Below are 121896 nucleotides of genomic sequence, written 5' to 3'. Positions count from 1 at the left end.
ATCTTTCGTATACTTCAATAAAATAGACAACGGCAAGGACACTGCACCGTGACTGATATTGGGGATGTCCCAAAGGCAAGCGATATTAACGCGTAGCTGCGCATGTTCAACAATGGGCACTGCGTATGAACTCTGCTCACGCCCGCGTGATTGACTTTGGTAACGACATGGCGCCTGTAGATCACGGGACCAGCTTTTGACCAATCACAGGCTTCAAAACACAAAAGCCGAAAACCGAGTTGGCCAGACTCTCTTAATATACGGCACTGGCATGCAGCTGCAGTCAAGCTGCATTGCCACGCGGTGTGCAGCATTGCCGCCAGCTGCGGCAATAGGAGCTTTTAGAAGCGCAGCCCCCGCGCCGCGCCGCCGCGCCGCAGCGCAGCGGCATCACTCAACATGGCTGCGCCTAGGCGAAAGGAAGTGGCGTCACCCGCACGCGAAGGGGGCAGTCACTTGCTGACACCGTCTTTCCCTTCCGCGTTTTTGGCAGACGTCCCGACGGCAAACCTGATTTCTTTTGAAGATGATGATGTCACGTCATCGCGGCACGGAACTCATGAGATCGTCACGGGTGTCGGACGGCTTAGCATGGAAGCTGATCCATTTCTAGCTAGAGAGAAGAAGGTGGCGAGTCATACCGGGCTGTTGTCTGCTAGCGAGCCAGCCTTTCCCGGCGTACCGTCTCGAGAGCGCTCCGTTGCAATTTCGCGAACTTTGCCCCCAGAACGTCAGCAGCAGCAGCTAACACTCGATAGTGGAGGTCTGGATGGTTTTGAAGAATTTATGGCCGGTCGATTGTCGTCTGCCGAATCGTCTACGGGCGATCAGGAGAAAGGAACTGTGGAACAGACCACAGATGCAGCAAAGGAGCGAAATATAAATATGTGTCGATCGGAACCGACGAGTCCCACCAGCACCACAAGTGACGTGAGTGATTTGTGATTTCTCACTCACTACTCAGTTTCTAACTAGGGTTCTACACTCAGTCAAGTAGACCATGAGTTCTTCCTGTTTCACTCACATATTTTGTGTACATTTTATTCTTCTCTCATACATTTTTAAAAGATAACTTGTATTAAGTTGTAAAGAAGAACATAGCTAGATCTATGTATAGCTCTTTGTGCATTATTAGTCTTTCAGTAAAACTGCGGGTAATAACACAGCAAGTAAACTTAATGAATATATATTTATGTACGGTAGAACATCAGTGTAAACAAATGATCTAGAAACTACCTTGATTATAGAGCAACAGGTGATTCTTAGTTTACAACATTCATTATTCACAGCCTCAAACAACTGGTGGTTGTACAAATCTAGAATTTACCACCGACAGTTATGTTCATGATAGTGATTGATACTGACCAAATTTTTGGTTTAGAATCTAGAACGCGAGGGCACAGAACTGTGTACAAGGAGCGCTCCGGGGTTAGGTGTAACCATGTTAGGGTACTACAGTAGGTGCCATCATATCACAACTTGCTAAACTCCTTTATACTCGGTGCCCAGGGGGTACAAACATGTCTATGAGACACATCATGCCAAAGCATTGTCGGTGTGATAGCATTTGCTCTCTTGTTTTGAGGATCACAGCATATTGTGTTTCCGCCGGTACACGTACAATGTACACGTGTACATTGACCTTTCTGTCTAGATCTTGTAACCTTTCTCAAAATAGTTTGATAAGAATAAAAGACAAGGTTAGCTAAAACTAGACTGGATATATAGTATTACCCCCCCCCCCCTTCCAGTTTTGATTTGTCAAACTGCTTCAGCAAAAAAAAAAAAAAAAAATGTTTTATAAATGGATACGTACACAACTATGGTCACCTGTTTTGATTGTCTATGAATAGCTCTTATTTTCCCCCCAGCTGCCTTGGCATCTGAAAATCATTGTTTTAGCAAGATACCTCGACACAATTCACAATTCAGAATGGTATTTGTTGGCACTTAAATGGAAACAACCTTTACAAGTTAATGCCAGTATACTTCCTTAAAAAGGGAATCTGTAACAAGCAAACTAACAAACAAATTGAAAATACAAAACCAATTTATACACTACTGGTACATATTTGTAATACACTGTATATTCCAGATAATATATTACTCAAGTACTGTATTAAAGTACAGGAGGTGTATGACTCACTGTATTCCATAAGGAATGTTATCATTGCACAATCCTGATCTCTGTAATGGATACATGTCCACAATATACAAACTTCAGTGATAACAATAATTTTTATAACAAAATCTGTAACATGTCTTTAAGAGCTGTTTTATTCCTGTTGTCTTATTCTTATTGTGAACATCTCTCTGTTACAATAGGGCATTGACTGAGTGCTGTTAAATGATTGTACAAAAAATGTAAATGCTGCCTGAAAAAACAAACAAACAAACACAAAACCTGTCAACAACAAACAACTTATCTAATCAGGATTTTCCACTGCCTTTTTTCCTTCAGATTCATCAGAGGTTGAAAACAAAAGTGAGCACTGCACTTTGTTTTTCTGAAACCTTGCATGATGTCTTCATGTGATGTGTGTTTGTTTTCATTATAAATGTTGTCGAAAATATAAATCCATTCGCGGTCAGCTTTCCATACCACCCTCTTGAGCGGAAATGAACCAATTACTTGGGCCACTCGCCTCTTCCTCTTGGGGAGTCCACACGTGTGCCTGATCTCGCCACCTTTCATGCACACGTGTATAATGCAGAAGGAAACACTCATGATAAAAGGGATGTGAACTCGCACTCAGTGGCACATTAGATTCATGGAAAGGGGATGCTAGTCTTTGTTCAAGAGAACATGTCATTGTTTAACCAAATCAAGTGAATTGTTTTTATGCACAAATTTTCTGGTCTTATTTTTTTTCCCCCTTTTCCTTTCTAAAAGGGTGAAATACAGCTAGAGCTATGTGTATTTACGGAATGTTCCCTAATTTTAGGAAAAATCTTATCTTTTGTTTATGTTTATGAACATTTATTTATTTTTTTATTGCAGTCACTGTTTTAGATGAAATACTATGGGGTACCGGTATTGATATTTTTGTTCTGTTGTTTTACATGTCTGTCCATAGACTAAGCTCTTCTTTTCAAGTGTTTTTTTTTCTTCAATTTTTAGCATATAATTGTATTTAGATTTAAACAAATGAATATGTTACAGGGAAGCACTCATCATTGATTTATAGTTGTCATTACCGTACTGCAAAATTAGATTTATGAGCATACCTACAGTATATCATCCCTCAATAAAACTAAGATTTATGGATGTACATACGTGTGTACACGTACTGGTACAAAGTGTATATATGTACAAGTTGTTGTATGTCGTGTAGACTAAAATTTTGTATTCTTGATATACAGTGAAAATGCATTCAAAATATGGGAAGCTTTGATTTTGTGATTCTGTGAAGCAGCAAGTTTCATCTCTCTCTCTCTCCCTCTCTCTCTCTCTCTCTACCCCTTTTTCTTGGACTCTTCTTTTTTGCTCTTCAATTTTCTCTAGCCTGCTTTTGTTTTTTATCTCTCTTGCTCATGGATAAGCAATGCCACAGTTGGTTTTACTGTACACCTGTACTCACAGGAATCTTGAGAGCAATTTGTTCAATTTTTGTTAATTATCTTTTTTTTTTTGCTCCTTCTTTCTTGCCTCCTCTTTGTTTGTTTTTGTTTTTTCTCTCTCTTTGCGATACTTTCCTTTGCTATGTTTTTCATCCTTAGGTCCTTTATGTAGTGTGCTAATCTTTAATGTTGTTTAATGTGTTTTAGATGGGATTTTTATATTTGTTTTATGCATGCTTTCCAACTTTGCAATTCTGTTATGAATTGCACTCTTCGATTTGTTTTTAAAATGTCAAGTTTACGTAAACTCACACTGTTAATCTGTGTAACAGACTTTTTTATGCAAATGCTAATTTTATTTAAAAAAACCCGAATCAAATAAATGAATGAATGAATGCCGTTGGACAGAGAATGAAGTATTCATTCAATCACACCAGCGATATTTCCACATGCTATCAGGTCTTTAGAACAGTTAAAATCCTCCTTCTTCCCCACCCGACAACAACAACCCACCAAAACAAACAAACAAACAAACAAACAAACACAAAGCAAAAAAAGACAAAAAGACACACACGCACACACATACACAAAAAAAAAAAACCAACAAAAAACACCAAAAAACCCAAACACCCATGAGTTTGTAAAATTTATGCAAGTCAGGAACATTTAAATGAACCTGTTGAGGACGGGCTGACTTTGCTACAACACGTACACACTTGTATATTCCATGATACACTTGCCCGAGTATACCTGGGACTTGTCGTCAATGGGTTATTTATGTCAATTCTGGTTCAAGGACTGATCTCTGTTATCAAGGCCGTGCAGCCTTGCATCTTTCTTTGCGAGCCCAAATACATATCTTGAGCAATCCATTAGAATATGCATGCACACATATTGTTTACTACTCAAGTTTTTCTTCATAGTATTAGTATGAAAGTGTGATATGAGTGTCACAGAAAGGTGTTTGATAGATTGCTCAGATCAGATTATCTGACAGGTGTGAATTGGGTCCCTCCCCTACTCTATCCGGGTACAGAGAATGTGTAGGTGAGAATCATACAGAGAATGTAGTCTGTAAAGAGTCTGAAAACAGGAAGCCAACACTTTTAAGTGCAGACCGTAGAACAGTGCTGTTTGAATGTCCTTCATACTGTTGTAGGAAAGTCCTATTGCACAGTTAATATGTACTGCAGACGCACACAATGTGCGCTAGAATAAGGATACAAACTGTATACCACATAACATGCGAAAGTGAAAGTCCCATTTGCAGCGCTGTATAAGTCGAGAAGCACCTGGGGAAGTGAACTCCTGGATACTTTTTATGGAAATGTATCAATTCAGTATAACACCGAAACTGAGATCAGATACATAATATCTTTTTTGAGTTTATTTTTAATGGTTTGCTCTTCCTTTTGAAGTCATTTGTGAAGACAATTAGAGGCATGCACATGAATCCAAGTCAAGGTTTAGACAGGGAAACTGCTTCTGGTTTGATATGATAATGGACTGCAGTCACTGTTGCCACGGAGGGAAAGAAAATACATAATCTTGACAGGATAACATTTGCTGCATACAATTGCACACTGCATGTTTTTGCAGTACCTTTTTGTAGATGAATTTCTTAAAGATATTCTGACATACCAAGTCCTACAAACAAGACATTTTTTTTTTTTTTTGGACATGTGGAAAATACCACTGATTTTGATTTGAAATAACCTATACCATAAAAAGAACATTCAACATGTTTGATCACTTTTTTAGCAAAATGAAAGAGCACTTGACTTTGATACCTCTAGAGTCTATGTAGGAAAGCAGGGGGAATGATATCGCATGAAATGTTTCAATATCATTGGCATGTTTAGTGACTGTGTACAAAACTGTGTCATTTTGTGGAATTCTCTTTATATTTTCTTTTTTTATATTGTTTTCCACACATGGCATCAAAATGTTGCTATTTCATTCAGTTGTAAAGATTCAAAACTTTTCATCAGATTGTCCATCTGATAATGTTCTGCTAGTTAACATTGTTGCATGCATTCAATTTTACATGTTTTCAGCATGTGGAAACTTCCCCTTTAAAGAAAGTTAAATCCTTTTCCTGATTCTCCATTTAATGTGTATATCATGTGTTTTGGCCCAGGATTTCCAGAGCAAGTCGGTCAAATTGTGTGGATACCTGGACAAGCAGGGAGAGAAGGGCATTCTTAAGTCTTTCAAGACTAGATGGTGAGATCCAAGACATTTCTGTGCTTTCTTTGCTGATTAACAAAATATTTCCTGAGGTTTGTATTTTCATCAATTTTTGCAAAATTAAAGGCATGCAAAAATATTGACTCTGATCCCGATATGAATGTGACGTATTAGTCAAAATGTTCCTCCGTTCAGTACATGACTCCACAATCGCAAATTTAACCATTTACAGCTGTATAGTGCTCTTTAATTTTAATTTTGCAAAGATTCGCGAAATTAAAATGCACGCGAAAGTTCTTGTCTACATTACAATTGTATATGCACTGAATGTTAGAGGCAACTCGCGAATATTTCATGCTGCAAAAAAGGCCGTCGGCTCCAATTCGCGAAAATTTCATGCCGCGAAAGTATTGTGTTTTACAGTATTGCTTGGACTGTCACATTGTGGTCAGTCCAAATGGCATGTGACACTTGTACATTCACCACCAATACCACAAAAATTAAATGCTAAACACAAAGTTTCAACAGCTCTCGATCTTCGTGGCCTCATTGGACACTAAAAAAAATATCCTGTGAAATGACACAGGCAGAACCTCTTTTGTCCCTCCCCTCCCCCATGAAAAATATTTTGATTTAGACATACCCCCTGTTCAGACGCAAGCCAGTTTATACCAAAACTCTATAAAGAAAGACATCATAAAGAATCATCGTACAGCCGACAGACCGTTCGGGCGCTAATTTCGACCATTCTGGGAAATTGTCTTCGTTTCACGGTTAGGCGCCACTTTTTGTCAACCTAGGGGTCAAAATTTCAAGTTCTCTTTAAGAGATGGAATGTCTTGATTTTTTATTCCCAAAAATGTGAATTTAATGGAAAATGTAATGCCAGAGCTTAATTATTATTACAATATCTGATATTATGAATGGTTCAATAGGAGATGAAGGTAATTTTGCTGAAAGATAACACTATGATATCATGGACAGAGCTGACACACTACATGTGTCCAACAGGTAATTTGATACTGTAACATGATTAAGTGATATTCAAGAAAATTCCGTGCCAGATTTTGTGTTCTCATTTGGATTTATTGGAAAATTGTACCGCTTTGAAGGAAAAATATGGTGTGAAATAGAGTAAATGACTTCAAAAAGTTTCTCTTGTTTTACACTTCCTCATTCAGGATGTGTAATATTTCATGGAAATAATGCTTATGTTGGGGGACATACACACACCTAATATTAACATTGTGAGTGTCCAACTTTTACATTTAAAATTTCAGCTGGAGGATGTGGTGGATGTGACAAAAACAGATGTGAACGGACATTTTACACCTTGAGCAATAAACAAAAGAAATAAGCCAAGAGATTACCCAATGAACAGTCAGCACAAGTCAGTTTACAGTAAGAAACAAATTATGTTTCATAAGAAAGCTTTTTTTTTTTTTTCAACATAAACGATATCAGTAATATCCAACATGGTGGATGTGACATGTGAACGGAACACCAATTTCCTTTTTTTTTTTTCCTGCACACCTTGCATTGCAACCAATGATTATAATGCATGCAGTACCACCAAGAATGCTGTATTCTTTAAGTACAAGTCACTGCTGACAAGGTTCCATGTCCTGTAAAAGTTATGAATGCCTGAAATTCCTCATAAGTGGTGGATGTGACGGATTGGAGATGTGAACAGACATTTTTACTCTTCTTCAATTTATACTTAATAGTAATAGTTGAAATCATTACTAACATTTCTATTGAGTCACATACACTGAATGACCAAAGTATTAGGTCTTTTTGCAGACATACATACCTGTACACTGTTAATTGTACAGTTCACTTAATTTTCTCAGAGTAAATTGGATCCAACACAGGGGATGTGATGCCAAAATTGTGAACAGAATTCTGAATTTCAATCTTTGCTTATCATAAACTGGTAACAGTAATCCTACTTGGAAGAACCACATGTATAGAATAGCCACATTTTAGAAATTCAATGCAAATCACTGCTCACAAGGGTCCACATACAGTTGTATTCTCAAGTTTCAATGTACAATTTGTATGAATGCCTGATAACTCCTTGGTGCAGATGTGACAAAATCAAGTGTGAACAGACATTTTTTACCTTCAATTTATGTGAACTACATATGGATAAAACAATAAATTCATCAACATAGTAATGACATCCTTATTCTTTAACCAATGAAGTCATACATAATGTTTCTGATAGAGCAATTATGCACTCAATTATGCACTCAATTTTTCTCACAGTAAATGATATCCAACATGGTGAATGTGACATTTTTATTGTGATCAAAATCCCCAATGTGTAGTGTTTTCCCAGGGTATCGAAAAGAAAAGGTACAAGTAATGTGAGTCTTAATCTTACCTTAACCTGTCCTACCTATAGTTTCTGCCTATGACAAACTTTAAAAGTGAAAACCTGGTATAAAGACCGATCCTCAATAATGATAACAAAAAATGCAGATTATGTGGTCATGACCCTGTGTGCATTGTGCATTGTAAATCTACAGCACAGGCAAAAGCTACAATAACCCTCGCATATATATGTCACCTACCAGGATTCCACCCATAAACTTTATCATGTCAGTTAAAAATCACATTTCTAATTTGCCATAGTTTGTTGATATTGAAGCACCACTGTTTAATAGTATGTTAATGCACAGGGTATACATAGGCCCTACATATTGACAAAATGAAATCTTTATTTGTATAGTTTGTGTTCTGTAAAAAGAAGCATTTTCTCCTCCTCATCCATATACCACCCTTCCACCTCTCCCGCATCATCACCAGGATAAGCCATTCTTTGTCAATTGAAGAACATTCATTTTTTTTTTAAAATAACAAACTTTATTTCCCTTTTTGCTTTATGAGTATCATTATGTATTCAGATTAAAAAATAATAATTCAGGGTTAACAAACCTTATTACACCTTCAGATGAACAAACCTTCAGAATAACATGCCTTATTTCATATTTGGGCAATTCCGCGGTTAGTAACGTTACATTTGAACAAATTTAGATATTTGTTTTTACTACAGAATTACCATTTATTCATTTCAAGTCAAAATTATGTCAAAAACATATTCATCCTTCCCATGTTTATGATACAGAAAAGAATGAATACAATCCAAGAAATATTAGAATTGCTATGGCAACTTAAAGGGCTAGTTAGTAACGTTACGAAAAAAGGACATGACAAAAAAATCAATGTCTTGTAACAAAAAGTGTGCAAAAATTCAAGTTACTTCAAACAAAGTGTTGCATTAATTTCAATTATTACATCATGACAAATGTTCATGCAAATTTTTTTAGCAGTTCGACCGATAATTTTTTAGCTAGACCCCCAAAAGCATGGTTAGTAACGTTACGGTTAGGGGCAAGTCCAAGATAATGTCCCCTCAGATGCTCAAAATTCATCTTGATTTAATCGAAAAGTTATTGATATCATGTTGTAGCCAAAGAGTTAAATTACATATTTCCAGCAAAGAAAATATTGAATTATGCAAATTTATGCAAGAAATATGACCTTAATTTGCATAAAGTAAAAACAAACCTTACGTATGGGACAAATTAAAAATATTCATATAAAATCAGTTGAATTTGTCCTTGACCTAGTTCCTTTATAGACGTGACCCCTGTATGAGCTAGTATAATTTCCAATTGGTAAGACAAGGTCAGCACATTAATTATGCAAATTATCCACTTTCCCAGAATGAAGTGTCCCATACGTAAGGATTTGAGTATGTTTTTTTAAGTTTTCTCTAAAGATTTCTAACATTGACCAATCATACTTCAGGAAGTTCTAATTTATTCATTTTAACTCCAGAGTAGCAAAACTAAATGTGGAAATTTAATTAGTCCTTCGTCTTATAACTAATTAAAGTTTGCTTACGTATGGGACAAATGCCTTACGTATGGGACATTACATGCAAAGTGAATGGGAAAACCGCCTTTTGACATGGATGCTATGTGTCCTTACATTTGTTTGGTGAATGGTTATCTTTGCACCTACTCTGAAGGATATGTCTGTATATCTGCCTCTCCTACTCAGTTGACCTCAGGGAGAGTGTAAGAACAGCATTATTGAGTCATTCTATGATTAAGAAAGGAAAATAAAGAATATTCATTTATTTTCTTATTTTCATTACAGGCTGTGCAGCTGGTCTTCAATTAGCATTCCTCCCTTTAACATTTTGATATTGGATATTTTCTTAATTCAGTTGTCATTTTCAACTTTACCTCTCTACAAAATGACTTTGTCCAAGAGAATGGGATTCTCTGAGTGTCATTTTAGGTGCAGTACATTGTTCAGCATGTACTACAGGCTGTACAGCCTCAAAAAGGGAAATCAAAACAATTGTGCTTGTGGAGCTCATCAATGACAACATTACAGGTCTTACTGAATAGAAAAATCACTTGAAGTGACAGCAGGTAACTTTGTCATACTAGAGTTGATAGGGTTTACTAGAGTTGAAAGGAAAAACCCTACGAGAATACTTTTTATTTTGAGGGGATGTTTAATATTTCAACTGCACACCCTCAGAATATGTCATGACTTTATCAAGGTCATGAACATGATTTCTGAAAATCCGGTAAAATGAAGACTATAGTTTACATTTACCATGAACTACAATATCAATACTGGTTCTCTGGTTGGAGTGCTAAAAACACAAACTACACAAAATATAGGGAATTCATTTTTTTCTTCTATTTTGTGTTTGAGGAGACAGATGTGCTCTGAGACACCTTCATCAAATCATACTTACTTTGTACCCCACATCTACACAATTATCAACATACATTGCAATCTGGTAGTGTATGATCAAATGAGGTTATTAGAATTTATCAAAATTGTAAGTTTCAGATCAGTGAGTTACTTAAGTGTTTCAAATCTAGAATTACATTTTCTCTTAAGATTTGAATACAAATGATAATCTTTCCTGTTTTACTACACAAGCATTATGTATGTACAAAGTACATGTATCAACACAAATTTTGTGGTCTTTGGTTTCATAGACTTGAAGCCATGCAATTTGAGAAAAAAAAAAGCCAGCATAGGTACATACATTCTTCTATCTCTTTGTTCTACCACGGCTTTTAAAGTCTAAAAGTTTCATTAAAATTTGATTGATTTTGCAGAAGCTAAAATTCACATGGCAAAACATGACGATTACAGAGCAAAATGAATTACTCTTGTTGTTGTGTTTTGTGCTGCATTTCAAACAATTATAAAGCTCTATAAAAACTTAGACAACTTGCAAGGTAAGCCTAGAACTACCCGTACTGAAAGTACCCACTTCAAACTGTATTTGCAAATTACACTGTACATGACATTTGATTTTACAGTTGAAATTATCAAGACTACAAATTAATCATGGTACATGTGCACGTATGCTACATCAAGGTCACAAGCTAGAATTCACGCATTTTTTTTTTTCAATTGATAAAAATATTGACCAAAGTATTACAAATGGGCTAGAAATAGAGTGTCAGTATATACTGTATCTGTATAGACATCATGAGGACAGTGTTAATGCATGACGGAATCCAAACTAATTGTAAATTGGTAATTACTTTTATTTGTCTTATTTTAGCTTTTGTTAGGTACCTGAACTGGGAAAGCACCTACTTAGCAGTCTATTTCATTTGTTAAATGTTGTAGTATGATTTGTGAAACTGAATATGACACTATGGGAAAATTTAAAGTCATTCCCATGAATACACTTGTGCACTAAAGACATATGTCCCATACGTAAGTTGAGCCATGTCCCATACGTAAGGTGTACTTTTGTTAATTAAACCAACTTCAAGAAAAAATGCTTTATTCTTTTGCAATGAAACTTTGCTGAAAGATACTTCAGTATTGTACCTTTCTTCACTTCTAAACAGAACTTGATCAATAAGGTACTTTCAGAGAACTTTCAAGTCAAACTTTTTTTTGAAAAATCCAGTTTTTCTCTGGTCCCATACGTAAGTTGCCATATTTTTCTTAATAAAATAATTAACCCAAGGTCAAATGACATCAAACTTAAACACAATGTTCTTCTCAGGGATACCAGTCATCCTGATGACAAACAGTATTAAAATCCAAGTGCTTCTTCATTACTTTTCAGAGGTTTGAAATCCCTGAATGTCCCATACGTAAGGTGCGCGATATCTTGGACTTGCCCTTAGTAACGTTACATTTGTCCGGAGTAATTCCGCAGGTCATTTCACCCTTTTGTAATTGACAAAATGTCACATGACTTCTGGAGTATTTAAATGTATTCATCTTTTACCCTTTAGCAAAGCTTTGAGGAAAAAATTTCAAAGGAACCCACTGTAATTTGCATTTAAGTGAATTTCAGCATCCCCAGTCCCACATGTACATTTTAGATGATGGTTTTAGATCTTGCAAAATCAATGAATTCGAAAAATAAAATCTACTGAATTTGAAAGACCTTAATGATTGATGAACATCCATGGCATTAGTTGATACCTAAATCAAGGAGTAAGATAAAGAGGCACATTTCTTTTATCCATGTCATGTCCACCTAACTGCGGAATTGCCCATTTGGATATGAACCTTTGGAATAATGACCTTTATCTAATTCTTGGATTTACAAAGCCTCAAAAAAATAAACACTCTCCCATTTTTTCGCTGAACAGACCTGTAAGTAAAGGGAATTTGTGTGTTTCAGAATAACAAACATTGGGAATAATGAACACCCGTAATGAGCTTTTGATAGCTGGCTATAACATGTAATCTTGTGAAGCACATGTACAGCAAGTGTATTTTTTGTTTAATCAGCAAGTATTTTTTTTAATTATGGCTAATAGTGAATAATGCTAGTTTTTGTCAACAACGGGCAATTTGTCAGTCAGTTGCAATAAAAACAACTTGATACAAGGGTTTATTTATTTGCATAAATATGGACTTACCCTCTGCTAAAAAGAATTGGAAGGAGCACTAGTTGGCTGTTGGGGTTGAGGCAGTTTAGTGGATATGAATTACAATGCCTGCCAAATAATCAGGAGCTTGTTGGTTCCAGAGTTGTATGCCCATGATTTTTTATTAGGACTACAACTATAAACACTGAATAATTGGTGATTATTGTACATCGACACGGGGCGATTTGTCAATCAGCTCCACTTACAAACAACTTGATGTAAGAATTCATTTATTTGAATACCAGGTAAATACACATTATCTGCTGCACAGGATCACATGCCATAGAACTAGCACAGGCTCTGTAGCGGAAGCCTGGTAGTCTAGTGGATATGACGCCAGTCTGGTAATCAGGAGATGATCGATTTAAATCCAGCTTGAGTATCATATGGCCAGGATTTTTTCATCACACATGTGGTTATACTCCTAAAACACTGAATAAATATGTAAGAATTCCTTTCTTTCTAAAAATACATTGGAAAGTGGGGTTAAAAGGACCCCTTCAGTGAGATGGACCCATACCATTATCTCTGTGAATCACCTTCACTGTACCTTCACTGGAAAATAACCATCAGGAGATATTAACTGGTTTAAATCTGATCAAGTTGAATGCCCATTATTTTTTGTCATGGCTACTATTAGAACACTGCATTACTGGTGCTTACTTATGTTGAAGGGCAATTTTCAATCAGTTGCAGTAAAGTGATATAAAAATCATTTTAACTTTTTTTTTTCACCCCTCAATCTAAGTTAACCATTCCAATGGTTGTGGATCATTTCACACTGTGTTCAAGTCGTGATGCTGCGTGAAGCATTGGGAACTAATGCTGAAAAATGCTGTGCGTTTGGGGAGATACACTGTGTGTCCGTTCACACCCCAAAATGTCACATCCACCACATATTCAATCATTTTTAAACTTATCAAATACAGGATACAGGAGAAGTCTAATCAATGTAATTAAATTACATAAATATTCTTTTGCCTTTTTGAGATTAATCATCTGGAAAATTGATTAGAATATGTAGAACATCAGTTTTCACAGTCACAGTGACAAAATCATACTACATCCTCACTGTGAACAAGTATTCTAATGTAAAATTATAAGTGAATGTGGTATAGAAGTGGGTGTCTGATATCTAGATATCTTGGGAAAGACATGTTTTTAAAATCTGAACATATTTTGTCCCCCCAAAAATAAGTTGTCCCTAGATTTTATGTGATATTCATCGAAATGTCCGTTCACATCTTAAAATGTCACATCCACCAGGGCATTTCACATATTTTTTAAGTTTTTCAAATTTTTAGTTTCATAGTAATCTCAAAATCAGTGGCATTTATAAGGTTACTAAAGAGTCTAAAATGTGTTGAGATTTAACGTTAATTGGACCAGTATTTACTGAGATGCACACCAAAATGTGTTTCTGACAAGAAAGGCTGGTGGATGTGACATGTGTGAACGGACACCATGTTTTGTGAAATAAAAAAAGCATTTGAATTTCAAATCCTAAATTGTTTCAGAGGGATAGGCACCCAACTGTGTATCATTGATTTATGCAGAAAATTTAGAAATAATCTAAACCATTAAAAAGTTATAGATTTATAAAATCTTAGTGGATGTGACAAAAATGTGAACGGACATTTGAATTTTGTTTTCAAATTACTGTCATTTCATCAGATGGAACTGAAGCACAAACAAACTTTCTACAGTTACTCATACAAAGCTATACTTTACTTTTACATTATTTTCCTGAGACTTGCCTTTGTTTTCTTACTTACACAACCCATATTTAAGCAGATGCTTAAATGTGAACGGACAATGTCACATCCACCAAGAGAATTTTGGGGTGGAAAAAATGTAACAAAAAGGAGTTGAAACTTTTTAGCTCTGATATGATTCATTATGGCTACTCATACACTTAACATAGATATGTTCACTTAAGTCATAGCTAGATATGATACAGAATGGCAAAGTTTGCAAAAAAGGGATGTTTGCCAGGTTGACACACAGTGAGTCCGATTTGGGCACATCTTGCCTCACTGTGAGCAAATACTTTGGAGTTGCATTTTCGTTATGCTATGGGAGGTAGACCCCATGGGGGTCTAACATATGCACATCAAAACATTTCATGAATCTACTCTTATTCTGTGTAGTAGACTGAAAACTGAAAAAAATGAAAAGTGGCGCCTAACCGTGAAACGGGCCATGATCATGTTTTATGCCGAGATACATGTGCAGTTTCTCACTGGGCATGTTGTTGTGGTCATGAGTGACAGGTACAATGTCACCTTTCGTGCTCGCTCCCATTAAGTTCCGCCTAGTTACCGTTCTATGGTCGCCATACGCTCAGACGCACAATGGACACGATGGAATGCTGATTCGTTATCGAGTTCTAGTTCGAAACTTAATGCTCTGACCGTCGTTTCGCTATACATCGTTTCGCAATACGTCATTTCGTTAGTCGGTGTTCAGACGTATAAATTCATCGTATAGCTATACCGTTCTAGATGATATGATATTTTTGTGTCTGAACACCCTGTACAAGTATGTTATGTGCCACAGGTGATATAGGACTCTTAATGGATCTCTCTATAGGGCAAAGTCTACAAGGAAACTAAGATTGCTTTTCTTCTCAGGAAACTTTACTGCCAGACTATAATTGGAAAATGAGTGTCTCACCCACTCTACCTTGAAAAAAAACATAATAAAAAAAATGTGCCACCCTTGATTAGTCAGGTACAAAGACTTGTGTGCCTGATTGAATTTCCACCGACTGCCGATTACAAAGAAGGGTCCTTTGAAGTTGATTTGTTTGTTGAGGTGTAAATCAGGAGCAGTTGTATGGCAATATAACAGTAAAAAGTTCGCTGCTTTGTGGCTGTAAACAGTGCAATTCTCCTCGTATCAAAATGTCAAGGCGTGCGTGAACAAGAAAGTCTGTGTGGTTTGTTTTATGCTCCTAGCTACTTGGCAACACAAAAACAGGAACAGAAACCAAAACATGACAGTTTGTTTAGATGTTTGCTGACTGTACAGCCTATTTGTCGGTATTTAAATCTATGATATGATGCGGTTTTTAGTACTATGATGTACCACATAGAGAGCCGCTGTCATTTTGTTGAATTCTTGTTTATACTAGCAGCACCCGTGGAAATCCACGGGTCTGAGGGGTTTTATTTTTTTTCTCATAATACGATTTTGCACATTTTTATTGAAGAAATAAAAAGAAAAGTCTTCTCATTCTTTCGTTAATTGTGCTGTCTTCTAAATGACCACCCTTCCCAGAAATTTTATAATACATTTTTGTAGTATATGCCCGGCGATCCGGTCCATTGGTAGGGATCATTCCCGCCACTACTTGCTTTTATTATAGAACTTGAGTTTCGAGGGGTTATTTGCACCCGTTGAAGTCCAACAGTTGTCTTGTTGCCCCTCACCCCTCCCCCCCCCCCTCACGCACACACACATTTCCACCTCCGCAGGGCAAAAAACAAAAACATTCAGGGAAAATTTACCAAAAACGCAAATGAGATTCCCCAAAAGTTCTGCCCACAGGTTGTTCCCGTCGAAACGGGAAGATATTAACACAATGACTTTGATTACCCCCTGCTCTTGCATCCACGCGGGCACCCGCGGGAATCCACGGCTGGTCTCAAGGCCTCGGTTTGTTTTGTGTTTTTTTTTTTCATGTTTCTTTTCCCCACGTTATGAGAGAAAAATAAGATATTTTCGTCTTCATAATTTTGCTCCCTCCTTTTTGTTTTTGATCACCAAAACTTGGCTTGAACTACATCTGCTTCAGACTGTACATTATCATAATCAATATTAGGCCTACAATTATTGCTCCTATTATAGTTATTATTATATTATTATTATCATTATCCTTATTATTATTATTATTATTATTATTATTATTATTATTATTATTATTATTATTATTATTATCATTATTATTATTATCATTGTTATTATTTGGGGAGGGGGAGATCATATGTCATCAGGTTTAATAGGCACCCGTGGGAGTAGGGTCTCACGACCTCGTATTTTTTTTCTTTAATATTTTTCCCATGTTATGGAAGAAAGAAGAATATATACATCACTGCATTCGTCTTCATTTGCTCCCTCTTTTTTTTTTGTCACCAAAACTTGGTTTGATAGACCATAGAACCACACATTCTATTTCCACTTGCAATTTTAAAAATAGGCGGTCGGCAAAGCGAGGTTTTCCTCTACGTCCGCTCATCTTATGAATATGTATGATTACAGCAGCTCTGCAGTAAACGAATTGACACAGCTGCGCGTGTAATCTGATATGGAAGGGTACGATCGGCAAATATATTTAGCCGCGTCCTAAACAGTCTGCGTACAATGACATCGGACTTGAGAGCAAACGGCGAGCAAACTAAATGACGTACCTGAGCTGCATATAGTATTCTACAGTTGTGCAAAATACAATTACATAACAACGTTCGTTGTTTTCATTTGGGGACGCCAATAATGGCGAACTGTACGTAAATGCCCTTGTAGTCCATATCACGCACACACAGATTCGTGTAACCATCGTCAATACATTCAGTACACGTAACAGGCGGAGGCAAAGGTACATCACAGAACTATACACACAGTGTAGAGTGTGTAGAGTTCTGCGAGGTACATTGTGTGTGTGCGTGCGCGTCCGCCGGAAGATGTCAGAGATTTCGCTGCACCATCATCTTTAGTATCCCCCAATGTCTCTGCAAGCTAAAAGATGGAAGATCGAGAAAGCAGGAGGCCAGCGCAGGTTCGTGAATATTGAAACGCTCGGCTCTTTCGTCACGCACAAAAATGCATTATGCATGTAGCTAATTAATTTTTCTTTTTCGTCCTCGACGTCGACACGGAGGCGGAGAGGGGACGAAACCCGCGCCATTCGATGTAGGATACTCTCCTGCGGCCGACGGCACCGGTCGCAGCTGCCCGGAGCCGACGGCTCGGGAGGAGATAGACAAACCAGCAACGCCGAAATAAAACAGGAAATACATAAGGCCGCGACAACAACAACAACTTCGAGTATTATAGTAGTAGATTCGTTTTTCTACCACTGTACTGGCGTTGAAAAAAGAAATGACAAAAAAAAAAAAATGATGAAAGCAATTTTAAGTGCTTTATAAAATGCAAAAACTTTTTCCAGCACAAATGTATAAACCCTCCCCCCCCCCAAAAAAAAACAAAAAAACAAAAACAAAAACAAAAACAAAAAAACAAGTCTATGAATTCATATGTAATTTGGATCTTTGGTCACCTTAATGTAAAACAACCTTTACTGGAAACATATTTCAAATTCTGTTCATTATCCAAATTAAATTCAACTTATATAATCTTTGCTGATTTCACTGAAGGTTTGAGTAATCTGTCTATACTGATAATCATTGTTGGTACATGTATGTATAATATGTTCTTTCCTGCCAGGTTTGTGTTTGATGATATCAGATGTCGGCTCTACTACTACCGCAATGCGCAAGATACAGCTGCACTTGGGTAAGGACACTAATATACTATAAAAACAATAATTGTTCCTTTGTTAATATGTTGAGTTTATTCTTTTAATACAGACTGTAGACTAGTGTGGCCACTAGGGAAACAAAAGTACATACACAGTACATTTGTGGATATATGCCAGTACAAGCAGAGTACCACAGGGGCAATAGCCTTCCGGGTGCTCCAAAAGGTTACAGCTCGTTATTCTGAAGCTTTGTTATTCCGAAGGCTCTTTAATCTGAAGTTTCGTTATTCCGAAGGTGCATTATTCCGAATTTCATTTTCGAATTAACGAATCTCCAGAATAACGAACCTTCGGAAGAACGCCACAAATGTTCGGATTAAAGAACCCTTTTTCATTTTCTGATTAATTAACGAACCTTTAGGTATAGGGAATTTGTGTGTTTCGGATTAACGAACCTTGGGAATAACGCACCTTTGGAATAGCGAACCTTCGGAATAACGAACAGCACCCGCTCCAAAAGTAGTTGGTAGGGACAAACATTACCCCAACCTTGGGGTGATCTGTGGTGTTACTGCTACAAACTAGCAGGCTTGAACCATGAATCAGAAGAAAAAGAGTCCATTGGCTCTATCCACAGGGCCTCAGCAGCTCTGACAGCTGATGAGAATGATGGTTGTAGTTGAAGGGGATGGCTAGTAACTGATCAGTGGGAATCAGTGGGAATGCTGGGGGATGATTGTTCCAATCCTTATGGGATTCATTTAAGAGTACATTATATAATCTGTTGTTGTGTGGAAATTATTTGCTTCAATATGGTCTCATATTCAAGAAATGTGCAGTTTAATGTTTCCAGGATAGCATGCCTGTACAGTGACAGGGCGATCGGGAAACATTAAACTGCACATTACTTGAATATGAGACCATTCTGAGGCAAATAATTTTCACACAACAATAGACTATAATGCTCTTTAAGAATCCCACAAGGATTGGAACAATCATCCCCCAGCATTCACACTGATTCCCACTGAACAGTTACTATCCATCCCCTTTAAGTATTAGAATTTACTGTGCTCATCTTTCAGAAGGGAGGTGGACTGTTAATGAGAGATCAATTGAAACAACTCAAACCTAAAAGATGGCCATTTACAAAGTGTTATACTCTGTACAAATCAGTTTGCTCGTTCCTAGTTATGATTCATCTACTGCTGAAAGGATGGTATAGCTTTAATTGGATAACCGCTACTTACAAAGTTCTCTAAGAGGAATTTCAAGTTTATTTGATGAACACTAGATTTGAAATGGCTGAGATGTCCAAAAACAAAGCAAAACAAATTGATCCTAATAAAAGGTGGGTCCCACCTTTTATTAGGATCACTATATTGTTCTCAATTCAATATTTCTTGCAAAGGTTTTCAAATTTTCTCAAAAAATGTTAAAAATAAAATCTGAATCCCCATCTCAACCTAAACTATACCATCCCTTTTATGAAGTCTTGCTATATGGAAATTCCACACCAGACAACTGACAAGATTTTCTTCCTTTTCTCTAGATCGTTGTTTCAGGAATATATATTTTTTCCTAGTATCATGTTTGAGCAAGGCATAGCTATAAACTTTACCATGGTTAGCTCACCTGAGCCAAAGGCTCAAGTGAGCTATTGCGATCGTCCTTCATGCGTCGTGCGTCGTGCGTCGTGCGTAAACTTTTTACATTTTCATCTTATTCTTGAAAACCCCAAGACCGATTTTCATCAAACTTGGCAGGTAGCATCCCTAGGGGGTTAGAAACTCAATTTGTTAAAATGGGCACCATGCCCCACCCAGGGGGCCCCCAGGGGGGCTTAAACCCCTCAAAATTAAGGAATCTTTAAAAATCTTCTCTAGAAGCAGAAGTGATAGGGCTAAGTTAGTATTATGAGTTAGTACATTGATGACTGTAGTTTCAAGTTTGTTCATGGCAGAATCAGGGGTGCCCCCCTTGGGACCCAGGGGAGGGGGATGGGGAGGGGTTCTAATGGGGCCTAAATTGTACATTTTCATCTTCTTCTTGAGAACCCCATGACCCATTTTCACCAAACTTGGCTGGTAGCATCTGTAGGGGGTTAGGAACTAAATTTGTTAAAATGGGCACCATGCCCCAACCAGAGGGCCCCAGGGGGCCCCAATCCCCCCAAATTAAGGAATCTTAAAAAATTGGGCCCTTATTGTACATTTTCATCGTCTACTTGAGAATGCCTGGTCAAATTTTGGTAGAGCCGTGAATAATTTAGATAAGTGACTGCGTGAAAGGTGAACTTGCGATACTCAGGTGAGCGCTAGACCCGCAGGTCTCTTGTTCATGCAAGTGGTGTTTCATTTGATTGTGACATTTTGATAATCTCCAATGGTGTTTCATTTTTTTTTTTTCATTCTCTTTTTTGATCTTGTTTTGCTTTGTTTGTTTCCATCCCCCTGAAATTACAGCTCAATCGACATTGCCAACTCATCGCTCACATTTGATGTCACAAACCCGGGAAGTCAGAGACAGTTCCAAATTCAGTAAGATTTATTTTGTTTGTTCAAATGAATGAATTCTTACGTCAACTTGTCTTTATTGCAAAGAATAGCAGTGGCCACACTGGCAAAAGATCGCAAAGTTTAATATCGTGATCTTTAAGATCTCGGTCTTTTGCCAGTGTGACAGCAAATTTCGCATTAAACTTCCCGGTAAACTTCTTGCAAAACTTCTCGCGAAACTTCCCACGCAAACTAGGCATGTATATTTCTCCATCCCCGCCAAGCTTCTCGATCTTTTGGCAGTGTGAATACTAGATACTGAAACTTTGTGAAGTTTGTCACATGGCTATTCCACCATCTGTTTTCAGGCCATGCCTCCGAAGCGTGTTGCCATATGTACAATTGGGCATTGTTACATCACAATCACTAGCTGTCAGACGGCGTACTCTTTCTTTTTCCTTGCGCACATGCACTATTGACCCAAACTTCTCAATCCAAAGATTGAGACGTTTGAGTCACTATGGGTGCGTTTATCAACTCTTTTTCTCGGCAGAAACAGGCTTTCCAAACCGACTTTAAGGGAATTTTTATGAGATGATTAACGCAAAGCTGTTTTGAAAGCCTTTTCGGAAAGCCTTTTTGAACGCCGCAAATTTGTGCTTTCCAGAACAGGTTTCCAAAACAGGTTTCCAGAAACCTGTTTCTAGAAGCCTTTTGAAGCGAGATAAACGCAAAGCTGTTTTGAAACGGCTTTGTACTGCAGTTACGAGCCATGCACGCCTTATATGACCTTTTCTCCTCGGGTCAAATCGCGCAATGCAGCTGTGCAGTGACAGGCCAGTTATCGTGTTCGCAAAGAGTTCTTGATAAACGAAACACTTTTGGAAGCCGTTTCCAAAGGGCTTTGGAAACGGTTTTCAAAAGGGCTTTGGAAACGGCTTTTGAAAGCCGTTTAAAACAGGGGAAAGATGATAAACGCAGCCTAAGTGAAGGGAGGACAAAAGATTGCAAAGACTATGCAATCTTTACAATCTTTTGCCAGTGTGACTGCGACGCTATTGACAAACCGGCCTTCATTAATTCAAATAAACACCAATTATTAGAGTTATAGAAGCAGCCGTGATAAAAGAGACAAAAATCATGGGTATACAAGCAGGTACTGTACTTGGCTTACACTCGCACCAACAAAGTGAACCCGATTACTAGACAGGTGATGTATACACTGGATTACTGAGCTTCTGCCTGACAGCCAGTGCCAGTCCTTATATAGCAGGGGATACTGTGCATTTATTCATAAAATTCTTGTGTCAAGCTGCCATATCTGCAACTGATTGACAGATCATGCATGGGTTTGAATATTTTGAGTATTGGACCCAGAAAATTGGCGGAATGCCTTTGTGTTGGAAATTCAATTGCAAGAAAAATGATATACTAAGAATATGCAGAAAGAGACAAATACCTGAGTTTTTCATGGTCTGAGTTAAAATACATAGATATGTTTAATGTTAATGATATAGAGAAAGAAGTTGTTTGGAATAACAGTCATATTAGATATGAAAATGAAATGTTATTTATCCAGAGTTGGATAAAAGAAGATGTTATCACAATTGAAACAGATTATAAAAGATGGGGAATGGAAAGACGTTACAGCCGTAAATGCAACCTTCCGAGACAGGCAGCTGCTCACCTCATATGAATTGTCCAAGTTGAAAAAAGCATTCCCCAGGTTTTGGTTGGACAAGTTACGTAATAACATACAGACTCCTGTATTACCGCACACAGAAGAATTTGATGCTATTGAGTTGTCAACAGGTGATAAAATCAGTGTACAGAAAACGTCAGCTAAATATTATTATAGATTCTTTTTGCATAAGAAAAAACAAGAACCTTCATGTATATTCACTCCTGGCAAGGTAATATTTGAACTTACCATGTGATTTTGACTGGAAAAAGGTTTTGCAATGTGAGTTTCTTCAGATTAATGACAACAGAATAAAACAATTTAATTTTCAGCTTTTTCATCGTATACTACCCAGTAAAGATAATTTGTTTATGGAACATTTTGAATGATAATTTGTGTACTATTTGTAATTGTAAAGAAACCATTTGTCATTTTTTGCTGAAATGCAAAAATATCAAAATGTATTCGAAAGCGGTTTCGGTTTTAATTTGAAATATTTTCGATTTTGTAATAGATATCAATGTAAACGTCATAATTCTCGGATATGATATACATGTAGGCAATAAAAAGGTGAAATTAGTAAATCTTTTTGTAAAATTATGCCCAATTTATTGTTTATAGAAATTATATAAGAGAACTCAATGAAGGAAACAAATTTTTGTTCAATATACACCATTTAGTAGAAGATTTGAAAGCGGAATTTAGTTTTTATATAAGTTTGAAGTGCAACCAAATACAATGTAGTAGTTTCGATGAAATTGGATTAAAAATACGCAATTATTTCGGTTGGTATCGTTGATGCAGCCTTTAATTATTTTTGTCCCTTCAAAATGATATGTTGCATACCTTCGGATACTTGTAGATAAAGCGACTGTAAAATGTGAAGTTATGTGGGAAAATAAAGTACCTCGGATGAGGAAAATAGAAAAAAAAATGCATAGGTTTGAGTACAACCAGAGTTATAAGCCCATATTTTCATCATGGCTCTTTTAGTACTAAGACACAAAATACATCCATGTACACTGTATATGGTGCTTTAATAAGTCAACAATCGGCACTTTGTCAATCAGTTGCAATTAGTTTGTTTGATTTGAAAGTGACCCTCTTCTTCGTGTACTGCTGTGAATTGAGTTTGATATATCATTTCAAAGTCTCGAAAGAATCCCAAGTATAAGATCCAGCACTCACCTTCAGTATCTTGTAAGGAAGTATGTTGTATATTAAAAAAGTGTATCACTTTCAGCTCTAGCTAGGTTGTATTACATGTGTGATTAATGTTGTCTTTGAGATGGATGAAGTGCCATGTGAAGTCACATCAGCCTTGATTTATGATCCACTTTATAAAGAGAAACCTAATTTTGACCAGCAATCTCAGCTGAATTACATACAGGCCTTTTCTCAGCTCTTTTATTTCCAAGTAAAGCTCTAGAGCATGTCACATTTATCTCACTCATCATTAGACTTGTATGACACCATAAATTTGTTTAATTTGTTTTTGATGATTGCCAGTCTTGTATCATACCAGTCCACTCGTAGTGTTTAGAGACATCTTCCACTCCTTCGGCTGGCTACATTCTGAGGTAACTTCGATTACCATTAAGTCGCCACTACCTAGAGTCACCAGACATTCACACCGCATGTAACGCGCGCCGCGATCGGAGATCAGCTGGGGCGACAGATTTTTATCGCTCTCAAAAGACATTTCCTAATTCACCTTTTTCCTCCATAAAAACACAAATAATTGTAATCCGAATGTATTTTACCATAAGTTGCAGGTGACAAAACCAACTTTAATGTGAGGATGTTTTTGATTTCGAACGGATTTCAGGTGGCAGATTAACAAAGTTTTTCAAACACGATGATGCACAATGCATCCTACGTTGAAGTGTGTGTATAACACACTGTATGCTATTAAAATGATGTACATACATGTACGTGGTGCGCTATGGGCGGTGAACTCATTCAGTGCCTATCGTTAGTTCGCCAACCCGGGAGTGCATAGGAAATACATGCAAGTGGCGACTGTAAGGTACTGTAAAAGTGGATATTTTCACGCGACTAATTTTTCACGCTTGGCCGGGTAAAAAGAGTATCGCGTGTTTTTAAATCCACGGAATCAAGACATCACGCACAGGAACATTATGGCAAGCAAAAATTTTCGCGTGCTTTTATTTTCGCGCTAGTTTCTGGTTGCGCGAAATGCGCGAAAATTTCAACACCGCAAAAATTTCCACTTTGCAGTAATTGACATTAGATGAAGTTTGTTTTCATAGGCATATGGCACAATATGCTTGGTTGATACCCTTTGCTGAGTATTGCTAGTCACCTTGGATGAACCGTGCAGGGTCGGCATCATTCACCCTTTTTTCTTTTGTGGGTGGGTAGGGGAGCCTTTTCAATGAGTTGGCGCCCTGCTCTTTGTGATGAATGAATGAATGAAGTGGGGTCTTTTATGTGCATGAGTCGTGGCTAACTCACATACAGTTGTACAGATGGTCCTCCATTTAACATTACATCACGCAACAGAATGCTTTTGTAATACTGTAAAAGTGGGTGAATTTTCGCATGACTAATATTTCGCGCTTGGCCGGGTCGGAAGAGTTTCGCGTGTTTTTAATTCCACGGAATCAAGAACGCACAGGCACATATGGCAAGCAAAAATATTCGCGTGCTTTTATTTTCGCGCTAGTTTCTGGTTGCGCAAAATGCGCGAAAATTTGAACACCGCGAAAATTTCCACTTTTACAGTACACACAACAATGTCAGTGAGACTCAGTCCTGAATCGAACCTGGTACCCTTTGATCTGCAGGCAAATGTGCTATTGACTGAGCCATATCACTGTGCTGAATGTCTTTCTACTCAGCCTTTTTCACTATTTAATGCTGAATTCTAATTCAAAGCCTTGATATCTAGTGACTGGGAATTATAAGCTACACAAAATGATTCAAACCAAAATCTCTCAGCTCCCTTTTGATGTCCAACTTAGGTCAATTATAGAAGACATTAGACCCCTGGGCCTGAAATCACAAAGGTGGTACAATCGGAACCATGGTTTAAACCATGGACAATTGTATGGAGCACCAAGTGTTGCGTGGCCTATTTCATCACTAAATCTCATTTTATTGACGAAATGATTATTTTGTAATGGAATGACAACATTTTGGCTTCATTTCGTTGATGAAATGATTGACTTTGTAACGAAATAAGCCATGCGACACTTGGCACTTCATACAAATTGATCATGGGTTACACCATGGTTCCAATTGTACCACCTTCGTGTATTCAGGCCTTGGTATCCAAAAGGATTCTAGTGGTCAGACTCTGCTTGTCTCAAAGCATTGAAGTCCAATTTAGTACTATGATAGGAACAGAATGTCTGATATCCCTGCTACACAGATGGTGCCAAAAAAAATGTGTAATGTCCCTTTAAAATGTGCTAACAAACAATTAAAAGAATGTCATTAACTGAATGTTGAAGTCAAACGCAAACCTGTAATAGCCACTTCTTGACTCCCTTACAGGACGGACGGTAGGACATACGTCTTGCAGGCCAAGGATCAACACACAATGATCTTCTGGCTCCAAGAGCTACAGGTGAGACTGGGTGGACTTTTAAAGGGATCGTATAGTTGTGGTCGAGTCCTTACGTTATGTTCATAATTTGACATTTTTGGTGAGATAACAAGAAACCTGTTGTGAAATATGAAAGAGCATGTAATTCCAAGAAGGATTCAATGTTTAGTTGATGAAAATTGGTCTTGAAATGGCTGAGAGATTCCCCCCCCCCCCAAAAAAAAAAAGCAATCCTAATAAAATTGACAGGCCACAATTTTTCTTTCTATAGGATATCTTTGCTTTACCTTGTCTTTAGATATCTCAGTCATTTCAAAAATGATTTTTATCAAAGAAACTCTTGATTCCCCTCAGAATTCTATGCTCTTTGACAAATCTCGCAAAACGTAACAAGCTGAATCCTCACCTCAACCATTACTGTACAGTCCCTTTAAAAGAAAAGCCATTGAAGTTTGGAGTTTTGACCCTTTTCGGAGGGTTAACCCTTTAAAGACGATTTCAGGGTATCGTCTGGCGGGTGTCTATGGGAAATATGTGTTGTACCAAGATCAGCTGATCCTCAATGGTCCAGAAATGTTCCAACTGTTCTCACCAAGTGGTAGTGACCTTGTACATATCGTCGCTGGGGCGACAAGACCTCGTATCTACAAAGTATATGTCTAATGTTCAGGACAGCCAAAAAACATGGCAACCAAGGCACTATATCAAATGGGAGAGCCTTTCCTTTGACATGCCATGGTGGCTTCATTTTTAGGGTTAGACAGCTAGGATTCGGACAGGACATCACTTACCTGATTATCTGACCATTAATCCCAAAAAGCCATTTTCACCAATATTTTAGATACAAGGTCTTGTCGCCCCATCGAGGATCAATGGTGATATTGGTGGTGACTAGATGTGGTAGAATATTAAAGCTGAGGTGATGGTGTCATTATTTTTAATGCACCCATTGCTCTTTGTGAATAAAAGTAGCATTAATTTTATTTTTACAGCGAGTAGTAGCTATCCGATAGCCCCTTCTACACACAAGGAAAAGGGGGAGGGACTTTGTTGAGGTGTTTTGGATCGTGGTGAAAAGAGAGGAAAACAATACGAACACATTCTCATGTACAATGACGATGTTTCACCAAATGGTGATTTGCTCTTTGTTTTTCTGACAACAAATTCCCATGTGGCAGATTGGTCCTTATAAAAAAGAATAGTTCAGCTTTCTACTTATGATTATTACGTGTGTATCATGTGTGTATGTAGTATGTTTATTTGTACACAATACATGATACATCTCATATTCTAGTTCTCTATTCATCCAGCTTTCTATCTACTTTTAATATTTATCTGTTTACACCAGAGTTTATTTTTTTGTTGTTATTCATCAATCAAGAAATCAATGTACCTAGATCTATTAACCAATGTATCAACCAATCAACCAAATGTATCTATCAATCTATATGATGTCTGAGTAATCTCAGTATTGTAAGGTTCACTAACTTGTATCGCTCCAGAGAGTTGCATAAGTTTGTCTCAACTGCAGAATTTGACATTCCACGACTGAGTACTACACGCTATTCTCAGTGCGAGTGTAAATTAACAGTATGCCAACCTCTTTGATTTGTACAGGAGAGGCGGAGAGCGTTCAGCAGCCTCAAGACTTCCCTGTCCAAGGAGCGCTCCCTAACCAGGATATCAGTACTAGTAAGTGAAATGTGAACACACCCTCACTCTGCCCTGTACAAATTCTTGTCTTGTCAAGACCTCATGTGTGGGTGTTAATGTGCGATGCAGGCTTGTTCATACTGTATCAATTACGATCTCAAATTTTGATTTCCCATGGCATCAAAATCATATGCCTCCATGTTTTAGGATCATATGATGACATAAATGGTATCCCGGGGTACCAAATAAAAATTAGCCATTTTGTTGAATTATTATTCTTTTTTTAAAGGTTGTACCCTGGGTGCCAAAAAGTGGGAAATCATTTTGGCGCTGGAGCTAGCACGCGCTAGCCACTGCACTGCACTGCACTGAAGCACACGCTATATTGCTGATAGTACAGTACTTGGTATACCATGCATGCATAGTATCGCATGCAGTGGCATAGGAATGACTGTACACACGCACACAGTGCATGCATTTCTCTGCGACTGTCCTTGAGTGTACATGAGGTGGCGCTACACAACGTGGTACCCCGGGGTAACGCGTGATGCATCATTTGCCTGTTGAGAATTCACACCATGTCAAATGTAGGTCACTTCAGGGTTTTGACCTGTAAGATGCATTTTGGATGGGTCTATTAAATCAAGGTGCTACATAAGCGCTCGCCCGATTGCCTAGGTGTCACATGAAAATCAAAGTCGGGCAGGTGTAAACATATCTTCGCTTTGATTGGCAATGAAATAGTGCTTGCTATAGGTGGTTGCTGTTGATTGCAAGGTTATCATTAATCATAAAGTTACCATGATAGCTGTACAATGGGTCCAAAACATGCCAGAATAATATTCTTTAAGTACTAGCAGCACCCGTGGAAATCCACGGGTCTGAGGGGTTTAATTTTTTTTTTCTCATAATACGATTTTGCACATTTTTATTGAAGAAATAAAAAGAAAAGTCTTCTCATTCTTTCGTTAATTGTGCCGTCTTCTAAATGACCACCCTTCCCAGAAATTTTATAATACATTTTTGTAGTATATGCCAGGCGATCCGGTCCATTGGTAGGGATCATTCCTGCCACTACTTGCTTTTATTATAGAACTTGAGTTTCGAGGGGTTATTTGCACCCGTTGAAGTCCAACAGTTGTCTTGTTGCCCCTCACCCCTCCCCCCCCCCTCACGCACACACACATTTCCACCTCCGCAGGGCAAAAAACAAAAACATTCAGGGAAAAATTACCAAAAACGCAAATGAGATTCCCCGAAAGTTCTGCCCACAGGTTGTTCCCGTCGAAACGGGAAGATATTAACACTATGACTTTGATTACCCCCTGCTCTTGCATCCACGCGGGCACCCGCGGGAATCCACGGCTGGTCTCAAGGCCTCGGTTTGTTTTGTGTTTTTTTTTCATGTTTCTTTTCTCCACGTTATGAGAGAATAATAAGATATATCTTCATAATTTTGCTCCCTCCTTTTTGTTTTTAATCACCAAAACTTGGCTTGATATACCATATTAATATAGAACTACATCTGCTTCAGATTGTACATTATCATAATTAATATTAGGCCTACAATTATTGCTCCTATTATTGTTATTATTATATCATTATTATCATTATCCTTATCGTTATTATTATTATTATTATTATTATTATTATTATTATTATTATTATTATTATTATTATTATCATTGTTATTATTTGGGGAGGGGGAGATCATAGTCATCAGGTTTAATAGGCACCCGTGGGAGTAGGTTCTCACGACCTCGTATTTTTTTTCTTTAATATTTTTCCCATGTTATGGAAGAAAGAAGAATATATACATCACTGCATTCGTCTTCATTTGCTCCCTCTTTTTTTTGTCACCAAAACTTGGTTTGATAGACCATAGAACCACACATTCTATTTCCACTTGCAATTTTAAAAATAGGCGGTCGGCAAAGCGAGGTTTTCCTCTACGTCCGCTCATCTTATGAATATGTATGATTACATCAGCTCTGCAGTAAACGAATGGACACAGCTGCGCGTGTAATCTGATATGTAAGGGTACGATCGGCAAATATATTTAGCCGCGTCCTAAACAGTCTGCGTACAATGACATCGGACTTGAGAGCAAACGGCGAGCAAACTAAATGACGTACCTGAGCTGCATATAGTATTCTGCAGTTGTGCAAAATACAATTACATAACCAACGTTCGTTGTTTTCATTTGGGGACGCCAATAATGGCGAACTGTACGTAAATGCCCTTGTAGTCCATATCACGCACACACAGATTCGTGTAACCATCGTCAATACATTCAGTACACGTAACAGGCGGAGGCAAAGGTACATCACAGAACTATATACACACAGAGTAGAGTGTGTATAGAGTTCTGCGAGGTACATTGTGTGTGTGCGTGCGCGTCCGCCGGAAGATGTCAGAGATTTCGCTGCACCATCATCTTTAGTATCCCCCAGTGTCTCTGCAAGCTAAAAGATGGAAGATCGAGAAAGCAGGAGGCCAGCGCAGGTTCCGTGAATATTGAAACGCTCGGCTCTTTCGTCACGCACAAAAATGCATTATGCATGCAGCTAATTAATTTTTCTTTTTCGTCCTCGACGTCGACACGGAGGCGGAGAGGGGACGAAACCCGCGCCATTCGATGTAGGATACTCTCCTACGGCCGACGGCACCGGTCGCAACTGCCCGGAGCCGACGGCTCGGGAGGAGATAGAGAAACCAGCAACGCCGAAATAAAACAGGAAATACATAAGGCCGCGACAACAACAACAACTTCGAGTATTATAGTATAGGATTTTCCATACTCGACAGTGTTCGAATAAGCCGTGCAGTCAGTGTTTGAAATCATCATTGATGGTAATATTTGTTCATAGATCTCTTGATAGTGAAAGCCTAATTCTCAAAACTTGTGTATCCTGGATTGTTTTGGTATGCATTTGACCATCATTAAACAGCCTAGTCAGCAAACTTTGACAAGTTCTGAAATTGAGCCTACACGATGTTCCTGTCAACAACTCTGTTTTATCTTCCCTGGCTAATTATTAAACTGTTGCTTTTCGAATTTGACACCTCACCACATCATATTACAGTATATGGTCCTACAGTTGTAAACACACACTTAATGGCTATATACAATGCGATTAACCCATTGAAGACGAGCCCTGAGTATACTCAGGCAAGTGTCAATGGGAAATGCGTGTTGCAGCAAAATCAGTCCATCCTCAATTTGTTGAAAGACAGGTCTGTACTTCCTGGTCATTATCTGTTTTATAGTGACTGCACAAAGTAAGTAATGTATGGAGATCTAGGGAGGGCAGTTTTGTTGATACTATGATATGCTGCAATGTATTTTTTTTTTCTTTTTTGATCAAACTAGGAACACATATTGCATATTTCTGTGAAGCTTTATGACTGTATTCACACTGTTATCACATGTATTATTGTAATAATTTGACTCCAGAAGATTTGACTTTCGGTATTAACAAGAAAACATTACAAACGAACAAACAACAGAAAGGGGAAGAAGGATTTATCTGACTTATGTCAACTCTGCTGTATGCCCGACAACTGAACTTAAGTGAAGCAAATGGCTGTAGATGAGTGAACAGCACGATCAATAATGACTCAAAGCCTGCCATAAACCCTCAAAGTCCATCGCTGTAGCCCCACGAGCCGTGACTAATTCTGTGTCAGTGCCAAGAACGCTGGATGAGAAACATTCACGTTTGCCTGTGGCACTCTGCCGCTCAATAAAGCCATCATGCCCAAGTATTTTTAGTGCCTGAAGCTTTACGAAGGCCTCAGTGTGCATAGGGAAGTTCATAGTGTGTACTAATAGTTTGTGGTCCCTAAACTTTTCTTAGTGATTAATTGTTTACCCTATTTTTTTTTTTTTTTGGGGGGGGGGGGGAGGGGGAGGGGCAGCCATTCCTGTAAACACAGCAAGACTTTGATATATGCTGGCTTTGTGCCCTAAATAATTCATGGTTTGAGCCTTGAAAGAGACTATCATATTTGAAACATTGATGCTTGGCTGGCTGAGTAAGTGAAGACAAGAACGACAACCCCAAAATAATAATAACAACAACAACAAGAACGATGTCAACAAATTCCAACTATAACTTGCAAACTTAGTTACTTTGTACTATTGACCAGTGTTGTGAATGGTGGATTTAGATAGTCTCGTAAACAAGACTAAACAAGACAGGTGTTCAAACAAAATAAAAGTATATCAAAATAAGGAAAAATTCTAAATGAGTGTAGATTTGCTCTGTACTGTACAAGGAAAAGTTTTCATTTTTCCACCAAGTACATTTCTAATTGTTACATGGACCCTTTATCCATTCATTGATAAAACTTCTTTCGCACCCTTGTGTGCAAAAAATGTATCTTATCATCAATTACGAAAAAGGGTTCAGGTTTGACTTTCCATTTAAGCATGTCAATACAATGGAACAGTTCAATCATGCCTGTAGAACTTGTTTCTTAAAGGAAACCAAAGTCTAAATATCAATGTGGATTGAGCGAAAGCAGTATAACACAGCAGTGAAATTTTGAGGAAAGTCAGACAATTCAAGACTTAATATACATACATTTTAAAATTTTCAGTGCTGTCATTGGTGGATAACAAGACTACTTCTGTTTATGATGTCATTTTGGACAACAATATTGAAGAAACTATAAGGGGCATTCCACAAAATTATTATTTTGCTGTCAAAAGTGCATGTTCCATTGACTTGTTACTGACATATATGTTAAGAGTATTTTTTTTCTCCTGCTTTTTGAAAGGGATAAGTCACTGCTCTTTCATTATATATTAGAAAAGTGAAAATCTGTTGAATTTTCTTTATAATTTTCTGTGTTGCTGTCAATAATTACATCACAAAGTACTTCAAAGTCTCCTTATCCAGCGATAAGAGCACGTAAAGTTTAAAAAGACATAACTTTTTAATCGACTGTCTGATTTTCTTCAAACTTTCACTGATGTGTTCACAGATATTGCTGCTCTCACTCAATCCATATTTAATATCAACAGGCTTTGGTTTTCTGTAATTACTGTGTTTTTGTTTTTTTCTCACACACAAGACTTCAAATCTTCTTCACGTGCATAATAAAATTATCTCTCTTTCCTTCTGAATAGTGTTTTGTGTGTAGACCCTAATTGTTAACTATGCACAGTTGGTGAAACAGGAATTGAATTTCTTGAATCCTGGTAACTTTGTGTGGTTGGCGGTATTCACTCCTCCAAAGAGATATTAAAAGCAAAGAAGTTACTGTAATGAAATGAAATGAAATGAAATATATTATATTCATATTCCACATGGTGGACATAATATGATAGAATATACAGGGTATAACACATAGTGGACATTATATCAAAACTATACAGAATATGTTACATGTTTATACAAAATACAGTGATATTCTGAGATAGAATAACACCATATACAAATGTGGAGGGGACTACTTAGAAGCAATGCTTGTTAAATGTAGTCCCCCTACAGATTATAGACAAAATGATATCAAAGGTAAGGCTGAGTGAAATAACAAAAACACCATATATACACTATTTACAAGGGCACATGAACTGTACTATGGATATACAAACAAGTCATGTATATGTTACAAAGCACAAGTTTATGTATAAAGTGTTTACAGTGTACATTATATACAGTGTACCATTAGAATAATGAATGAAACAGAAGATAACCTTCCGAGTATACTTAATGAAAGTACTTCTAGAAAACATTGATTTAAATATACATACGTTTTATTACCATAAAACTGTTTATTAATACTTATCGAGAAACACATTTTTGAGCTTATACTTAAAGCTAAAGTTACTTAAAGTTACTGTATTGAGGGAGGTCACTTGAGAACAAAGACCCGTCCCACTTTAAGCCATAAACCTCAATACAATGCACAATGCCTCCTCGGCCTGTTTTTGTTTCGAGCGAAGATGTTATACTTGAACACAGAGGAAAGAGAAGAACAAAAAAGGGAGAGGAGATGATACATTCAGCTTCTGTCGCAGATGTTTCAGTTTCGAGACCTGGCTGCCCACTTGAGCTTGTACTTTGCTCAACCCATGAAAAGTAATTCATATTTTCTAAATGTGCTGCTGGAGTGTTTGTCTAGTTTTGACTGAAGGCTTCGAGCTGTATTTTTTTGTGATGCGTGTCATCCAAAATTTCCCCACACATGTAGCAACACCAAGACAAAATACATACACGGTCGCACCGTGAAAAATTTCCACATGGCGAGATTATTCACTTTTAAAGTAATTTAGATGGATTAAATGTGACTATGACTAGGTCATGTACAGACTTTACCCCTTTAAGGATTGGCTAATTTTGCAAGAACATGCTTTCACCATAGATACCTGTTTGAATATAGTCAAGACTAGTCCTCAACGGGGTATTTAACAGTGACCAGTGTCTTTTTTGTTTTAGGTCCCGTTTTACTAATTGAAACTGTTTTCCATACTGTTTGGTTGATTTGATATATTACACTACTCTTTTCTGTCATGTTAACCTGTAAATATGGGTCTAGGGCAATTACCCCCTGGGCAATTACCCCGCACCCTTCCCCTGGCCCTAATCCTAATCCTAATCCTGAACCTAACCCTAACCCTAACCCAAACTCCTAACCCTAACCCTAACCCTAATCCTAACCCTAACCCTAATCTTTACTCTAACCTTACCACCAACCAGTATTTGGCCAGGGGGTAATTGCCCTCTGGGGGTAATTGCCCGGATACGGCAAATATGCCCAGGCATTTACTGGAAGGATAGCTGGCTCTGCCAGGAAACATTCTTATCAGCACTCAGTAATCCATCCAAAACTTGAGAGATCCCAGTATCAATTAATCACTGTTATATTGTACATGACACAGAGTGAAGAGCCAATTAATATTCCCCTCGTACTGTATGCACTTTCTTCTCCGATTGAGAAAGATGTCTTGAAACCTGTCTTGTCAAGGAATAGAGATAAATGGTCTATAATAATCCCCTTATTATCTCTTTCAGTGGCGGATCCAGAGGGGCGCCACCAGGCACGCCCCATTCTTTATTTTTGGTGAAAACAAAAGAAATAGAAAGACAAAAATGGGAGGGGTGCATGCGCCCCCTTTAATTTTGCAAAGACACCTCCCTTTTATGATCCGCCCCTGCCTATTGTGACATCATAGCCTTCCTGTTGGACTGAGGCACATTGCTACACTTGAGTTGGCTTGCTATTAACCCATTGAGGATCGCTTGATTTTGCTACAACACGCATTTGCCATATAGACACCTGCCCGAGTACACTATACTCGGGAATTGTCCTCAGCGGGTGAAACTTCTGTAGCACAGAATGTAGGTCGAGCGTGGAGGAATTACAAAGGCTGACAATAGCACTTGACTATTACTCTATTACCTCGGATAAAGGGATGGTATAGATTGGTTGAGATAGGGATTCAGGTTTTAACTTTCTGGAAATAATGACCCACCTTTTATTGGGAACACTTTGCTTTGTTTTGTTTTTGGATGTCTCAGCAGTTTCAAAACCAATTTCCATCAGACTAACTTTTCATTCCCTACTGAATTGCATGCTCTTTGAACTGTCAAGGCAGTCACAGAACACATCTTGAAGCACAGCATAGAAACTTTGCATTGTATCTTTATTCCTTTTTGTTGAGCCCACCCAGAGGTGCGGGGAGACTAACAAAGGGATCGCTCGCGGTGTCTGTCCGTCTGTCATCCGTCTGTCATCCGTCCGTCCGTCGTCCGTCCGTAACGCTACAAAAACTTGAATGACTCTCTACTGAGGACTTCAATTTCAATCAAACTTGGAGGGAAGAGTGGTTATACAAAGTTACACATTTTACCAAACATGAAGGTCATCTCAAGGTCAAAGGTCACAGGCAGGGGTCAATGAAATTTAGGGCTAAATGTTAAGTTTTTACGGCACATTTCGAATATGGTTTATAACTTTTGATCCGTATTAAAGTCCATTTGTGACCAAACTTGGCTGGTAAATGTCCCTTGGGGACTTGAAGGTAACCACAAGGTCAAAGGTCATAGGCGGGGTCAATGAACTTCCAGGAGTCAGAAAAACAGTAAAAGCTTCTTGACCAATGGGCGAGACACATTTTGGCACTTGCCTTTTTTTTTATTACCTGAAAAAGAAGAAAAAAAAAAAGATGAAGATGCATAAATGATACTACTACCAGTATTTGCTTTCAATTTCTCTGTTGCCATTAGCAACCATGTTCGGGGCTGGTCAGCACTCAGAAGATGAAGGAGAAGATGAGGAATCCCATTCCAGGTAAGGTCAATGACCTCCTTGCGAATCAACATTTTTGTTTTACCCTTCCTATGGTAGAGACTCTACACAGTGCGTACAATGGTTTACAAGTCTCGTACATTTTAACATGTTGTTATGGAGATTGCTGTTCCAGTCAGCCCAAACAACCCTCTCCACAAAAGTTTGAGAAGAATGGTAATATTATAAACAGTTTGTACTTCCTTTTGTTGGTTTATTCATGTGCTGCCCTCTGTAGATAGAAACTTTACAGTGGGATAGATGTCACAGTGTTGAAATAATACATAAAAATTATAAGGATGTATAATGAAATGAACATTTACTTCACATTCCTTTTTAACACGGAAAGTGCACAGTAGCTTGTCTTGTTGCTGAGATGTGTTTAGGCAATTATCTTGTCCATGCCCTCTGGATGTTAAAGCTAATGATCGTTATGTCATTGTAATCCTTCTTTTTTTCTTTTTCTTCTTCATCTTCTTCATCTTCTTCTTCTCACTGTTGTTATTGTAAGTTGTTATTCCTATTATTATTTTTTAATGATTATGATGATAATGGTGATGATTATTATTAGTTGTAGTCCTAGAATTAGAACTACATGTACTATTAGTGCTACTAATATTATATTTTTGTTCTTTATTGTCATACTAACAATGTCATAAAGTGAGCATAGTTGCTGCAGATCACATCAAAAGATGCAACATAATTGTATATTGCTATGTAATATTGTCCCTCCCAAACAATAGACTCTGACATTCCCCCAGTGATGGACTATGTGGAACCTCCCATGCACTCCGTCGGGGAAGCCACGGCCACCACCACTCCAAGAACGGGGATGTTCAACCTCTCCCTGACTAGCATAAAGACAGACTTCAGAAATCAGATGTCAAATTTAGGGTGAGTCTCCCGTGAAACCACAAAGAACTTTATCGACCACGAGGCAGACAGCAGGTGTCACTATTACAGAGATGCAAATGATTATTGTCATTTTTTTTTTGCAGTATTTTGTACTATTGTACTATTGTGGTGTTGTGCTTTGTTTTGTTTTGTTTTTCAAATAGTAATGCAGGTTTCAGGGAAATAATGTTTTCCCAAAATTTTCAAAGATTACACATACTGTATATGGCAGGAAAGGGAAAGATCCTAAATACGTTTCATCCAAAAGTGCACCCTTTCAGCAGGGCTGCACACTAACCCATTTTTTTCTACTGGATCCACCCTGCCTGTTTTTCCATATCTTACTGATCTATTCCTGAAAAAAAATTACTGGTCCAACAGAGATTTTTATTGGTCAGGGACCATCAGACCAGTGCCAGTGTGCAGCGTTGATTTCAGTCTTCAGAATGCTACTATACAGGGTTGGCATCCCTACTATATACTTTTAAATTGTAGTTCTATATTTTCTATCCAAATTGACAAACAGTCATAGAATCGATATATAAAAAGCAAGCAGAGAATTTTCTGACAGTCGTGATGAAATATGTTTTGGAAATGATTGGTAAAGGATCTGTGACAAACCAACTTCTCCCCTAGTTTATGAGGGACAAATTTTTGTCAATGATTGTCAATGATTTTAGATAAGAAACAACTCCAACCTACAATTTGTAATCAATTACATAATTACATCAGTACAACAGACTTAATGCAAAAGTAGCACAACTTCTATAGTGCGGGGTCAGTGGCGGATCCAGGGGGGGGGGGGGGGAGGGGGGGGGGTGCAACCGGCGCACGCCCCCCTTTAATTTTAGTTAAAAACAAAAGAAATAAAAAGAAAAAAAAAATGAAATGAAACCCGGAAGTGGCACCAGAAATATTAGTTGCGCCCCCCCCCTTTACAGAATTCCTGGATCCGCCCTTGAGGGTGGTCCATAACTCGAAATTTGAGCATGTTGCATGCTCAGAATCTGAAAATAGTGCAGAAATTGTATGTGCTTGGAGCGCACATCATGAGCACGTAGTGCGCAGTATTTCATAGCTAGTCTCTCTTTGTGCTGCTTACATTCAATGTTCTCTCTCATGTTTTGTGCACAAATATCTAAGTATTAGGTAATTTGATGTTTCTTAAGTTTTGCAAAGTTTTGTCTCATGTGTGAGTACATTTTATTTTGAGCTTGTTGCAAATTCTTGAGGATGTTGCCCAACATGTTGCTGGCTTTTGAGGATGTTGCACAAGATTTTAGGATGTAGCAGCAACATGCTGAAACCCCTCGTGGACCACCCTGATGATGTACATGAATCATTGAGGTTTTCTTTCTGGATGAATCCATGACAGCCTCTGGAAATCCCCAAGCACTGAAACACCACCTGAGAGTTTTGGAGCGAATCTTCAGACGGACGCAGCCAAACAGGCAGAGCAGGGCAAGCAGAAGAGGTGAGTTTGGTGATCTCCCATGATGACTATGATTATATCATTTTTGATAATAAGTATGACAAAAATAACATAAGATAAAATATAAAAAGATATATAAAAATAATGATAATAAAAGTAGTAAAAATAACAATGATGATGATGATGATGATGATGATGATAATAATATTAGTGATATTATTACTAATAATAATGATAATAATAATAATGATAATAATATTAATAATAATGATAATAATATTGATAATAATGATAATAATAATAATGATAATAATAAATACTATTAATAATAATAAAAGCAATGGTAGTAGCAATAATGGTAATAAGTAATGATAATATTTTCTTTACCAAGGATGTAGTGTTAGCACTGCTCTTCCAGAGGGTCCTGCCGTTGTTATTACCCCGTTGTTGTCAGGTAGCAATTTATACACTATACACCTTGTTTTAGTGTGACGTCATGGCTTAAAATATTTTGCACAAACAAAGAACTTGGTAAGAGTCGGGATCTTTGTTTTATACTGAGTCAACTTAGTCCTTATATCCACTGTACCACACTGCCCACTATCATCATCATCTCATCATCATCGTCATCATCATCATCACCTTCATCATCTTTGTTACCATCTAGTCTATCGAAATCAACAGCCCCATCATCTTCATCATAACCACCCTCAATCGACATCATCATCATACCAATACCTTCAGTCATCATCAATCAAAATCTTATCGTCCTCATCAACATCATCGTCGTCATCATCATCACCATCATCACCATTAACATCATCATCACCATTATCATCATCACTGTTAACATCATCATTCCCATCACTGCAGTCAACAGTCATCTGTCTAATATTCTTTCCCCACTCTCGTTGACGATCTTATTTTACAGCAGTAACCTCAAAGAGAACGCAAGCCATAGTGGTGGCGTTGCTCGAGCCGTCTTCCGATGGTAAGTCTTTATAGTATTCTAATTTCGGATTGCTATCATATTAGTGGTAAATGATGGTAAAAGATGTCTCTTGTCGAGTGCCTTGTCCCCTTCCTAGGGCGTTCAACGTGCTGTACCATACACGTATTACCTTTTCAGAGGTGTAATATAACACTTGGCATGCCTGCGAGAGTGATATTTTACCCAAGTGCTCAGCACTGAGGGAGAACTATTGTCTTGAGGGGAAAATATAACTCCTGAGGGACTGCCATGGGTTGCAAGTTGTATATTGCAAAGATAGACAGGGCAATATATGTGTTTTGCTATTTTTTGGTTGGACTACAAATATATGTGACCCTGCATCACAAAACAAACAGAAAGTCGCCAAACATGAAATTTTACTTAAGAGCATATTCTGAAAGAGCAGACTTTAAGCTTTAAAATGATGTATAACTCAAATCAAATGGAATCTCCTAACCTATCTAAATATGGGAAAGAAAGCACACACTCGGGAAAAGTGTGAACTGAGAAAAGAGGCTCTGAAGTACAGGGTCTATTCAAGCGCTTAATCTTTACCAAGCTGTGCTGGCTGTGCGATGAATGGGACAAAAAACAGGATGTAGACCGAGGGAGTAACAACAATGAAGGGATTATCAGATTGAATTGAAATTGAAATGCCTTATAAAAACATTCTGTCCATAATCAATGCCAACTTTCAATGCAGTAGCATCATCCTTTCAAAAATTATTAGAGTTGAAAGTGAAGAGTGTGTACAAGGTTTGTAAGAAATGAAAAGGGGACTCTAAAGACACACCTGTTCACACTATTCTGCCAAAAAATGTTCGAGATAAACTGCTAAAAAACACACTTTCCTACACATTTTATGACTCCAAATTGTAGCATAATGTAGAATAAGACTTGCTCTTTCAGAAAATATGAAAAAGTCAAATTCGGCTGGGTTGACTCATCGCACCTATTTTCAGTCCTCACACAAAATCAGTGTGTGCAACTTTTTGTTCGTTTTGTGATGCACGGTCACATATATATTTTATTCTAGCCCAGTTGGCAGCTATTCAAATTTTGGAATCATGCTATCAGACGTAATGTCACTGCGTGCAATGTGACAGTATTGATCCTACACGTACAGGTAGCTGCATTAGTCATGTGATTGCCTTATGACCAATCAGCAACCAGTATTTTTGACCTGCTACAACAAAATGGCCCTAAAGTTGCGCAGGGTTGAAACCGTGAAAATCGAATTGAAGTTAGAGCATCAAAATTGGTCAAAACTTACGATTTTCTGATTTTGACATATTATTAGAGTCTGACATGTTTTCTATCATCTGTCGAAATTTTGAAGCAAAATGATGAAAGGAAAGACCAAAAAATAGCGTTTTTCTGGGCCATGTTTTTTTGGCTTTTCAACGAAGCAGAAACTGGTTCGAACATTTGGATTGAGCGCCACACATAGGCTCCGCCCCTAACAACGACCAGAGTGATCTCATTGGTCAGTTTGCTCCTTGCCGCTAACCAAAGCGTGATGCTCGCACACTGCCCAGTCGACTGGTGCGTGCGGGCGGGTTGCGCTATGCCTAGCCGCTTCTCCTGACATCCTGGTCACTGATTGGTCGGTGAGGAGACCGCCAACGCTGTGTTTGAATGAGCATTTTAGGGGTTGCTAGGGCTTGACTTCTATTGTCCGGAGGTGAATACTGACTTGCGTGTCTCTTGATTGTGATTGCGTCGCAAGGAGAACTTTTAGGGCGCTTTTCTCGAAACTGATTTCCCAGACGTCTTGACATGCTCTCTTTTAAACATCGATATCTCCGCAGCCGATTATTTTTATAAGACGTGTTATATATCAATTGTGACCCGCGACAACGGTTTCAGGCAAAACTCGCAATAGCAAATTTCCTCCTAGGCGGGGTACAAAGATCTTTACCATTATTTTTGTCGATTTGGGTTTTTTGCAGAAATCGAATCTTTGATATGTTTTCTACATCTACACTAAATTTCGTAGCATAAGACTACGTTTTTCCTATCGAAAATGGAATTTTAAGCACCCTATGTTGGATCGCACTCGTCAGTTTCGAGCTTCTTTCGAACGCCGCGCCAATATCCCCAGCGTTGCTACGGCGCAAGGTCTCGCATGCGATTGGCTGGTGCGTCACGCACATTTACATCATTCGGCTTTCGGAGACACCAGTTGCAGCGTTTTGGGAATGCTTTGTCCACGCGTGCATGTGATTACATGCTCCGTTGTTCTTGCTATAGTGGTTTATACGCTGTAGTGCGTGCTCTTCGTTTGCCTTTCTATTCAAACTATTCTACCGCAATGTTCGACAACGGAAGTGAAACAAATATCTTTTAGGGCTACGTAATCGTGTGAAAAGAAAAGAAAAACAATAGTCTACTTGTACATGTAGTAAAAATTATGACAGCAGACTGACTCATGGGAAGGTAGATGAGAGGAGTCGAGAGGTCACATGAAACCAGTTATATATCCAAATACTACACATCAAGATCGCACGAAACTAACGAGTCGTGTTTGTTTGTTTGTTTGTTTTAATATAATTAACACCACCAAACAAGGCAACATATGCACGGCTTGTAAAAGCAAAACAAACAGGAAGCGTGACCTTTGCCAGCACTGTCATTTATCTGTCTTCAAAAGGGTCGGCAATGATAAAATCAAATCAACAACAATGAAAACGCGATTTATAAATGTGTGGATGCGCCACCCGCTCTTGTTACATGCGCATGGTCATGGCGTGTGGATGCCATTGCGTAATGCGTACACCATACACATGTACACCATACGTGCAATTATTGTATCCGCCATCTTGAAAGACGTAATGGTAAAACAAACCCGAGCGAACCGCATTGTTTTTTGGCTCAATACGCTGAGCTGCTAGGAAGGATGCCCGGGAAATTTGACTCTCTCAGTGAGCCAATCAGAAGGCGATGTGGTTGCTAGAGGCGGAGCTTAACATTGATTGGCACCATTGTACGGATGGGTGATTCTCACCTCGCATCGCTGCTCGGAGATTGTCTTTGAGAAAGAGGTGAATCTTCAAAGCCCGTTTTCTCGCAATTTTGTCAGGCTAACAACTTAAAAAGTGCATTTTATTTCGCTTTCCATGCCCACTTATGGTGCCGAAGAATGCAAGTGTCTTATATCAATACAAAGCTTAGGAAATGGGCAATGTGATTCAGTGAAAAAATGAATTTTCAAAATGCCCGACTTTTGCCTGAAACCGTTGTCGCCGGTCACAATTTAAAGCAGAAAGATTAGGGAATTGTGTCATGCAATTTTCAAATAATCGACCTCGCCCAACTTTAGGATCATTTTGTTGTAGCGGGTCACATTTGTGTAAACCATGTACATGTAATATACACGGTTCTTTTCCCTTTTATTACATGGTTCATTGAAATCAAACATGTGACATGTACATAACTCTCGCATAATTATTGAGAAAAAATTGTAAAGAGAACTGTATACTTCATGTGCTAGTAATACAGGGATTTGTTAAACTTTTGCCTGCATTTTACTTTCGCAAATCTTGGCTCCTTGTAAAATTCGGGAAAGTTCCGTGCATGGCAAAATGTCTGGCTTCTCGGTACATTATCAACACGGTATATTGCATCGATATCTGTCATTTTTTGGCATGTACCAGGAAGCATAATAACACGTCCAGCGGAAGTCCAGCCACGATGCCAGCCAAGACGACTGCTCCCAGCACAACCTGGTTTGAAAACGTCCCTGACTATGACTGCAAGAACTGCCAACAGGTGAGGTAGACCAGGAGAGTTTTTTTCAAATCTGTCATCTCTTTTTTATATTTAAGTCATTAATTCATTCATTTATTTATGTAGTTATATTTGTTTTTATTAATTGATTAATAAATGAATAGATAAATAAATGAATAAATAAATAAATCAATTAATTAATTTTAATTAATTAATTAATTAATTAATTTACTTATTATTTATTTATTTGTTTATTTGTTTATTTGTTTATTTGTTTATTTATTTATTGATTTTATCTATTTTTGTTTGTGTATCCATTTATTCATTGATTATTTATCTATTTATTTATGTATGTGTTTGTTTGGGAGCAATGCGGAAGAGCAGATAAAGCTCTTTTTATACAGGTATGTCAGTTTTCAGCAAAAACCTGAATTCAAGCCTTTATGGCTGGCAGTTTTGAAGTTCATGCCCTTTTGTGCACCAAAGTACAAGTACCTGTGGCTTCATGTAGCTGTACATGACATTCAGGCCCTCACTTCCATTCTTATTGACATCTCTGTCTTTTGCACTGTGTGTTGCCAAGCAATTCACTTGTGAGGCTTTTACATCAGCATTTAGTAATTGGTCCAAACTTGACCTAGTTGTAAAGTTAGCAAGCCCACTCAGATGTAACATTGTGCGTCTGTTCAACAGGGAAGACACTGGCAAAATCTATTCATTCTGTTTATTCATTGTTATACTGTAAAAGTGGAAATTTTCGAGGTGTTGAAATTTTCGCGCATTTCGCGCAACCAGAAGCTAGCGCGAAAATAAAAGCACGCGAATATTTTTGCGTGCCATATGTTCCAGAAGTTGACATCTTGATTCCGCGGAATTAAAAACACGCGAAACTCTTCTTACTCAGCCAAGCACGAAAAATTAGTCGGGCGAAAATATCCACTTTTACAGTAGTGTATAAAATATTATAGAGAAAATAAACAATATTTAGATCTTACATCTTCTGAGCAGATCAATGTAATATTATACTTGTGGAGTGGTTTATTGGTGTTTAGCTTGTTTCTGCTTAATCTTCATATAAAATGCGTAAAGTTCTTTTTGACAACAATAGGGCCTGCAAAAAAGTTTAGCTAACATAGCAACAGGTAGTGATGCTTGAAAAGTGGATCGCACCCATGGAGAAATGTATCCAGTAGTGAACAGATGGACCAACAAAAAAAAAAAAGAAGAAGCTAGTTGTGAGGTCGGGGGGAATAATTTGATGGCATTGTAAATGATTGCCATTTAACACTGCGCCTCATCATGACCATTGTCTGACCTCTGTGTCTGACCTCTAACCTTGTAGCTGTCCAATGAGGTGAGTCGGTTGAGTGAAGACCTCTCCCAGGTCAAGAGGGAGCTTGAAGAGAGTAAGGAGTTCATCGACCTCTTACACCGACAGCTCACCGCTTCTCAGATGCAGACGTCCAGCAAGTAAGTTAAACCCGCAAAAAACTGTCTGTAATGCGAAGTTCCGCCACCTTGCACATGTGTTAATGTCTGAGAAAGAATGCTGTTGTTGTGTCCTGTTTTTTTCTATCACCATTGTTGCTGGGCTGTCTTGTAAAGTCCTTCTGCAGTTGGCGCTGCCACACCCCCACTTCCAAACGTGCGTTGCTATGCCAAACTCTTTTCGGTCTTCTCATTAGTATTGATGTTGGGCTCACTCCATTGTCATGGCAACTGTTGCTATCCTCATGTCTCCCTCCGTCCTCCTAGTAATCTTCCTACAATGCAGTCTTCTTGGAAATTGTTTTCCTCCTTTTTTCTTTTAAAGCCACTATTGCTATGCATCCTCATCAAGTAGTCACTCTAAATGCATTTCATTTTCATTCATCTGATTGATGTTCATTTTGATTTTTTTTTTTCATGCACCTCTTTAAAGTTTGTATTTTGCTGGTTTTTTTTTCCTTTATTTTACGTGTATTTCTGAAGGTCTTGCTTGCTCACTGCTGCCAAGCTGTTCCATTGTTACTTTCTTCTTCCATACAGACATTTTTATGCCTCCACCACTAAGTGGTGCCGGAGGCATTATGTTTTCGGGTTGTCCGTCCGTCCGTCCTTCCGTCCGTCTGTCCGTCCTTCTGTCCGTCCGTCCTTCCGTCCTTTCCGATCAAGTGACAGTGCTGAACTAAGCTTTTCGTACATATCTTGGAAGTGGCTCAAGTTATCTTGAAACGTACTACATATTTATGCATGTTCTGCCTGACAGTGATTATTCTATGAATTTTAGGGTCAAAGGCCAGATGAAAATGGTAACAATTTACTATTCAATACAGAAATTGCACTTTTTCTCCATACCTTGAAAATAACTCAATGCATAAACATATGAATGGGTCAAAGTCAAGTTAAAGTCCTTAACTCCCAAATACATGCTCTCCTATTCATCCAATTAAACCTAGGTCAAGGAAGGTGAACATTCAACACATTTGTGACAAACTTGTCGTTTTGATATTTTGCCACCTTTGTGAAAATGTAATCACAGATTGTCCACATGTACTATCTGGTCCTATGAGGAGAATCATGCATTATGGCGGAGGCATACCAGTCGCCATAGCGACATTTCTAGTCTAGTTTTGATTTTGTTTTTAATATCAATTTTTATTAATTTCATTTTTATATCTTTATTTTAGAATTACTGTCATTGCTACTCTCACTACTTTCAAACTGTGGATGCTTTCCTCATTTCTTCAACTCACTGATACTGTTCCTTTTTCATCTACGTTGTTGCTATGCTACTGTTTCTACCCTGTCATCGGTGCTCATTTTCAAACCATGCTGTCTATGATAATGGTGGTACTATAACCAGTAGATTGTCTTACCAATTTTGCTGTTTCTGTGGCCCTTCATTGGATTCGTAATGTGTTTTTGCTGTGCACTTTTTATCCAAACTGCTCTTGCTATAATCTCTTTGTTATCTTGATGTTGCCATGGGTTTACCCTCGTTTTTTCATCTTGTGCAATGTCGATTCTATGACCTTTTCTTCCAAGCTGTTATTGCCGTTCCCTGCTCTACATCTATTTGATGATGTCCTTGGTATACCCTCCTCATTGTCATTATGACATTGTCATCGCTATGCTACCGTTTCCACCCTATTATGGTTGCTATGCACTCTTCTTCATTTTGTAGTCATCGCTGCTATGTATTTATAATTCAAATCGTCATAGTAATGCTATTTCTAATGGTTTATACTGTGCACTCTCCATCACAGTTGTGCTATTTGTTGTTGTGTCACTCTTTCCATTCATGGTGTAATGATGTTGTCTGTTGCTATGCAACCGTCTCCACCAGCCGTGAGTTCTCCCTGTGCCAGACGGACCAGGAGAAGCTGCAGGTGTTGCAGAGGAAGGACAAGCAGCTGGTTCAGCTGGAGCAGCTCCTGCAGGAGATGAGGAATGACAGGGACAGCTTCAAGAGCCAGCTGGGGTAAGACAGGACCGGGGCCGCGCCATTACCAAGCCACGCCCGAAAACTTTTCTACCCCATTTACCCGCCCCCCAAATTCCAACTGGACCCTCCACAACGATGACTTTTAAAATAGTGCATCAATGCAAATTACAAGTTTAGAGTGAGACATTATAACTAATAACCCACATCTTACAGAAAACTCAATGCGATGTTCTGCAGGGGTCAAAGAGAAATGAGGATTTTTGTTTAGCATGTCAGGAATCCCTTCCCTCCAAGTTCTGTCCATTGATTGTGTTCACACATTAATATGTAGGTCCAAGAACATCCGGGTGCTAAACTCGGAAGAAGCAGACCCATGACATGCTATTCAATGATCCACATTTCTCTGTGACTGCTTAACCCTGTCAAATGGGGTTTTCTGCAAAATATAGGTAAGATGTTATGTTTTTAGACCATGAAATAGCACTCAGAAAGTTTAATCATATTGAAAGTTATCAATTCTGAAATCTGATTGTATTTTTAATCCTTTGACATACTGACTGTACATAGTTAGGCACAGAAATACTCGAGAAGCACTTTGTCTTATGCCCCTGTGAGCTTGTTCGTACAGAGTCACCGATCCCCTCCCCCCTCCCCACAACTCAACTTTACTTCAAATTTGAATATGTTTGTATCAAGACCTGTCTATTGTACTGTGATTGTATCGTGTTTCAACAGGCTGTTGTGCAGTGAAATGTCAAATTTTAGTAGAGGCCGTGTTCATAGATGCTTCTTTTTTTTTTTTTTCAATGGAGATTGATATGATTAACTCTGTTCTGCCAGAACCTTTTGCGGGCATTGTCTGAACATTTGCTTGTTGGTAAGAAGACGTACAAACTGGATTATCAAGAATGATAAACACATTTGAAAACAAACTAAAACACGTAGGGCCTACTCTTGCATGTGTGTGCTTTGGAGCATTTAGCCCGTTGAGGACGTTTTGGTTTTGCCACAACACATATTTTCCATAGACACTTGCCAGAGTATACTCAACGGGTTAAAATGAAATTTATGTGATTCTTTTCCTGGCTCATGACCATCCCAGGAAGAGCCTACTTGACAAATTAGCCTCTGTCAATATATCATCTGTTGTATTTAATAGTGTACAAACCATGTCACATTGTGTGAATTTGCCACATTTACCAGTGAGTAAAATTTGTCCTCCAGTTGCCAAAAGAATATTTTTACATTTTCCAGCCTCATTTCTTGGTTTGTTTGTTTGTTTGTTTTCAGATCTTGTGAAAAAGAAGTGCAAGAATTAAAGGAGCAGATCAACATGTTTCAAGACCTGATACAGGCAAAGGATGAAATTGTTGTGTCTCTTACTATGAGGGTGAGTCTCTTCGACTTTGTTTAACAGTCTTCAAGAAAAAGAGTACTAGTAGCAGCTTAACCATTACCCTTGTTTACCCTTTATGTCCATCAACAGATGTAAGTCATGCAGTGATTTAATTTACCATTGCAAATTTTGGTTATCCATGTAATGTTTTCTGATAGACCAGTTTGTAGTTAGTGATGGTTCAAATTACCTTGAATTTAAACCATAAAAAACAATGAAGATGCAAGTCTTGACATCTCCCACTTACGAAATCCCACTTGCTCTTATGCTAGCAAGCTTCAAGGAATGCTCAGAATGTTTTTGTATGGTAATGTGTAAAGAAACCATTCAGGGGCTGTCATTCAATCCTTAAAGGCTTACGATCGTGGCGAGTGGTTTGTGCGGCATGGAGACGAACGCAACATGCTGCCTCCCCCATTCTATATCAAATGTAGTGACCCCGAATGAGAATAGCGCTGGCTCAATGGGTCAGCGAACAACACTCAAGACTACAAGAGTTTTGTGCTACAAATCTCCTGCCCCAAAATGGCTGTACGAGCGAGCCACGAGAGCTTCCGAATGGATGCACACTCTCAGTGCGCATGTGCATGGAGAGAGGCCAAAAGAGCCACGCGTCTTCTGGCTTCTCTCCTCCAATCACCGCAGCTCGCGGTCACAATGTTTGTGTATGATGCGTACACACACACACACACACACACACATGTCTCAGTGGCAGCATTGTCCCACATGTTTATGGATATAGCACCGAGTGTGGCATTGCGCAATTGCATGCACAAACTTTGGTCGTTCGGGAGTGTACGTACCATTAGGGATGACGATCATCCGACTTTAACTGTAAGTTCGGCTAACCTCCAGGATACAGCTGTAAGCTCTTGCCCCCTTAACTTTGACACGACGAAGCTTATCATCGATGTAAGCTTATAATCGATGATAAGCTCTTGCCCCCATGTAACTAAGAGTGAGTCCCACTCAATGAGAAATCCACAGAGAAGGAAATTTGCGAAAAGAGGTACTGTATATATTTTTGGGAGGTTAACTTGAAAGCTAAAGGAAATGAGGAGTTCATGGAGAGGTCATGCTTACCTTCAAGTTGTGTCTACGTGATGCTTATCAACGAGTGAGAACCCCTTGCGGCTCTTGGATATAGTTTTAACCCTGAGAAATCCTGTGGTGCTTATCATTGAGTGAACTTCAAGTTAGCTTACCTTTGATTGCATCCTACCCTACTTAATTAACTATGAGCGTTGTCCTTGAAGTTAACTTAACCTCAAAGTTAAGGATCATCATCTGAGTTAACTGCAGGGCCGGCACAGCCATGGGGGCCGTGGGGGCTCGGGCCCCCACACTTTTTGTGCACCATACAAAGGAGAATACATAAGGTGTCATCACTTTGGGCCCCCACACTTTTTTCAACCCGGAAGTACGTAAGTGGTACTAAAATGGGAGTGGAAAGAATGAGCTGAGGACCTTTTTTTTTTTTTTTTTTTGCTTGTTAGCTGAAGAAACCCGGAAGTGGATGGGAACGGGGAGAGATGAGCTGAGGACCTTTTTTTTTTTTTTTTTTTGCTTGTTAGCTCATGAAAAACTGGGCCCCGACACTTTTGAAAACACTGCGCCGGCCCTGCTATTAATTGCTTCTTACCATTCCATGTCTAATTCTCTTGCATTTCTCAGTCGATCGTTATCTACTCGTGCCCACAATGTAGCCTGGAACTTGCTTCAATACGATATAATGCTTGTCTCCCCTCTGTTCCACTTGAAGGTGAACGAACTTGAGAAGGCGGAGCCTCTGGTTATCAAGACGGCAACAGACTCCGCCCCCACCACGCAAACTCCTGAAGTAGAGGGCAACACAAACCTGGCTGGGAACACCCCCGCTGATGTAATGGAACCTGCCCTGCCCAACTCACCGACATATGTGGACCCCATGGAATACGAACTACTGAAGGTAGAACATTGTTGGTCAATATGGAGGATGGCAACAAATTATATTCATTTCTGGTCAGTTTCCTTCTGTTTGCGTTTTTTATGCCTCCGCCACGAAGTGGTGCCGGAGGCATTATGTTTTCGGGTTGTCCGTCCATCCGTCCGTCCTTCCGTCCGTCCTTCCGTCCGTCCGTAATGAATTTTGTGGACAAGGTAACTATCAAAACCTGTTGAGGTATCCTAATGAAACTTGGCATGTATGTGTATCAGGGGGTGAAGTTGTGCCTTTCAACTTTTGGGTGCACATGCTCAAGGTCAAAGGTCAAAAGGTCAAGGTCAAATACATAAAATTTCACTATTTCCACCATATCTATGCAATGCCTGAAGATATTTTCTTGAAAATTAGTGTATACATGTATTACCCAATTAAGATTCTCTGGTGAAAGTTTGGGTCATGAGGTCAAAGGTCAAAAGGTCAAGTAAAAATATCAAAACTTCTTTTTTTTTCTCCGTACTTTGGAAAATTGTTCAAGGTATCTCCATGGAACATAGTTTATACATGTACTGACTGGCAGTGATTATCTAGAGAATGTAGGGTTCATGGGGTCAAAGGTCAAGTGCAACAATTCAAAATTTTACTATTCCCCTCATGTTTATGCAATGCCAGCAGGATTACTTTTTTTTTTTACACTTGGTGTATGAATGTGTAACCTAATAGAAATTCTCTGGAAAGTTTTTTTTTTTCTTTTTTTTTTGCCTCAAAGGTCAAAGATCAAGTGAAAGTGCTGAACTAACTTTTTCCTCCATATCGGGGAAGTGGCTCAAGTTATCTTGAAACTTACTACATATTTATGCATGTTCTACCTGAAAGTGATTATCTTATGAATTTTAGAGTCAAAGGCCAGATGAAAATGGTAACAATTTACTATTCAATACAGAAATTGCACTTTTTCTCCATACCGGTACCTTGAAAATTACTCAATGCATAAATATATGAATGGGTCAAAGTCAAGTTAAAGTCCTTAAATCCCCAAATACATGCTCTCCTATTCATCCAATTAAACCTAGGTCAAGGAAGGTGAACATTCAACACATTTGTGACAAACTTGTCATTTCAATATTTTGCCAATTTTGTGAAAATGTAATCACACATTGTCCACATGTACTATCTAGACCTATTAGGAGAATCATGCATTATGGCGGAGGCATACCAGTCGCCATAGCGACATTTCTAGTTACATACTCAAATAGCTGCATCACTTCAGTGATCCCTCGCATTAATCCCCAATTTGAATTATCCTTCAGGTTTATGTCAGGTTCAAATGTGTGCATGTGTGTCAAACACCAATACACTGCTATAGCTTCTGACCATCCAAGCATTGAGAATTTAGGGTTTCTGGGAGGAACACTTTACTAGGGCTTTGTAAAGCTCAGTGGGTAGAGCACATGGCTGGCAGCTAGAGGTCTCCGTTTCCCAATCCCGAAGGAATCCCAATTCCGTTGCTCATTTTTTCACTATTCTTTTCCTAAAAAAAGGAGTGAAAATGGTTATACACTCGTATTTCCCTGTGATTTGCCAGGACTCGGCGAGGGCGTTTGAGATGCAGAACAAGTTCCTGAACAAGGAGATCTTGGAGCTGAACCAGCTGAGAAATGACGCAGTTGTCCGGGAAAAGTTTTTATCTGAGTGAGTGCCAGTGCCAAGTGTGGCAATAAAATTTATCTTAATTTTGCTTGATTTTTCTTGTGGTTTGGGTTGTTGTTGTTGTTTGTGTGTGTGTGTGTGTGTGTGTGTGTGCTGTGTGTGTGTGTGTGCTGTGTGTGTCTCTGTTTATGTATGTGTGTTTTGTTTTGTTGTTTATGTGTGTTTTTTTCTTATTTAGAAATTTGTATTGGTTTTCCTAAAACTTGTAACATTACATGAGAAGTACATGTAATTACAATATTAAATATCAAATTGACAACCACGGGAAATGGTGAAAAGAAAAATGTGATGTACCTGTACCTGTAAAACAACATTGCTGATGCTAGTATTAAAAAAAAAAAAAACACAATTCTGAACAGGTACATTTTGTAAAACAGATTCTCAATAGGGTACCATTTTCTGTAGTGAATGTTTTTCTCTCAGTAGCATATGTTTGTTTGTTTGTTTGTTTGTTAGTTTTTGTATTTATTTGTTTTTAAGGGGAGGGTAAGAGAAGAGGGAGGGGGAAGAAAGGAAAGGGGGGCGGGGACTGGATAAGGGTTGGTGTGGCAGGTGTGGGTTTTGAGTACACATACATGTACTGTATGTAACCGCCTCCATTTGGCAATGAAATCCAAACAAGTATGTACATCTTGTTCGGGAAGTGGTAAAGTTTGCAACTATTGTGAACCATCTTGTTTCTTAACAAAATGATCATGTTTGCTGTTTTCTCAGCTCTAATTTCTGATTAGCTTATAAGTGTAGTCTATGGTGAATAGTGTAGTCTATTGGTTAATAGTTGTGAGAAATTCTGACCGACTATAAGCTCAGTCCCACTTATAGAATCTTATGTTGGGTCAAGAGATACCATGGGGCAGTGCTTTAACCCCACAAGGAAAAGCTGACCAATTGTATGCTAAGTCTGGGGGGGGGGGGGGGGGGGGCGCCTACTGCGGGATCGCGACGAAAATCGGCACACACATTGCGTATGACGAAATCTAAAGTACCATGAAGTTAATTTTTAAAAATGTAATTTATGCTAAATTAGGCTAATTTATGCATTATGATGCATGAAATCAGACATTTGGTATAAATCGCAAAATAAAGCTCAAAACAAGCAGATTTTTTGTGTAAATATTCTTTTTAGTGTCCTTAGCAAATGTAAGAGAAAAAAATTGTGCCATCAGCAAAAATTTCTGAAGTATTGTTTTTTTGAATTTCTTATGTATTTCTTTGATTTGTATACTTTGTTTTTCATTTTTTTTCAATAAAATTTGTCTGTGACATTGTTTTGAACACGAAAATATGCTATTATTTGATTTTTATCAATAAAACCCCCAAATAATCATGCTTTTATGAAATTTGCCTGTAAGCACAGTTTGCATTGAAATTGTACAGAAATTCACGTTTTTGAGCAATTTTTTGTCTGACATGCACATTCATATTTATGCGCAACTTCGGAACCGCATGCCCGGACATCGCAAATTTGGTGTCAAAAGATGCGGGAGACTCGAAAGAAAAAAGTCATGAAACGTCGCGGCGATAGCTTTTCGCGATAGCGATACATTGCACGAAACGTCGTGGGGGGCCTCTTACATTTGCTAAGGACACTAGAAAGAATATTTACACAAAAAAATGTGCTGGTTTTGAGCCCTTTCTTTGCCACGTTTCTTTTCACAGAAAGTACATCGACCTGGAAGCAGAGTATTGTAGGACGGAGAGCAAGTATCTCCTCCTCCTGAATGAAATGAGAGGACCACAGAGAGGTGAGGCAGAACAGTAGAGGATAATATGTGACCCTGCACCACAAAACAAACAAAAAGTCGCCAGATATGGATTTTTAGCTAAGACCATATTCTGAAAGAGCAGACTCTAAGCTTTAAAATGATGTATAACTCAAATCAAATGATCTGAATATTGGAAAGAAAGCACAAACTCAGGAAAAGTACGAACTGAGAAAAGAGGCTCTGAAGTACAGTGTCTATTCAAGCGCTTAATCTTTACCAAACTGTGCTAGCTGCGCGATGAATGGGACAAAAAACAGGAAGTAAACCACCAGAGTAACAACAATGAAGGGATTATCAGATTAAACTGAAATTAAGCATGCCTCATTAACACATTCTGTACATATCTAATGCCAACTTTCAAAGCAGTAGCACTATCCTTTCAAAAGTTATTAGAGTTGAAAGTGAAGAGTGTGTGCAAGGTTTTTAAGAAATGAAAAGGGGATTCTAAAGACACACCTAATCACACTATTCTACCAAAAAAAATGTTCGAGATAAACTGCTAAAAAACACACTTTCCTGTTTGTTATATAATCCCAAATTTTAGCATAGTGTAGAAGAAGACTTGCACTTTCAGAAAATATATAAAAGTCAAGATTGGCTAGGTTGACCCATTTCACCTATTTTCAGTCCTTACACAATATCAGTGTTTGCGACTTTTTGTTTGTTTTGTAATGCACAGTCACATATACTCATTGCCTGTAGAGGGCAGACTTTATAAAATGCCTGTGACCACATTGATGTTGTGCATACCCTACTCCGTAATGGTGGCTTTTGCCCCGCAAGCTCACAGAAAAATTGTACAGGGCACCACTCCTTGGCTGCTACTTGGCTGCTGGTATGCTAGCAAAGGAGCACTGTCTGCGGTGAGGGTTAAAGGACAAGTCCACCTTCATGGACATGTGGGTTGAGTGAATGCAGCAATAGAACACATCAGTGAGAGTTTGAGCAAAATCGGACAATCCGTTCAAAAGTTATGAATTTTTGAAGTTTCTGCTCAGTCACTGCTGGATGAGAAGACTACTACAGCTTGTGATGTCCCATGTGTACAACCATATAAAGAAAGTATAAGGAAAATTCAAGATATTTTCACTTTTCTCGCATAATATAAAAACACTTGACTTCCCTCTTTCAGAAGGCAAGGAGAATAATATTACACTTAACATACGTCAGTGATGAGTCGAAAAAATGTGCACTTTTTTTCAAAAAGTAAACATTTTGTGAAATTCTCTTTATATTTTTTTCTTATATTGTTGTACACATGTGACATCATACACTCTAGTAGTCTTCTCATCCAGCAGTGATTGTGCAGATACTTTAAAAATTCATAACTTTTGAATGGATTGTCCGATTTTTCCCAAACTTTCACTGATGTGTTCTACAAATATTGCTGCAGTCACTCAATTCACATGTATATGAAGGTGGACTTGTCCTTTAAGCCTAGCACCTACAGTGTATCTCCAAGCACTCACAGACGACGGACAAATCACCAGGGCAGTGTTATACTGTGAATAAGCACTCTTACTAGTACATGTAGGTCTACTTCTCTATACAACTGCTTTGGGCAACATCAATCATTATCTGACCCAAATTGGCAACAGTGGTGAAGGCTAAAACTACCGTGCTCAATGTTTCCTACAGACGGTCAGTATTGGACGAAACCATTCGTTCAAGCGTATTGTAGTATGTTGATACTTGTTAATAGAATCTTCTCTTGATAGTGAATGCACACTTTGCAAAATGTTTGTGCTTTGGAATGATTTGTCATGCTTTTGAATTTTTTTTTCTTTTTATTTCCTTTGTTTTTAACGAAAATAAAGGGGGGGGGGCGTGCGCCGGTTGCGCCCCCCTCTGGATCCGCCACTGATAACGATTTCTTTAATTGGTCCATCCAAAATCTTAGATTGTTTATGTGTAGAAGATGGTAATGATTTCAGTTTTATTTGAAAAAAAATATATAAACGTGTATTTATTGCATTCATTTGTGAAAAAAGAAACGCAAAGATTTCAGGTGTTAATTTATTATTGTGGCATTGCTTCTCTTTTTCTTCTTCTTCTTCTTCTAGGTGATCGGTCGGACCGAGGAGCCACCGATTCTGATGACATCGTGTCTAAACTTCTGGCTGAAGCCATGGATTCCGAGGTGAAAGCTGACAAGATTAAGTCCTACTCCCAGAGTTCAAGGTAGAGTGTGCTCTCAGGATACATTCTACACCCACACTTGCCTTAGGGTGTGTTTATGCTCAATTTGCGAAGGCAGAATCAGCGTTTTGAAATGCTGATTCAAAACGCTGTTCATGGGAGCACTGTTTATGCTCACTTACTTCGAGCCTTGGAAAGAGCGTTTAATTGCGATAGCTTCGCTGACCTCAGCAGAGGCAGGTCAAATTGGGGCGCGTGCTGCGATTGGTGGCCTGGCCTGGGAGAGCAGCTGGGAAAGACATGCGTATACACAGTACATGGGAAAATTGCACAGGTCAGGGTAGCTGGCTGGCCGGGCATGCGCTTCTTCACGTGAACCGGAAAGGCGTTTAGATGACGTCACTCTAAACGCGTTTAGAAACGCTGTTGCGTTTATGCTTCCCCGTCAAACGTGATTAGTCAGAAACGCCGATCGTAAACGCACCTTTTTGTGCGTATTGGATCGGCGTTTTGAATCAGCGTTTCTATCGAAGTGAGCATGAACACAACAGCGTTTTGCACTAATCACGTTTCAAAACACTGATTCTGGCCCGAAAAGGGGAAGCATAAATATGGCCTTAGTCAAATCTATTTGGACTGAATAGATAGCTTCGACTTTAGAGAGAAAATTTCAATTATGAGTAGCTAAGTCAATAGAATGAATTATAAAGATAAGAAGAATTGAAAAGACCTCCAACTTTAAAGGGACATTCCAGACGATTTTCATAATTTCACATCATGTAGTACATAAATTGACAACTCCATGTATAAATTTGGGGAATTTATTGTGGTTCTTGAGCAGAGAAACAATAGTTTGAATAATCTTTAACAAATTACACTGAACAAGGAAGATGACATAGGAGGTTCACATATTTCAAAAATGTAGCAGTGTAATTCCATTACAATACCGCTTGCTTGCAAGTTCACCTGTGTATAATCTATGCATGCCTTCTTCTTTTGTTCTGCTTCCTTGAGCCCCAACTCATGCATTCTTATGGTGACTCTGCCATGTCATCATCCTTGTTCATTGTAATTTGTTCTAAATTTTGAAAATATTCTTATTCTTCATCCCAATTATCACAAATTCTGAAACTCTGTCCTCAGTATAACTAATTTATAGCTGTTCAAATGTAGAAATCTGAAAACCACCCGGAGGTCTCCTTTAATAGTTGATTATTTGACTTATGCAAGGTCAACTATATCAAGGTTGACTGTATTGGCTAGACTCTCCTCTGTATGTGTGTGTATGCACAAGGCAAGTGATTGATTGATTTGAATTTATTTCCACTTTGTGTTCACAAAAAAAAAAGAAAATTAAGAAGCCAACAACAACTGAATTACAATCATGGTTTTTATGGTGTGGAAAATTATCTAGTAAATAATTTCTACTCAAAAGTGAAATCTGCTATGCAAGACATATAAGTACAATGCTACTCCATGTTTGAATTTCATAATGTGTTATTAAAGCGATCATTATCTTCAGATGAATGGTACTTCCAATGATTCTGTATCTTTCACATTCATGGTCAATTATGAGTTAGCATCTGTATCGTTCTATTTGTCTAATTTTACTCTATTTGCTAACAATTTCCCATCATTTCTTGGTGTCTCCTGTTTTGCAGGGAGCAGCTTTACGACAAGTACGGCTTCATCAGCGATGAAAAGAGCGGACAGGAGGATGACAACTCTCTCGTTACCCAGGCAACCAAACTTCAGAAGCGGTCCGAAGAAATCAAGGTGAGCGCTGGAGAGGCTGGTATCTTAAGAATTCAGAAGAGTTTCCTTATTTTCATTGAAATGCAGATCAATCCATAGGGATGTTTTCCAAAGACAAAGTTCAAATACCCCTTCGATATTCTTCCATCTCATTTCGAAGCCCAATACTTGCTTCTGGGCCCCGTTTCATCAAAAGATGAATTTAATGTTAAGTCAAGATAATCCATGATTAACTTCTCATATCAACTCTAAGTCCACTTAATCTCTGATTAACTTCCAAGCTAAGTTAAAGTCTGTTTTATCAAGACACCCACAGTTGGAAAAAAAATTAACTTCCTCCAAAATCAATTATAAGTTTTCTCAACCACTCCAAATCCATGATCAACTTAACAGCTAATAAATATCAACTTTAAGTAGAAACAGTCTAGGTAGACTCAATTGTAAGGCAGTTTAAAGAAGAAAGATGACTGTCACACTTTCCTAGTCTAGCTGGGGTCTTGTCACAAATGTTTGTCTGTTACCTGCTCACTTTCTCTAACATTTAGTTGCGTTTCTTTCATGTAATTATGGTCTTTTCCTTGCTTGAAATTCACGATCGGCACGCATTGCGTACGCGACTGCTGCACGCAAACACCCTAGACAGCAGTCTCAGTCCCAGCCTGCGCGCCCGGCGCCTCCGCCCGCCCGCCAGTCAAGCCATCGCCAGCAAGAAGGGCAAGTAACCGAATACGGTACTGTAACTGGAACTGCGTCTGTGTGCAATGCATATCTTGCCAAAGAACCCATATGCGAGGAAACCAGTGATTTCTGACATGTGTAGGCCTACGTAGAGCTACGTGTATTTCGTCAATAGATACTAATTAAGAGTTTAGTAGGCCTGTACAGAAAATAAAGAGTTTAATTCTATAGCACCGAGTACGACAGTAACTTGAGATCTAAGTTAGGCTAACCAGTAATAGGCTTAACGTTAGGCCTAAGTAACGTTATGTTCAGCGAGTCGTTTGTACTTACCGTATAACACGTACCGTAGAGTCTACTGCAGATTATAATTGAGCGTCTAAGTCTACAACGTTAGAATTTCGACATGTAGACTCGCGATCTATTCTTTACAAAGCCGATCTGCGCCGTAGAGGTAAAAACAAGCGACTGTAGTCACCACACTCTCACAAGTTTCCATAATCCTACACGTAGGAAACACACAGGACTTCAGCCTATTGAATTTAAGACTTGAAACAATGCATAGGCCTACACGACCTTCACCTCGAGCTCGGACAGTCAGTTACCGTACGTTTAGATCCATGTCAATGTCAATGAATACTACTGAGTGATTTACTGAGATCCTACCATAGAGATGTATACTGACTGTATACATTGTAATTAAAATATCTCCATGGATCCTACGTAGTGTGCGGAATCTTTACGGTACGCGTGTACGCAGATTTTCGTTGAGCTCGGGATGTGCTAGATCTACTGACGTACTTTTTCAGTACAACGCAAAACGGCGTATTTTGCGGTTTTGTTGCAAACTTATATTACTTCTAATTCAGCGGCTGTAGCGCTAATAATAATGCGTCGCACTAGCAGACTACGATTCCGTGGCCATGGCAAACAATCATGTTTTTGTTGTTTGTTTTGCTTAATGTATTGTTTTGTTTTTAAGCAGACAATACCGGAAACCAGCCTCGTCCCGTGTTTTTTGTTTTGACTAAATCAATAATTAAGTCATGGTGATGAGCTATAACTATAATTGACTATTAAGTCTCTTCGTAAAACGGAAACTTGCAGTTGATTTAAAGTTATAGCAGACTTCAAGTTGGATAAAGTTAGCATTGATTTCACAATCAACGCTAACTTTATCTTGATAAAACAGGGCCCTGATCAGCTAAATGTAAAGTTGAAGATGTATAAAATTGCAGCTCCTCAATTTTAGAGATTTTTTGTCCGTGCAGACTGAGCTCTGTGGTGATGTTCAGATGTATGAACAAAAACAATAAAGCATTAAATGGTTTGGAGAATTTCATAGCCTGAGATGTATGAACAAATATCACCATGCTGATAAACTGTTGACTGAATGGTTTATCACGCTGCTGTCTCTTGAAAATCTTCAGTAGGGGATATCAGGTTTCTGGAAAATTTTCACTTTTTTTTTACTTTGAAGTGTTTGTCAATAGTTTTCAACCCAGACATTTCCGTGGCTTAATAATCATGCACAATATCACAGAATATGGTGACATGTAGGACTGTGTATATTCCATTTTCAAGATGGCAACATTGTTAACTCTTTTTGTGTCAGTGTGGAAACCCCATGTGTACCACGTTATTCTGAGACACGAAGGTAGTAATGCTTTGAGAAAGAAATCTGCTTTTCCAATTTGTATATAACTTCAATCTACAAATTTCTGTTAAGCTGAACATATTGTCCGCAAAGTTCAAGAGGAATTGCAAACCTTTGCATCGATAGAAATTGTATGACAAATCAATTTTCAATTATTCTTTTAGTTGTAAATGACCAGTTGCTGCATTACTGTAAAGGCATAACTTTTGTACATAAAATCGTGACAAACACTTAGAATGTACACGCAAATCTTGTTTGGAACACCGCTTGATAGTTAATCACCACACAGAATGCAAGCCGCATGTGAGAGGAACAAAAGCACGAGAAATGCTTTCATTGCACCTCGGGATTTGGCGATTATCCATCAGTTTTGGCGGCTTTGTGTGTTTGAGCAGAATTTGCGAAGTTGGCACGCCGTCGACTGAGCCGGACGTGCGAACGTGGCACATAAAGAGTTAAACAGAACCCTGTCTGATTTTATCACAGTCTTGTCAGAGAGTAATTATACATGTGCTGTCATCTCATGATGAGCTTCTTTTGTAATCTTTTGAAAGGAATGGTAAAGTTTTGGAAGAGACCTAGCTTCAGGTTTCATTTTTTTTTTTAATGAAATGATGAGAAACCTCTTACAAAATATGAAAGAGCAATAGCCATGTAATTCTATAAAGAGGAATTCAACATTTATTTGATAAAAATTGGTTTTGAAATGGCCGAGGTAGCCAAACAAAGCGATCCTAATAAAAGATTAGACGTACCTTTTGTTGGGATCACTTTGTTTTACTTTATTTTTGGATATCTTAGCCATTTTAAATTAACTAATTTTCGTCGTATAAACTTTGAATTCCTGTAAGAATGGTATGCTGTGTAATATCTTATAAATGGTGTCTCAGTAAATTACAAAAAGTTTAAAGTTCAATGCTCATCTCCACCAATACTGTGCCATCCTTTTGAGTCTTTCTCCCCATCCTTTCTTGTATTGATACCAGTCAAAGCGCTCAACGGCAGAGGTTTCCCGGGGAGTGAAGTGGGAGAATTATCTCGTAGCCCACCCTGAGAAGGACCTCGCCATGACGGTGAGTCATTTGATCTTTGAAACGTCATGAAAACTTTAAAGACACTCATTAGGCACTTTCATGTAGGCCCAATGTTTCAAAATAGTACATCTGTAGAATCTCTTGCTTAGATTTTCAAAACCCAATGACAAAATATCATGTTATTTGACATCATAATTTATAATTTATAATAATAATAATTTATGATGATAATTTATAATATTTGACATTATAAGACATTTGTGCGATGGATCCCGTCTTTGCCTTGTGTATGTGACCCGATCGATTGTGGCAACCTGCGCACAAATCGTATGTGATCTTTTGAAGTCATGTGGTCTCCCGAAGTCATAAGCTATCGCATTTCAAAAAAGAAATAAGAAATAGGCTGATGTGAAAACGCCTTTGTGTTTCGATGATGGAGGTGGATGCATCATGAATTAATCTGTCAGATATCAGTGTCATCTTTTCATGACTTGTCATCTTCTGTGTTTCAAATTTCATGAAATTCTTCTGTCGAGTTCTTCCACATGTCTTTTATTGCAGTTGAGTGACATATTGCTCTACGTGGATGTAGATAAGCAACAAATTGATCAGCTCTCAAAATTCTCAAAGTTTATAATGTTGAATGGATTGTCCAATTCTTCATTTACTTAATTTTCAAAGCTTTTCACTAATCTTCCTGCATGTTGTTGTGCAGAATTCACCTACATAATATTGTAGGGAAACTCTTCCTTTAAACTTTTTTTTTTTTTTTTGCTGCTCCCCACCCAATTTTTCTTCCCCATTCCAGCCAGAGCTAAAGACTCTGATTCGTGGAGGCATCCCCCATGAGTACAGGGCTAGGATCTGGAAATGGTATGTAGCCAGTGACATCATGGAGTGGATTTTACTCTTTCTTGTCAACTTTGGTACTACTCTTTAAAATACCGACAAATCTGCTGAACTTTGTTTTATGAATGCACATGATTATATGACAAGCTGGTACAGAAAGATTTAATTGGTTGGACGAAGACATTTGGACATGAGGTTGTAGATGCTAAATTGATTAGAATGATTGTAGGCTTTTAATTTGTGATTTACCTTTAATATCTTTGTCATTATAATAAATCTGTACTTTGATGAAACTGCAACCATTCTGAGTGACTAAATATGCCTGTTAACAGGAATATGGTGGGGGAACACTTTTATAATACCAGAGTTGTAAAGAATGCATTCATTTCCATGTTGTAGGTCCAGATTTTGGCCATTGATATGGTGTGTATGAAGTTATTGGATAGCAGATGACCAATACCAACCCCCGTTCATGGGGGAATAATCTTCCAATTCAAATTTGATCAGCAATGTCAGCTTAGGAATAATATTTTAAATGGTATCCTGTGCACTTCTGTGGAAGAAAAAAGTACAACACTAAAGATAGTTTGTGTGGCAGTGGTGTCAAATATGCACAGGAAATTGTGAACAATACATGCACCAAGAAAATAATTTCTTTTCGAGCCGATTCTCAATGCTATCATCTGACTATCCCAAGTCATGTACTCTCCTAACACCGATCTCCTTGTCTTGTATGATTATATCTTCCCCCAGGTGTGTTGATATGCGAGTACGTAAGGACAAGGAAACGACTGGAATGGGATACTATCAGAAGTTACTAGACAGCAAGGTAACAATTCATCAGTCACCAATCTTTATTTTTCTTTCAAAAAAAAAAAGTTGTCTTTGGACATGCTCTTGGTATACAATTAGAGTGATACATTTCTTTCTTTCTTCTGTTTGTTTTTCTTTTTTTTTGGCATGTCCACCTCAGTTGCTAAATTCTCAAACTGTTATAGTGCCCAAATATTTTAAACAACAAATTTTGATTTGGTGAAATTGTGTGTATAAAACAATGAATAGCTTCTCAACACCTACATGTAACCTTACCACCCAGCACATTGTGTTACTAACCCCATCAAATGCTATATTTATGAATCATGTGACATGAATTCATTTTGAGTTCATAAGTTGGGGGTGGGGGAACAATAAAACTTATACATAATGTAGCTGTGGTCTTATCTTCATCCTTAATACATGTATTTCTTTACTCATCCACGGCAGAGTTTCAGGTCCAGTCCGGCCACCAAACAGATTGAGTTGGACCTCCTGCGGACGTTGCCTACCAACCGTCACTATGACAACCTGGAGTCACAAGGCGTGAGTTCATCTTCTCTTACCACCTGTCATCTGACTCATCTCGTGCTGGCTTTTAAAACCTCTTTTAGGCTGAATTAAGACTAAACTTGTTACCTGCAACTCACAGACATGTTGACTGTGATTTCGTGAATATTGTACAACAGCAATTTTTCTGTGGCATACTGTATACTCCCGATATTTGGCAAGTCAGGTTCTATTTGCAAATTAAAAAACACGGAAAAATATTTCTAACTCTGGTCTCGACATGAATATGGCGTACTTGCACACATTTCTCAGTTCATGACTGTACGCTACTATCACAAATTTTACCACTTGTGAAATTGTCGTCAAGTCCTAATTCACATAAAATTAGACGCACTATTTGCGTATAGAGTATTTAGTTGAATGTTTTTCAAATATTTGTGAAAATTTCCTGGACTTAACATGGATACACAAGAGGACATGATAAGATCCCATCTCCATGGAGAGTACTTTGTGTGTAAGTCTACGTATCACTTCTTAAAGGGATGGTATAGTTTCGGTTGAGATGGGCCTCAGGTTTCCAACGCTTTTTGAAGATAATGAGACACCTCTTATGAAATGTGAAAGAGCATACAATTCTGAGAGGAATTTGAAGATGATTTGATGAAAATTGGTTTTGAAATGGCTTAGATATCCAAAACAAAGTGATCCTAATAAAAGGTGGGACCCACCTTGTGTTAGGGTTGCTTTGTTTTACTTTGTTTTTGGATATCTTAGCCATTTCAAAACTGATTTTCATCAAATTAACTTTGAATTTCTGATTTGATGTAATTGTTTGCTCTTAGACATTTGATGAAGTGGTTTCTAAGTATCTCACAAAAAGTTAAAAACTGAATCATCATGTCATCCATTTCTATACCATCCCTTTAATGTTAGAGTGATTTTAGCAACGTCGCTATACAGTGGGAGCTGAAAAAGCAGAGAGGGTGTCATCAGATACCCATTCTAGTAAGGCTAGAATTCATAACAGTCCCATGTATTGACTATAAAGTTGGTAGAACTAGTGAATGGATGCAAGGATGTGTCTTCTTGGTCATAACTGATTATGTTGTGTTTGGGAACTGTTTGACAGAATGGTTGATTGATTTTTCTGGTTGCTTTTGTCTCCTAGATTCCCAAACTTAGGCGAGTTCTTCTGGCTTACAGCGTACACAACCCAGCTATTGGCTACTGTCAGGTAAGTCGTGAGTCTTCCATGATTCTTTTTCACCTCAGTTTGATTGTCTAGTAATCCTCTATTAACAGAGCTGCCAAGTTTTCCCTGATCTTCGCAAACGCTCCTTGCTATAATATTAGCCATCTCTTCATATTTTGATCAAGGAAAATAAGTCTCCTAGATTTTGGAATTATGTTCATCTATATTTTGAATCAATACTCTGGTGATTAATTGTGGGTTTTATGTGATTATAGGTTTTTTAGAATGATGGCATGCTTGACATTTTATGTTGTACTATTTCAAGAATGAAGTTACACTTTATGACATTTTTCAGATAGTTCACTATTTATGAAATGATGTCACAAAGCAATTGTGACATCATCGCACATCTCTCCACTCCATCACAGCTACCACCTGACTTCTTGCCTCCTTTGTTTGTTTGTTTTTTTGGAAAATTTTAATCCATAATGAGAAACAAACATATTCTGCCTACTTTTAAGTTTTTTGGTGGAAACTATTTGCCACAGTGCTTGTAATATTTTTTGTTTAAGTGTAAAGTTTGATGTGCTGTGAAACCAGAAATGTTCGCGTGCATTTTAATTTTGCGAATTCCACAAGAGCCAAGATTTGCAAAATGGAAATGATATGTGAAATTTCTTGTCTACTCTATATGCATTGAATGGCAGTGGTAATTCCCAGAAATGTCATGCCTCTAAAAAGGCTGTCTGTTCCAATTCACAAAATGTCATGCTGCAAAAATATCTTGCTTTACAACATGGTGATCTCTATTAAACTGCATGAAGTTTTCCTTCTTCTGTTTCAGGGCCTGAATCGTGTAGCTGCCATTGCTCTCTTGTATCTGGAAGAAGAAGATGCCTTTTGGTAAATATTAGAAAATCTGACCGATTAATTAATCCATCCAGCCATGTGGTAAATTATGCCTCAGAACTTTCAAATCGTCTTGTCCGGAGACTCCAACCCCAAGCACCTTCTGATCTGGAGATTCTCCCGCCTGAAACCCCTAGCAAACGGGAGACTCCAACTTGATGTGCGTGAAGCGCAAAGTTCCTTACGGCTGGGGTCAAGGGCCCGCGTAAGGGCCCTGGAAGCTCTAGGGTTCTAGATGCTCTCTCGTGCTATCTAAGGCTTATTTTTCAACATACGATGACAATAAGTAAGAAATCATTTCAAGCGGGAGACACAGAGCCAGGGCGGGAGAAATTAAATCTCAAGCGGGAGAACGGGAGATTTTGCAAAAATGGGCTTTCGGCAGGAGATCTCCCGTCGAAAGCGGGAGAGTTGGAGTCTCTGCTCGTCCTCTCTCTAAGTTAGCAATTCTGAATTTTACTGCATACCCTATATTTGAGAAATATGGGGTGGAAATGTTTACTTCATTGACTCTGTACAGAAACCTACATGAAATTTTCAATTTTCTTTTTCTACTCTCATTGATTCTGTGCCAAGAAAAATCAAGAAGGAACTTAAAATCAAAGTAAAGAAATGAAGAGTTTAATTGCTAAATGAGTTAAGTGCCATTTTTAGACATTTTAAGGTAAGTCCGTCATCAGAGCAAAATTAAATAATTCCAGCGATAACTCTCTTGTTGCGTATCAAAGAATATTCTTGAAGTTTGTTAATATGATTAAAGATATCCCATATTTTCTTATCATTTCATCTTTGTTTTGGCAGGTTTACTAGCAAATATCTCCAGTTGATGAGAATGGAGTTAACTCATTTTGAAATCAAACTCTTCAAATATTTGTTTCTGGAATTTGACAATGTGAGGCAACTTTTCTTGAACAGTTACATGTACCTTATCAACTTGTCTTGAAAACAGCAAGAACAATAATGCTTGCCGAAACATTGAGAGTAGATAGGCCCTTTCCAGGGCCACATACATACCCAAGGAAGAATATTTGGTGCACCATTAAGCCTTCTACCATCCATCGTAACTTTTCCTCCACAACAGGTGTCTGATAGCCATTGTGGAGTACATCATGCCGGTGGACTATTACAGCAAGACGCTGATCGGCTCCCAGACGGACCAGAGAGTGTTCCGAGAGCTACTGGCTGAGAAGATTCCCAGACTTAACACCCACTTTGAGGAATATTCGTAGGTTGATTTGATTTTCTTTATACCATTCCATAATTGTTTATTAATGCTATAAATGCCATTGATTATTTCATGGTTTTCTCTTCACAGAAATCAAACTCATGTTATAGATATATGTGACCCTGCATCACAAAACAAACAAAAAGTCGCCAGACATGGATTTCTACTGAAAAGTAGATTCCGAAAGAACAGACTCTAAGCTTTAAAATGATGTATAACTCAATTCAAATGGACTCTCCTAACCTATCTAAATGTTGGTAAGAGATGACACACCCTGGAAAGTGTTTAGCTACTCGTCATTTCAAAGAAAAACAGTCATCAAGTTGACATACATTTTATATCAAATCAAAGCTTGGCATTTTCTCTACAACTTTGCTCACTACATGTCCAGCTTAATAGAAATCTATAGAGGTTACATACTAGTGTAGATTTGAAAAACAGAATGTTTGTTTCAAAGCATGACTACGTTGGCGTCTTGGAATAATGTGCCGCACAAGGGGTTTCCACCACGGAGCATACTTTGAGTTTGATAAAAAAAAGATTATATTCTGCATGGATTGTGGATGTCAGTAGAAAATTTAAATGTCTGATACTGTGACCTTTTTCAGAATTGACCTCTCTCTTGTGACCTTCAACTGGTTTGTGACCTGCTTCTGTGACAACATTCCAGCAGAGGTAAGGTCAAAGGTCCTGACCTCTTTCCTGTCAGCATGAACCCGTAGGGGAAATATCCAATTTTATTTTGAATACCTAACACAAGTCAGCCGTTCTCATGCCTAATGCATGGGGTAGTCAATCAACGGCGGCTGGATACTGCTGTCATTAGCTACTCCAGTGTGTTGATAGAAGTAAAGAAGGTTTCTTCAAATGGGCAAGTACAGTACTCTCCGCGTAATCGGGTATCGCTTTTAAACGGGTACTCCGTTTAATTGGGTAGTAATGTGAAAATCAGTTCCAATGCACATTAACCCGTTGAGGACGAGTCCCGAGTATACTCGGGCAGGTGTCTATGGGAAATGCGTGTTGTAGCAAAATCAGTCCGTCCTCAACGGGTTAAAATTACCTGATAATCGGGTTGCCTCTCCGCATTTATGGGTAAATAATGATTAAACATGAAAACACATGTACCAGTACCGACTTGCCACACATAAACGAACATTACACATGTGTATATATAGCTGGCACTCACAATAATTGTATAGACAGACTGGAGCTAAACACACTTGCGCTCCTCCCTTGCTCCGCAACAACATTCACAATACGAAAAGGTTGCACCGAAAATCAGGCCATGCACCAGCTCTATTTTTTTCTTCTCCCCAGTCACTTCTCGAAAAATAACCCAACGTTCTATGTGACTAGTGCACTCAAAGAGACGTGTTCATTTCGGAAAACGCCTGCTTTTTAGGGAGGAGTCTATAGTCAAAGACATATTTGTCCATAAAACGAGTGTAAATTATTGCTCGTGACTGAGAAAGTGTACGGTATGTACTGTATAATGTAGTGTAGGTGTTTGGTGCAGTGTACAATCAATGAACATACATATTGTGTGTATCAATTGTAAATGAGACTTGTTCTTCTGATAATCGGGTACTCCGCTTAATCGGGTAAGAAACGCTCTGCTCGAGCCTACCCGATTATGCGGAGAGTACCGTGCTGTAAAAGCTGTTCAATATGTTTGTGAAAAGGTATTTACCTCCGCCAAGGGAGGAGGTTATGTTTTCATTACTGTTTGTTTGTTTCTTTGTGTGTGTGTGCGTGCTCTAATTTCTGGTCCTGTCTATTCACAATATGTTCATGTGTCAGATTTGTTTGGGAAAATACTGGTTGCCATGGTAAATGCAGTACTGTAAAACATGAAATTTTGTGAATTGGAGCAGACGGCCTTTTTCGTGGCATGAAATTTGATTGCGTGATTTGCCACTGGTGCTCCATGCATATAGTGTAGACAAGAACATTCGTGTGCATTTTAATTTCGCGAATCTCGGCACTCGCGAAATTCGCAAAATTAAAACGCATGTGAATATTCCTCAGTTTACAGTATGTGACATTACATTAATTGGGACATATATGTTTGCAAACATGTTTACATCGATATATTCTCCTTGAGTAAATAAAATGATGAAAGAATGTTCAGTTTATAAATATACTGAGAAGACACACAGATAGTATAACGTGTGAATGAGCTGAGTGAGCTGTACATTGCTATGGCAACCATGATCGACTATTTTCAAATATTACAGAGCAATTTGTGCAATTCTATTTTGTTTGATTTTTTTTTTCAAATTTCTGTAGTGATGAATGTCATTGGAATCAGATTTTTTTTTTTTTTCAGACCATGCTGCGAATCTGGGATACGGTCCTATCAGAAGGCAACAAGGTTCTCTTCCGCTACTCCCTGGCCGCTTTCAAGCTCTTCGAGGACGAGATCCTCAAACTCAACGACTACCTCAAGATCTTTGCCTTCCTGAGACGGCTGCCTGAGATGCTCACTGACATCCAGCGCCTCTCCCAGGTTTGTGTGCACCATCTCCTCTTTTCTCCCATTTTCTAATAGTCTTTCTAGCCTCCTTGAAAGACAGCAGAATGGTCAGATGCCAGGCAAGTGTTTAACGTACAGTGATAAACGAAGACATGCTTATGGGCATGTTGCATTCATAGCTAGATCAGGTTGAATATTTTTTCGTAAGTTGTTAAATTTGCGAATACAATGTACATGTAGCATCGAACTCATGAAATTTGCAGAAATAAAGACCTCATCAAATGTATACAGGATATATAGTAATGTATTGTGTTTTCTCTTATTTTCAACTTCTTCGACCAGATCGCATTTGATGAGCTGAATCCATTCCCTAAGAGGCACATCAACAACAAGAGAGCGATCCACAAGGCTCACGTGAAGGTAATTTTAATTGCATTTGTCTTGTTACTCTCGCAAACTTGGCAGGCGCATTGCGTAATGGTAAAATTTGCTCCAAAAGATACCCTCAGTCTTCTTTTGACATTGATTCTATATCTGGCTTTAAGACTAGATTACATCAAAATTACTCTCTTTAGTTGAATGAAGACTTATATCTTTTAAGGCAATGATTTTGTAATTCATAATAAAAAAGCATAAAATGCACCAAAGGATGAAAATGCAAGCTCAGTTTCAAGCAAACGAGTTCAAAATCATATTCCAGAAGTCTTTGCTGTATCTTTTTTATTATGATCTTGACTATTCAATGTTAAATACTTCATAGGGTAGAATGAATAACCTCTTTTATATGAGCCTTTTCATTGCTCATGGGCAGTTGTTTGTGATGTATGCAGAATTTGTAAACCCTCAAAGTCAAACAAGACTATGTTATGATAGTGTCTCAGTTTTTGTTTTGCACATAGTCAGTGGAATGTCTTGCTGGTGTTAAAGTAGTCATACTCTTATTGTGACTTTTTTATTGCTCACTTCTACTTTTCGACTGACTCACATTTCTGTTTATCTGGATTATCTTTCTGTTTACTTGACTCTCGTTTTTGTGTCACTTGATTAATTTCTGTTTTGAATGACTTGTTCTGATTCACTTGACTCTCCTACTTGACTAATTTCTGTTTCATATGACTTGTTCTGATTCACTTGACTCTCCTACTTGACTAATTTCTGTTTTGAATGACTTGTTCTGATTCACTTGACTCTCCTACTTGACTAATTTCTGTTTCATATGACTTGTTCTGATTCACTTGACTCTCCTACTTGACTAATTTCTGTGTTGAATGACTTGTTCTGATTCACTTGACTCTCCTACTTGACTAATTTGTTTTGAATGACTTGTTCTGATTCACTTGACTCTCCTACTTGACTAATTTCTGTTTCGAATGACTTGTTCTGATTCACTTGACTCTCCTACTTGACTAATTTGTTTTGAATGACTTGTTCTGATTCACTTGACTCTCCTACTTGACCAATTTCTGTTTCGAATGACTTGTTCTGATTCACTTGACTCTCCTACTTGACTAATTTCTGTTTCAAATGACTTGTTCTGATTCACTTGACTCTCCTTTCTGTTTCACACAACTTATTTCGCTTTACATGACTCTCAATTCTTCTAAAGTTGAGTCGTTTCTGTATCACTTGACTCTCGTTTCCGTTTCACTTGATTCTTGTTTGTTTTATGTGACTCTGATTTCCTTCTCGACTCTTCTTTCTCTTTCACTTGACTCGTGTTTCTGTTTCATGTGACTATTTTTTTACTTTCACTTGACTCTCATTTCTGTTTTAGTAACTTTTTTTTTCTGTTTCCCTTTCAAGCACAACTGGACGAGCTGGAGACGATAAAGACCCACAATTTCACTTGATTGTTGTGTCTGTTTCATTTGACTCTCGATTCTTTTTAACTTGACTCATTTCTGTATACCACGCGACTTTCGTTTCTCTTTCACTTGGCTCTAAGTTCAGTTTCACTTGATACTCATTTCTGTTTCATGTGACTCTTAGTTCTGTTTCGCTGGACTCTTAATTATTCTGTTTCATGTGACTCTTGTTTCTCGTTCACTTGACTCTTATTTGCATTTCATATGACTCGTTTCTGTTTCACTTGATTCTTAACCCATATCGGGCCAACGCACCTGTGTTAACAAACGCCCAAGAAGTGGCCCAGCATCGTTCGCGCACACACACCGACAAACAGACAACTCTCCCAACAATCACTCTTCATTAGCAAGCAATGAAAAAAACATAGACAAGTTATATATCATTTGAAAGAGGAAAAAAATTTCTTTAATAATCCATGATATATAACATGCTGCCATTCAATGCATAGTACAGTCATAGTATTCAGCAGAAGTGAATGACGTCGTTCATACGTCATTTTATTCACTACAGGATATTCCGTATGTGGCCCCTGTGGCGTTCAGACGAACTACAGAATATCCCGTAGATGGCCCGATATGGGTTAATTCTGTTTCATGTGACTTTTGTTTCGCTTTCACTAGACTCACATTTCTGTGTTAAATGACTTTTGCTTCTATTTCACTTGACTCTTTTTTTCTGTTTCCCTTTCAAGCAACAACTGGACGAGCTGGAGGCGATAAGGGCAGAGTTTGTACCTCGCCACTCCCACAACGGAGACCAGATGGCCAGCGACGGCGAAGAGGAATACGACACGATTGAAGCCTTAGGAACGACGTCCTAGTGTGGGCCTTTGTCGGAGCAGTGCCCAGTCAGTTATTCAGGAATATTGACAAAACTATTTTTATGTTTGTGTTTTGGAAAACACTTCACGATTAAATCCAGTATGCGTGGTTACCACGCTTGCAGCGTGGTGGCAACCAAACAGCTGAGAGCATTTTGAGTGTTGATTTGGTTACTGCAGCTTTGAGTGTTGCAGCTTTGAGTGTTGCAGCTTTCCATACATGATGTGAAAATTTTTGTGTTATGAATTGTTTCATGCCAGTTAGATCAGAACAGTTTGACATGAAGGCATTAATGCAGTGATAGGGTCAGTCTTCTGTCTATGAGGAAAAAGAGAGTATAACAGAAAAGGTTATACGAATGTATGATTGATGTCTTTTAGTATTATAGCTTTGTGCTCACTCAATGCACATTGTTATCAAAATGCAGTCTTTCTAGAGTTCAGCATCAGTGATGTTCTGGGACCCACCCCAGAGACTCCAACCCCAAGCACCTTCTGATCTGGAGATTCTCCCGCCCGAAACCCCTAGCAAACGGGAGACTCCAAGTTGATGTGTGCGAAGCGCGAAGTTCCTAGGGTTCTAGATGTTCTTTGGTGCTATCTAAGGCTTATTTTTTCAACATACGATAGCAACAAGTAAGAAATCCTTTCCACCGGGAGACACAGAGCCAGGGCGGGAGAAATCAAATCTCTAGCGGGAGAACGGGAGATTTTGCAAAAATGGGCTTTCGGCGGGAGATCTCCCGTCGAAAACGGGAGAGTTGGAGTCTCTGCAACTTCATTTTATTCAGCTGTGGCCTTGATGGTGATGCAGCTGAGTTGAGACGGACCAAAGTCTGCTTTTTTAAGCAGTTTTTCCTCTTAATTCCTCCTTTTAGTCCCCTGAGGTGAGAAGTCATCAAAACATTCAGTCTCTCTGTGACACATTCAGGCAATACATTCCCCTCTGTGTGCGAATTTTGTGAGGAAAAGGAAGTCACGTTCAATATGTCTTCACTTTTGCAGTGACTGTGGCGGTACGACAATCTTAAGTCATAAATAGGAATCTTGTATTTGACGTGACACTGTCTTGTTTATGGAGAGCAATCTTGTTCAAATTTATATTTTTATAAGCCTGACTGGTTGTGGAGTAAAGCTGCAATTGTTATCGATTATTGTTACTGGTATATGGTGATCTCACCTTAACCCATTCCTACCCAGAGCAGGTGTACCATGTATTACCCCTATGGGGAATCACATTGTCTGGGAGGAGAAAGGTTAAACACCATCGAGATAATGTCTTCAATGCTAACAGAGTAACGCCATTACAGACATTGCAAGTGATTGACAAACTGCCCTCCGTGGATGTAAATAGATTACAATTATTTAGTGATTTTGAGTAATAGCCGTGATAAAAAGAAAAGTTTTGGGAATACATACTCGGGTGGTTTATCATGGATATAACTCTAAAACACTGAATAATCAGTATTAAGGACGATTTGTCACTTGCCATTAACAGAACTGGATGCAATAATCATTGATTTGAACATTGTAGATATGTCACGAATTTGATGTCTACTGACAATGATCTATTCAAATTCATTAAAGGACAAGTTCACCTTCATGGACATGTGGGTTGAGTGAATGCTGCAATAGTAGTAGAACACATCAGTGAGAGTTTGAGCAAAATCGGACAATCCGTTCAAAAGTTATGAATTTTTGAAGTTTCTACTCAGTCACGGGTGGATGAAAAGACTACTATAGCTTGTGATGTCACATGAGTTCAACGATATAAAGAAAGAATAAAGAAAATTCAACATATTTCCATTTTTCTCGCATAACAAAAGAACACTCGACTTCTCTCTTTCAGAAGGCAGGGGGAATAATATTACCCTTAACATAAGTCAATAGCAAGTTGAAGAAATGTGCACTTTATTCAAAAAGTAAAGTTTTGTGAAATTTTCTTTTTATTTTCCTTGTATACATATTGTAGTTGTACGCATGTGACATCATACATTGTAGTAGTCTTCTCTTTTAGCAGTAACTGCGCAGATACGTGTACTTAAAATATTCTTAACTTTTGAACTGATTGTCCAATTTTCCTCAAACTTTCACTGATGTGTTCTACTAATATTGCTGCATTCTCTCAATCCTTATGTATATGAAGGTGGACTTGTCCTTTAATGCCTCATCTTAAGTTTATAGAAAGTTCTAGAGACATGATAAAAAGTCGCCATGCTATAAAAAAAACAAATGTAGAATAAAAACCTGTATTTGGTTTTGATAACCTTAGTGGACATTGGGAGTGAGGACAAACTGATGCAGACCATGTGCAGAAAACTACAGTCATTGTTTTTATCAACTCATGCACTGCCTTTTTTGTCTAAATCTTGTCAAAGTTCATGGGAAAATGAACTCACCTCTTGTGCTTTTTACATTAAACTTGCCTCATTAGAAATACCATCAAATTTTTTGATAACTCAGAGGCCTGTAGCTACCATTTGGATTATTTTTTCATAATATCCTTTCATTTTTTAAAGCTTTTTTGTCACCATCTCAGCATTAGAAGTTCAAAATTCCGTACTCAGTGAATAAGATGTAATGCAAGGAAAATGTTTTTCCATGCATGCTCTCAAACAATGTCCCAAACAAAACAACTGCGTCAGTGGTATTGGACAAATCCTAAAACACAAATTTATAAAAGGTTGTTTGGTGCATGATGCACATTTTAGATGCTCTGCACCTCTAGGGAGCAGTGTCTTGTCATTTAATTGGGATGTATTTTATGTTTCTTGTCTCTTGCGTTCTGAGTTAAACATCAGTAAATTCGCATATCCTACAAGGAGTGTATACGTTGAAACACCGTGTGTTATGACAAGCTTGCTTTACAACAACATGAAGCCAGAGTACCAGCGATCTCATAATGATGGGATTCTGTGTAGTACAGAAGGCTTGCCTAAACGAATATGACGGTATTTTGGTATCTACAAACGTTACGGATCGATTTTCATTGGCAAGAAAGTTGATCCTTATCTAAATTCAAGAACAAAAATATTGCAGCCTTTGTGCTTATGCAAAGAATTTCTTTATTTTCAATGTTTATTTATTACTTTTTTCTGTTTTTCAGTATGCATGCATTTGTTGTGCGTATCTGCAGTGTAATGCATTTTGTTGTTGTTGCTTTTGTGTACCTTAATTTGCGTTTAAATTTGGGTGTGTCTTTTGTGCCAGTACAATGTCAGTTGCATGCGATGTCATATCGGTGCCGTTCTGATATATGCATTACCATTTTGGGTCCCCATCGAGTTGCCCTTTGTAATGTCAATGACACATTAAAACTGTCCCGATGCCGATTCGATATCGAGACGCTTTGTTGGAGAGGCCCTAGGGCCATAGTTAGTTTTTGATTGCTTTTTTTCAACACACCAACTTAGGGAAGCACATCAGGGAAACCCGGACATCTTGTACCCTTGTATTACACTACTTATTTTGTTTGTTTGTCTGTTGTTTGATCATTCACTTGTATTGTCTTACAAATGCCAAATAGATAAAGATAATAAGAAGAATAATAACACCAAACAGAAATGCAGCTGGAGATTTGAATTTCATAAGACTATGCAAGTTTTCCCAAACCTTTGCTTGCAATAGCTGATTCATTTCCCTCCCCTCCCCCACCCTGTGCACTGCATCAAAATTTCTTTATAACTGAACAAGTAAATACATAGAGCCGATAATGTTGCGGCCTGAATTTTTATTTTGTTGTAACTGGAATTTTGTTGTAACCGTGTTCATTACAACGCGAGTGCACTGTGGTTGAATGAACTTTCAATACTCCTGTATCCAGGCGAAGGCAGTAATTCATCCAGAAATTGTGTCTGAGAAACATCCTACCAGTCCTGTATGTAGTTGCCTAGAGAGCTCAACTTTGTGGTTCGAATGAAGAATTTGATTGCAAAGTGGGCTAAGTGCCATTCTAAAGCATTATTAAAGTATGTCCATCCTTAGATTGATCAAATTGAAACTTTCTCGAGATGCTTTACCAGTTACTTGTTACATAACAAGGAAATATTCCTGAAGTTATGATAACAAACATCTCATATCCTCCTAGAATTTTCCTCTTTTTTTTGAGCACATTTAATCACAAATACTTGAGCTTTACAAAAATGGAGTTAACTTCTTTTACAATCAAAGTTTTTAGATACTAATGAGAAAATAATGCTAAATACTTGCCAAAAATTTTCTTTTGCATGTGATAGTATACAGTAGAAACTATGTATTATCAATGCTACAGGGACTCTAAAAGTGTGTTTATTATGTCACAAATTTTGTTTCATTATACCCCCGCCAAACGAAGTTTGAAGGGGGTATATAGGAATCAGCGGACGGTCGGGCGGTCGGGCGGTCGGGCGGTCGGTCGGGCGGGCGGTCGGGCGGTCGGTCGGGCGGTCGGTCCGTTGCAAATCTTGCGTCGCGAACTACTTCCTCAGTTTTCAACCGATTCCCATAAAACTTGGCACAGATGTGTGCCTTGGGTTGTAGATGTGCAAGACATATTTTTTGACAGTACCCAAAAGTACGTTGCCATGGTAACGGCATATTATGGGCAAAAATGGGTACAAATCTTGCGTCGCGAACTCCTCCCACAGTTTTTGATCAATTTTTATGAAATTAGGTACAGATGTTCATCTGAATATGTTAATGTGCAAGACACATATTTCCGCAGTGGCAAAAAGAGCGTTGCCATGGTAACGGCATGTTATTGGTAAAATATAGGGCAAAATGCTTCATGGCAAAACTGCTTCATCAGTGTTCTTCCAATTCTCATGGAATTCATATTGAATGTTTGTCTTAGGATATAGGTCAGCATGACACATTTCTTGACAGTGACAAAAAGTATGTTGCCATGGTAACAGCTCACATATTATGAGCCAAAATGATGGAAAATTTTGTGTTGCAAACTACTTCCTCAGTTTTTGCCCAATTTCCATGAAACTTGGTACAGATGTGTGCCTTTGGTTGTAGATGTGCAAGACGCATTTTTTGACAGTACCCGAAAGTACGTTGCCATGGTAACGGCATATTAATGGCAGAAGATCAAGGAAAGATCTTGCGGATTTAACTACTTCCTCAGTTTTTTGACCAAAGCTTATGAAATGTGGCACACACCTTGATCTTGGTGGGAAGATGTGGAAGACATATTTTTCGGACGTGTCGGAAGCTGCGTTGCCATGGTAACGGCATATAAATGGCAGAAGATCAAGGAAAGATCTTGCAGATTGAACTACTTCCTCTGTATTCGACTGAAGCTCATGAAATGTGGCACACACATTGGTCTTGGTGGGAAGATGTGCAAGACATATTTTTTGGACATGTTGGAAGCTGCGTTGCCATGGTAACGGCATATTAATGGTGGAAGATCCAGGAAAGATCTTGTGGATTGAACTACTTCCTCAGTTTTTGACAAAAGCTTATGAAATGTGGCACACACAATAGTCTTGGTGGGAAGATGTGCAAGACATATTTTTCGGACGTGTCGGAAGCTGCGTTGCCTGGGTAACGGCATTTAAATGGCAGAAGATCAAGGAAAGAGCATTCCTTGGGTAAGACTGTCGTCACGGGGCGGGGGTATTAATCACCTTAAGTGATATTTCTAGTTTTAACCATAATCAGGCTGAGGAGGGGGGGGCGGAATCCGCCCCCCTCGACGTTTCGCGCAATATCTTCGCAGCGCGATAAGCTCCTGCCGCGATGTTTCATGACTTTTTTCTTTCAAGTATCGCGCAACTTTTGAGACCAAAATTGTTGCGCCCGCGCGTACCGTTTTGACGCGACGCCCGTTCGAAAAAAATTTGTCAACCCCAAAATTGCTCCAAAACGTGATTTTGTGTACAAATCCAATGCAAATTGTGTTTTTTCAATTAATTCACATAAAAATTCATATCTTGACTTAGAATGGACGAAATTAATTCATTTTAGCATAATAAAGCTTCGAAAAATGTCTGTGACAAATTTTGGCCCCAAAACAAACAAAAACAAAAGGTCGAAAAACAACGAAATACATAAGAAATTCAAAAAACAATCAAATACATAAGAAATTAATTTCGATACAGATTTTTTTTTATCCTATGTCTTAGGAGAATGATACAAGAAACATTTTAAAAAAGAAATTAGCTTAATTAGAGCATTAATAAGTGATTTAGAGCCCAAAACTGATTTTATGCATAAATTAGAATAATTAATTAATATAAAATATAAGAAGAATTTTTCGGAGAAAGCAACCATACATTTTGATAGTATACGTGGCGGGCGTCGCGTGTGCCGATTTTCGGGGCAATTACGCGTTCCATAGGCGAGATCTGAAGGGGGGGCGGAATCCGCCCCCCCCCCCCCCCCCCCCCCCCCCCCCCCCCCCAGATATAGCATAGCCAAAAAAGCCCAGCCTGATTAGGGTTAAGCATGTGGTGCAACTTCTGCATTCTTTTTCAGTTTTAAACATATTTTAGAGTGTGAGGGTAAGGAGGAGCTGATGTCCGGGGTCAGTTTTATTAAAGTCTTTATATATGAGAGCATTTTTCGCTCATAAGACACACTAATGGAGAAACTTCATTAAATTGATGTTACCTCTCTACATAGCTACATATGAGCGACTTTGGATATTCTGAGATTAATGTTAAGACTTTTATGCAATGATTACATGTAATGGACCCCTGGATCTTAAAAGTTTTGCGGGTAAAGTAAAGGCCACACCCCCTATCATTCATTAATTCCGTCAACTGTCAGCAGGGCAAGGGAGGGAAGATTGACTAAGTGTTATGGTAGAAAAAGTTTTTTGTTGTTGTTTTTTTTAGTACCATTAAAGCAACAATCATGGTTTCATTTCTTTTATTATAGTGATGTGATTTCAGCTATGGTGATGATTTCATCCCAACTTGATCAGAGATCTGATGACACTCCAGGGCCCCACTTCTTAAAAGAAAAGAAAAAAAAATGCTAGATTGCAACTCTTGCTGGAATGACAATTGCCATGTTAACAATGAGAATCCAGCTTCCTGATTGGCTGTTGCTACAGAAAATTGCTATTCCAGCAAGTATTGCCATGCTAAGATCTTCTATGAAATGAGGCCCAGGTTAATTTATCATGTGACTTTAACCCTAATCAGGCTGGGGGGAGGGGGGCGGAATCCGCCCCCCCCCCTCGACGTTTCGCGCAATATCTTCGCAACGCGATAAGCTCCCGCCGCGATGTTTCATGACTTTTTTCTTTCAAGTATCGCGCAACTTTTGAGACCCAAATTGTTGCGCCCGCGCGTACCGTTTTAACGCGACGCCCGTTCGAAAAAGATTTGGCAACCCCAAAATTGCTCCAAAACGTGATTTTGTGTACAAATCCAATGCAAATTGTGTTTTTTCAATTAATTCACATAAGAATTCATATCTTCACTTAGAATGGCCGAAATTAATTCATTCTAGCATAATAATGCTTCGAAAAATGTCTGTGACAAATTTTGGCCAAAAAACAAACAAAAACAAAAGGTCAAAAAACAAAGAAATACATAAGAAATTCAAAAAACAATAAAATATATAAGAAATTAATTTCAATACAGATTTTTTTTATCCTATGTCTCAGAAGAATGATACAAGAAACATTTTAAAAAAGAAATTAGCTTAATTGGAGCATTAATAAGTGATTTAGAGCCCAAAACTGATTTTATGCATAAATTACAATAATTAATTAATATAAAATATAAGAAACATTTTTCGGAGAAAGCAACCATACATTTTGATAGAATACGTCGCGGGCGTCGCGTGTGCCGATTTTCGGCGCGATCGCGCGTTCCATAGGCAAGATCTGAAGGGGGGCGGAATCCGCCCCCCCCCCCCCCCCCCAGATATAGCATAGCCAAAAAAGCCCAGCCTGATTAGGGTTAAGGTCAAAGGCTTTCTGATTTTAGAATGTGAATTATAAGGTCTTTCTTGTAGCCAGACTAAAGACACAAAAAAGAAAAAAAAATAGATTTTTGAAGAGCCGAAATATCATGAAGAAGGTAGGAACGTGGTATCTCCATTTGGGGGATGATGAAGAAAGAATACGAGCAACAATGTATCTGTTGTGGGGAGCACATGGTGTTGTGTTCAAGTATCAAAAAGTAGTCTCGTCACATACTCATCTGCATATTATATCTCTTGTCTGAAATTTCTAATGATTGACTCAAATCATTCCTTCAAACTGTAAAATATGTGATATGCTATAGTATTGTGTACAAAGCAATTGATTACTTGGCAGATTGCGAATACTATGTAGGCCTGATGCGATAAACGGAGACATATTATACATTCTTCATAACTGAAGTCTTTGATACAATATTAAGCAGAAAAAGTATATTTTTAGCCGCTATTTTGTCCTCAAAAGAAAAAAAATCAACAATATTGTTCAAGTATGAGAATTGTATGCACAGTTCATATAGACCCTGTATCAAGCCATTCTCCATTATATATATGTATATTTGAATTATACATTGTATATGCATTGAGAGCAAATATATAACATATTGTGTTTATGCCAATAACATTCAGAGAACTATGCAATAAATGTCTAAAGAAACTCAAATACATTTCGTCTGTTCCTGTCATTCTATTCGAGATAGCTGATGTCTGACACCTGTTATATTGACCGGGAGAAAGCGTGTTACATTTCCCTGGAAAAGAAAATCTCATTTATGAGGACCCTTGGCAATATAAGCTAGATCGTACTTACAATCTGAGCATGTCCAGATAAAGGTCAAAATGTAGACCTTCTCCTAAAATTGGCTATAACTTAGATATCTAAAAACTTGGATTTAAAGTCTTCATGAAAACAATTATAAGAGTATGACTATTCATGTTTAAAACAGGTGCATATTGGAATTTCCACCAAATGTTACAGAGTATGAATATTCATGTTTGAAACAGGTGCATATTATTGGAATGTAGTGCAGGTGAATGTGTTTTCATTCCCACCAAATGTTAAGAGTATGGATATTCATGTTTGAAACGGGTGCATTATTATTATTGGAGTGTAGTGCAGGTGAGTGCGTTTTTCATTTCCACCAAATGTTACAGAGTATGAATATCCATATTGTTTGAAACAGGTGCAAATTTGGATTGTAGTGCTGGTGAATGTGTTTTCACTTCCACCAAATGTAACAGATTATGAATACCAGTATTCATGTTTGAAACAGGTGCGTATTGAAATGTAGTGCTGGGGAATGTGTTTTTATTTCTACCAAATGTTACAGAGTATGAATATTCATGTTTGAAAGAGGTGCATATTGGAATGTATTGCAGGTGAATGTGTTTTCATTCCCACCAGATGTTAAGAGTATGGATATTCATATTTGAAACAGGTGCATATTGGAATGTAGGGCAGGTGAATGTGTTTTCATTCCCACCAAATGTTACAGAGTATGAATATTCATGTTTGAAACAGGTGCATATTGGAATGTTTTGCAGGTAGTACAGGTGAATGTGTTTTCAGTTTCACCAAATTAACAGAAGACTTTTAATGCAGCAATTGAATATACGTTACAATACATGAAGTTACTTTCTGCTCGTTTGTTTTTAGCCGCTCTTCTAAAATATTTTTCCATGTTTTGTAAGTCTGCTTTATGCTTTGTGCGAAGGGGAAGTGTCAAGTGTTATATCGATCGAGGCGCCGCACGGCAGGTCGATATGGTATTCTGTGTATAACTACGGGGACAACACCATGAAGAATTCACGAATGCCTGCATTAGCTACACGATCATGAGAATTTGCCTGAACATGAGAACCGTCGTCGTGATATTCGACGGAGATCGAAAGCGTTCATGGTTGAGCTCCCTCCTGTACCTTATCGAAAATTGATTTAGGATTTGGTAATAAAATTTTGGCGATGGGAAATGCAACCAATCGACTCCAGTTTTCGAGTTGTAAGTGTATCTACAATGTATAGTCCTATTGCACGGCATACAGACCACAAGATTCAAGAATGAAGGCTTATTAGAGGTACATGTATACTGTGTGGGGTCACTGGATGAGAGCCAAAGCAACTGAACAAGACACGTATACATCAAAGCCAAAGCCAAACAAAACAAAACAAGGCAAAGCAAAACAAAACTGGACACGAGGCCCCCCCCCCCCCAAAAAAAAAAAAAAAAAAAAAAAAAACCAAAAAAAAACCAAAAAAAAACCAAAAAAAAAACCAAAAAAAAAAAAACCAAACCAACAAACAAGCAAACAAACAAAAAATAAATAAATAAAACCTAAAACAGAAAAAGTGTCAATTTTTCGTACAGAGCACTAAGACGACGTAAAAAATGGTCGTCTGCACATGCGCAAGTCCGCTGTTTCCATTGTCCAACCCGGGAGGTTGTGTCGTCTTAGCGTTCGCGTCACAAAGTCAACAGCCCATACGCTTTTCATGTGGATACGTTTGCGTATTTATTACGCCTGTGTTTCACATTTTAAGGTATATATTACACTGTACATTTACAATAGCGTCACTATACATGGCATTATGTCACGTTTCACCATCCATATCTGAAGTATCAACATTTTCGATAGAAGTACAATAATTATTGATAAAAAATGATCGAAATGACATTTTCCCCCCTGCCAATTTGATAATGAAATTACTGAACAGGTCTACGAGTACCGCTTAATCGTGTTACGAATATAATGCATCACCATTAAAGGTTTAATGACATACACAATAATGCATGTTGATTTGTATTGATTCATGATACCCTCAACATCATTTCTTCCAAACCAAGATACTGGCTGTGACCTAATTCTGTCAATCATTACTAAAGTATTAATATGATTAACAAAAGACATTGGAATGCACCCTTCCCGAGACCGAACATAACTCGTTCTGTACGGGAACCTAGTGGCCTGCGTATTAAGTCTATGGGCATTTCAGAATTCAGTATGGAACGGGACAACTTGCATGTTCCCTCGCCATGTCTTTTGTAGTCACCTTGATATCACAGAAACATGCAAGTTATGCTGAGTCGAGGAGAAGGTGCATTCTGATGTCTTTTGTTAAAATCTGATCAGTACTGACTTATTTATTCAATTATTTTCGTTCTCTGCATATGGATATAATATTGCCTGGCATTCAGGCCTACTGGGTCTGGAAAACAGTGTGCAAACATTTGATTCTGAAACTTTAAAACCTGAAGTTTAGTAACTATTGGAATTGAATAAGCAGATATAAACGAAGACACGCACTCCACTATTACTACATTGATCATATGCAATTATATAGTGCGAGCTAACGACAATACATTAGTGGTCTCTTGGATGTGACGAGACTGTATGAAAATCATACGCCACACGGCAATACACATTTACGACGTTTAAATCAATTTTGCTCTACACAATTAGCACATCAATTTTGTTCGGGGGATCAAAGTGTTATCTTTTCCAGTTTTTACGATAAACATATTCGCGATGAAATTGTGACGAAGAAAATGGTGGTGAGGATGGTATTCAAAGCCTTTTACTACAAGTGTATACAATAATTATGACACAACCTAATACAACCTACGACTCAAATTACTGATAATATTCCAGACAATAACATACATGTATATGACCCTTCTTACGCGTTGATAATTATAATAAGAAATTGTCCACATTGAATATGATCTACATATTGTCCGTTTTGCACTAAGTGCTAAGTCATACAGCCCATGAGTCATACAGCCCACGAGTTATACAGCCCAAGAATCAAACAGTCCATGAGTTAGGGCAAACAAAAACATCATGACCGACATATTTAGCCCCCTTTAAGACACCTCTAAAAGGCCCCTGAAATCTAAATGCATGTTGATTTGTGTTGATTTATGATACCCTCAACATCACTTTTGCGGTGAACCGAATTATCTAAAAACATTCCATATGTTTTTAACGATCTTTTTTCCTTCTATTTTTCTTCACATTACTTGGGAACGCCTACAAAAAAAGCATTCCAAACCAATATTTCCCTTGTGACCTCATCATTCTGTCTCTCATTGCTGAGGTACTGAAATGTAGGAAGACATTGGAATGTACCTTCCCCTCGACGCAGCATAACTTGCATGTTTCTGTGATATCAATGTGACAAACAAAAGACATTGCCAGGGAACATGCAAGTTATGCTCAGTCGAGGGGAAGGTGCATTCCAATGTCTTTTGTTAAACATTTCAGTACTCTATATAGTAATGATCGACAGATGAGGTCATAATAAAAATATTGGTTTAGCAGGGTTTTTGTGGGCGTTCCCAAGCAATCTGAAGAAAAATAGAAGAAAAAAATATCGTTACAAATATATGGAATGTTTCTAGATGTTCGTTTCACCGTAAAAGTGATGTTGAGGGTATCATAAATCAACACAAATCAACATGCATTTGGATTTCAGAGGCCCTTTATGACACCTTATAGTGTCGAACTCATTGGCCTTATTTGCCTGGCGTCGAACTCTCGGGCTATATGACTATGAATCACGGACCTCTTTTTCCAATGTCGAAGTCACGGGCTGTTTATGACTCGTTGGTGTCAATCTCTTGGGATGACCCCGGTGGATCGAGTCGGAAGGGGGTGGTCACTGTCACGAAGGATACACCTCAATTAAGGTCCTCCACACATACAAAACCCTTGAGCTGATCCTTAGAGTCAATTATAAACTCTACATCTTTTCCGGAGGGAGCGGTCCTCACAGCTAGAACCCTCCCATCAGGATTTAGGGGAAAATCTGCGAACAAAAAGATGCAGCGAAGAAAAGAAAAGATGTTATTGTAGCGTTGGGTGAAAAAAAGAAAGAAAAAAGCTTCGAACCAAATAACTGTAGTGAAGTCCCAAGTATATTCAGAAACACTCCTGTAAAGAATTGATTTGTTTTGATTATATACATTCAGTCGAGCGTATGGCGCAATGTGCATGATTGATACCGTTTGCTTAAAGGGACATTTCAGACGATTTTCATAATTTCACTTTATGTAGTACATAAATCGACAACTCCATGTATAGATTTGTGGAATTTATTGTGGTTCTTGAGCAGAGAAACAATAGTTTGAAAAATCTTAAAACAAATTACCCTGAACAAGGATGATGACAAAGGAGGTTCACATATTTCAGAAATGTAGCAGTGTAATTCCATTACAACACCGCTTGCTTGCGAGTTCACCTGTGTATAATCTATGCATGCCTTCTTCTTTTGTTCTGCTTCCTTGACCCCCAACTCCTGCATTCTTATGGTGACTCTGCCATGTCATCATCCTTGTTCATAGGAATTTGTTCTAAACTTTGAAAATATTCTTATTCTTCATCCCAATTATCACAAATTCTGAAACTCTGTCCTCAGTATAACTAATTTGTAGTTGTTCAAATGTAAAAATCTGAAAATCATCCGGAGGTCTCCTTTAATATTGCTAGTCACCCGGGGCGAACCACGAGCAGGCAGTGGGGTCGGCATCATATTGCCGTTTTCTCCTGTGAATGGAAAGGGGGACTTCACTCACCGGGGTCCCGTTTCATAAAACTTGTTATCAATATAACAGCTGCCACACTTCTATGACAACTTTGCTCTCGGCCAACCAGATGCAAGGGTTTCAGTAGCATATAACAACTATCGTAACTTGTTATTAATAACAGGTTTTATGAAACGGAGCCCGGGTAAACACCCTGCTCTATGCGATGAATGAATGAAGTGGGATCTTTTACGTGACTGAGCCATATAATATACGAAACCCCTGCCTCCAAAGTAGCTGGATGACAGGCGGTTTGAATTAATTTGATTTGATTTTTCAAACAATTATATCAGCATTATTACAATGAGAAAGAAATGGTGCTTGAAATCTTATCATAGTAACAGCATGAGTCAATATTCTTTTTCATAGAAACGATATTGAAATTTGAAATCATAAAAACAACTAGAAAACATGCTCTGTACAATGCTGTAGGGACAAACTATTTCGAAATGGACAACAAAAGCATAAATGCAGGAGACCAAACTCTCATATAACTGACTTTCGTGGAGGCCCCGTTCACTGTACATACAGTCCGACCTCTCCTATCCGGCCTCCCTTTATCCAGATCTCTCTATTATCCGGACGGAATCTCACCGTGATTTTTTTTAAACCAGTCTAATAATTATCGGGATGGGGGTGGGGGAGGGGACTCAAAACTCAGAGAAAAATTCCTGCACAAACTCACATGAATTCCAAACGTAATTAGCATACATTCACATCAAATTTTGATCTAATAACATGCATTCAGACATTCACTACCTCTAAACCACAGCAAGGATATGGACAGAAAATGTTTCCTTAAATCAGGGCACGATCATTCATTGAGCAAACTATCAGAAAATGCTCCACGCAGACCATCTGACGAGGACGTGACACAGGGGCCGCGGAACGTTTTTCAGTTTTTTTTCTTCTTTTTTTTTGGGGGGGGGGGGTATCAAGGTCAACCAACCCCCCCCCCCCCCCCCCCCTCGCGTAGCCTGGATAATGATCTTCTGATCTTGGGAGGGCGGCGGTTAGGCCTACTATGCGAGGGACCAAGCGACCGAGCCCGAGCGAGCGGAGGAAAGTGGGGGGGGGGGGGGGGGGGGGAGGGTGTGGGAGGGGGGTGTTCCCCCTCCGACGGTGAGAACTTTTTGCATTTTTATGTTGTAAATGGTGCAATTTGATGCATGTTTTCCGTCTTTTATCGACTTGAAACGGCCCCACTTGTTTAAGGTAGCAGGATATTTTGATGTGGATTATTATTGAACAATTTGCCTATAAAGACTTGAAACCCCCGCTTACACGTACCGGCGTAGCCTGTGTAATGATCTTGTGATATTGGGAGGGCGGTGGTTACTATGCCAAGGAGCGAAGCGACCGAGCCCGAGCGAGCTTAACGGGGGAAGGGTGTGGGAGGGGGGTGTTCCCCCTCCGACGGTGAAAACTTTTAGCATTTTTATGTTGTAAATGGTGCAATTTGATGCATGTTTTCCGTCTTTTATCGACTTGAAACGGCCCCACTTGTTTAAGGTATAGCAGGATATTTTGGTGTGGATTATTATTGAACAATTTGCCTATAAAGACTTGAAACCCCCGCTTACACGTACCGGCGTAGCCTGTGTAATGATCTTGTGATATTGGGAGGGCGGTGGTTACTATGCCAAGGAGCGAAGCGACCGAGCCCGAGCGAGCTTAACGGGGGAAGGGTGTGGGAGGGGGGTGTTCCCCCTCCCACGGTGGTAACTTTTTGCATTTTTATGTTGTAAATGGTGCAATTTGATGCATGTTTTCCGTCTTTTATCGACTTGAAACGGCCCCACTTGTTTAAGGTATAGCAGGATATTTTGGTGTGGATTATTATTGAACAATTTGCCTATAAAGTGGTAGCATATGAATTTCATGAATGTTGTCTATTAAGCAATCAAACAGAAAAGGCATGCTCACGAGAGTGTATACAAATGGGATATTTCTCCTCCAACACGAAGGGGATTTTACATTTTCAGACCTGAAATTCAGCGATCTGGTGCAAACTTTTGGTTCAATACTTGGATTTTTTTCTAGCTCCCCCAGCCCCCCTCCAAAAAAAAAAAAAAAATATTTATGGAAATAATTTGTGTGTTTTTTTTTCAGGAAAGTCTTAATACTGAATAGCAAAATCACTGCATTTAGCTCTTATTCCGCGTGTGCATCATCTGTGTGTATGTACAAAGTCCAATGAGGTAGAGGGGGAGGGTGTGGGAGGGGGATGCCCCCTTCCCAATCGACGGAGCTTTTGCTTTTTTTTAAATCAAGATAAAGCGATCTGAAGCACACTTTTTGTGAGAAATTCGGGTAATGTGATTTTCCCCCGATTTTTCCCCTTTCTTTCTTTTTTTTTCTTTGATTTTTTTTTCACGATCTAAAAGTGTGTGTGTGTGTGGGGGGGGGGGGGTGGCTGCAGCCCCCCCCCCACCCCCCCCCCCCCCCCCCGCTTCCGCGGCCCCTGTGACATGTTTACGCAAATTGATACATGCCGTAGCTACCATTGGGGCATAGGCAGACTCGTGTATTAACCATTGAGTCTCCCATATCCGGCCAAATCCCTTATCCGGATGAGTGCCGGTCCCGACATGTCCGGATAGGAGAGGTAGGACTGTACAAGGGAATCTCCCAGGAAATCAAGAAAAGCATGAGGAATGCAAAAGAAACATGGATCGAAGAGCAATGCAAGAGTTTAGACAGCTGTTTGGAGAAGAACAACAGTAAAAAGAAAATATACCGTCTGGTAAAGGAACTGATCAACAACGAGCAACAAAGATCCACAGCAATACAAGATAAAGAGGGGAAAACTCTGTCGGAAGAGCAGGAAATTCTTGGCAGGTGGACAGAGTACTGTTCTGACCTTTACAGTGGACTCCCGTTATAACGAAGTCCTCGGGACGGGCAGTTTCCTTTCGTTTCGTTGTAACCGAACAACTATACAATAAAAAGCATATAGAGTGGATAATGTTACCGTCTGAATTTTTACTTCGTTGTAACCGGAATTTCGCTATAATCGTGTTCGTTATACCGGTAGTGCACTGTATCAGCATAGCTAGAGCCAACGGAGGCCCAGAAGTGCTTAACGTTCCCCGACAAAATGAGTAGTAAATAGTAGGCCTAAATGAGTAATAAAATACGTGAAAAACGCTGACTAACAATAATATTACACCACATCCTTGATTAGGGATAAGTAAAGGCAGCTGTGAAATCTTTAAAGAAGGGAAGTCACCAGGAGTTGACACATTCCAGCTGTAACTTGTTCATGCCGGCAGAGAAGACATGGTAAAATAAATGGGGCAGAAAAGTTGAAAACTGACTATTTGTGGACGATTGTAACGACACTTCGATATAACGAAAGAAAACTGCCGTTCCCGAGGACTTTGTTACAATGGGAGTACATTGTATTTATTAGAGTAATGATAGGATAAATGCTCACTCGGAAGTTCGTCCTTGTAGAGAGAAGTCAGAAGACGGGTTTTATGCGGGTTAGATGTAGGAAAAGAACACACCCAGTCTCCGGCCTTAGTCCGATCCCTCCAGGTCCACGTGGTTTGATTCGCTTGCCAGCAGCAGATACAATCTATCCAGATTTCGTCGAAGCCACACGTACGTTTAACCATCGCGAGCAGATCGAGAAGGTAGGATTTGCTTCGCGGCAATGCTAGAGTCCCCCCAGAGAAAGACCTGCAGGTGGAAAATGCTTCCCAGCGGTCCTTGAGTTCGCAGGGAGCATGAGGGAACGCTGCAGGAGGGTTGAAATCGGGAGTATAAAAATGACTTAAATAAAAAGACACAATTCCCGATGAACAAATTTTTGTTATATCGAGCAAGATTTTGGCAATTTGCTACATCACATTATCAAAATAAATGAGCCATTTGCAAAAAGCGTGGCTTTAAGGGTTACATCTATAATCCTCTAATATCGGCGGTATACCCATCCGGAAGTCCCGGATTTTAATCCCTATGGAACCCCAATGTAATCCGATTTTCTTGTTCAACATTTTTTTATACTCTGTCTGTCTGTCTGTCTCTCTTTCTCGCTCTCTCTCCCTGTCTCTCTCTCTCTCTCTATATATATATATTTATATACATATAAAGAGTTTGTTCGCAAAAACCGATAAGTCCATTTTTGAAGATTTTGAAGTACGGTCTCTGTCATAAAGTACAAATTAATACCTTTCAAATGATATATTGGTCACTACAATATAAAAGTACATTTTTGAAGTTATGGTCAAAAGAAGCGAAAATTTTTTTACTATTCTCTTTATTTTTCTTGACCTTTAATCGCAAATATCTCCATTTGGCAAATATGGACTTATCGGTTTTTGCAAACAAACCCTTCATATATATATATATAATATTGCTCATTTTGAACTACTAAGAACATATAAAGGCATGCATGGATAATACATACTTGTTCGACATTTAATTTTCTTTCCAGTTACATCCCGAGAAACGCAGCGGCATTGATACCCGTCCAGAGTTTCAGTACACTTCTGTCCATAAGGGCATGGGTTGGACATGCAAGCTGTAATGGAGAGGAGATAGTCGAAAGGTCACATGAGTGCTTGCATCATCCTCCCCCCCCCCTCCACACGCACACACACACACACACACACACACACACACACACACTTAAAAGAACAGGCTCGCAATCTTTACTAACTTATATAACATGAAGTCATGCTACTGATATATCGAAATTGGAATGTGTTTAGTTAATGATCGTATGATTTCATCTCTAATGTGGTTTTCTATTGTTCATACATGTTTAAATACCTGAGGAGATCTTGTGGTGCAACCTTGCCCACTAGGGTCCTCTACTGATGTCTGGTTATTCAGGGGCGGATCCAGGAATTCCGTACAGGGGTGGTGCCTTTACAAAGTCAAATGGGGGCGCGCGCACGCGCCGCTTGTTTTCATTGTATTTCTTTTGTTTTCACAAAGAAAAAAGAGGGGGCGCGCGCCCGGGCGCGCGCCCGGTGCGCCCCCTCTGGATCCTCCACTGGTCTTAGCAGGCCACAAAACTCAGGAAAGCTTCGGGGTATACTCCAGGTGAGAAAGAAACTCTGCCCACTTGTTTCCACAGCATTCCTGTCTCCCTGAATACAGTTTTGTTTTGTTTTGCCTTGTTCTGTTTTTTTTAAGGAAAATATCATTGTGATTGCATTTTGCATGTTTCTTACAGACCACAGAGACTCTTTTACAGTGTCCCCCAACCACTCAACAATTATGACTTCTGTCTAACAGACAAGGCCATGCATATCCAAGAGTTAATGAAAATAAACAGTGCTCATGTAACGCATAGCACATAGTGCATTGTTCCCTATGCGTTGAAGAAAAAAGACGAATTTTACAAGAATGAATAAACAATTTCGATTACAATGGTTGTACAGAGATTTATGTCTGTTCAATTCTTTTTTTTTTAATAAGAATTTTTTTTTCAACAAACTTGTTATTGCTATTGCTAATTTGTCTTTAAATTTTGGGGCAATAATGAAATGAAATTTTTTTCATGTTTGTTAAAAAAAAAGTTCATGTGTCGTTAAACAATTTGGACACTCCTCACAGTAGAGTTTTGGATAGCTTATAATATCCATAGCTGTTTGAAAGGCACTCTACAATGCAACCAAAATCAAGATGGTACATGACGAAAGTATGAACTTAACTTTCCGTGTGTGTTTGTCAATAAAATCTCAAATTTTTCCAATTTTGTATGATGCGAATGAAGCAGAGAGACATTCTTGTGGCAAACATGTTTTTTTTTTTTTCTAGAGGAATTGGATCAGTCAAAATAATGCTTGAACTTCTGCAAATATGTTCTGCATCAACTAGGGCAGTACCATCGACATCAAGAGACTCTGTGGACTGTGCTTCTCGAAAATGCGGAGAAATTCACTATTAATTGATTTTAGCCCATTGGACGACAAATCCTTAATTACTTTGATACTGATACACTCTATAGGATATACACTCGTGACTTCAGATTTTATAAAAGCTACATACAACAGGGTATCATCAGCATAAACCATATCAACAAAGGATGAATCTATTAAAAATTTCCAAAGGATATGTGTATAATGAAAAGAAGACTGGACCCAGTAGAGATATCTTTTTTTTTAGAAATCGCGTGTTACTATAACTATGGTCAGTAGACTCATTTCCCCCCATAATCATTGCTAACATTTCATATCTAGGCCAATGTTTTCATCAAGTTTTGATCAGTGAAAACATAATACAGAAGGAAGTCCATCATCACTATCTTGTACTTTTTTTTTCCTTCAAAGAGAGGCCTAAATTCTCCAGGCGTTTTCCCCTACTTTTCACAATGTATCATTACTACAAAGTCTTACTTAAATATTGTTGTTTATTCTCTTCATACACATTATCTGGTTTGCTAGTACATTATTTCTGTCACAAACTAAAATGTGATCTATATCATGTTCTAGTCGAAAAATGGAAATACACTTACTGGAAAAAGATATCATTTTGCCAATGATTATTTCTAAGACTAAAATAAATATTGCAGGCTTCTCACACGAATGGGTTATTTTTTGTGAGAAATGAGGTGCGTTCAGACTGACTAAAGAATGAAAAGTTTTAGATCGCGGAGTCTTCGCGATGTTTTATTACTGTTCTGTTTGTCTTGCGGTCACGCCGGCAAAAGATCGAGATGTTTGGCGCTGATGGCATACGGGGAAACATACCTAGTTTGAGTAGTAAGTTTCACTGGAAGTTACATAGATGTTAAAGATCGCGATCTTTATTAAATTCTTGATCTTTTGCCAGTCCGACCTCGACTACTAACGATTATCATTATTGATATAATATCTTCATGTGTGGTTTGGAGAAGAAAAACCGTAACAACAAGAATACCTGGATGGGCACAATAGAAGTTTGTCTTTCCTCTGGCCTCACGTGGAACCAATACGTCATAGTTCGGATGATCACGTGGGACGTATTTAGGAGTAAGCCTGACATGTTCGCCCGTTGTTTTAGATGTGATGTACGGACACATGCCTTCTAGCTCTGGGGCCGTGTTTGGGCACATCTGATCATGTGCATAACACATTTCTGCCGAACGAAAGAAAAAAAAAATGCAACGTAAACAACCGTCAGGTCGATAACATTGTGTTTTTAGACCCAATTCCTGCAGGAAAAAAACCAAGTCTCCCTCAGTTTGAAACACTATATGAAACACAGTGTGGAATCTTTTCACATTATATAGATGAAAACATCGTGAATTCTATATTTACCATGTGAAACAGAACATTAATTCGTGAACAATCTGTGAAAACCAGGCCCCAGTGTAAAATCATTGTCACACTTCCTATTCGAGGGTTTTCCCATAGTCGACTATGTGAACACATTATGAACATAATGTGAGACACCATTCTTTCCAGCAGGAATAGGTTGCTCTAACAATATTCTATTGCAGGAAAATCTTTCGAACATAACGAGCGGACCCTTTGTAAATCAATTGGACTAACCGCGGATAGTATTAGCACATGTGTATTCTTATCAGCACACGTGTCAAATTGAGTATATGAATATAAGAACGACCCAAGTACATGGAAGACCATTTCGAGTAAACTAAAAAAAAAAACTTCATATCTTTTTTATTTGTCCAATAATATTTTATTCAACTGTGATGGGAAGGCAACATTGTATATACAAAAGAACATATTATTATCATGACAATTAACATTTACATTAATTGTGGAGAGGCCATTTTGTGTATGGACTTGGGTCGTTCTTTGATTCATATGGACTTGGGTCGTTCTTTGATTCATATACATGTACATGATATTCTGCTATAGAGATGAGAGAAGGACGAGAGAGGGCGCTATAATATGAATGTAACAATTACCCAAGTCCTTCATTCATACATACATATAAGATTTAACTCATTTATTTCTGGCACTTCCGGGGGTAATTAGGATTTATCATTTATACACAAGATGAGTCCATGCATAAGCTATACAATTTCCCATATCGAACTGAATTTGGCAAAAAATTGGACTTTGGTCGTTCTTATATTCAGGTCTTCAATTCTCATTTAATCTAAAGACATAACAAGACGGATTACTAGTAATGGATTCATTCAGTAATCTGGTGCAAACTTTGTTGAAGTATTAGAGATGTTTCTATTCAAACAGTGAGAAATATAAATTTCGAATGGAAAAAATGTATTTGGTTAAATCTCACTATACGCAATCTCATTGTTCAGCGTGTGCGTCATCACCTGGTAGGCCCTACGGAGTCTATGGGGGTGGAATGGGGGGGGGGAGGGGTTGTAAGAGGGGGATATCTTCTGCACCACGGATTTTTTTTTTCGTATTAAAAGATCTGCTCCACGTCTTTTGTGGAACACTCGGAAACTTGCACACATAGGTGTCTACTCGTACACCTCCACAAAACAGACAGGTACAGAATACCAAATAACACATTCCTTATGAGATCTGGGCCCCGTTGCTAGAAACTTAAATTGCGTTTAAACGCAACTTCACATCCAACGCAAATATCGCCCGAAAATTGCGTTTGATTCTTGCATTCAGTTGCTAGAAGAGACTTGCGTTTGATTGCAATTTGCGTTTGATTCCCGTTGATTATTGAGATGTAAATAGTGTATATGCATCGCAACAGGGGGCGGGGTAACAATATAATCTAAAATACGCAAATGTGTGTCAAATACCTTGAATAATGAAGATTTACAGAATGCTACTTTATAATTAGAATGGCTATGATACCTCAATAGTATGAACAAAATGTGTTTGTTCAAGGAATGAACTAACGTTTGCCGACTTTAATCCTAGAAAAGCGCATTCTACGATATGATGTTAAGATCAATAAGTGGGACTTTGAGATCATCTTAAGCTGTGGGGAGTTCGTTTGCAAGGAGTTTTTGCGATCGCTTTTATCGCAGCGTGTAGTTAAAATTTTGAATAATTCCTGACATTTGTGAAGTACGAGATCTTTATTACATGAGTTCGATCATAAAATACTGCGCTGCAGTGAGGAAGAAAATCTCTAATTATGATAGAAAGTGTATGCTTTCAATTTCGCAGGGTTGTTATCGCAAGATCGGCTACATGCGGCATTATTTTTTGTTGTAGCTATAGCTACAGGTAAAACGTTCAAAGGCATGAATACGTACGTGTATGCTATCTTTGTTAGACGACCATCAAGGGGTGGGGGTGCTTACGCTTCCGAACTGCAGATAATGTAGGCTTAGGGCTAGCTTAAAATTGATGAAAACTAACCATCATATACATTTCTGCAGTGTTTTAGGGATTTATTTTACTTTGCACAATTAGATAATGCTTTGTTGAACACATTACTGGTGATAACAATGCATTTTTTTTTTTGCTACAACGTAGGTAATGTTACTGGCCATTATGAATGCAACACAACTTTGCATTTGATCTGAACTAAACGCAGAATTGCTTTTGATTTTGTCATGCACCAACAGAACACCCGTCAGCACCGACATAACATCTGTCATACACCGACAAAACATTCTTGGATCAGCACCGAATGAATACAGCTGTTCACGCCATGTTTGCCAACTCCAACTCTCATGTCCCGGATGGACACTTTTATTCCACCCCACCCTGGTTTCACCAAGGCACATCACGGTTCTCCGTCACAATTTGAAAGGACTTGCGTTTAAACGCAAGTTCTTTCAGTAACAGACTTGCGTTTTCTAATAAACGCAACTTCGCGTTTATACGCAAGTTCTTTCAGCAACAGACTTGCGTTTTAACGCAAAGTTGCATGAGATTTGGAGAACTTGCGTTTGATTTTTGGAGTTGCGTTTAAACGCAAAGTTGCTAGCAACGGGGCCCTGATTTGACCTGGATATACTTTCAAAATTGTAACAAAGTACCCTACGAGGTGTCACAACTTAGTCCAAGAGCGATGGAAGTCGTTACAGGATTTTACGTTTTCAATTCTGTGATATAGTTGTGTTATTCATGTTTGCTGGACTTTATTAGTTTATTACTAAATTATTCTCACAGAGAAAGTGAAACAAATGTCTCTGTTTGTTTGCTCAATAAACCTCAAATTGTAGAATTTGTAACAACTAGACCCGGTTTCCCCAATCATAGGACCAACAGACTGTATATATGACAGGGAATGTAAGAAAAACTGATTAACAGTACATAATATTGTGTATGTCGGCTGGTAAGTCATCCAGTTTAATATTAAGGACTGCTACTGCAATAGTTCATGATGTATTTAAAGTGTATGAAAAACTGATCACCCGCTCTCAACAGCATAATTGAAGGGGTCAGTACAATATAGTGCTAACCCACGCAACAGTCATTTTGAGATAATCGGTGTTGAATGTTTGGAAAGTCCACACATTGTACATTAATAAAATATGAATGCATGCATTTTTACCATCTTATTGGTTGAATTCAAATATGATATTTTCACGGACGTTAGAGTGAAGGATAAGGATCATGAAAAAGCATGTAAATCAGTTTTGATAACTGTGTGGGTTAGCACTATAATGCACCGACCCCTTCAATTATAATATCGATGTTGGCTGGTAAGTCATCCAGTTTAATATGTAGAAATGCTACTGTAATAGTTCATAATGCATTTGAAAGTACATGTGTTTTGTCAATATCATTATCATATTACTAATCCCCGCTGTGTGTCTACGTACATGTGTCAGTACCACTGTCATTCTTTTGTTATAATCGCTCAAAATCATTGATTGATTCAGAGATTACGATGATGTTTTACCTTGCCGATCAATCAATAACAGGAGAAATATGGTCCAATGGCCTCGAAAAACCTGCAAGCATAATAAATGACGGAACAATCACACACAGAAAAAGCAAACAAACAAGCAAACAAAGAACAAAACACACACACACACACACACACACACACACAAACAAAAAACATATGTATAGCCACTTACTAATCCTTATCTATTATTATGCAAAGTATATTGATAAACACTACGTAATATAAACCTGATATATCCCACATGACCTGTTTCCAATTTGATGAGTTTGAACGTTCTATGTTCTATGTAATTCAGCAGTTTGAACCTTTCATTTTCTTCTTTCGAATTGATTGATTAATCACTATAGACTCTAAAATTACTAAAGACATAATGATTAATCAGGGAAGAGTAAACTACTATGATGGGAAAATTTGGTATATTCATAAATGTATATACTCGAGCTTCGCTGTGAATTGTTGATACGTGTCGTCACTTTCCGAAACTTCCCGTATGTTTTCAATGGAAGTCGAATTTTAAAGCCTTGTCGCATTCACATTATCACTCCTCTGTCAAAAGTGTTAGAGCAACTGCTTTATAATGTGTAACATGTGGTTACTTGTTCTCATTTCATTGTATTTGAGGAGAATCTTCTATACCCCGAGTATTAATAGGTATTAAAAGTCATATATATATATATATATATATATATATATATTATATATATATATATATGTTATATCTATATATCTATATATATCTATATATATATATATATATATATATATATATATTATATATATATATGTTATATCTATATATATATATATATATATATATTATTTTGGTCTTTAGTTGTACCCATGGTCCTTATCCTGTTCTTCACAACAGGCTTTGTTGGGACCTATACTCAACAAGCTTTGCGTTTTAGAAGGTTCCATCGTATTTCTCTATGGCATTCTTTTACTTTGATTAAAAATGTCTCATCGACCGCTTTGTACTATGTTGTAATATATATATATATATATATATATATATATATATATACAACCAAGCTGGACATTATGTATTATCACATTATGTTATATTTTATGTATTGTCCATCGAGAACTACTAAAATAAAATTGAAATTGAAATTGAAATCGAATCTGCTTTTCAAGAACTTATTCCCGGATCATTTTATGAGTACAACCTTTTAATGTTGCCCTGAACTTTCAAAGTTAATTCCACAGTAAACAGCTATCAAGTGTGTCAAAGGACACTGAAGGATAACCGTATATGGAATCTCTTCCATCTATAGTTATTATGTATGCAGCGTCTTTCAAAGTAAAGGAATGGTGCAGTTTTGCTTGAGATATGGATTCACTTTTTAACTTTTTTTTCTGGCTTATTCATTGAAAATCACTTATTTGAAGTATTAAGGAGCATACAATTCTAAAAGGAATTAAAAGTTTATTTGATCAAAATTTGTTATGGAATAGTTGAGATGTCAAAAGCAAAGAAATCCTAAAAAAAAAGGTTGCACCCACTTTTCATTAGGACCACTTTATGCATATATATCTTTGGTGGTTTTTTTTTTCTTCTTCTGCCATTTCAAACCCAATTTTCACCAAATAAACTTTTATTTCCTCTTTTGTGTTATTCATATATCGTGTAAAGGGATTCTAATTACCCCGCAAAAAGTAAAATTTGAACTCCCCATCTCTAGTAAAAAAGGAAAAAGAAATGCCACCCTTATAATGTTAAACTTCGTTCTGATCTCACGGTAGTTCTTATACTATTCGCACTCACTTTACAGAACCTAAATTGTGGAATGATTAGGATGGCAAAATAATCCAATCTCAGTCTCTTAATTCATCTATGCATAAACTTAAAGTAGTTTCTCTGAATATACTCTACGGTCTCTAGTTATTTCTTTGTTCATACTTTGTATTTCTGTCATTGTTTCTAACACGTCAAGTGCCTCGCTCGAGATTTCTTCTATCTTCTGGACTAATTTCTTTGTACATACTTTCTGTTTCTGTCATTGCACACTGTATCTGACTTGTACCTCGCTTTGGTGATCACGCGACTCTATAGAAGTGTTTTGTCGCGGACATTTTTTTCTCTCTCTTTTTATATTTTTTATATTCTTCGACGTCTATTTTTCCCTAATTCATAAAATTTAATTGTCATTCCTTTCAGTTATGAATATGAAGTAAGAATTTATCTCACATCAGCATCTGGGAATCTACACCCTATACAGAAGCAATGCTTTTATGCAGATTCCTCATAATTTATTTCACATGTTGAATTGTCTTCATTGCCTTATTTGACAATTCACCCTTACATTGTTTATTGGTTATGTAATTGTTTATTTGTTGAAACGTGGAATATGGAACAATAAAAACAGACAAAAAACCAACAATGTGTTCCCGAGCATTTCGCTTGGTCCGTCTTTTCCTGATCCGAAAAGGGGACCCAGATTTTAGAAAATTCCAGTAGGTAGTTATTACATCTAGTGGATTTTTTATTACCACGTAACGAGTGACGTAGGACTATATTTCACCTACCTTATACATGCTTTACTTTCACCTAAAGCTTTCCAGACAGAAGAGATGCAAGTGAAGTGTCAGTCGAGTAGTTTAAGGGCTACCTACGTCCAAGGCAATTTGTCTTCTTTTTTATGTCAGCACACTCCTCACCGTTGGCAGGTTTCTTTATTTCTTTCTTCCTTTGTTTAGTCACACACGCAAAAATCACAAAGAGAATGCAAGAAAACATTCAGTTCGAAGTAGGTAAATACGTTGCTGTAAACTCTTTAATAGTCCCTGATCCAGTGCAATATCCAACGTTGCTTTGAGGGAAATGAAAACAAAAAACAAAAAGAAAGTCAAGAAAGCAAAACTGCACGACGGCATCTGCGACACCAATAGAAAAACAAACAATGGTTGTTACTAAGCGAATGTCACGTTACGAGCTGTGGTAAATTAACCGGGGAAAAGAGACTCTCTTTGTTTTCCTTGTTTTTAGCTATTGCGCAATTAATGTTGTCATTCAAATATCATGAACGACCCTCACTTTAGCAACAAAGTGCTCTGCTATATACTTTTCCTAGAGTCACGTTTCACAGCACGGCATTATTCCCTTACAGATTGAAGGCGAAAAAAAAAAGAATAGCGAAGAATTGTCAGTGACAGCGGCCGCTCCTTGATTTCTATACATTTACATCAAATTCCAATCTTCCCTTGTTTTTAAAGACTATGTTATTTCCCCGCAAAGGACATTGAACCTAGCAAACTCTCTTATTGCATCAGTTACGTAGAAAGTTTATGCCTTTTACTTGTTTTAGTCTCTACGTCGGCTTAATGGACAGGGATCAAAAGAAAAGTATTGAAAATAACGAAGCTCTGGTGGTAATAAAAGAATAAACCTACAAAACCTGAAAGTGTACGAGCACTAAGGCCAACCTTTTAAAAAGGACTGCTTCCCCCCACTGTCGACACTTCCCCACCCTCTCTCTCACTCTCTTTCCAAAAAAAAAAAAAAAGAAGAAAAAATGTCTCATGAAAAGAGGCTGCCATCTAATTGATAACCCCTTATTACAGGAGCCTACATTTCACACACTTATCTAAAGCACAAAGAAAAACCGTCCTAGTGACTATACGCTTAATTTTAAATGATGATCGGCGCCATTTTTAAACACAGCACATTTTCAACGTATCACTCGAAAATATCCGTTGCTAACAATGTACTTGTACCCCTCTCCCAAAAAAGCTGTTGTTCTTGCTGTTGTTGTTTGCTGTTTTGATTCCTTTTTAAGCTATCGTGGCAATCCAGTTTTCGCCGACAATTTCCATAGCTGGTGGTGTGTAGCTGGTAGTGTGCTGGTGGTGTATAGCGTTGATGTGGCTAGTGGATAAAACTATGGGCTGACAATTGTTAGATCTCTGGTCCATTGTGATGGGCCCTTGATCGAAGCGGTTGTGCCCCCAGACGAAAAAAAAAATGTTTTTGTTTTCGACTGATTTTGATTCCTGATACTTCCGGTGACAATATCCAATGATTTTCGATCGATTTTGACTAAAACCAAAGCAATACGCTTGCGTCAAAGTTCAAATTCCGCGCGCGCTTCTATGTGCATATAAATGGTGAAAAAACATGTCTGTTTATTTCGCCATAGCTCTTGAGATGTCAACCAACCCTTTGTTTTTATTGCATATTACAAAAGCATATGAATTGCAAGTAACATTTCAAGTATCAATATTCAATGAAAACTCTCTGATGTCATCAGATCGTCATCTGAAATAAAGAAAATGGAATTAAATTTTGAGGTACTGTTTCTGACATTCAGTTATGTGTATCTCGGTCATTTTGCTCATCCCCCCCCCCCCCCACCCCACAAAAAAATTGATTTGTTGTACTTTTAACAATTTTCTTTTGAGTCGGCAATATTGTTTTGCAATTTGATGACAGTATCATATTTAAAACTTTAATTAAATGCGAAGTATCCAAATTTGCCAAGTTTACGTGTTATGTCTATGGGAGGTGATTTTTTCCATTCATGCATTGACTTGACAACGTTCTGGAACGTGTACCTCAATTGATTTGACTCCAATTTCTCTGAAACTTTAAGTATATTGTGGCTGAGACACTGAACCGCAGTATTCATGCATTTATGCTTTTTATTATTTTTTTTTCAAATGTCCTCATCATGTTGACAATTTTGTAGCTTAAACCTAAAAATGAGAATGGAATCTGGATGAAGCGATTTCTGACTTTATATCTATGCAACTGTAGGGTCCTATCCTGATTCAACCGGGTGCTGTTCGTTATTCCGAAGGTTGGTTATTCCGAAGGTTCGTCAATCTGAAACACACACATTTCCTGTACCTAAATGTTCGTTGATCCGAAAATGAAAAAGGGTTCGTCAATCCGAACATTTGTGGCGTTATTCCTCGGTTCGTTATTCCGAAGGATCGTTAATCCGAAAATGAAATAGGGTTCGCTAGTCTGAAGGTTCATTGACCCGAAGTGACATAGGGTCCGTAACAAATATTCGGAATAACGAGCTTTGTTTAATTTTCGGATTAACATCCTTCGGAATAGTGAACTTTATTTCATTTTCGGTTCAATGAAGCTTCGGAATAACAAACCTGATCACATTTTTGGATTAACGAACCTTCGGAATAGCGAATCTTCGGAATACCGAACCTTCAAAATAACAAACCTTCGGACTAAAGAACCCTCGGAATAACGAACCTTCGAAATAACGAACTGTAACCGATTCAACCAACCCATTGCTGAAAACTGCATAGCGCCACCAGTCGTTACAAGGAGGTACATTGGGCCGAAAGCATAAAACAAGCAATTGCTAATTGCTTGTAAGTAATTGCTTCAAGCAAATGCACAAGCTCATCTAGAAAATGGTCTAGCTCACGCAATAGCTTAAATCCATATGCCTAACCTTTTGCTTGTGCCTATACCTTTTGCGTGTCCTCCTTGAGCAAGTGCTTGCGTTTTCAAGAAAAGGGACGTCACGCCTTTGCGAACACAAGAACAAAGGTGGGTGTGACAGCATGTATTAGAAAGGGCGTGTGTGTGCGGAAATATATCCCGACATAGCAAAGGAGCCATGAAATGACACTTATAAATGTACACACTGACGCAAACACACATCTACACACACTCACACGTACTGGCTAATTCCCATCACTGCTTATAGTAGCCCGGATCTGCCAGGTCGTACGTGGAAGTCAGACATCTTACCTGTTTTTCCTCACATTTTTGAGTGCTGACCACTGGACATTCCCTTTGTTGAAACAAAAAGTTTCTTGCACTACTTAGGATTAATTTCTAGTTGATTTTTACCACACCTTTTATGAATGTGAAAATGATACTTAGAAGGGAACGTGCCAGTTAAGGAAAAGTTCAAGCTCATTTCACAGAGCTTGGAAAATCGTAAGAAATTGATAGAAACAGTAAGAGCAAGCAAAAGGTATGTTTTGTGGACACGTTTTTAAGCGAATGCTTGGTCTCCAAGCAATTGCTTGTGCTTGCTAGCAAAAGCTTCTACTCGCAAGAAATTGCTTGTTTTTTATGCATACGGATTCAAGTAAAAGGCTAGCACAAGCAATCGTTATCGTTTATGCATCCGGCCCAGTGTATTGCCGTCTAGCAATACAATGCATTTTCACTCAAGGAGTGATTAAAGGTAAAGACGTAAAATCAGCTTAGTGTACGTGTTGTATCTATAGGAGGTGATTTTTTTTTGTCCTAAAACCATGCATTGACTTGACAGCGTTCTGGCAGCTGTATCTCATTTCATTATGCTCTATTTTATTTGAATCTCACCTATACGTTGCACTTTTAAAACATCCGAGTAAGAACTGACCCGGAACTGGGTCCGTTGGGGTCATACACCGTTCCGGGTCAAAAATGACTTGGAATTTGGTTATGAAGACCCCGAATGGGGTCACCCCGACCCAATTCATGACTGTGAATGGGTCATATGTGACCCCATTCCTTGTCATTTCGGCCCCGGAACGGTCTATGACCCCAACGGACCCAGTTCCGGGTCAGTTCTGACTCGGATGTTTTAAGAGTGCATAACTCAGACAACAAATCCTTGTAATTTGGCATTGAAACACCGATCAGACATTCTAATCAGGGCAACAATTTCAATATCAAACTGAATTTGTAAATCATCATCAAAACACCTTAAAAAGGAATGGATTGGCGGCCATTTTGTTTACCCAAATTAGATGCTCTTAGACTCAAAATTCCGCTTGGGAACCGGAATTTTGGATTCAGTGTACTTGAATTGTACAAAATAGACCGGTTCCCAACTTTTACTAAAAATGCCTCTGACATTCATATTTTCCCAAAATTCCACTAGACTATTGATACACATTGTGGGGTACGATTGTATAAAGAAAATATATGAAAATAATGTCAAATCGAATGCAGATTGTACGATAAGGAACGAGACCAATTTGGTTTAAAGAATATACGTACAACATTGTATGAAATTAGATGTACAGAAAACTATTTTCATAAGCGGAGCTTGATTAGGGAGGCTTTGTCAGCAGCTGAAGACAAAATCATGAAAATAGTCATAGATGTATATCATTTTCAATAAGCATTCCTTGCAAGATTCTATTGGCAAGCTTGTGCTGGTTGGTTTTTTTTTTTCGTTTTTTTTTTTCATTTTCCATCGGACAGGATGGCTGGATAGCCCATAATCAGCTATACCAGCTGGGCTTCTGACGGGTTCTGTTGTATGTACCTATTGGATGGACCACTTCACTGGGTTATGCACCCCGCGGTATGTGTACGAATATTCTTCTTTGAACCAGGGGCATGTTGAAATCTAATGCAGGTGAATATGTATTATTTTCAACCAAAGAAAACGAAGATTTTACATATAAATCACCACTTTCTGCTTGCCTGTTTTCAGTTGCTCTTCATTAGTTAAAATTTGAGCATGATCAGATAAGAGGACACTGCAGACCTCTCGAAACTGACCTATAGTTTGGGAATTTTTAAAAGTCTTCATGGAAACTATAATGCCACAGTGTATGAATATTCACTTTTGAACTGAGCGCATATTGGATTGTAATGCAGGTGAATTTGTATTCTTTTCCAGTAATTTAACTGAAAATTTTTCGCACAGCACTTCATCAGGTAAATTGCAACTTTCTGTTTGGCTATTTTCAACCCCCAAAAAAATTATTCTAAAAGATTGTTTTTTTTTTTCCAAAGACTATTCCATGTTTCATGCAGAGGTCACAGCACTGACTATTGCAATGACTATAGTGGTGCAGTATAACATTGAACTGTTGTATGCAGCGGGGAAGTATACAGCGCTTCGTTATAATTATATAGGTCGAGGCGCCTCACGGCAGGTTGATTTGTTTCTAATAAAGTGCATAACAACAAGGGCAACAACATCAATAATTCAAAAATACCTGCGTATAACTATACAGTGGAAACTCAGTATAACGAGATCCTTGGGACTAAGACAATTAATTTTGTTCTTTATATCAGATATTTTGTTTTATCAGTTTAGTCGATGAACAATACAGTGCATAGGAAATACATTCATTGGGACCAGAGATATCAATTTGTTATATCGATTATTCTGATATATCAGATCTCTTCACTGTAAAAACATCGGTGTTAGATTTAACACCACGGGTGTTAAATCTAACACCGATCAAACTTCAATAAAGGACCACACCCAAAGGTGTTAAAAATGCACTGTGATGGTGTTGAAAAGTGTTCACCTGACACTTTGTGGTGTTAATTTGACACTGTACCTGGTGTTATTTTGACACTGTACTGGTGTTAATTAGAAAATGACACCACATGGTGTTGATTTGATATTTGTTGGTGTTAATATCAATGGTTAAACACCCGTCCAGCTTCAATAAGAGACCACACCAGCTGGTGTTACTTTGGTGTAAATTTATTTTCACATTTTTTCAAAAATCTAGTATTTTAATGTAAAATTCTTGATCGTCTTGTTTAAATTAAAAATCAACAAGAAGTGCAGTTACTAAGAAACTCTTCAAAAAACAATTGAAAATTTGGAAAGGACACCCGGAGATGTTAATCTAACACCATAAATGAGCACCGAAAATTTAACACCAGCTCGGTGTTCACTATTTAACACCGGACTTTTTGCAGTGTTTATAACGACTTTCCACTGTATACAACCATGCGCACAGTCTGATGTACATTGTAACTCGATTTTAGATGGGGATCGAAAGCGTCCGTGGATGAGCTTCCTTTGATATAGGCCGTTGAAGATTATAAGTCAGAAAAGTACGGCAAATGAATAGAACCAAACAGACGGTCTTCATTTAGGTGCGTTTGTGTATTCATTACGCGCGTGTTTCACCTTGAGGTAAATGTCACACTGTACATTAAAATAGCGTCACTCATACATCAAATTATTTGTCTCACTATCCGTATCTGAAGCGTGAACATTTTCGGTAGAAGCGCAATTCGGCAACTTGATTGAAATGATAATTAAAGATATCAATCTATTACGTCAATTTGATACAGTGCACTCCCGTTATAACGAAATGCTCGTTCAGTTTTCTTTCGTTATAACAAAATTTCGTTATAATCGAACAATTACATAATTATAACGAAAACAAGGAAACCGTGTGTATAATATCATATTCTGTTTGCTGAATACTCATCACACACTGGAAAGATATGTGAAATGTGATGGGATAACTGTATTACGATAATAAACGCAAGTTCCCCTCAGAAACTGTGCGTGACACAAGGAGCTGCGAACACACAGTGGTGTAAAGCGTTAACCCATGCAGAGATGCTATAGAACATGCTTGTTCCGCTGCGTATTTTCGAAAGCAATTCGAATTTCGTTATAACGGAGCACATTTCTTTTGTTTTTCTTTGTTTGTGGCGCTCGGAAAAAGACTTTGTTATAACGGAAATTTCGTTATAACCGTGTTCGTTATAAGCGAATTTTGTACCATAGACTTTAATGGTGATGATTTTGGGACCACAAGATTTACTTCGTTATAACGAAATTTCGTTATAACGGGTTCGTTGTAACGGGAGTGCACTGTACTGAAATTGGAGAGCAGGCCTGCCAGTATTGCTCAATCGTGTTACAAACATAATGTATTACTATCAATTTAAACTTTTATAATAATGAATATACTAACAACTGTTATTATTATCATTATTATTATTATTATTATCACCATCATTATTATTATTATGAGTCAAGTTTTGTTTGCAAGTCAGTTGAAGTCAGGTTGTTCTATATCGTCCCCTCCATCTTATTTACTTTTTTTTTTGTTCTGTACATATGAACTGCCTGACGTTTAGGCTTACTAGTTCTGGAGAGCATGTGCACATCTTTGATTTTAAAACTTTGAAACTTGTACATTGTAATTCAGTAACTATAACTGGATTGAAATAAGGGAATATAAACGGGGATGCACACTCTACTATTACATGTAATATCAACAAAATAGATACGATTCAATAATTATATTATATCTTGAAGTGACGAGTTTGAAAATCACAAGCCATGCATGGCATTACACACACCGTTTAGATCAAGTTTAGTCATGTTAGTTTTTTATTTTAGATTAAAATACCGATTTTGTTCTTTTTGAGGGGGTCAATGTTTTTGCGTGCTTCTTTTAGTTTTCATAACAAGCAAATATTTTCGAATTGAAATCGTGACAAAGAGAGGGTATGATATTCAGAGAGAGATGGCAAAGCGTTTTAAAATACAATGATTATGAAAAAAACCTATTATTATTCTGCACATCTAGATTATAATTACTGGTAATTCCACACAAAAATACACAACACTCATCAACTGCTCATTGCTTATACGCTGATAGTTATATAATAAGACATTTTCCACAGTATGAATTATATCATTGCCCGTTTTGCTCAACCTGCTAATCTAAAATTCTTTATGATAAACCTTATCATTAATACCTTCATCCGAACCGTCGTATCGGGGAGAGGCCGAAATAAATATTGCATTTTTTTAATGCGCATGTCTATGAGGAAAAGTAATCATTAGAATAAGATTAATTGATAGTATTCCATAAAAATGATAATTGAACAAAATGGCATCAAATTAGAAACTGAGAATTTCACTATATGCATAATGAAAAATGTCCCCTACCAAAATCATTGAAAATCTCATAATGGAAAATTTGACCAAAAATCGGGAAATAAAACGTTTCGGGTGACCGAAAGGAGATTTTGTAAAAATTCATGGAGCATTTTTCACAGAGAAAGGGATATTTTGCTGGCAACTTAATTGATATAATTAAATCTTTTACCTGTACACTGATTCTACTCCAAATACGTCATAGACTTGAACATTGAATTATTATTTTTTTCTTATTCTAGAACCCGAGAACCAGACTTTGGAATGCACCTTCCTCTCGACTCAACATGACTTGCGTGTTTCTGTGACATTAATGTGACTAACAAAAGACATGGCGAGGGAACATGCAAGTTATGCAGAGTCCAGGGGAAGGTGCATTCCATTGTCTTTTGTTAAACATTTCAGTACTTCAGCAATGATCGACAGATGAGGTCATCTCAAGAATATTGGTTTGGAAGGATTTCTTTGTGGGCGTTCCCAAGTAATCTGACGAAAAATAGAAGAAGAAGTAGTTAAAAATATATGGAATGTTTATAGATATTCGTTTTAACGCAAAAGTGATGTTGAGGGTATCATAAATCAACACAAATCAACACACATTTGGATTTCACGACCGCTGTAAGCCCAGCGTTGTAATGCAGAACTCGAGGGCTCCTTTAACCTTAGTGTCGAAATGCATGGACCTTAGTACTAAAGTAATTGCCTGGCGCCAACTCATGGGCCGTATGACTCTTGGATATCTTTTGCAATGCCGACCTCGTAAGCTCGGTGACTCGTGGGTGTCAATCTCGTGGGATGACGCCCTTGGATGGAGGGGGAAGGGGATGGTCACTGCCAAGAGGTATACACCTCAATAAAGGTCCTCCACACATATGAAACCCCTGAGTTGTTGACCATGAGAGTCAATGAACTCCACATCTTCCACGGATGGAGCGGTCCTCACCGCCAAGACTCTCACACCAGGATCCAGCAAAAAATCTAGGAGCAAAACGATGCAGTGAAGAAATGTAGAGATTGATGTAATTTGGGGTGACCTCCTTGAATGTCTTAATTGCCAAAGCTGAGAACCAAGTCACTGTTATGAAGTCCCAAGTAAAAAGGAAACACCCCCGTAGAGAGTTGTTTCGCTTTGATTTGATTTTTCAGGCAATTATATCAAAATTGTTACGACTTGAAACATCATGAAGAAAGGAATGCAGTATGGAACCTTACATCACGGTAACAGCATGAGTCAATATATTTTTCCTAAAAATGATACCGAAGTTTAAAGGGGATGGCGTGTAACTGATCTGTGGGAATCAGTGGGAATGCTGAGGGATAATTGTTCCAATCCTTGTGGGAGTCATTTAAGAGTACATTATACATCTACTGTTGTGTGAAGATTATTTGCTTCAGAACAGTCTCATATTCAAGTAATGTGCAGATTAATGCCCCGTCTCTGACCAGGCACGCCAACCTGGAAAAATTAAAGTACACATTACTTGAATATGAGACCATTCTGAAGCATATAATTTTCACAGAACAATAGATATATAATGTACTCTTAAATGAGTAGATTGGAACAATCATCCTCCCGCATTCCCACTGATTGCCACTGATTAGTTACTAGCCATCTCCTTTATTGTTGAAAACATGAAGAAAACCCAGTCTGTAGGGACCTTCTTTCATTTAAACAATGCAGCGGACAAGCATCTCCAACTTACGCTGTTTTCATGGATGCCCCGTTTCCAATTTTATAATGTTTATGTCCTATAGTTTGATAATCATAATGCACGCTGAAACATAAACATCGGAACTGCCGAAGTGACTTGCACACTTTGTAGTATAGGTAAAGAGTACAATTATCGGTTACAGTGCATGATATAAAGAATAAGATGATTTTCTTCGTTTTTACTGTTTTCTGCAGAATAACTTCATAATGGACATTATTGTGAAAGAGTATAATCACTACTAATTAAAGCCACTTTTTCATGTTAATGTCACAATGTTACAGCTATATTTTCTCCAGATACCTTTCTAGATCTTCGATTAATCATTGAAAAATAACTGGATTTGTTGCACATCATGATTCCACTTCTATTGATTACCTTGACAACGGTATACACGCGCTTAGGCATTTGCCATGCATTGATAATCTGGTATCATGCATTCAAAATCGGGTACTAATCGCATAATAATAAGTAAGAGTAATGAAAGGCTAAATGCTTACTCGGAAGTTCTTCCCCGTAGAGTGACGTCAGAAGATGCCTTTTATTCGGGTCAGCCGTGGAGCACATCCAGTCTCCGATGTCCTTGCGATCCTCCCAGCTCCATGAGGTTTGATTGGCTTGCCAGCAGCAGGTACAATCCAGCCATATTTCGTCGAAGCCGCACGTGCGGCTGACAATCGCGAGCAGATCGAGAAGGTAGGTTCTGTTTAGCGGCACGGGGATTGTTCCTCCGGAGAAAGATCTGCAATAGGAATTAGCTCTCCACCATCTCTTGAGTTCGCAAGGAGCATGAGGAAATGCTGCCGGAGGGTTGGAATCGGGCGTATAAAAATGACGACAAGAAAGGACTTTATAGTCAAAAGCGACACAATTCGTGATGCAAAGCTATTGGTCATTTCTAGCAAGGTTTTGGGAATTTGAATCGCCATTACTAGTCCTAAAAAGCAAGAAATTCGCAAAAACAACAACATGGTTTTACCTATTGAGGTATACGGGGAGCCATAGAAAATGTTCGTCCCTGAATCTCATTGTTTTTATTGCTCGTCTGATCAGAAGCTATAAACTTAAAAGGACAAATTCACCTTCATAAACATGTGGGTCGAGTGAATGCAGCAATATTAGTATAACACATCAGTGAGAGTTTGAAAAAAAATCCCACAATTCGTTCAAAAGTTATGAATTTCTAAAGTTTCTGCTCAGTCATGGCTCGATGAGAAGACTACTATAGCTTGTGATGTCACATGAGTACAACGGTATAAAGAAAGTATAAAGAAACTTCACCTCATTTTCACTTTTCTCGCATAACAAAAGAACACTCGACTTCTCTCTTTCAGAAGGCAAGGGGAATAATATTTCCCTTGACATACATCAGTAACAAGTCCAAGAAATGTGCACTTTATTCAAAAAGTAAAATTTTGTGAAATTTTCTTTTTATTTTCCTTATATAGTTGCACGCATGTGACATCACACACTGTAGTGGTCTTCTCATCCAGCAGTAATTGCGCAGATACTAAAAGAATTCAGAACGGATTGTCGGATTTTCCTCAAACTTTCACTGATGTGTTCTACTAATATTGTTGCATTCACTCAATCCACATGTACATGAAGGTCAACTTGTCCTTTTTATACAAACTAACATAAGATCGCCGGTCTAGCAATCCTGAGGTCTCGGGTTTGATTCCCGATGAAAAATCCTATTTTCTTTGCTCAATGTTCATAAACATACTATTATATAAGCTGCAAGCATACCATTAATGAGTTACCCATTTTTATTCAAACAGCCTCTTCATTGCAAACATTTAAGAAACGTGGACGCCAGCATCAGTCTTTTATTTGATGTGAACTTTTTGCACTAGCTATGCATTATTCAGATATCTATTTTCTCCGCTCGTTCTTTCTGAAATATTTGTTATATGATATATGCATACATATATACAGTATACATACATGAACATAAGAATATAATATGGTGGTCAGTTTTCATCTATTAAAAACATGTACATTCATACATTCATGACTAACATATACCTTTCTGACATTCAATTCCAGTTTTGGACGGTGAAGCGCAGCGACACTGATACCCGTCCAGAGTCTCACTACACGTTTGTCCATAAGGACAAGGGTTGGACATGCAAGCTGCAAAGGAGAGTAGATAGTCGAAAGGGCGATCATCCGCCAAACACACGCACGCACACACAAAAACTCACAAACACGTGAAAAGCACTGGCTTAGGGTGGGATTTCACGGAGCACGCGAACGATTTGCGAAGGACGCGAATGGCAAAATCCAGCATTCGCATTTTGGTCTGCAAAAGATCGCCAAACGAACGTGAGGGTTCGGAAGCGTCGTCAATTGTTCGCGAATGTCGTTTTTACTTCGGCGAGAATTTCAAAAAAGTTTGAAATTTTTTGCGAACCTTTTCCGCACACTTGATCGTGATTTGCTCGTGAATTGTTCTCGAAAGTGTCTTTAAAGCCTCGCCATATGCGCAAGACCTTCGCAAGACACGCGCGATGTTCGCAAAATGTTCGTGAAACCCTAAACAGACTCCGAAACTTTGGAGAATGTCTCGCGTATGTTACGCGAAATCTGCGAAGTTTTTCCGATCATTTTACGACGTAATCGCAAACTCTTCGCGTACCTTTTGAGACATTCTCGCGAACGTTGAGAGCACGTTTGGGAGATGTATGGCATATACGTTTTCTACAAATAAAAATCGTAGCGTACACCTAAACATCAATTATCAACAATTATAGTAACAAAAGAAATTAAAGACAAGCAAAGAGAAAGAAATGTTTGATAGAAAAAAATCGCAGAATACAGTTAAAATTAATCTAAAGTATGTAAAATTTCATTTGAAGTATAGAGATTATGTAAGTGTTGTAAAAACTGCAAAAAAAAAAATCATATGCTTTACTAGTGGAGATACGTCCTAAAGGAAAAAAATGTAGGCAAGCACACAATAGAAAAATGAGAGAAAAAGAAAGGAGAAATAGAGGAAAGAAAAAAAAATCAACTCAAGACAGCTTCCGCCTCTCCTTGGGTACATTTTCTCCCATGATTATTGAAAATTTTTCGTTGTTCGCATTTCCTTCGCGTGTTCTTCGTGTACGTAACATGCTGTACTTTAGCAATGATACACACGACATTCGCACATACGTCGTGGAAACTTCGCACAAATTGCGCAAGAATAGTTTTCGGCTTCATTGTCGGAAAACATTCGGAGAAAAACTTTTCCGAATGTTGGATTTTGCCATTCGCGTCCTTCGCAAATCGTTCGCGTGCTCCGTGAAATCACACCCTTTAGGGTGGGATTTCACGGGGCACGCGAACGATTTGCGAAGGACGCGAATGGCAAAATCCAGCATTCGCATTTTGGTCTGCAAAAGATCGCCAAACGAACGTGAGGGTTCGGAAGCGTCGTCAATTGTTCGCGAATGTCGTTTTTACTTCGGCGAGAATTTCAAAAAAGTTTGAAATTTTCTGCGAACCTTTTCCGCACACTTGGTCGTGAATTGCTCGTGAATTGTTCTCGAAAGTGTCTTTAAAGCCTCGTCATATGCGCAAGACCTTCGCAAGACACGCGCGATGTTCGCAAAATGTTCGTTAAACCCCAAACAGACTCCGAAACTTTGGAGAATGTCTCGCGCATGTTACGCGAAATCTGCGAAGTTTTTCCGATCATTTTATGACGTAATTGCAAACTGTTCGCGTACCTTTTGAGACATTCTCGCGAACGTTTAGCGCACGTTTGGGGGATGTATGACCTATACGTTTTCTACAAATAAAAATCGTAGCATACACCTAAACATCAAACAATTATTAACAACTATAGTAACAAAAGAAATTAAAGACTAGCAAAGAGAAAGAAATGTTTGATATAACAAATCGCAGAATACACTTGAAATTAATCTAAAGTATGTAAAATTTTATTTGAAGTATAGAGATTATGTGCTGGAGGAACTGCAAAAAAAATAAAAAAGATCAAATGCTTTACTAGTGGAGATACGTCCTAGGAAAAAAAAAATGTAGGCAAGCACACAATAGAGAAATGAGAGAAAAAGAAAGGAGAAATAGAAGAAAGAAAAAAATCGACTCAAGACAGCTTCCACCTCTCCTTGGGTACATTTTCTCCCATGATTATTGAAAATGTTTCGTTGTTCGCATTTCCGTCGCGTGTTCTTCGTGAACGTAACATGCTGTACTTTAGCAATGGTACACACGACATTCGCACATACGTCGTGGAAAGTTCGCACAAATTGCGCAAGAATAGTTTTCAGCTTCATTGTCGGAAAACATTCGGAGAAAAACTTTTCCGAATGTTGGATTTTGTCATTCGCGTCCTTCGCAAATCGTTCGCGTGCTCCGTGAAATCCCACCCTTACACGATTTGCTGTTAACCTAAAATGACATGAAGTCATGTTTTTGGACAGCGGAAGTGCAATTTGTGTAGTTATCAATATATGTGACCGTGCACCACAAAACAAACAAAATGTCGTATCCCTTTATTTTACGTGAGGACTCAAAACAGGTGAAGTGGGTCAGCTTTGTCAATCTTGAGTTTTCATATTTTCTGAAAGAGCTATCTTACTTCTACATTATTCTTAAGTTTGGGATCATAACACGAATGGGAAAGTGTGTTTTCAGCAGTTTTTCTACAACCCCTTTTTTGGGGGAGAGTATAGAATGTTCAGGTATGTATTAAAGGCCCCTCTTCATTTGTTGAAAGTCCTTTGTACATTCTTCACTTTCGAGTCTAATAACTTTTGAAAGGATAATGCTACTGCTTTTACGTTGGCAGTAATATGGGCAGGATGTGCTGATAGAAAATTTTCAATTTCAACTTAATCTGACAATGCCATCATTAATGGTGGACATCCTGTGTTTTGTCAAATTAATTGCACAGCTAGCGCGGCTTGGTGAAAGATTAAGCTCTTGAATAGACCTTGCACTTCAGAACCTCTTTTGTCACACTTTTCCAGAGTGTGTGCTTTCTCTCCTGTAGTTACGGAGGTTAGGGGAGTTAAGTTATACATCATTTTAAAGCTTAGAGTCTGCTCTTTCAGATTCTGCCCTTAACTAAAAATCCATGTCTGGCGACTTTCTGTTGCTTTTGTGATGCAGAGTCACATATTGATCGTATTATTTTCAGTCTCTGCTTTGTTCTTCTATTGTTCAAATATTTGAGATATTAAAGGAGGTCTTGTGGTGCAACCTGCCCACATGGGTCCTAAACTAGTGCCCCACACCGCTTAACATGCCACAAACCTCAGGGTATCCTCCGGGTATCCTCCGGGTAGTCTCCGGGTAGCCTCCAGGTAAGATTACAACCTTGCCTACTTGGACTTCTTTTCGACAGTCTGTCCCTCTCCCTGAATGCTGCTTTATATGCTTTTTTGTTTTCTTTTTGTTTTCTTTTCTTTGAAGAAAATTTCATTGTGATTGCATATTGCGTGTGCGTTACGGAAAATAAAGCCTGGGTTATAATGAATCCCAGTAGATGGACGATTACTCCTATCTCACAGACGAGGGAATGCATATCAAAGGTGTCCTTGACTTATATCCCGTCTAAACAGGCTACACATGACAGGTTAGCCTCCAGGTAATGGTACCAGAGTAAGATTGTGTCCGCTAAAACGCAACACGTTGAACAGCCTACGGGTAGCTTCGGGTAGCCTCCGAGTAAATCTCCCCTGCGATCGACCAGGGTAGACGCGAGGTATAGCCTCCGTCGGACATCCGGGTAAGGTGTCTGTCAAAACTCTCGCGGAAGGAATCTTACCCGGGTAGATACCAGATTACATCATGTGACCAGCGTTGCGCTACTTGAATCCTGAGAACTCTTCTTATATAGGCATACACTCATCGAGTTTTGTGGGTTGAACGGTATCGTAATACAGTCGGGTTCTGAATGTAAAATATATTGCCGATTTCGTAAGCATTATTCATACTTTATCTAAAAGAAATATCCTTATCAAAGAAAAGAGAAATAAAATGCGTTTGCACGGTGAATGTAGGTAAAACAGTAAAACTCCTCTGTTTATAGATAATACATTCCTCTATCAGTGCACAGTATGCGGTAGTACACAATCATGTTTGCTACTGCAATGACGTTGATGTGATCATGCTTCCACATCCATCTTAGAGCTATCATCTGTAAAGCCCGCCGCACACTACACGATTTTGCCCCGATTCACCGGTCTTAAGACTTTAAGACTAGATGTGTGACGTCACAGTCTTGCCATTTTCTAGTCGTACGACTGGGTCTTAGCGCCAGTCGTAGAGATTTGACATGTTGAATTTCTACGACTGGTCGTAGGCTTTCAGCCATTCACAATGCAGTAAAATGCAAGCGCACGCAGTGCGCACTGCGCGCGCTTTACAGTCGGGTCGTATAGTGTGCGGTGTCCGGTCGTACGACTGGTCTTAAGACCCAGCTTGGCTTAAGACTTTAACCCTATTAAGCCCAAGCTATTTTGACCCCTCGCAGGCCCAAGGGGGGGGGGGGGGGCACATTGTGCCCCCCTATATAACTTTTTTATTATTTGATGTATCATCGTCATATTTGGCACATGGGTAGAGTAACTCATACTCTACATGACCGTACATTTGAATTTTCTCAAGGTCACCCATGGAGCGCGCTATTTTCCAAAATATAAAGAAATACATAGGAAATATGCTAAAAACATGATTTTTCTGTATAATTTCTTTATCCGCATTATATATGTCTTATTATAGACCAATCATTTTCATATTTGTCACAAATGATAAGCAAGTGGAATCTTATGATTTGTTACAGTTGAAATTTCTCAAGGTCACCACATGGGGGCGCTATTCATGTCAACATAATAATACATTATGAGACCTGAGATGAAATGTTTCGGATGGGTACATGTATAGTTATGACACTTCATATTTGCAGAATAGTGGAATTTCAAGATTGCAAATTCATAATATGATAAACTTATGATATTAGAGGCATAACTTGGGTGAGGGAATCAAAATAACACAAAATAGAAGGGCAATCTTTAGAAAATATTATTTTTTTCAATTATCTCTATTATATCTATTGTTTTATGCCTTTGTCTCATAAAAACAAAGGAAATGATAAGAAAAACTTTCCAGGACCATAATTACTTCAAATTTTGCTCCTTCAACAAATTTCAGCCAAGAAACACCCATTTCATCCACTGTAATGCTGTTAAATAAAATGGGAACAGAAAAAAGATGCAAAATCTGACTGACATGGTTGTCAGTTTATGGTTACCATGGCAACCAGCAACATCAAATATAGCTAAATTATATATCAAAATGTTCGCAATAAGATCTTAGGAAAAGTCACCAAATTTGGTTGAAATCGGATAAAGGGCGAAGGAGTTGCAAATGAAAATCTGGTAGGGGGGCACAATGTGCCCCCCCCCCCCCTTGGGCTTTATAGGGTTAAGACCAGTCTGATCGTGTAGCGTGCGGTGGCCTTAACGAACTGGCCAAGGGCATCTAATTCTCCACGGAGAAGGTTTTCGAGCGACGCCTGTAAAGACGGTGCACTCAGAGTTCATCCCATGTTCTGACAAGATCTGCGGAATGTTACCCGGTGATCATTACCCGGAGATCGCCGAAGATCGCCAGAGATTACAAGGAGGAAGCCTCCGGTTTGAGTATGGTAAGGCGGGACTTATTCATGTCGTCAATAGTTAATTGGAGTTTATCGAGTGTAGACCTACTTTAAGTTGTGCATATCTAGTACTGCGGTGATTAGGATAACATAACATCATGCCTTAAGGCACTATAGGTACTTGTGACCTGAAGATCTACAGTTCGTTATAATTGTGCAATAGATTGCTCAATTCTTTCACATTTCGTATAACTGTGTTATTTAAATCATTATCCATACAAACGTTAGAAAGAACAAGGCGAGCGCTTTTAATGTTTTTTTTTTAACTTTCTTTGCAAGAACGGCCCACATTGTGCAAAACGTTGTCTTTTCAGTTAGTCCCTCCATTTTTTCGCGCAATGCATAAATATTGCATTGATACATTACTTTAATCTTCAGTACTTATTACAATTCATCGTTCCTATAAGGTCTTACTCTGTTCAATACACATTGTCTTGTACATTATTGTACATTATTTCTGTCACAAAAGAAAGTCTTATCTATTTTGTTATGCAACAGTCGAAAAATGGAAATACACTTGGCACTGGAAGAATCCTTTTGGGAATGATTATTTCAAGAGACGATACTAACTATTGCAGACTTCTCAAACGAATGAGTTTAATAGATTAGGATAGAGTACGACTATCAGCATGTATGGTTTGGGTATAGAAGAAGAATAAATTACAACGGCAAAACAAAATGGCATCTTCTGAATAAATATATTGAATAATTATTGTATACCTGGATGGGCGCAATAGAAGTTTGTCTTCCCCCTTGCCTCGCGTGGAACCAATACGTCATAGTTCGGATGGTCACGTGGGACGTATTTAACAGTAAGCCTGACATGTTCGCCAGTTGTTTTAGATGTGATGAACGGACACATGTCTTCTAACTCTGGGGTTGTGTTTGAGCACATTTCATCTTTGCCATAACACATTTCTGCAGAATAAAAAAAAAAATGTGCCAGACAAACAACTTTCACATTGAGAACACTGTCTTCTGAGACCCAATTCCTGCCAGAAAGAACCAAGTTTATTGTCCGTCAGCGTGGAACACTATGCAAAACACAGTGCATGTGCTATCTATTCACGTTGTTTGAATGAACACATTGTGAATCCTAAATTCACCGCCTCAATCAGAACATTACTTCGTGAAGAATCTGTGAAAACAACGCCACAGTGTAAAACCATCGTCACACTATCAATTCGAGAGTAAACCGCGTTTGTCACATAGCTGACTTTGTGTACACTTTGTGAACACACAGAGGGATAATGTGTTCTTTCAAGCAGGGCTGGGCTGCTCTGCCAACATTGTGTTGTAGGAAAAAATCATTCGAACATAAACAAATTGCAGAATGATTAGATCAGCCGCGGTTCGTATTGACACATGTGTGACACATGTGTGACGAATCTAGGATTTGCCTCTTCTTATGTTATACAAAAAATCATAAAAAAGATGGGCTAAGGGGTCATCATAACATCTAATAGTTTCCTCATCCAGCGGTTCCAACACCAACATTTAAAAAATTCATAACTTTTGCATCGATTTTCCGATTTTCCTCAAACTTTCACTATGTGTTCTACTAATGTTGCTGCCTTCACTCAATTCACTATTCTTTTTATGTTTGGGTTACGTTTAACCTTACACCTATGTGCAAAAGTCAATAATCAAGCACACTAAGATGTTACAAGGCTAAACGCCCACTGTATTCTTTCATTTATATTTATATGATTTGCATTTTTCGTGTTTGCTTGAATAAACACATATCATTACTAAGCTTTTCTCACAGAGAAAGTTAAGTAAATTTCTTTGTGTGTCTGCTTAATCGCCACCTCAAGATATTAAATTTGATACAACGAGACCCGCTCTCCCCTATTCATACAGACTACTGTATTTGTATTACAGGAAGTGTATGGAAAAGTGATTAACAGCACAAAAATAATATCTAATACTAGTATTGTAAGTCATCACAGTCATTTAAGAATGCCACTATGTGCAATACTTCATGATAAAACTATAACCTTTCACAGTCTAGAAATATTACATCTCGGGTAGTATCAGTACTTGCTCCACTATCATTTTTTTACTATCAATTTCAGTAATAAATGTATTACACAGATATTGTACCTTGCAGCTCAAACAACGACAGAAGAAATATGATCCAATGCCCTTGACAAACCTGCATGAAATAATAAATGACAAAACAATCATACACACAAAAATCAAAACAAAAACACCTATAGTCATATTCAATAATCTACCATTATAAGCTCTTATATGATGTAATTAATGGTTCTGCTCCATCCTATTTGATTGATCGCTTCACGCTATGCAGTAGTACACATCGGTACAGGACAAGAAGGGCGGGCACCCATGGTCTTGTTTTGCCTAGAGTCACCTCTGAGAGTGGGAAAAGGGCTTTTTCTTTCTCTGGAGCTATGCTCTGGAATGCACTTCCTGCAATTATACGCAGTTCTCCTTCAAAAGCTACCTTTTGCTGTAATTATTTGAAACATTTCGCCTCATAACCTGGGTTATTTGTTATCTGATATTTATGTTGATCTTGTTAGATCCATTTTCTGTAATCTCTGTTGTATATTTCTGTAGTGTTATTTGTCTGTTTCATTTGACTTTTATGAATGAGTTTGTGACACAGGGCCTCTAGGGAGAACAGTGCGTTGACTACTGATAGGGCCACCCTGTATAAATATGACTAAATAAATAAATAAATAAATAAATAAGATTACATTGATAAAGCACTTTCATAATTCAAATTCAATATTATCTACGTAGTCCTACCAGAACTGTTTCCGGTTTAAAGCGTTTGAGCTGTACATTTTTTCTTTATCATTTAGCAGTTTGAACCTCTTTTTTTTTTCGTTTCGAATTGAGCACGGTTAATCATTAAGGACTATGGTATTATTAGAGTCCTATTAGGACAAATTTGGTAAAAATAAATTCGCTCTCATTGTATCAAATAACTAATAAACTTGTATCTTCCTTTCAGCATCATTTGTTTTTCTCGGATAAATCTTGAGAGTTGTTAACAGTATTATACTCGTTTCCTTTATTTTATTTTACCGAATATCGATGACACTTTAAGTACGAATGATTATGCACTGGATTTTCCAATCTTAAATCATTTAAAATATGTTTAGCCATCATGGCTTTATTAATCACTGGTTCCAAGCGAAATCAAATCAACAAAGTTTACTTGCAGCGTTTCACATATACTTCAATGAAATAATATGTTCATCGAAACAAAGCAAATTTCAGAAATCAGTCAGAGAAGCTCTCACTTTATTAGGATGATGAGGTTAATACCCTCAGAGTAAATGAATATATATCGTTTTGCTTGAGATTGGGATTCAGTTTTTATTTATTTTGCAGGGTAGTTCATTGAGAACATATTTCACTTACAAATTAATTAATCAATTTATATATGTACGTATGAATTTATCTAGTAATTTGTTATTTATTCACTTGTTTATCAATTATCTATTTATTCATTCTTATAGTTCTTTCCGTTTTCTAAAAGCAGGGTAGCCCTTTCAGTTCACTCTGAACTGCTCTACTAAGGGACCTGGCATCAAATACAAAATACAATTTGACTTAAAAGCACACAAAACAGACATGGTAACAAAGAGAAAACACAAACACAAAAATATACAAATCTAAAGAACCCATTGCAACTAACAAATAAACAAGAATGAATAAGATAAAACAGAAAGCAGGGAAAATTGAGAAAACAAAAACCGCACGCACAATTCCACCTCAATACCAGTGTACACACACACACACACACACACACACAAACACACCCATAGCATGCTTCCGAATAATATCTATAAAGTCTATCAATCAATCAATCTTAAAAGCATTATAAAATGCCTTTTAAATGAGTATACATTTGTAGATTTTCGAACGAAATCATTCAAATTGCAATATCTTTAGATTAATGATAATGGAAGGATTTCTTATAATAGTCAATTCTTGGGAAATTGACATTACGAGGAGGGTTGATTGCAATATCTAGTTAGAAAAAAAGATATTTCGTTTTGGCAACATAGACTGTAAGTAAAACATTCAAAATTCAAAATTCAAACTTGAGGTAAGCCCATTATGTATATACAAAAAAGAAAACTATATCAAAGAGCATGTAGTCCTAAAAGGAATTGAAAGTTTATTTCGTGAAAATTAGTTTTGGAATGGCTGAGATTAAAAAAAAAAAGCAAGGACATCCTCATAAAATGTGGACCCGCATTTTTTTTATAATTAAGACTACTTCGTAAATGGTTGTTATTATTCCGCGAAAAGCTAAACCTGAGTCCCCATTTAAACCAAGACGATACCATCTCTTTTATTTTAAAATTTATCTTTTATAACCCGCGATAGCTTCTCATACTCTTTGCACTCAGATTGCGTTTCTTCCATAGCCTTTCGCTTCGTACATGTGTTCCTGATCAGACAAAAGGGACCCAGATGTAAAAAAAAAGGAGAAAATTTTACTCGTTAGTTATAACATCTATTGGTTTTGAAATGGAGCAGACTGTATAAGTGTGATTACCTTAAACATGTTGTATTTTCACCTGGAGTTTTCCAGTAATAAGAATCCCAGGCGATGTGTCAGGCAAGTGGTTAAAAGGCTTCCCACGTCCAAGGCAATTTTCCTACCGCGCCCTCACTCCACAAACGTTTGATTCCCGGTTACTTTTGTGTTAATTCTTTGTCACACACATGCAAAAATCACAAAGAAATTGGGCTAAAACATTCAGCTAGAACTAACAAAATACGTTATTGTATGCTCTCTTCAACATAGTCACTGATCTGGTGGTACAAGATTCCGCAATAGATACAAGATGAGACCCTCTGTCCAACGAGGTCTTGACGTAGATGAGAAAAAACAACAACAACAAGCAACCCCCCTAAAAAAATAACAATAAGAAAGCAAAAAAATAACAACAAGAAACAAAACTGCACAACGGCCTCTGCGCCTCCAACAGAAAAATAAACAATGTTTGTTACTAAGCGAATGTCACGTTACGAGCTGTGGATGAGAAAGGGAAAAATAATAACTCTTTTTTGTAGGTGTTGCTCATATATTAATGTCGCCATTCAAATAATCATGAACTATCCTCACTTTAGCAACAAAGTGCTCTTCTGTAACTTTTCCGATAGTCACGATTCACATCAAGGGGTTGTTTCCTTACAGATTGAAGCCAACAAAGAGAAAAAGACTAATGTGTAAATGTCACTCCAAGCAACCTCTCCTTGATTTCTATACATCTACATCAATATCCAACCTTCCCATATTTTTCCAGATTATTGGTTCCGAAAACACGGAACCCAGTATACCCTCTTATCGCATCGAACACATCGGAAAGTCATGCCTTTTCGTCTCAATCTCGGCCAAGTGGACAGGAAGTAAAGGAAAACAATTGAAAAAAAAATGTCAAAGCTCTGGTGGTATAAAAAGAAAAATAAACAATCATAACCTGAAAGTGTATTAGCGCTTAGGCCTTCCTAATAACAACGGTTTTCCCGCATGTCACCATCTCCCTTTCTCTCTCTCAGTCTCTTTCTCTCTTAAAAAAAAAAAAAAAAAAAAAACCCAATGACAAATATCATGTGTCCAGGAAAGCGGCTGGCATCCAAATAACAATCCTTTGTTTTAGGAGCATATTATATTTCATACACTTGTCTGAAACACATAGAAAAAACAGTTCCGCTGACTGAACGCTTGATTATAGATGATGGTAGGCGCCATCTTTTTTTTCCCTGTGCACTTTCAACGTGTCATTTGGAAAATGTCTTTTGCTACTGTACCTATAACCCTACTCCCCTCAAAAAAATTGTTGTACTTGCTGTTGTTGTTTACTGTTTATATTCTATTCTTTAGCCAGTAGCGTGGCAATCCAGAGTCAACTGACAGCTTTCATAGCTCCATTGCTGTTGATTAATGTATAAGACCGTGGGCGGACATTGTGAGGTCCCTGGCACCAGTCACGTACCCTTGGGGTAAACTGACACCTCGTCTACAACCACACTGTCCACTGTTCTCCTAGTCTAATGCCATCTCGTCTAAACTCGCTTCGTCTACTACCAACTCGTCTACCAACCATCTTGTCTAAATGCCAATTAGTCTAATTGCCATTTCGTCTACTATCCATTTAATCTAATATCTAATTTGTCTAAGTCACATTTCGTCTAATACCCATTATCTCTATTGACCATTTCGTCTATTAATCATTAGGTCTAAGAATGAAATAGCCTACAGCCCATTTTGTCTAATAGCCGATTGGTCAACATCCACCTTGTCTAATACTCAATAAGTCTAATAACCAGTTAGTCTACACCCAACTGGTCTACACCCAACTGGTCTACTCCCAACTGGTCTACTCCCAACTGGTGTACTCCCAACTGGTCTGCTCCCAATTGGTCTACTCCCAACTGGTCTACTCCCAACTGGTCTACTCCCAAATGGTCTACACCCAACTCGTCTACTCCCAACTGGTCTACTCCCAACTGGTCTACTCCCAACT

The 121896-nt window shown here is 38.2% G+C and overlaps 1 protein-coding gene across 1 annotated transcript; it reads left to right on the top strand.

Annotated features, from left to right (window-relative positions):
* Positions 1-399: 399 nt before the first annotated feature.
* Positions 400-71079, top strand: LOC139717238 (TBC1 domain family member 2B-like). The gene is made up of 30 exons (XM_071628737.1): positions 400-930; positions 5702-5787; positions 18150-18218; positions 20646-20720; positions 25882-25954; positions 27551-27625; positions 35827-35890; positions 36631-36781; positions 38157-38255; positions 39145-39204; positions 42861-42975; positions 44276-44403; positions 46262-46396; positions 47651-47750; positions 49519-49704; positions 51263-51369; positions 53047-53132; positions 55217-55334; positions 56954-57068; positions 60369-60455; positions 61225-61289; positions 62019-62094; positions 62529-62624; positions 63757-63822; positions 64625-64683; positions 65771-65914; positions 66523-66589; positions 68247-68426; positions 68736-68813; positions 70951-71079. The coding sequence occupies exons 1-30, from the start codon at positions 400-402 to the stop codon at positions 71077-71079; spliced, it is 3420 nt and encodes a 1139-aa protein (XP_071484838.1).
* The last annotated feature ends 50817 nt before the right edge of the window (positions 71080-121896 follow it).

Source organism: Diadema antillarum, unplaced genomic scaffold (genome assembly GCF_040938485.1).
Source record: "Diadema antillarum isolate AM-2024a unplaced genomic scaffold, OU_Dant_1.0 scf00000073, whole genome shotgun sequence".
Taxonomy (NCBI): Eukaryota; Metazoa; Echinodermata; class Echinoidea; order Diadematoida; family Diadematidae; genus Diadema; species Diadema antillarum.
Note: the sequence above shows the minus strand (reverse complement) of the source record. Positions and strands in the feature narration are given on the sequence as shown.

Excerpts from the sequence above, each read along its gene's own strand:
- LOC139717238 (XM_071628737.1), top strand. The coding sequence starts at position 400 with ATGGCTGCGCCTAGGCGAAAGGAAGTGGCGTCACCCGCACGCGAAGGG. Across the intron at positions 931-5,701 it reads CCACCAGCACCACAAGTGAC|GATTTCCAGAGCAAGTCGGT; the intron begins GTGAGTGATTTG and ends GTTTTGGCCCAG. Across the intron at positions 61,290-62,018 it reads AGGGCTAGGATCTGGAAATG|GTGTGTTGATATGCGAGTAC; the intron begins GTATGTAGCCAG and ends ATCTTCCCCCAG.